This window comes from Cyrtonyx montezumae, unplaced genomic scaffold (genome assembly GCF_038088225.1).
Source record: "Cyrtonyx montezumae isolate F1298 unplaced genomic scaffold, pur_monq_1.0 scaffold_9, whole genome shotgun sequence".
NCBI classification, from domain to species: domain Eukaryota; kingdom Metazoa; phylum Chordata; class Aves; order Galliformes; family Odontophoridae; genus Cyrtonyx; species Cyrtonyx montezumae.
The window spans coordinates 1,596,564-1,697,589 of NW_027072100.1; the positions used below are offsets into that span (position 1 = coordinate 1,596,564).

Genomic DNA, 101,026 nt, shown 5'->3' on the forward strand with positions numbered 1-101,026 from the left:
CTTTCTTTAAGAAACATAAAAACCCCTTGACCCTTGTATAATAAAAGGTGTTAAAAGATACTGCTTTTATAACATCTTAGCCAAGACTAATAAGAATGTACAAAGAAAACAGGTTTTTTTTTCTCCATAGTCCTGGTCAATCACGTGTTTTTTTTATGAATTTACTGTTGCTGTTGGGTAGTAAAATGATATTTAAAAATAAAATCGCATGGGCTTCCATTGCTTCTCAACAAACTTAATGAAGAAGGAAATCTTAACATTCTTTGAAAAACAATAAATGTGGCGTGGTGAATACACAGTGCTGAGCACCCAGAATAGCCCACTTGTTGTCATCCCATGTTTGCTGATGTCCCCCTGTTGCTATACTTTTTTTTCTGCAGAATTGGTTCTGGTTTTCTAGCTGAAGTAATGCAACAGGATTCTGCTTTCCTGCTGTCCTTTCCAAGGGCACAGCTGCCCAGAGTCGTTTGACTCCACTGCGGTGAGCGCTCGGCTGCTCTCTGCTAGCAGATGGAATGTGCACTTTGTGATGGACAGAGCAGTGCCCCTTGCCAGGCTTTGCCATTCAGGAATCAGGGCTGTGCAGCCTCTGCCCATTGCTCTGCCAAAGCAGTGTTGTTCAAATGAGTGCAGTACATTCAGGTACTGTCTGCTTGCTTTTGACAAGATGCCATTTATCATTGATAATATTCAGAAAGAGCCATTTATTAAAAACAAAACAAAACAAAACAAAAAAATAGCCACAATTTGGTTTTTGCTTGTGCAGGTGCCTTCAAGACATTAATCTTACTCCAGAAATGCTGAAAGAGAAACACAGCTTGGGTCCTGCACATGCAAAGAGAAGGGGCTGTGTATCTTTACCAGAGCTCTCTTCTCTGCAAAGGTGTGGTAACACTTGCAAACTTCAGGCAGCAAAGAAGTCCTTAGCTCATCTTGTTGGTGGCCAGGTGGCAGAAGCCCAGAGAGAATGGAGAAGGGCTGCATGGGGAGAAGCACACTGCAGGAGGAGGTGCTCTGTAGAAGCACCTGAATTCGGAGTGGGAGGAAGGGCTGCAGAGCGCAGGCAGTGGCTGAGTGCTGGGTGATGGGCAGAGGAGTAAAGGTGGACTGTGTGCACAGTGGGAGTGAACGTGCACCCAAAGGGAACAAGAGCTGAGTTGGGTGACAGTGCTGCTGGTGGGAATGGGTGGGCCCACGTGCCAAGCAGTGAAAAAAAACTTCTCTTCTGAGGGCTTGGCACCGCACATCCATGGCAGCAGCTGCTTCAGCATGAGGACTGACTGTGTGCGCTGCTGAGGAGCATCCAGAGCACCACAGCTGAGAAGCCTGAGTCTGCGTGAGGAAGTGCTTTCATTTATGAGGTATTCGATGGATGGTGAGTTTCCCTGCGGGGCTGCTGGCAGGCAGGTGGCCTGTCTTCTCTAAGCCCTGTGCAGCCTAAGATCAGAAAGAAACTTGAAGTGCCCTTACTTAGGGTGTTTGGTGTTTTCCGCTACAGCCTTGGCTCTAGCTGATTCTGAGCACTAAAGTAAGTGACTTCACAGTCAGCTCAAATGGGAGAATCTGGTGCGAGACATGAAGTATCCAAGTGCTGAGCAGGGGGCTGATGTGAGGAGCCACGCTCAGAGCTTCCCCTCACCGAGGTCAGGTTCCTGTGGATCCTTCCCCTGCTGTGCTTGGAACCGCTGGGAGACACAAGGAGAGGAGTGGGGACTGCACAGCCCTCACCCTGCAAGAGGGAATGGAGCAGCTGCCTGGGCATGGCTGAGGCAGAGGCCCACACTGCACACCTTGTGGGCAGCACCGAGCTGCCCAGGTCTGCGACAGTGGGAATGCAGAGAAAGAGCTTGCACCATACATTTCCACATTCAGCCAAGTCCCTTATCTGCTGGGCCCTTAGCTAAGCAGCTGCGTTACAATAAAGATGGATACTGTAGGTATGTTGTGAGGACAGCTGCTGAATGCATCCATCAGGCAAGAAATAGCGAGTGCAGGGAGGGAGAGGGGAGAAAGAAAGGTCTGGAGCAACTGACGGCAGCACCGCCAACATTTGGGTTCTGGGCACACATCCAAACAACCACTCCTGCACGTGAAGGTGTTTGCAAGAACCTGTCACTGCTGTCAGTTCCTTCCCAGATCCCCGAGCCACAGCCTGGTGCCCAAGCTTGGTCAAGGCTCAGGTGCTTACATGGATGTCCAGTGACCACAGTCCATGGACCTCTACTTCAGAGCACCCTCAAAGGAACTTCACCATTGAGGTGGGGTGGGGACGGAAGATAAATCTCTGCAGAAGTGTTACAGAAATGGGACCAGTTTAGTCCTTTTTTCCAATGGAATACCATGTGATTATTATCTGATCGATACGTTCCAGAAGATATAAGAGACTGGCAGGAGTTTTTCTGAGGTATGCAACCTTCAGAAATAGATTGATTCTTTGAAGTGCTAAGAAAAATGACCTGCTATTTATCTAAAAATATAAGTACAGCGGAGCTATCTTTCTCTCAAAACATTGTTGTATTTTCATCAGAGCAAAAGCCATATGAAATAATTCACTTCTTGCAATAGTAATGAAATATTCCCTATGCCAGTAAGATAAGAAAGTGATGAGGAGCATGTGCTGGCGCTGTCCAAGTTTAAGAACATTCAACCTCCACCATTAAGCCTACTGATTTTTAATAAATCTTGGAATTCTGGGGAAATTCCAGAGGTTTGGGAGGCTCTGGAGAGAAGGGATTTAGTTCAGTACTATAAAGGGTCACTGTGTCGACCCAGCAATTATAAGCAAATTATGGGACTGTTGATACTGACTGAATCTTACGATGAGACCAAGGGATGGTAGGTTAATTCCTGGGTGATAAGGACAGGATAAACAATTAAGATGATTTAGCTGGATGAGCTGCACACCCCAGGTATAAAATTTTACCTGGGGACTCCACATCTCTGAAAATGCCATCTCAGTTTTCACAGCCATCAAGGCAGCAAACACAACTGTAGCAAGGACTGGGAGAGAAACAGAACAAATGGGAAAACAATATGCAGGCACTCCAGGGATTTGCACAGCCCTTGAACACTCTGTGATATGGCAGAGCTGGAAAAAAGGCAATAAGAAGGAATGGAAGTATGAAACAGCTTCTGTGTAAGCAGTAATTAGATAGACTGGAGCTCTTCAGAGAGAGGTGGCTGGGGCAAGAAGGAAAGGTGTTGAGGGCTAAGAATGTGGACGGGGAGCAAGTTTGCTCCCAAATGAGAACCACAGTGCCCTAAATGACACCAGTCCTGGACAGGGTTGACACAGAGATACTGACTCCTGCAGTGTAGCCCAGAGGCACAGCACCGGACCACACGCTGCCTGGATGTTAAACAACTCCATATGTTAAAGAAAAACTGACTGCACAAGTTCATGGAAGAAAGCTCCATGAAAGCTGGTGGGCACAAGGTCCCCGACTCCCTGAGCTGGAAGCTGAGGAGCTGTGACAGGAAAACACAACTCCCTATTCCCCCTTGGTGTCCTTAGTGTATGTGGGGACCCGTCACCCATTGGACACAGGCTAGATGCCCTCATGGTCTCACCTGGCAAAAACCATTCTCATGTTCTGTATGGAGCCCAAAGCTTCCAGGGAAGTCACACAGTGGGACGTCCTGGCTGGAGCCATCGGGCAGGACTTGTGGAGCCTTGGCCACTGCCCTGTTAGAGAACCATGGCTTTCTGATGTGGGATCTCTTTTCCCACCAATTTGTTTTTAAAAGGAAGTCTATTTTTAAAGCTGCTTGGAATTAAATGATACTACATAATAGCTGGGTATTACATATTTGGAAAGAGAGATCCAGGATTGATTTAAAGACCAGAAGTTTTAAAAAGCTCACCACAGTCAACTCTGAGCTAATTCTGTGAATATTAGCACTTCATTTTTTTAATAAGCAGCTTATTTCTACCTACTGTCCAGTTTCCACTTTGACTCAGTGAATTGGCTTCTTTGTCTGCTGTGCTAAAAGGCTTATTCCCAATGGCATTGTTCTACCTATACATATCGTGATGAATTTTGTTCCTTTTCTTTTCTTTGGAGAACATAAATCAGCTCGATCATGCTTTTGCTGTGCTGCATACCTTCCTTAAAAGATTCTGGATTTTTTTTTTTCTTTAGACATTTTTTTCTGTTTCTCCAAATATCTGCAATGTTGAGCACCATGTCTCATTTAACTCTGGGTTAACAGTTACAGTCTCAACAATTCTACAATACTATTTCTGTGCCTTTCCTGGACTGTGACCTTCGCTATAGTCCAGAGTTCAGCTTTCCCTCCACGCTACAGTACCACGTTAGCTCAAACTCAGCCTTCCACTTTGAACAACACCGCTCTTCCATTGCTGATGAAAAACTTTCCATCTCCTAAGTTCTTGCTTTGCAGTTGAAAATCCTTGTTTACAGACGAGTTAAAAAGCAGCTTAGTACCACAGAAAGGTTTCTGTTTGACAAGATTTATTTTATTCCTGCTCAAAGTTCCCTTGTTTTTTAGGACGAGGTGCTGAGACAAGGAGCAAGCTCACGAGCTGCGTCAGCCTGGCAGCATTGCTTGACACCTTCCCAGGCTGCCAGGGGGAGAGAGTTCTTCAGCATGGAATTAAAGACAGAATCTGTACATCCCAAATGCTGACCAAGTGCTGGGCAGAGGACTGACAGATCCTTTCCTGTAAACATGTATTCACTAAAGCCTGTTCTCTTGGGGCATTCTCCAGATGTGTAGAGATGTGAAGATCAAGATGTGCTCCGGTTGGCACGGATCTGAAGGTGACATGAAAGCCACTCTGGAACAGAGGCATGATTGGTATGTGTTTTGTTATCCAGTCAGCAGTGCTCACAGGCACTCTGCTCTCCCTGGAGATTGCTGGCTGACACAAGACCTCAGCACTGGGCATCAGGCTGCATTTGGCACTGAGGCCTCTGGTGTTGGCAATATGGACACTGCTCACCTCCCCAGCCCAGCAGTGGTGGGAGACAATGATGTTCTTACTGGGATACGGGCAATACGCTGATGCTGTGTGAGCCATCCCTCCAGGGTCCCTCCTGCTTAGTCCCTCCAGGATGCTTCAGAGCAGTGGGAGCCACCACAGAGGAAGGCTGCCCTGCTCCCAACCTGGCCAACTCCTGTAGCTCTTGTTGGGAGCCAAGTGAAGGGGGGGAAGAGGGACTTACTGCTGTATGGTGGGGGTGTTTCTCGGTGAAAATTGCTCAGTCTTTGCTAGGGGGGACTGACAGCAAGCCCCTGATAGATTACCCTGAATACCTAAGCCTTTCCCCATATTATATGGTTTTGATCAGAAGCATAAATGTTCTTGGTATAAAACAGAAGGTCAGGAAGGTTTAAGACATGGTATATGAGAAAACATTTTCCAGATTTCAGCTTCCTCCAAGGTAATATGCAAGTGTAATTAAAACAGAACCTGGAAATATAGAGTACAGTACCCTATTGAAAGTGTGTTGTATGAGCTGAACTCCCTTCATTGATAGTTTTCCAAAACACACAGCTGCAATAATCTTTATCCAGGAGAAGGGAATAAATTAAGTCTGAACACCTCTGCATATAGTGCAGTACAGTGTATGGCACTGCACCCCATATAACCTCCTAGCGGTAATGGAAAGCCGAAGGAGGCGCATGTGGAAAACCTCTCTGACCAGCAAACATTTTCTTCTTCAGAAAGCATACAGATGGGAAGAAAAGCTCATGAAGCAGAGACGGCTTAAGTACTGGGATGTCTTGTTCCTGAAGCTGTCTGCTCAAGTCGTTGAGGCTCTGCAGTGGCAGGGTGCCAAAGCACACTCCAAGCTTGACAGGTGGGGAGGGAAACGTCCTGGGCTTGCCCCAGCTAACAGCTACTGCTGTCAGCAAGCTAAAGTGAACAAATAGGAGTTTATCATATTTAACAGTAGCAGCAGCCACCAGGATATATAAGCTTGGAAAAAGTTATCAGGTCCGACTTCAACTTCCCCTGAACGGTTCAGTCACAGAGTTCAGACTTTGCTCACCAAGGCCTCAACAAACGCCAGGAGGGCAGCAGCAAGGAGCCTGCTCTGTATCACATCTGCTTGTCCTCTGGCAAGGCTGGTGCAGGACAGGGGGAGCTCCCTCCTGCAGAACAGAGCAGGGATCGCTTTGCATCCCTGGCCAAGGAATTCCAGGTCAGGGAATGGATCTCCCTACTTGCCAAACCTCTTGGAAGGATTGTACTTCCACTGAACATTTTCCTTTTTTGTATTTTTTAAATAATGTTTAGTCTGGGGAGCAGCAGTGGCTGATGTAGATTCACAGATTCACAGATACATTAGGTTGGAAAGGACCTACAAGATCATCTAGTCCAACCATCCTCCTACCACCATCCCTACCCACTGAACTACTAAATCCAATCCCTTAGCACCTCATCTAAACGCTTCTTGAACAGCGCTAGGGATGGTGCCTCACCCACCTCCCCAGGCAGGCCATCCCAGTGCCTGGCCATTCCTTCAGAGAAAAAATGTTTCCTCAAATCTAATCTAAATCTTTGCGGAGATGTGTTCACAGTGACACCCCAAACTGCGTGTTCAGTCTTATGGAGAAGACTAAGCATCTTTACATTGTTAATAACACAAACAACTTCCATTAAAATTCCTTTTTCAGCATGTAATGCCATCTCAAAGGTGGACTTGGTCTCCAAATGTCCAGATACACCCAGTATGCAAAGGAGAAAGATTTTGTGAAAGCAAAGTTTGACAGCTCCATTATAAATCATCAGTTCAATCCTAGAAATGCTGCTTTCCTTCAGCACACAGCCTGAGCTAGAAACCCAGTGGAACCCAGGTTTCCCCATGCCAAGTCAGACAGCCCTCGTTTCATTTCTGGGACTGGGAGTTCTGGGAAGAGCAGTGCAGAGACATCCAAGTGAGCTCTGGAAGAATTTATTCCACATACACCAAGGCTCCAAGGGCCCGTTATCGCTGATTTGTGCTCCAGCTCCTAAAAGGGCACATTAGACAGGACGCAGTGCCAGACCTGTGCTGGCTCCATTGGTACATACAAGGCCCTTTCAGAACCTGGAGCACCGGGAAAGCATGCTGCAAAGACAGTCAAATAGCTGAGGGGCCAGCTGGCAGACTCGCAGTATTGGCACTGAACCAGAGTTAATAAGACCTGCTGGACCTGAACTGAGTTTCTGCAGTTGGGTTTCTCTTTATCATGATCTCCAGGGTGTCCTGCAATATCCATACAGACCGTATTCCCTCTTGTTATCTGAAGGACCCCAGCTCCACTCGTTCCAGATAGCATGGCGAGATCCTATTTCCCCATATGGTCATTAGATTTCCTTCAACTTTTCCTCTGTGGAAGCAGGAACAGGCGCTTAAGAAAGAAAATCAATACAATTTTCAATTCTGTAGTTAGACAAGAACTCTAGTCAGATTAGAGAAAAGGCTGATGTTGAGAGATCTGTACTTTTGCCCTAGGCTGAGCTATGTTTGTGTTTTGGAACCAAGGAGCTCTCCCCTGGAAATGTTGGGACAATGATTCCCTTAGGTTGGCTTTGATTCTCCATGAAATCAAGAGTAGAAAAATTCAAGAAGTTGCCATGGAACTATCAGACTATTATGAAAAGGTTGATTTACCTGTGCAATTACTTTTAAAAAGATCATAATACATGCCTGCATAAAAATGACCAGTGAAAAGGGGAAAAAGCACGTTCTGTGAAAACATTTGAAACAAAATCAGATGCTAACAGGAAATTAGGAGGACAGGAATGTTAAAATATTTTCAAATGCCTTTGTTGAAAAGCTATCTATCATTTCTTGTCTTTGTAATAAAGACAACTGTGCTAGCTTAGAGCAGGTTAAATGCATATGTAGTCTCAAGGTCTCAGTGACCCAAGGAGCTCTGTGCAGTGTGTGGAAAGGCAGTGGGGCCTTCTGAAAGTGGAGAGAAAACCAACAAAATAAATAGAAGAAGGTTGTTACCTGTCAGAAAGTCTGACTTCAGAGTGGTCAGTGCAGCAAATCATCACTGCTAGAGAGGAGGAAATGTAGCAAGTTAAAAACAGCAATGGTGGTCATTGAAGTGCCTGATCCTGAAGACTAAAAAGTGGAGGATTCAGCAAAGATTTGTCAGATCAGACACTGCCCACTGCACTCAGTTCCCATGTGCAGCCCCTTTACCCTTTCAGCACTGCATTGCTCACTGAAAGACATGGGCATTCTGCAAAGCAGAGGCCAGGCCATGCAGGGCCTGCATTGCTGGGCCACCATATTACATCTTAAATTTTTGACAAACCTGCATGTATTTCTTATTTCTAAAGGCACTATAACAACCTATTTAAAAATAAAATAATAATTTTAAAAGCCCATTTCATTCTTAGAGAAAATTTGTATGTATCCACTGCCAGGATGAAGAAAAGACAACTTGCAGAGCTGCATTAAGAAGTCTCATCTCCAGAACAGACAACCAAGTGCTTCTCCACATCTCTTCAGAGCTTCTGACAGCAAATAGCTGGAGGTCCATTCAGTAATGCCAAGCTCTACTCTTACCTAACACCCTTAGGACAGGACATCAAAGGGAGAAGAACAGGGCTCACACTGAGCATCTTTACAGTAAGCATGAGAAAACTTTCACAGTGGAAGATTGGAATGAATCTCATATGGAAATGGGGAATCCCTTAATTGAAATTTTTAGGTGCATGAAAGAGAAACATGCATCAGGGGATCTAAGAACACGTAGTACTGCCTTGGAAGTGGAGGATGGTTTAGATGACCTTTTTAGCGACATACCTATAGGATTTGCAAATGTTTGTAATTAATTACGCCAACCAAGGAATAAAATAACAACCTGGAATCAAAGTCATAGCCTAGCACACCCAAGGAAGAGCAAACATTTTAAAACTAGTAAATCATCTAAGCATCAGAGCAGGTCTGAAACGCTTCATATAAAAATGACAGTTCCTCCAAACTGTAGTTTTGGGCTAGATAAATACTCAGTTTAGACAAGGTGGCATTCTGAGTTCAGCACTGAATTATTGGATAAAATAGAGTCCCTGTAAGCAGATTCCAGCAGCTGCCCTGTGTTAGAGGAGAGCCAGCTCCATGAAGAACCCACAGTGCAGTAGTGCTTGGAGAGCTGCAGCCTGTGGGAAGCCCACCCGGGCTCAGTTTGGGAGGGATGGCACCCATGGGAGGGACACACCAAGAACATGGGAAGGGAGTGAGGATGAGGGAACGGCAGGGACTGACCACAGCTTTCATCTTCTGTTCCCCAGTGCTGCTCTGGGGAAGGAGGTAGGAGAGGTGGATGGGATCAATGTGTTTCAAGTTTGCTTTTAGTTCTCACTACTCAAGCCTGTTACAAATAGGCAATGAATAATCTCCCTTAAGCTGAATCTGTTCTGCCCATTTAAGTTCAGCTCCCCATCAGTGTGAAGCCATCACATAATGCTAGGGAGGCCTTTCTGAGTCAGAAACTCAGTTCATGTTCTGACAAATATTTAATTAACAGATGTCTGAGACTCACAATTGATAACAGTTAAATATTCCTTCTTTGCAACTTTTCTTCCATACACTGCAAATGGACTGCATGCAATTAAACAGGGCTGTGATCCTGGCAGCTCAGTCAGGAGAAAGTGACCTGAAACTGGATCTATACAGCAGCAAGATTAACTCATAGAATCAGAGAATCACCAAGGTTGGAAAAGGCCTCCAAGATTACCCAGTTCAACCGTCCACCTACCATCAGTATTTTCCCACTAAATCATGTCCCTCAGTACAACATCCAAACATTTCTTGAAATTTCCTACAGTGGCTTACGTAGGCTAATAAGAAATGTTATGAAGAAATATTAGACACCAACTTGGATCTGAGAGTTGTTTCAAAGGGCTTAGTTTCAGTGTAGCACCTTAGCATTGAAGAAGTTCCTATGTGGTCATAACCAAGCTTCCTCCTGCTTCTGGGCTGTGAAATCACAGTGCCTTGTTGGTACATTGGATCTTTATCCTGTCCTCATTACCTTGATAACAGTTGCATGCAGATATCTTCCTCCCTGAGTTTTTCAACTGAATAAGCTTCATCCTTGCCCTTTGTGTGTTGATGCTGGCTGGACTGAAGCTTTAGCTAATAGGTTAGAATTACATCCTCCTTCCTCTTCTGTGCAATAGTCAACTTGACAAAATGAAGCCTTGCTAACCAACAAAACAGCCTTCACTTAGATGCCATGTGCTCTAGAAAATTTTATGCTTCTGCAGAACCAAAGTTAATCCCAATCTAAACACAAAGCAGCCCACAAAAGTGACTTCTCCTGCACAGCTTCAGGAAATATTTTAATTGTTCAGTACATCTGGGCTATAATGATCTCAAAAGGGCCTGAGATGGTTTCCTGGGCCTGCCTGGATTCTGCTGTAAAATACCAGTGCAAGACCTCATCTAGAGTGGTTTGAGCATCCTGGCCTCTCAAAATAGCCTCTTGGGGAAAGAGAGTCTTCTGTGCTGAAGGAACAGGCAATGAGGCCTCAAGGTGATTGCTACAGCTTCTCCCTTTATTACCTGAAGGGATCACTTCGTTACCTTAGCAGAAGGACTTAGCAGCAGCAGTTGGGATGGAGGTTTCACGTGTTTTGACAACACAGATAAGCCAACAGAAAAGCTGTCTGCTGCCAGAACAGCCAGTCTGCTCTCCCCACCCTGTCCCCAGCCACGCATTCCTGGCATTCCTCCGATCCTAAGGAGGGCTTGTTCAGGTAGATAAGTTCATAGAAAATTAATTGTATTAAAAACACCAAAAAAGACAATTTTCAGTGGTCCAACTTCTTCAACCAGATAATTGACTCAGCAGACTTTGAATGAAAGTGCTGCTGCAGCCAGAAGAACCTTTCAGCTATTTGAAAATGCATCTTTCTTGTTACATTAAATGCTGGCATCACTGAACTAGATATGCAGGAGCGGAGAGGCCTCTTCCAGCTCCACCCTGACACATGTGGATCATCACTGTACCCATATGTAGCATGCAGCATGTTGGACTGCACATCACAGCCCCAAGCACTAAAGGAGAAACCATTCCTGCTGTCACCAGGCTTTTGTCACTACCAGTGACAAAGAGCAGAATTGTGGGCAGATGGTAGAGTCAACTCTCCTTCATTCTTGCTTTCTGCAGCTTGCTTCTCTGCCTTTAGCACACAGCAGTCCCATACCCGTTCTTGGTCACACTTTGAAAATAACCAACATCGTCTGTTTGAAAGATTCTGCAATTTTTCATTCTCCTTTTTAGGCCTCTGTTCTCCTCTAAACTCACTCTTCTTTTCCTATTCACTCACCCAGTGGCCAGTACACAAAGGGCAGCTGTTAATGTCCAAACACCAGCAGTCAGGTGTGAACTTCACTGCTCTCCTTGTGGGACTTCTTTGTGCTGTTTGAAAATGCTCACCCAGAGCAAGCTTCATGCAGAAGACTCACTATGACAGGTAAGACTTATGCAGTTGTGGAGCCACCTACCAAGCAGAGTTGAATGGTAGGAACTTGAGGACAACAAAAATTATGTAATAAAAAGGGATTGCTGGTGTTCTGAGTGAGAAGTCCTCTTAGAGTCAGCAATTAAATTGAGATTGAAATTCAGAGTCACCACCTTCTGCTTTAACAAACTGCTTGGATTCAGTCTGGTATGCTGTTTGGTATATGAGACAGAGAAGTTCGGCTAGATTGCCATGAAATTGGAGAACAAAATAACAGTAAAAAGATAGAGGAACCTTGGGTTAAGGCAATAATTTTCTACTACTGAATCGTGTCAAAATTATCCTGTTCATTATTAGCTGAGACTGAAAGAAACCCAGGCTGGTACCAGGGACTGGCATACACAATGTAATTGACACACAGCTCCTAGCTGGAAAGTGCCTGCTGTGGTGGACAGATCACTGCATAGCACCAAGACTCCTCTCACTCTGACAAGAAGTCTTTTCACCCTACAGTTATATGGCAAAGGGATTCTTGAGCTTCATCCCTTTCAGTGACTCTAACTCACTCATGGCAGAGAGGAGGCTTCAGAAACAAGTACGCATTCTCCTGTTTCCTTCTCACAAAAAATGGCTGTTACAAAAGGTATTCAACATTGCTATGAGTTAAACACACAGAAGACAGCTAGGCAAACAGGAAGAAGCAGAACTTAGCTCTGACCTTCCCAAGAACTGGCAACAGGCACAAGAGCCGAATGAAATGAGTGCATCTCTGAGAGAGATCTACAGTCCTCTGTATTGCTCAACATCAGAACAACTTGTTCAATAAACACGTTGTCAAGATAGTTAGACCTATTTTGACATCAAGCTGCAGTGAGCCAGGACATGTCAGAAAGCACTGGTTGTGTGGACGGGGATCTGGGACAACTGCAGAAGGGAAGCCCAAGCAGGTGTCTCTATTGGCCCCGCGAGAGCTGACATTTAGAGACATATGAAATAATTCCAAAGACTACTGTGGAGTTTCAGGGCCATTAAAACAGCTTCTACTGCCCTCTGGAGAAGCTCCCGTCCCCATAAATACGTGGGGAAAGAGGAGAGGAGAATATTATAGCTCCCCAAGCCCTTCAAGCCAGCAGCACACTAAGAAACGCAGCCCCCGTCCTCCCCAGCTGCTCTTGCTCACATCTGCACCAGCGCTAACATTTGTGAGGTGACGTGGATGCGATCCAGAATAAGTCGCCTGACCTGGCAGAAGCAGCAGCCCGGTCCCGCAGCCCCACGGCAGCCGGTGGCAGCAGGAGCAGCGAGCTGAGGCGGGACAGGTCCTGGCAGCGAGGCGCTGTGCGGACACCTGCACTGTGCCACGCTATGTGCGTGCACCACCTCCCGCTTAGGGCAGATAAAACTGCTGCTGCCCTACGCCACGCAGACGAGCACGAGCAGGACCTTCGAGGGGATACCTCACGAAGCGGGTCTACAAGACAACCCCAATTCAGCCCCCCCACCCACACCGCGTCCTTCTCGCATCACGGCACTGCGCATGCGCAGCTCGAGGGGCGGAAGGGGCGGGGTCGCTCTGCCGGAAGCGGCGTGAGGAGGCATGGCGGCACTGGCGCGGGCCGTGGTGAGTGTAGCGGCGGGTGCTGGCGCCGAGAGAATGTGCGCTGCTTGCGGCCCCGCCTGTTTGGCTTCATCCTCCGGTCCCAGCGGTCCGCCCTGTGAGCGGCTAGTTCTCGTCCTGGCGTTACCGGCCTGCCTGAGGTGAAGGCTGCCGGCAGCGCCGTGCCTCACCACGGGCCCTGCACGCGGCGCTCCGTCCCGCGCTCCTCGAGCGCTCCACCGGGAGAAGGACGGGGCTGCGATCCTTCAGAGTGTGCGCTCCCACAAGAGCGGTGGCAGACCTTAGGGTTCCCCGCTGGGGCTTTGCGTTTGAGACCTGTCTGTCCATTCTGCTGTGCTTTGGCTGTGGGGGCTGTGCCCGAGGGCTGAGGAAATGCATTCCTATGGATTTTCATCTCCATTGGTGGTGTTGGGAGGCGTTTACGTGCTTTTTGTCTGTCGGCTTATAAGGTCTCTGCAGCAAGTTGCCAAGTGTCAGCAGAGGGCCTGGGAATGGGAGCTGATTTGTGCCACAGCACAAACACAGTGATGGCTGATGCTGTCACATGGAGACAGACTGATGACAGGAATGCAAGCCCTGTAGTCACGGAGTAGTGCCCACTTGTGAAATTAATCCACTTCATTTCTGGAACTGATGTCTTGGGGTGTGGTTTCACAATGGTTAGGCCTTTCAGTGACTGGAATGCAGTGAACTGAGCTCCTGTTTCCTGCTTCAATGGCTACATTTTGTCCCTGCCCGTGGCTCTGTGCTGTTACATATCTCTTTGTGCCCCAGCATTTTCCTTGTCCCTTATGCTCTTAACGGCAAAGCAGCAGAACTGGGGCAATATAAAGTTAGTTTCCTGCTGTTTTAACAAGCTGGAGAGGCAATTGCTAGCAATGAGGGAGGGAGAAGCCAGGCAGGAGGGGAGCAGAGAGCTGGAAAGCAGTGAGTCACAGTGTTCAGCTGTTGTCCCTGCAGCTGCACCCCAGGGCACCAGTTTCAATAAAAAGCTGCAGTTTGGAAGGTACAAGTTTGTTTCCCAGGCTTCCTGTCCCCATGCAATGCTCTTCTCTCAGCTGTTTCTGGCATTCATATTGCAGAGGAAGCTGCTTGAACTTTTTATCCTGTCTGGAAGAAATTCTTGTCATTTTCTGCTGTTTTTGTGATCTGAAGCACCTCACTTCATGACCAGAGAAGCGCAGGGGCTGTAGTGAGTGCTGGGAGGACTCAGATAGTAGGCAGGGGATTTCTAATGTAGTTCTGCTCAAGCTGTGATGCTGTATCATTGCTGATCCGTGGTGTTTCATGCTATCATCTTTTGCAGTAGGATTTAATAGTTGCCTAATCAAATGTAATTAAGTTCAGATTTTAAATGTGTCTTCTTTATACTGAAAATAAGAAGGAACAGTTTTGTTTTCTAAGTTTCAGGCTTTCTCAAGTGCTCTTTGTATGATACAATCCTGGTTATTTTCTGAACATTTAGGTTAATAGTTCTGTTGTGGTAAAACCATTCTCTACCTAAGAAGAGATACAAAACTTTGTCTGCTGCCTATGGCTTTCTTAAAAGGGGCCAGGAAGGATTTAGAAGGCCATAGGTATTTTCTTTCACCTGGATCTTGATAGGACAGCTGGCTGCAGGCTACCATGGAGTAATTTATTTTGTCTTAGACTAGGCACGTTTTCTTTCAGCCATATTATAAATAAAGAGCAGCATTTGTGGTTTAAATGGAAGATGATGTTCTGCCATCAGCATTAATGGCTTAGGGAAGATCCCTTAACGCACTTCTCCCTTATTTCCTTATGTTTTTAATGGTAAATATCCCTTTTTATCCTCTTTTAAAAATATCCCTTATTTTTTTAGTGTTAGTGCATCTCTTGCAGTATTTTGCAATTCCCGTTGTAGCTTAGCAGTGCAGCACTAGGAGTAGCAGCCACAGGAGACAGTGACTGTACCTGAGGGACAGCAGTGGCTCTGCAGCGAAGTGAAGCAGGATCTTGATTTGTGTCTGTCCTAGTCTTTGGGCAGATCTGCTATAGCTGTTTTCTTTTTTCTGGCACCACTGAGAAGAGTTTGACCATATCTCCCCTCGTCTTCTATTTGTGCGCACTGACAACATTTCCCTGCTGTTTTCTTTCCTGAAAGCTAAGTAGTCCCAGCTCTTGCAGCCTCTCTTCACATGCTGAATGCTTCAAACTCTTAATCAACTTTGTGTTCATTAAAACATAATGCTGTTTTTATTAGGAAAAAAGCTTGGTCTCTAGCAATACGTACGTTGTTTCCAGTATTGATGTAGATCATGTATGAAGGAGACATTTATTGTACTAGCTTGAGTATGACAAGTAAATGAAAGATGCAAAGATAACCCTGTCTCTTTTCCATCTTGATTCTAATTCCTATTAAAGAAAATATTTTTTGCTTAAATTTGTTGGGATGGGGCAACATATACTTTGAAAATACTATGACATATAATAATAAAAATTATTAATGCCTGAGGAAGATGAAGATGTATAGAAGCTGAGTGTTTAAGTGCTTTTTGGAGATCACTGAGTCAGTGGAACAAGTAACATGTCGTGGAGTGTTTTATGATTTGGACAGCTCACCGCTTCCTTTGACTGATCTGCTTCTGCCATCATGCTCTGTTTGCATGACTTCATTGGAGGGCGAGGGACTTTTTTATAGTCAAAATTTATGCTTCTGTCAAATGCAATTTTGGAATTTAATCTGAGGGTTTTTGTTTAAATAACTGAAACCTGTGGAAACACAAGGACAGTTAAGCTCTTCTTGAGTATTAGGATCCTCTTTTTCATTGTTTGTATTTCTTGTTCCAGAGCTGCCAGGCTGAAGTAACTCAATGGATAGCAGCTTGCAGTGGACTATTGCAGACAGCTGTTGTCCAAGGCCAGTGTAGAAGGATGCTTCATGGTATTTTCCAGGTAGGGTATCACTGTGCATTAAATATGCAAGAACTGACATGTGTTTATATCTGTAATAGTTTTTATGAGGCTTCCAGAGAAGTGCTCTCCTTGCTTCACTGTATGTTGCTGAAATATCAAGGCTACTTAAAAGCTCTTTGGTGCTGAAAGAGTGAGCTCCCTTACACAGTTTTCATTCTACCAATGTAGTCTTCTAGTGGGTTAGAGTATGAAATTGCTGAGTAGATTACATTCCAAGATTGAAATGAAGATGTCATTTTTCCAAAGCAGCTCTTACAAGTTTGTCACATTTGCAGTTAGTTGCCAGCATTTTATTTCATGTAGGGTTTCTCTGCTATAGAGTAGCCTTAGGCTTTCTCATATTGATAGTGTGTTTACTTAGCACGGCACAAAATTGAGTTGTATTGTCTCAGTATAAAAGCACCTCTTTATATTGCTGTTCACAGTTTTGAAGTATCATTTCTAGTGTCAGATTGTGTCTATCCATAGTAAACTAACCATAAGATAACTTAATAGCAGCTAATAGTTGGAGGTTAAAATCCCATGTATGAGAATGCAATAAAAAATGCAAATGTGGAAAGACGCAGGCTATCTGAACAGAATTAAGGGATGACTGAGTGTTTCCTTCTTGCCTACAATGAAGCCAGAGGAGATTAAGCCTCCTCTTCTCCTGTATATTGTATCTGGAAGAGTGGTGTTGGAAGTAGTGAGGGAAATTAGTGGTTTTCAAGTTGGCTGATAAAGTTAAACTTAACTCTGAGCTACCATTTTCATTTTAGTAGACATCTGAGAATGACTACACTGAATGAAACAGCATATTTAATTTGTTTGAATTTATTCACAAGCAGTTGACCACTAATCTGAGTAAGATGGAAAGATAGTGTAGATGTGTTATGCAGTGTCCCACTTCCTACACAGAGATGTCACTCACTTTTACATGATGTTATTCTTTATTGTATAGTAGCTTTGTAATATGAATCACGTGCCATGTAGATATTAAAGCAACCACCGTTACTCTGTAATTTGTTCTGCTCAGGTCTTGGACACAAATGCAATTGAATGGACCATGAAGCTACAGATAAATATAGCGTAGAGTGTTTTCCTGCCAGGCCAGGAAGAATTATTCTTTACTAAAATATTAAAAAATGGTAATTGTGAGGAAATCAAGGCAGATAAGTTGTCGTTTTTGTGAGACCTCTTTCAGACCGTTCCATCAGTACATTTTTAGAACACTAAAAAATATGTAGCCTGAAGCATTAAGCATCAGGAACCATTCTGCTTGTAACAGTAATAGATTTGTGCTTTTTGTAATATAAAGTTCTTCAGAATTGTACCAAGTTGGCTTGGAAGAAAAGTAAAGATCACTGTAATAAAGTTAAGTATTTACTAAACAATTCTTTCTTCAATTTTTTCTTTCTTTCTTCTGTCATTTTTACTAGAGATGCAAGATGGGCCAGTTCCAGATGCCTAAGGCCTATGGTGGATTGATTCAAGCCAATGGAACCAAAATGCATCAGAATAGATTGATTTACAGTACAAATAAGGTTAGAAGAGTTTGTTTTTGTTATTGAGGGGCATGTTGTGCTAGGAATTAGACAGAGGTAACAAAACGGTTTGAAAACATGTAGCTGATTAATCTGTGTCAAGTGGTTCAGTGTAGCATTAATCATGGGTCCAGTGATTTGAGAAATGCTCTGTTGCTTTCCAGAAAATGAAGTGCTAGCATGGTCAAGTCAAATCACAGCTGGATTATTTGTTGTGAAGGTTCTTATAATAAGCCCAATAAGGGAGGAAGGTAAATTAAGGAGAGTAGTTACTGGTGGCATGGGTGGCAGATACTCTATTCTTACCTTCAAAGAAGGAAATGCAGAAGTTGCCCATATGTACTGGAAGTAGATAAGATGTTTCCTGGTTCCTTATCTTGGAGATAACGTGTAACAAAAGTTTTGCCATCTGCTAAACTAAAAATTGTCATGTTCGATATTAATAAAGACTAATTCTTGTCATACTTCTATTGTTCTCTGTATTATTTTGTTAATTTGTGGTATCTGCATCTCTTGTATTTATTGTCTTTTGTCTTGGTTTAGAAGTTTTCTGGAGCATGAATCACCATGTCTGATGGTGTATTCTGCTGGTATAATGTTAGAAATGTTTGGAATTTGAATTGCTTATTTTGACATAGGTAGTTAAAATGAACAAGGGGACGTGTGAAGTAAAGAACTACTGCTCTCTGCATCTAGTTCTTAACTACAAGTTTTCAAATTTTTTTTAATCTAGTTTCTCAGACTTTCAGCTGGTGAAGTAAACCAAACATTTTTTTCAGACCAAAACTGAAACAAACAAAATGGCTTGCACCACTTACATCATGAATTGGGCTAAGAGTAGAATCCAGACTCTCAAAGCTGGTGCATACCCTTGTCACTGTGCCTGCCTGGGGTAGAAATTTGCAGAAATACCACTTGGAGGGCAGATCTGGGAGAGCAGAGGATGGTAAGATGATAGATCTGTTGAGCCAGAAGTGGCAGTAAAGTCTTCAAGCTGGGTGTGGGGGACTTGGTTTTGATGTATTCCTCTTTTAGCCCTTTCCGATACAAAAGTAGAAGGAGGATTAAGGGAACTTCCTGATTAAAATAGCCTTGGTCTAAAAATCTGTGCAGAGGGGAGGTGTCTTACAACAGGATAGTTTAAGTTTTTGGATTGCAGTATTATTATTTTGAATGAATTGTCTTTGAAATGTGAACTTGATGAGTTACCCCTGGTAGAAAAGTGGTTTGGAATTAAAGGGAAACTCCATTTATTTCTTTTTTATATTTTGTATTAAAATGAAGAGGATTTTTGTTTGCACTCAGTTTTCATGTCTTGAGCAAGAAGGGTGAGCTTGTGTGCCTTTCAGTGTTTTGATGAGCTTGTTTAAATTTGAAGGAGAAGATTTCAAAAATGTTTTGTTTTCTCTTTGATTTTATACACACCTAAGTGACTGTTTAATTGCATTTAGCTTCAGTCAGAGCATTGTTGAGGTGAACTGTACATCTCTGTCCATACACTGAACAAAGAATTCACTGCTTAATTTAAACAGTGAATTAATTTAAGCCCCTCTGCAGTTCTTGTGCTAGTTTAGTCAGACTTCTGAATGGAGTAAGGATCATAGGAGTTTGTAGCAAAAGGCTGCTTTTCAGCCTTATACTTTTCAGTCATGGATTAAAACAGTTGAATCATGGTGATGTTGGCTTTTAACTTATTTTCATCTGCATAATGAAAAGTCTGTACCAAAGGAGGCTTCATAATGCATTTGTAGACAAGAGACAAGTTGTAAAATTGATGTGCCTGGATTCTAGGGACTTAGTGTCATTTTAATTCATGTGGAAGTTGATTTAGTGAGCTTGGTGTGACAGTAGTTATTGGGACTAAAGTTTTCCATTGAATGTATCCTTTTGCTGCCTGCCTGCCTTATGAAGACACTCTGTGACGTAAGATTAGGGGAGATTTTAGGGGAGAATTGATTATACAGAACAAAGCAGTGAATCTGGTGTACCAGAAGTGTGCTGTGGAGGTTCAGAATCTGTTTGAGGTGTGGACGTTGTAGCTTCCAAAAATAAATGTGTACGTGGATTTTTAGTACATGGATGAATCTTAAGAGCTGGAAGGGTACACCCTAGGGAGCTGCAGTATTTCTTTACTCTTCTAAGTGTCTCTTCCAAGCATCTGCAGCTGGTCCTTGTTGGAGATAGGGAATGGATCTGAGTGTTCTGGCCATGTATGGCAGTTCTTACGTCCCTGAATTGCTTCCCTACTAAGAAAATTCTTTTCTTGGTACGTTCATGATTTAGGAGGAGGTGCTTTGTGGAATTCTAGCAACTCAAAGCAATTTAACTTTCCTTGGTCAGGGAACTTTATTGGATGAAAATGATTTGCAGCTGCATTCCTCAAGTATATGTAGGAGATTCACTTGTTAGTTTGATAACATAATACTTATACTGAATTCATTGGAATTAAGTATATTTGGTTCATTAGAAATTATTTTCTGGAGTACAAATGGCAACTACATTTTGTTGTTCAGTGCTGCCATGGTGTTTCAGGCAGAATGCCATGGACATTTCTTATCAGTCTAGTGCTGTTTAAGATGTACAGGTAAAACCTTTATGTTTGCAGACATGAAGAGGGCTGAATATTTCTCTGATCTAGATTTTCTGCATATAAAATTGAAAATAACTACAAGAGGAATAAGAATCTGGTGGAGCTTTTCAGTTATAACAGTGGGTTCCTGTAGCTTCATTAATTTTAAGGAGAGCTGTTTGGTTTATATAATACATAAGTACTCTAGAATAAAATACGTCTGTGAGAATAAAAGAGAGAACGTGAAAAGACCTGTATTTATTTTACTTACTGTTTATTTGCTCTCTTTCTGTGATTTATTTACTCATTTTATCTGTTCAAGTAAAAGGCAATCATTCAGAAAGAATATGGTAATCCAGAATAAGAGCACTGCTTTAGAAAGCAGATTTCTATTCAGTCAGAGCCTGAGCTTACAGTGGAATGCTTGTATTCATAAATAGAGGAATGTCAAGTAAGAAAAGCAGGATACTGTTCTACAGAGGAAACTTCATTGTGTATGTTTTGTTCTCAATTAAGCCTGTAGCCTGCCTAAAATGATCTGTCAGATCTAACTGCTGAAACTGATGTGATTATCTTTTTTTTTTGCAGCAACTTTCTTCAAAAGATTCTGTGCAGACATCTGAAGAGAAAGTGGGTCCTTTCACAAGGATAATAGAAGCAATGGGTTTCACAGGCCCTCTGAAGTACAGCAGATGGGTAAAGCATTTATTTATCATTTTCTTGGTTGTTTAATACTTCTGGCTTTCTTAAGAAACAAAAATAAGCAGAAAAACCCACAACCAATTCTTTTTTCTTATGTTAGGAGCAATAATTATGTGGAAAAATTCAAATTATTACCCATGTAAATTATTGCTTTGTAATGTGGGAATTCCAGAGCTGGAACCTGCCCTGGATAGTGTATTGTTATTGACATAAGCAGGGGTATTGGATTTGGTTTGTAGAGTCTTAATTAAACCTTCCTAAATTTCTTCTGATATCCTATTTTCCTCTTTATTGGTGCACCAAGGGTCATAATAGCAGCTTTATTATCTTAAAGTAAGTGCAACATCCACATAGGGCAGCATCTCATGTCAGATAAATGACCAGTAGTAGTTAACTAGAAAGAATTTAATTACAGGAAAATTGTATAATGGTACTTTCATCGTGTACTCCCCTACTTTGCAGCAGTTATCTATTTCAGGACAGCATAAGCATTTTTCTGTAGTGTCTGTTGTTGGATTTTCCCCTATAAAGTTGTTTGTTTGCACTTAAAGCTCTCATAAGCTTATAGTGTCCATAGTGCCCTATATCACAGAGTTGAGTAGCTCAAGTGTATGCTGTGGGAAGAAGTACAGTTGTTTTCAGCTGTTTTTTTTAAATGGTGATTTTTCCTTGGGGTTTGTGTTCATGTTCTCCCATTCACTTGTGACTTTGTAGTCTGAATACACAATATTAGCTGAGCCTACCACTGGGCTGAAGAGGACCTAGTTTAACTTGTTTCTATTGCTGGATCTCTGTTGTATTTTCATTTTTGTGAGCCCTCTGATTCTTTCAGTCTTCTGTATTTCTGTGGCAGGAGTATATATCCCAGATGGACAGTGCTGTTTGTGTTGCTTTTCAGTCATAGCTGCCTGGGGCAAAGTCACCAAAACACCTTCTTTTCTGTGCTTTTTAAACAGTCTTTTCCTAAAGTGGTTGTTAACAGTGATTAATGAGAGCGGTTCTGTAGAACAGCTTCAGTTCCATCTGTAGAAAGGAAAAAGGCAGAGATGAAATTCTGAACTTCGCTTTCAACCAGGACATGGTATAAAGCAGTTACAGGGAAAGGTGGCATGATGCTATGACTGGGGAGGGCTGAGCCCAGCTGTGCCTAAATCAAAAGACTGCTTTTGAATACCTGTAAGGCAGAGTGGACATTCTCTGAGACTAATCTGAAGCAGTTGATTATTGCATGTTGTCCCTCAAAGAAAATGTAAAGAAAAGATAACCGTATCTTAAGGGGGTGAGTTATTTTGTTTAAACATCAGTTGCTTTTATCAGGTGCTGCTAAACCTCCTGAGAGAGTAGTTTCTCTCCCATGTGTTTGTATGCATATTGTTGTAATAAAGATTCTCATTAGCTACAAGTGTTGATTCAGAGTTTTCCTTAATTGCTTCTCTTTACTGCTTGCTTTTGGCTGGGGAACTTGGGTTTGAAGAGAGTTATTTTGTGGTTAGGGCCCAGGAGACCTGAGTTCATTTTTGGCCTTGCCAGAGCTCTCTATGAGATCTTAGGGAAGTTTCTTAATATTTCTGTTTTTTTTCCACTTTCTTCTCCCTTCCCCCTTGCCTCTTCTACACACCAAAATCTCCATGATTGAATTTCACCAGTTTCTCCTGTGTTACTTGCCTAATTTAAAGGCTGAATTGCAGAAATGGCTCTTTACAATAGGTTTTTAATGTCTCATAATGCCTGTTCTGGGGCAGTGGCTTTCACGAGGGAGATCTCTGCTCCCAGGCCAGGCAGTGTTTCTTTTAAAATGGAAATATTCACAACTCCAGTAAATGGTGTAAATTATTTTGCTGCAAGGATTTTAGACATGCACTCAGTTGTTGAGAAAGCTTCTAATCCTTCATTTTTGACAGAACCCTGTAAACACTGAGTAAAAAAATAATAGCTCTGGTGTTTCCACAGCTGGTCAATTGTAACTTTCCTATCTTGGTTGGAGGATATACACATAATACTTGGGTAATTTGAAGTGTCATTTGACAGGTATAGGGTGTTCATCTGTAGCATAGTGATTACTGATACAATCCTTAATAGATATTGATTAAAAACAAACAGCCAAATTGACCCAGAACTTCTTCCTGGCCTCCAGTCTTTTATTTCTTTTTTGCTTCCCTTGAGATCAGTGGAAAGGACTTCTCTTCTCTTTTAGATCTTTACTCTCATTTCTTGTTCTCTTTGGAGCTTCAGCACATATATCTTGTTTATACACGATGCGCTGAAAGTGTTTCTCATGGAATGGCAAGCCATGAGCAAAATTAAGTTCTGAAGTACCTGAAATATACCTCATATCATTCGTCATGTGGGATTATTTCCTTCTCTTTGAAGCTTTGTTGGTGTATGTCTGGTATATGACTTCTTAAAAATTAAATTATACACAACACTTTTGTATACATCAACAGTTAAAATTATTGGAGGAAACTGGGAGTTTATGTAGAGAAAGCCATTTCAATTATTCTTCTGTAATGTAAGTATTATATTAAACTAGATTTAGAAGGCTGTTCAAGTTGTAAAGCTGTGTTCTGCTTTTTTTTGTTTTTTTGCCTCAAGGCAAGATAAATCATACTTTTCTAATTCCTGGGAGATAATACGATTAATGTGCTCTTGAAAATCTCAAGTGATTGTGATTCTCAGAAGTCTTTTTAGAAGATGGAAGCATGTGTTTAACAAAACCAGTAGTGTTCACTAGCTCTTATTGTGAATACTTTAAGTGTATTGTCTTTTTTTTTTCTTCAGAAAATTAAGGTAGCAGCTTTGCGCATGTACACATGCTGTGTGGAGAAAACTGACTACGAGGAGTTTTTTAACAGTAAGTTGTGAATTTGATGATATTAGAATTTGGAGTATTACCCTGATAAGAGAAATGCTGATGAAAATTGAATATAATTACAAGTAAGACAGCAGTTAGATTTGTCAGGTGCTAGCAGTGCATGGCCCACAAGAAGCTGTCTGTGCTACAACATTACATAAGGCTCTGAAGGGGCGAAGGTGCAAGGGCAGTTTCTGGAGTCTGGATTATATTTTGTGTCCTGTAATGAATAACAAGGGTGGGATAGGTAAAAACTCAGAATATCCTGGAATTGGAAGAGTATCACCTTTTTTGTTACCAAGAGTGAGATAAACAAGGAATTCAATGCCTATTCCTTTTTTTTTTTTTCCCCTGTGGTCCAATGATCTCTGTGTCCTATCTGTCCCACGACTAGTTCTGTGAAGGTTTAGTATAAAAAGGAAAGAGGTATGAAAGAACCATCTCAATCCACTGCTGCACGTTTTTTAATGATACAGGGCCAGCTAAGATTTCAGGGTTCTGCTTGATTCTCTTCCTTATGTCTGAGTTGGCTAGAACTTGAAAACATCCTGTATTTTACTAACCATGACAGGATTAGACCAGGACATATCTCCTGACTGGTTGGAGAGTGTGTCTAGAGCCAGTAGACAGAAGTCCTTCTAAGTACATAGGAACATTAGCTTTAATTGAGATGAATTCCTTATTGTGCACAGTTGTTAGTTTTTGTTTGAGCTAACAGCAGAAGAACCTTTTTGCTGTTTTTGTTAGTATCAAATCCAGATTGATGACTGGAGGAGATGGATATTTCAGACTTGGGAAAATTTAAATAATTATTTTATATGAGACGTTTCCTAAGTCAGTGGAATCCAGGCTGTAGTAAACTTGCTACCTGGACCTGTCTTGTTTTCTGACCTCCTGGTCTATCAAATGCTTTCTTATTGGCTTTACAACATACCACCATAGGGATGAACTACTTCTGCCTTGAGAGATCAGCTGAAGGCGTATCTTTGTCTGTTCATCTAGCGCAAAGCTTACTGACGGTGGTTTGTTACATGGTGTTACTGCTGCAAAAATTTCCAGTGGTTTTCAGAAGGTTTTCCAAAACTCTGATGTGGTTTCAGAGGTTGTAGAAGTGAGAGAACTCTGTAAGCAGTTGGAGTCTTCGTTAGTGATCAAAAAACTAGAACCTCGTTTTTGCTGTGCGGACACCTCTCCCAGCTGTCTGCCCTCTCAGGCTTTCTCTTGTTCATCATATTTGCCTCTCAAATAGAGGTGTTACTATTTTTAGCTGTTGTTTCGCTATCTCTGTGTAATGCATTAATTCTAAAAAGATGAATAAATGTTTTCTCTAGATTAAAGGAATTTCAAAATGCATCTGGGTAAGAGATATGGTGTTTTTTCTTATCTGCCATGGATTTTCAGGCTCAGTACTGAGTAAAAATTATTTCAGTTGTATTCTTGGCATTGTTTTCCTGTTTTAAAGAGAAAATTCTCAGAGCTGCCATCTTTAAGTGTATCACAAACAGCAGGTGATCTTTCCCTCAAGTTTCTCCATTTTCTTCAGTATGTCACTGTTGCTCCTTTTTTTTCTTTTTGCTCTACAGTGTGAGTTGTAGCCAGTCCAGCTCAAACTCTGCACCTGGGGGGAATCTGTGTGCATACACTTGAGACCTTTGTTCCATAAGAAAATAGCTTGTTTTGCTCAGTTTGACAGTGTGTGGTGTGCCTATTGCTGTTATAAGAATCCTGTGGTGTTGGAGTCTGACTGTGGTTCCAAAGAAACCATTGCTTTGATACAAAAACAGACGTAAGGAGTTTCTTTTACAGTTCTCTACCTGCAGCTGTTATGAGATTGGCTTTAAAACGTAACAGGCACGTGATGTGATCTGTGTTTAAAAGGTGGTTCCCCTAAGAGATGCTTTGGATGGAGTGGACAGGGACCTTTTACACTGACGTAGAAGAGCTTTAGGCTGTAGTTCCATGAGTAGCTGAGCTGAAGCAGTGGCCAACAGGAAAAGGCTCACTATTCCATTTCTCCCTGTGCTCTGCAAGAACTCTTTGCTTGTGCTCTGGACTGGAAATATCAGAAATATCAATCAGTACCATATCTACTGAAGTGTTTAGATCGCTGTAAGAAACTAGTTCAGTGTTTTGCTGCATTGCTTTTTCATTGTGTTAGGGAACTAGTTACACATGGAAGGGACTGATGGCAAGCAGCTGTGGCATCAAGTGAGTGGTGAGAGATATGTGTTTAAAAGAGGGGAAACGTGGAACAATGCAAAGCTATCCAATTTTTAATTCACATCACCCTCTTTTTTAATAATAATTATTATTTTTAATCAAACTAGATTGATGAAAATGGGGTTTTCCTTTCCTGAGTTGTTCCTTTTTCAATTAAAGATGGGCAACCTTTAAGCCAGGACCACAGCTCATTCCCAGAAGAGCAGTCTGGGTGAGTGGAATAGTAGGAACAGGAAGCAATTACCATTAGCTCTGTCCCTTGATGATGCAGCAAGATAAGGGTGCACCTGAGACCACACTGGTGTGGGTGCTGCATGCCTACACAATTAATTGCGCTGTTCAGAACCCCTAAGAATAGTCATGTTGTGGCAAAGGACCTAGCTCAAGTCAGTCCTCACCAAAACTGTCTGTACACAGACCTAGCAGTGTAGTTTTGTATTTTTTTTTGTCTTTTTTTTTTTTTTTTTTTTTTTGCTTTGTTGCCCCCAGCACTTCTGGCTATATTTGCATGGTGTTGAGATATTCAAGTCAACTGCACAGACTCAGCTCTGGTCTCTGGAGAGCTTATTAGCTTTTTCTCTGTAGTTTGTGAAAGCTGTTAACCTACTGAGCTGGCCTTGAAAACAGTACACCGATGCATGTGTAAAACCATTTGTGGGCTGATTAACCCTGTGTGATCAGAACTGGTTCTTCAGTGTTTCTGGACTTGCTTTTGTGATGCGGTTACATTGTGGCTTGAATAATAACTTCATGACCATGTGGATCTCATATTGGTGAGTGGATTTCTGTAAGGTAAGGTAGTTTCTGACAGGTGTGATAGACCGGCTGGATGTTATGGTGTTGAGGATGGGACAGCGACAGGTAGTCTGTAAGAGGTGAAATACTATCTCACTTTCTCAGTGCCTTTCTGATGATACCCAGAGAACTTTCTGAGAGTTTCTCTAAAACAGAATGAGCCCTGTGAACTGCCTTTCTCTGTGTTATGCTTTTGAACAACAGTGCCCAAAATACTACGGATGATGCATGAGTAATGAAGTCACTGTAACAAGTGAAGTAGGTGTTGCAATTGAGGCTGTCCAGTATTGTACTGCAGTTAGGTTTATTATACCTGTCATTCTGCTGTCCCTTTGTACATGAATGATCATTAAGAAAATGTTGGTATCTTTAGTTAAGGGCTGGTGTTCCAAAAGTCTGCTACACTGTGCTGCTTATACAGAAAGTGGAGTTGCTTTAGGACTTCAGGTATGCTTTGAAGTACAGAACATACTTTGAACAGAGAATTGATAGAGGGAATAGCTAGATTACCAGTAAGCTTTTACCCGTGCAACCTGGTGTAGGGAACTGCTTTGGCAGGGGAGTTGGACTTGATGATCTCTGGAGGTCCCTTCCAACCCCTGTGATTCTATGAAAGTTTGGATAGTTCTAACAAAGTGAAGTAACCATTTATTTGGATAATATCTCATATCTTACACTTTGAAAGACTGGAGGATCTTTTAGGATCAGGTAGGTCATACTGAGAACTGAACTGGAATTTGTTGATGACTCTGAACTATAGGGTTGCCTTGATTCATCTTGGACTGTTAACACTATTAACTCCTCCACTGTCCCGTAGTTGTGGAAACGAGGTGATGGGTCTATTTCCAATAGTTCCTAGTACGGCTAATGATGCAGCAAAGAAGGGCTGTAGTTCACCTACAGCACTCTGAATCCTTGTGTTCCCTGCAGCCCCTCAGGCATCCTGTAAATACCTGCTGCTCTCCCTGTCAGCGTCAGAGTATTCTCTGATGCTGACACAGTGTACCTACTTTATACTTTTTTGCAGGATGTGGGTTTGTAATCTCATTTCATCCTTCCTTAAATTGTGATAGTAGCATTTTCCATCAAGAAATATTCTACATTAAAGTTTCCTTCTCTTACCTGATGAATTTTAAGTGCCATATATGACTGGAAAAAGACACATGTCCTCATAAGCCTGGGTGTTTATGTCTCTTAAATACACACACATGTGAACAGAGTGTGTTCTGCAGGCAGAATAGATTTATTCCCCAGCTAATAATACCACATAATTTAATTGGTGGCTTTACTGCCTGACCTTTTTTTCTATATCTAACTATATTCTGAAGGGAATAATTTCTATTGAATTATAGGATGGATATTTCTCCCGTTTTAGTTTTCTGAAATGAAGTCTCCCAAAACTCCAAATTTTGGAAGTGGCTTCTTTCTAAAAGGCTGGTATCTAAGGGCAAACTTGTTACTAAACTGTCCCTCCTTTAAATTAGGATGTAGCCAGTCCTAATACAGAAGTTAAAAAGTGAATGAAGAAATAGAAGTGCAACACTTGGAAAGTTAGAGGAAAAAATTCTTCCCTGAATTCTTCTACTGAATAGGTCTTTAAAAACTTTCAGAATTTCCAGCAGTAGAGGTGTGAGCTTTGCTTTCCATTGAAGAGCAGTTTCTGTGGTAGGAGACTGATGCATGGTAACTTCTATTTCAGAAACCTCTGTCTGTTGAACTAAGTGTTTCACTCTGAACCTTGCCTGTGGAACCCTCATATTAATTAAATGGTTTGATTAATACGAGTACTGTGCACTCTTGCTCTAGTTGGAGATGTCTTGGGTTGGCTTTAGGTCGAAGTATTCATTTCTAAGGACTCAAACTATTTCTGCTTGGAGTGAGACAGCCAAAAGGGGAGAAGGGTGGGGGAAACCTGTGGTTAACCTCCAAACATACTGTTAGTTAGTGTCTTTATACACTCTTAGAGGTGGTGTTGGTGATGTATAGGCATCAGTGCTGAAGCTTGGCACATCTGTCCCCTGATGGCATCATCTCCTTGAGGAGGAGGAATAGTGATGAGTTACTTGTTTGTTGTGGTGGTTGCCTGACCATGGTTGACATATAAAAAAGAAAGAGGCTGTAAAAATTTTGCTTCGTGATCCATGTGAGCCTCCTTGTCACTACTACCTGAGAGCTGGGAAGTATAGGAGTTAGGAAAGAATACATTGCAGTACAGAAAAAGATGAGGTTAGACTTCCCTGAGGCAAATCTGATGGGAGAGAACACTTCAGAACACTGTGTCCCAGGTTTGAGTAGTCCAGAAGATGAGGCCAAGTGCTGGGTAGGCCAAGGTTTCAGTTCCTTCTCATTAGGGTACTTCTTCAAGAGACAGCCATAGAAATGGCTTCCCATGAGGAAGCTTTAAATTTGAGAGGAACTCAAGGACTGTGCACATAACACGTAGGCCCCTGCTTTGAAGCATAAGGAAGAGCAGTCTGTTTTCTGTGGCGTATAACCTAAATCTCCAACCTCTCAACATCATGACACAGGCAGTTTCATAGTGTAAAGTCCACGTGAATGTGGACATCTCTGGGAAACCTGGTGACAGTAGTAGTAGAGCTGAATCTGAAGAAATTGTTTTCATGGTGGTTTGTTCTTTTAATCCTAATATGTAATGGCTTGAGGCAAGGTTCTCTGAGAGTGTGGTGGGTTGTGCATCCATGTAGCAATTCACAGAAGCTGAGTGAGAGCAAAGTGCCAGCTAGCACACTGAGCAGCATCCTGCCTCTGGCAGGAGGCAACAGCACATGCTAAAGGAGGAGTGCAAGAGCTGGGCAAAGCATCCGTTGATGCTTCCATGTAATTCTCTTCTGCTTTGGGACTTCTTGAGATAGAAGCCATATCTTTTAATTTGTGATTCTCTGTTGTGAATGATTGTTTTTTTTTCTCTAGTAAGTTTTACCTGGATTCTAAATATATGAAGGCTTTGGGTAACTACAGTGTCCAGTGACTGCATGGCAAGGTCTTGAGGATGTGTGACGGTAAATGATATTTGCCTCCAATATGTACTTATTGAGCAGGGCTGGAGATTTAATTATTAATATGTATTCAGATTTTGGTGAATGTGTGTTTGGTACAAAAATAGATTAAATTTATATTAACATTTGTTGTTTTTTTAATTTTTTTTTCTCTCTCCCATCAAGAGTGCCAAATGCCTGATACACTGAATTCATGGTTTCTAGTAGCCCAGCTTCATGTCTGGTAAGTGAACCTTGAATGGTAATTTAAATATTCTCAGGAAATAAAATGGCATGTACCTTACTGTGCAAAAAAGTAAGCTTCATGATCATTGATAACAGTGGTAATATTCAATTTACTAAATAATGAATTCTAGTAGTTTCCTACTAAAGAGCAGAAAGACCCATGGAGAAACTGGCATCTTAAATCTCTGTATTTCTAGGTAATGGAATAACCCGTGCTGTGAGTTTTCTGAAAGCCTTACTCAGCCTGTGTGGAAAAATCCTATTTAGGTGTTTTAGGAAAAGTTTAAATTTATGTAGAAGTGGTTTAAATTGTGAGAATTTGTGGTGGTTGAAGTTGCTGCTTGTCAGAAGCATTTAACAAATTATAGCACTGGCATTTATTCTTGTGCCTCTGAAATGTATGTACAGGTTGGTGAATGCCAGCTTGGCTACATCTAAAAATATTTAACACCTTAATCATTAAGTTTTTTTCCTCCTTTTTCATTTGTGAAAATAGTAGCCAAAAAAATCAGTTTTTCATCTAATATTACATACTTATAAAGGTCAGTGGGATGCACAGGGGAGTACAGTAATTCTTGTTAAGTGCCAGATCTTTCATGAAACTGAAGTCCGTAGGCTTACATTTAACTACCCAAGGAAGTTTGTACTGAAATAGTTGCACTTAAGAACAGGCCTCTTATTTCCTTGCCTCCTTTTTTTTTCCCCTTTCCCTCCTTTTAATTTCCTGTCTCCTCAATATACTGAAAGATGGGGCAGCTCATTTCTCTAAGGAACGAATTAATTAGCGGAACCATTGAATTGGTTAATGAAATCAGTGGACTCAATTAATGGATCACCCTTGAGATCTGCCGTCTGTTTCTTACTGTTCCATGTGAAAAGGGCTTCAGTGACAGAATTAATAAGCTAATCATTTGGTTTGATGTTTGGAAAACTGCTGCAATACATTTTCAAACCAAACCATTTGAAAGTACTTGGAGAGAAATGAAGGGAGGTAACACATCTGCAAAAAACACACTTCTTTCACAGCAATTTTGCATTGATGATAAAATGTGCCATGTATTAACACAGCTTTCACAATATTCTTTCACAACTGAGGCATAAAAATAACCAAGGGAACTAGGATATAGAAGGTAGTATTTGGTAGACGTGACAATTCTGAGATCACAGCTGTGTCAGAGGAAGACAAGAGTTGCTTCTCTTTGAGCCTGTGATGTGCTAAGGAGACCCTTAATGAGGGAACCTGAAGTACTCTTATGCTTAATCTGTAGTTAGTGTATTAACAAGAAGGTCTTGTACAAGCAGAAAGGAATGAAATCACCCTGTTTCATTGGACAACAATGAAAAGGTGAATCTGCTAATTTTTAATAAAAGGTTCATTTTTCCAAGGTTTTTGTGCCTGGCTTCTCCTTGTTTCTGGCAGCTTGACCTAAGTGAATGCAGTTCTCACAAGTCAGAGATCTGGTTTGATGTTCTAGAACACAGAGCAGCCTGCTCACTACATGGGCCACTGGAAGATGCTGCGTGCTCTGCTTGTGACTATCTCAGTGGCCAAGATTCTGCCATGATATGGCAGATATTTCACTACGTTCTCTCTGATTCTCTTTTACATTAGTATCAACCTCAGTAAAGAGGGAGCAGAACATGAGGGATTCTGCTAACACTGGCATATGTAAAGGTTCCCTCCTTCTGAATGCTCTAATGCCTGTCCCTCCTCCTGGACCTCTTGTCTCAGGCTACAAGTCTTTCTGACATGGCAGCCAAGAACCTGACCATGGATTCTGATCACCATCTGTTAAGATGTTCCTGTTCCCCCTCGTAAGTCTAGATCACTTTCTGGATTGCTCAGTTCTTCCCTTTTCACCTTCAGAGACTGACTTACAAGTGATTTAGAATATCTTCTGAAGCTGGAAAGGATGATTTTTTTTTTTATACTTAGGTAAAAACCCTCCTCCTTTCTTGCTGCTGTCGTTGTCCATTGTGTTCCAGTCAACTCTTTGTGCTGATCCCACCTTTTATAGACTTCAAGATGCTTGTCAGGGCATACTCCTTGCATTACATATTCTGATCAGTTCACTGTTTGAATCTCTGTCTCTTCTTTTCTCTTCTTGTCTGTGAACCAAATTTTCTGTGTAACCTGCAGAAAGGAGGGGGAGATTCAGGTACTCATATTTAGCTTCTGTTTTTATTAACTTGTTCAAAGATAATGTTCCTTCGGGTACACACCATTTCCTTCCAATGTTCTTCTAAAATTCTACTTCAGAAAATCAGCCTACTACTGTTCTTCCCTGAGTTTCGTAGATTATTTCAGTTACCTCGCACTCTTTGATGTCAGGTTTTAGGCTCAAAAGCCCATACCTTTTTGAGTGTGTGTCTGGGATATTGTAAAGTTGGTCCTGCCTTGCCATGAGCGAAAGGGCTAAGCAACCTACGTGCAGGCACCAGGAGAGAAGATTACACAGCCAGGCTGAGGTCTGTTAGCTTGTACCTCCACAAAAACCTGTACTTAGCTGTAAATACTGTACTTAGTGAACTTGAGTGGCTGAAGCAAAGGATAATATGCTAACTTTCAAAAGAATAAATAGCAGGAGTTCAGAATTCTGCTCTGTACCATTATTCTGAGCTTCCATTCATCATAAAGGTGCATATCCCCGCATCCAGCTGAACTGTATTCTGGAGCTTTCTTCTCCTGTCTCGAAGTTGCTGTCTCTTCATGAATGATTCGGGTTAAACAGAACAAAATTGCATCCTTCTAAATTGGTTATTGTTACATCTGTTGTTAAACTGGAATTGTTTCTCTGGTCTGGTATGATTGAACCCTAGAAATAATTGCCTTGGAACACCTGAGGAAGGCAGAACGCCTGCCCCAGTGCAGGGGATGGCAGGAAGCTCCGAGTGTACTTTAACCTTGGAAGCACAATGCTTCATCAGACGTTGGCTGCGTAGCTCTGAGCCACATCTTCATCTTGGATGGAGTAGTGCTGATTTCTGCTTCTGGTGTTTAAATCAGCATGGCAGAAGCAGTCACAGCTGAGGCTCCTGTTGGAAACTGTTTCTTACCTAAGGTAGAAGGAGGTGTATGTGCCTTTTCAGGCATCCTTACGTATGATTTTCTTCTAGCATAATCTTTCTGCCTAACTTAAATATGACATAAATTATCCTCCCCAACCAATAGTAGATAATTTTCTAAAGATGGTTTGGAATAAATTTGCTTTCATGGTTTCTTAAAGTTGAGTCAGTATTTGAGTAAACTGCAGAACAAATGTAGTAAAATGATAAAATGGTTTACACTGTGTTGAACCAGTTAGAAAGTTTATAGTTTTTAAGGAGTGTGTGTCTTTTTAAACCTCAGACGGCAGGTGTAGTAACAAACTACCAAACTTTAAAATAAACTGCAGATTTCCATGATCTCACTCGTGGTGCTGCAGAACAGCTCTATGACAGCACTATGCATCCAAACACAGAGCTGCCTTTTAGGCTCCAAGGGTAGCAGGCTTTCCTCTGAACACTGCTCCATTCCTGCTCATCAGTGAGCGGTTGTTAACTGCTGGTCTTTGTGCTGCTCTCTCCTCTTGGTTCACCGCTGCTGAAGGGAGACTGGATGGGAACTTGTACTTATGTGGGGGTGCTTGCCAAGTCTCTCTCGCTATTTTTTTTCCCCGAGGTTGTGAATTGAGTGAGAGTAGTATAAAAATACTTCTCTCAACCCAAAGTTAGGCTTCCAAGTCTTAGGCAGAGTGATTTTCTCTTTGATTTCTTAAAAGTGAGCAAAAAAATTGGAATACAACAACTCTTAATTAAACTATTTCTTACATGTCAATTATGTAAATACACAAGAGGAACAAAGGTTTTGAAGCAGATGAAAGTAAGACAGAAGTTTTAAGCTCTCTGTGTGTCTGGCTTTTGTTAGAACTGATAACTAGAGAGGTGTTCCGAGTTCTGGACCATCGTTTCAGCAGAAAATTCTGCCATTTTTCTTTGGGTAGATGCTGATAGATTTGCTTCTTGCTACCATCTTCACAGAATCTTAATTGTGTTTGGTTGCTGGGTGCTGTTAGGTGGAAATGGGATTGTCACTACCACCGTATAAACCTTGAGAATCCTTACAGCTCTGTTTCCTTAGATAGATATTGCCTCTCTTTCCAGTGTTCCCTCTGCTGACTGCTGCCCTTTCCCTTCTCTCTCTATTATTCTCTCCCCGGGCTCCCTAACTCACCTACCCCGTTTGATCACTTACCTCCTTGCAATGCCTCAGTCCCTCTCCAATCTTTTGACCTCAATCTGCCAGGATTGTGTTATGCTGAAGCTTGGCCTGCCTCTCACCTGGTGGCTGCAATTTTCAAAAGCCTTCATATAGAAATCAGATTCTGGCCCAAGGGCTTTTCTTCTTTTGATATTGGTGGTATGAGCTGAATGGACCTTGTATGAGACTTAAATGTATGGTTCTATTTAGAAAAGAGTATAGAAGCAATGCAGCTCTTTCAGCTTGTTTTACCTCTGTGACTCATCACTGGCAATAAGCTTTACTTCCTTTGGAGATTTAAAAAAAACCCACTTTACTAATCAGCACATCAGATAGAATCCATCATAAAGATTGGCATCTGCCCTTTTACAGGTCAGCCCAACAGACAAGTTTCAGATGTTTATATGATTTTCCCTGTTGAGCTGGCATTCACAGAGCACCAAATACTTCTAATGCCTGAAGGGAGGCCCAGATCTTATCTCCACTGAAGAAACGAACAGATACATAAATCATTTTTACCTCTTAACTCTTGTGGTGCTTTCACCATTGGTAACGTGGCTGCTTCGAAGTGGCCTGTAGCAGCTCTGCTCTCTTGCCTTTTCAAAAGGTGTGAGAAGCAGCTTTTATGTGAACAGTTCCCCGAGCTTAACATGTCTCTGTGCAAACCAGTGACTTATTTCAGCTTCAGCGTTGCACATCTCATTGCCCCAGCAACTCAGCCAATGCAGCCAGGCTTTTTGCCTTGCAGTGCAGGAGCAGAGCTGACTAGTGAGGTAGAGAATGTGCTCTGGTGGTGGGACTCCTCTCCTAACACAGTGAGGGAATGGCCTGCGTTCATTTTGTGCTGTTTACAGATGTAGTTAAAAAAAAAAAAAAGGGAAGTGTGGTTGTGATGGTTTGTTTTTTAGACTGAATAGCAGCAGTAAAGTTAAAGTGGCTTTAATGCTTAATTTAAAATAAAATAAAACAGCCCAAGCTGGTATTCTCATTAAGATCCTGCTCGCAAACTTGTGATTTCTTTTAGCATGTACTGCATGTAGGGGTTTTGCCAAGTAGTTAGTTGTGTATCCTAAGACCCCTGTAGATGAAATAATTTAGGACATTGCTAATGTAAGTTTGGGTGAAGTCTGTAACCTGTTTAAGCTTTCACTACTTGGCTAGTACAGTCTTTTCCAGCATTTTAGTATACCAAGCGAATTACAGCTGGCTTGTAGCCTAGGATTAGACAAGACTTTTGTTCTTGCTCCAAAGGATGATATGTTCTTAAGGCTGTGGAATTTAAGTTGCAGTACTGCTTAACTAGATTACAGTGCTGTCAGCCAAAATACAATCCACTGTCACTCTTCCATAGCTGGATTGGCCAAAATCCAACAGATACAGCTCTTAAGTACAGAATGGACAAATTTATGATAGTTGTTTTTTAATAAAGTCTTATTTTATTAACTGATGACAAAAGCACATACTGTAAGAATAATCTTAAATGAACAGAAACTGACTAAATTTGTTCTTTAAACTTGAAGAAAAACGAAAAGCTGTGAATTTGGTGTTTATGTTCCTGCAGGATGTGTCTGGTGCGAATGAAACAGGAAGGTCGAGCGGGAAAATACATGTGTCGCTATATAGTTCATTGCATGTGGGAGGATGTTGAACAGCGTGGTAAGGTGATGGGGGTAAGTTAACTCTGGTGCTGATAATCTTGATGATTTTTGATGACTGAGTTCTTGGAGTGATTTTGTAACTTTGCATAACTTGGAAGAATGCTTAAGAATAAATCTGTAGCTGCACATGTATTCCTGTATGAGCTTAAGCTGGTACATGTGGCCATCATCTTGGCCACTCATTCCTGCAGCTGCTGTACTGAGCCACTTTGTTTTGAAAACTGTATCATGACCTGGATGAAGATGCTGATTTGCCTGAAGGTATTTAATTTTCCATATATTTACCAAGATAAACAGGGATGCTGCTGTAACAAGATGGGCATTTGGGGATAGGAAATAAGCCTCTTGGGTAGGGAGAAATATGACTAGTGCCAGAATGCAATTTAAGTCATTCCAAAAGAGCTTTGAGTTTTCTGTGTCCAGGATGGTGAGTAAAAGGAAGGTTAAGGGACAAGGTTACTATATTAAGTTCCTGCACATGACTACTTACTTTTCATTAGTTTAATTTTCATTCTGGATTCTTAGCATATCTAGTCTTCATCTCAAGAGAGATACATTAAGGAAAGTGTAGCTCCAAGGACAGTTAATTTGGAAGTTTGAAAGAGGAACAACATTGGGTCTTCGTGGCCTATACTGTGAGCAAAGTTAGTTGTAATAGTTGTCTCTCGTCTTGTAGTCTGTAAATACATTTCTCTCTCATTGTGTTGGTGACAGTCTTCAGAGAGGACACTGCAGAGACAGTTTTCACAACTTCCTGTATGACAGTGGTGGCAGCAGACCTGATATAGTTGAGGACATCAGTATTCAGAGTGCTTCTAGTGAGAGAACAAGGCTAGGAAAGGTCTTCTGTGGTGCTGGAAATAGATGTATAGAATTGCTGAATTATTAAATAGAAGTTTGTATACCTTTTATGTCAAAATAGGAAATTAACAAGTGAGTTTATGACTTGGTGTGAGACCCCACCAATAATTCAAAAAGTTTCTTTTTGTTGATCTTCTGTTTTGCACGTGGTCTTAAAAAGCACTGACTGTTGTAACCTCAGTGATTGTCAGCAATATTTTTTCCCTGTCTGCTGGAAATTAGCTTTCCTGTGTTACAGATTGCTTTTTAAGATGAGTCTATATTTAGGCATCTTAACATTTCTTGCTACGTTAATGAGCAAGACAAAAACAAATGGAAATCCTTCCTGTCCTGGTCAGATGCCATGAGGCAATGTGAGCAAGCCTGAGCAAATTAGATGATAGCTAGTACAGGGCATTCCTAGTAGCACATTATTTTCTCAAGCTCTTAAATTATTTTTTCATTTTAGGAGACGGAGAATTATATAAATACTCCTATAACAGGTTTCAAACTGCTGCTTTTATGCAACGCGGGTTGGGCATGAGCATTTCACTGTGCAAAGGAACTGAATACAGTTCTGGAAAAGTTTTGAAGACCAGACAGCAGGCATCTCACATTATTAACTGGCTATTCTAAAATCTCTGTATTTACTTCAGGCATTACAAATTATTAATTAGAATTCTAAACTCATTTTTAATTGTATTTTTTAAGTATTTTGCTTTCGTTATTTCATTATCCTACGCTTTTGGCCCTAATTTAACTTCTAACCTAGTCTTGGTTAAGACAGACAAAAACATTAAGTAGCCAGGCTGAGTGAAAAGTATCAGAGGACAAGATGGAATTAAATGAGATCTTAGACGTTTTTGTCCTTTTCCTGTGCCTTCCATGTCATAAAAGTGGTTGTTTCATGTTTCTGTAGGAACCGGAATCAGCTCAGATCCTTGATGTGGGTATCAATTTAGGGTTGCTCTTTTATAAGAGCAAACAAGCAAAACTACACCACTGGTTCCTAGCCTTCCCAAAATCCCTTTGGGGTTTTTTGAACGTCTGGGCAGAGAGAGTATGCTACTTCTGGACAGGCAGCTATTTCTTGGTTCCCTTTTGACATTGATTTTTTCCTTGTATCAGCTAACTTAAAATGTCATAATCTAGTTTTCCTTGCAAGGTTTGAAGCAGCAGCAAGCAGTAAAGAGAAGCAAAGCTGTTTGCTGCCCTTGGAAGCGTGCAAAACTCAAAAATGAAGAGTGGTGTAAATTAGACTTGTGTGAAATTCAGTGAAGAACTTTGAAGGGAAAAAGATAGAAGTCGTGGTCTGTTCTTTGTGAAGAGAAACATGCTCTCTAAATCCCTCCTAAAATGTTGAAAGTAAAAAGGAAGTGTTTTTGTTTTTCATCTACTCTGGAGCTTTAGATGTTAATAAATGTTTATTATAATTATATGGTTGCTGAATGATGCAACTGTGAAGAGTTTTTAAGTTGTTTGAATGCCGTTCATTCCCTGCTTGGCAAGCTAGGCATCTTTTTAGTTTGTCTTTGAATTTAAATTTCACAATCTTTAATAATGGTAATGCAATGTAATAGCAAACAGGCTTGGACTGTAATAATATGATCCCTGTAAAGTATTTTATGTTGGTACCAAGATAAGCTTTTGGCTGTAGTCTAGTCTTAATGTAGCTTCTATGTGGCAATAGCTGATGCGTAAACAAAGTATGTACACATTTAAAGACTTGATCCCACAAACAGCTACATCTGTGCATATATTTAATATAGTTTAGCTGCACAGAGGCCCATTGATTTTAATGAGGCTCCTTGTAAGAGAAGGTGAACTCTTGAGGTAGCAGCTAACTAGACTAGGTACTAAGGGTGTGTAAGAAAGTATAGTGAAGTGTGCTAGATAGTAAACTTGGAAATCAGGACTGCTCCCATACTACTTGTGAAGGTACACAGCTTGCATAATTTAGTGTTTTTTTCATATTTTAACTATTCCTAATCTTTCAGCTATCCATTTGACTACTTTAAAGTCTTTCATTTCTTCTGGTATTATTTATTATGTATTGGATGAAAATATGCACTATTGCATATTTTCAATGCATAAATATTGCATTATTTATGCATTGATGTTCAAAGAGATTAGCTGTTTCCTTGCTTCTTATCATCTCTATTCCTTTCCTCTGTGCTAGTGATGTTAGCCTACCATTCCACTGTGGCTATGGCTGTGAACAGGTGACTCCTATTTTGCCCCTGCTTGCTCACCCTTCCTTGCTTTTCTCTGCTCCACATGCATGTACTCTGACTGAACTCCTTCACATCTCAGCTTAAGCAGTTCCAGGGAGTGGAGAGGACAGGCTAAGGGCACCTACCCTCGATGTTAGGTTCTGCCTATTAGTACACTATCCTTATTGTTTCCTTTTAAATGAAGTTGAGGTAATGCTTTGCCTTCTCTCACATGCTCTGTTGAAAAGTTGGTGAGCCGACTCAGGAATATGTGTAACACTTGCTTATTCCAAGCAGTTCGGTCCTGCAGTCAGTATATATTCTACCTTCAAAAGGATGTAATTAAATATATCAAGAGAAGAACAAGGGATAAAAAAAAAAAAAGATGATAGCATTAATGTTTTTCTGAAGATGATTTCAGATCTGAGCTTTTCTCAGAAGTAAAATGAAACTTTCCTGAGTTCTTTTAGGGCACTAAGCTATCACCTGCAAAGCTCCCAGGAGCTTGGGAAATTCTACACCCAGCTTTCTCTATCCTGCAGTGTATCAATGGTTGTGTTAAAGCTGACTGATACACTGCTGTATTGTGGTATAAGGGACAGAGCACCTGTATGAAATTTGCTGCTTGGGTGCAATTAGGTTAACTTGCTGACAGACCAGGCTGCAGTTCTTCAGTTCGTTTTCATATCTAGCAGCAATTCCAGTACTTGATGCAGAAAATGGATATTATATTCCTGAATGGATACTGATGGTTTATTAAAATATGCCATCTGCTCTTAAGTACACAAGTTCATTGGAGCCGAAAGTGATAGAATGCCAGGCATTTTAACTGCTAATTTACATCAGCTCCAACTCCAAATGGAGTTTGTATTATTTCAAAAACTGGTTGTTAAAATTGCTGAAATCTAAATCTCAGCTACAAAGTTTTGGGACTTGTTAGCCTGAGCTCCTTCAGCACTCCTGAATGTCGGCAAGAGTCAGAAACCAAAACTTGACACAGCTGTAAAAACACACAGAGAGCCTGTGGCCTCAGCAAATTCTACTGGTGCAGGCATATTTCAGATATAAATTTTACTCTGCTGTCCCTAGTACTAATGAAGTCAGTTTCTTTTGGTAGGTTTGCAGCCAGGTGTGTCCAGTTCTGTGGCTAACCAGTGCTCTTTACTTAATTTTTCCACTAGTGACATTTCTATCAAACTTTAAAAACAAACAGAAAAATTGGCTTGATGCAATGGCTCCAAGTGTTAATAGTAACATTAGCCTGGGTACAAGGCTTCCATTCGGTCCTGCTTTGCCAGAGATCTCCACCTTGTGGCTTGCACTGAATAGATTCATACTCCTCAGACAGGCGGATGCTTCATCCATTTGTAAGGGGAATTCAGGCAATACTGGAAATAGCTGTTTATCTTCCTATCAGAGTGCTTCAGCAACCTGAGCTGAGTATTGCTGCAGTAACTGTGTGTATGTGAAAGCAGTTGTTGTAGATTTGAGTGTTTTTAATCCCTATAGATGATGTTGCAGACCCGATCAGAAGGGCTTTTGGATGCTGGAGTTTCACGGAGCAGAGTTTCAGCTGATAGTTTGACAACAGAAATGTGATTAATTTTTTATTTTTATTTTTTAAGGAAAAAAACAACCAAAACAGCCACTCAAGAGAGCAATGAAAAACGATGCAAACGGCATGCTGTCTTAGATGCATCTGTCTTTATTCGACTACATGTAAGCTGTTGTTGGGCTCTTCTTGGCAGCGATAGCCTTGTGTGTTCTGGTAGCATTGCACTTCTGAAATGAGTAAGACATTTTCAGTGCATAAGAAAATTCATTTTATAACTGTATATGTTCTGAAAACTGCAAAAGAGATAAGAATAAGGGGCTGACAAGCCCGGCATGCCAAGCCTGTTTTAATTTATCTTAATCCCACTTTCCTGTTTTCCCACCAGACCACTCAGGCCCCCTGCCCCCTTCTTTTTTCCAGGAACACATCTACGTGTCTTTTGAATTCATTTATTGGCTCTGCAGCACATAGCACAATGCAGCCTTTGTTATACTTATAGCCAGAGCTGTTTATATACAGTGACCCATAATTTGCTCTCAGTTACGTTGGTGTACATCTGAAGTAACACCATCAGAATCAATAATGTGGTTCACATCAGTGTAATAGAGAGCAGAGTTTAGCTCTATAAACTTGAACACAATTTTTTGTTTTAATTGTGAAAAGAATATCAAGACATTGAGAGATTGAAGTATTGTCTTGCTTTACACTAACAAAACAAACAAAAACCAGCCAAAACTTTGGCTTGCATTACTGGCCTTACCTAAATGCGATACGGTTCATTTCAAGTTGTTATTTTTGTGGAGAATTAAAAGTCTGACACTTACCTAAGTACTCTGAAATCACAGTCAGAGTGAGACCAGTAGGATTCTGGAATGGCTTTCGGAGATGAGGACATGGCATAAAGTTGATAACATTTCAGGATTGAATTCTAGCTTTATACTGACTGAAATGTGCTGTTGATTCACCTACGGAGCTTGAAAGTTCAGGTCATCCTTTTCAGGCAGTCTTTGAAGTCTTGTGGGAAGTCATGGGTCAAATGGGGATGCACAGAACACAAAGTACATAGTTAGGAGAAAACAAGAGGAGAACTGGAGCAGAAGGAAAGTGTGGTTTGGTTTGGTTCTGTTTCTTTGTAAAATTAAAGAGGAAAAGTTGTAGTTTCAAATGATCTGTGTATCTTTAAATATGCAACATTAATAGGAAATGTTAAGGAGAAAAGTGTTAGGATGCTAACAACTGTATTCACAGAGCATGAAAGTCAAGCTGCATCAATTCTGTGCACCACTCATGGGCCCAGTAATTCCTGTGCTCTCGGTTTTTTTTGTTTTTTTTTTTGTTACCAGAGCTCTTCATATATAGTTGGTCAGGGCAAGAAATACAGAAAAATACATTTATTGACAGTTCTTCAGTCCAATATAAGATGATGGTGTTTCTTTTCCCTCTTAAGAAACTAATCCACACATAGAAAGTAAAGTATTAAACTGCTCCTCTAGGTAGAGAAACGAGGTATGTAGGCAACATTTGATGTCCACAGTGTTTTACATTCTAGACACAAGATCTGTGGCACAAAAGGTCATTGCCTGTGGTTGGGTGGAGTGAATATATGTTCCTTTCCAGTGGCTGGAGTCTTCTTGAAATTGCAGCAGTAGGGCCTGTTTCTTTAGCAGCATGAGAGTAGTGTATTGAGATGAACTGAAAAGACGAGTTGTATTGAAGATGAGATTATTGTTGTTGCTGCTGTTTTAGCAAGATAAAGCAGCCTGCTAAGGGACTAGTCAGCAATGGGGTTGCAGCAAGGATGTCTGCATGGGAAGGGGGGCGAGGATCCACCAATCCCATGCCTAAGGACAGGATGGATTGATCTTTGTGAGCTTCACGTTTTTTTTTCCACTGGCCTGAGAGAAAGGCTAGCTGACCAGTTTAAACTGGATGCTAAACTTCTGTGTAAACAGGGGTGAAAAATACTCCAAGGAGAATGTTTAACACCCCAAATAGCTTGGTAGAATAATTTAAATCTAGTTATCAATATTATATTTGGAGTAGTAAAGTATGATGGGGTCCCACCATATCCAGGGAGCTGTATGTGTCATAGGGAAGATGCAAACATACTTGTTGTATGCTTGTTGAGTGTGCAAGAATACAAAATGATCAACTGTTACCTATGCAATAGAGTAGTTGGAATTTATTTAATATAAATTACTACTAATAAACAAAAGTGGAGATACTTTCCACTTAATGGTGCTCTGAAACCTTGAATAGGTGGCTGTGAAAATTTCAATATATCGGTTACTGTCATTGAGTTTTGAATTAGGGAAAGCCAAAAGTGCATGTTTTGTGCCAAACCAAGTAAGATGGAAGGTAAGAATCTTTGGCTTGTTCTTAGAAGCTTTGTGTGTGGTGAAAAATTGTTCTTCTTTCATTAATAGGACATGAAGTTCGATTGCTGTGCCTGCACTCACCTTCTGAATGTCGCCAGGAAGTGATTTGAGAACACCAAATTCAAAGTCAGAATTTCATTCTGATCGTGTGAAGTCTACCAGCATATAAAAGAAACAGGGATGCAAGCAGAAAAGGAGTAAAGCATAAACTCTTGATTACTTCTCAAAAAGCTCCAAAGCTCACGGAGAAATTCCAGTAGTTCATCGTTTCCTAAATGAAAAAGAGAATCAGATACCACTTCCAGAGTGTATTTAGTATAATCTACGTGTAACAATCATTGTAACTTAAATATGCAGAAGGGTGTTTGTGTGCACCTGAACCATGATGAAGCCTGGAGCAATAGCTTAGCTTTACCAGGTTGTAGAGGTTAGAAATGGGCTATTCCACAGGTTCTGTTGATTATGTAGTTCTAGAACCAGGGTCTGTGGGACTAACATGCCTGACAGTCTGAAATAGGCATGTTTGCCACATGCCAAGGATACCTGCCATTGAAATCAAGGCCATAATATATACATAAATAAAACTGGCCTGCCTCAGTTTGTTGTAGAATTTGACATAAACAATTCAATTTCAATTTCCCAGATGTATTGGGATGTTTTGTGCTTCCCTCTGATGCCTGCAAGAACTACTCTGGAGGCAGCCCTGTGTTTGCTAGAAATGCTTCTGCCATTATTCTCCGTGTACTACACCCGTGTGACTCACATGCCTAAACTATTTTACCGTGCCATGGTTGTAGGCACTCAGTGCTGCCCTGTGTTCCTCAGATTCCCAGAACATTGTGTGGCTCCCAAAATCCAATGTTGAGCAATGGAATTGCTGCTCACCACAACTATATTATTTTTATTTTGGCAGCTTAGTGATGACAGTGGAAGCAGGGCAGGGCCTGTATTAAACATGCAGCACTGTCCAGCCTCAGCAGAACTGGTAGCAGTTAGGTTTTCAGCGTTGCCTGGCTTCTATCGTTACTTTGTGTATCACTCACAGTTCAGCTTGTGCTTTGCCTGCAGTCAATACAAAGTTAAATAACATGTCGTTGTACATGTTGGGTATTTTGAAATATATGTTATCAACTTCTTATCCTTTTGGAATTTGTCCCAAAATTCCATAACTGAGATCAACTGATTTGATTAGCTAATTCTTTTGAATCTCTTGGAAGCAAAGTATTTCATGTTATGTAGTTTCAATGACGCAAAGCTGCTGCAGTGAAAACATGTATGCACTTTTAAGCTCCTTTGTAAATAACAGAAAAATATCTAGATCAGTTTCTCTTCTAAATCAGTCTATTGGGAGTTCTCAGTACAGTTTGATCATGTTGTTGCCTGTGATTTTTACCGCCACTAGAATGTCACTGATGCCTTCAGCTTCCTCTTCAAAATCTGTATGATTTAACAGTGTGGTTGGAGTCCTGTATTTTGCATAAATTCCGGATTTAGCTCTAGGGCACAAATGGCACAGCACTGTTTAGAGTTAGGGATCTCTGATCTCTATTTTGCAGAAGAATTAGCAACTGTTTTTGATTCCTGTGTTTCTGAGGGAAAATGTTAACGCAGCTTCTCAGGTTACTCCGTTTACAGGAGAGAAAGGGTCACAGTTTGTGAGATACTGTTTTCTCTGTGACATGCAGTGTATTCAATCTAGAAGGATCTTTGTCTTGCTTCAGCAGTATCTATACGGTTGTGGTGATTAGCCTTTATCTGTCTCTCGTTCTCTTCTGTAATGAGAATGTGATTATTCTGTTTTGGTTGCCTTCCTTGCTTGACTTTGGTTTGTTTTCAGGGGCAGCAAAAGTGGAAGTGTACTTCCTTGTTTATGACTCTCCTTTGTGATGAACTGGCTGTAGTACTGATTTCTTTTGTGCCTCATTTTGGCATTTACTTTCAGTACATGGGTAATTACTTAAGGTCTCATCTCACCCATTCTGAGCGTTTTCTGAATGCTTCTCCAAGGGAAGGTTGTGCCTGACCAATCTGGTGGCCTTCTATAATGAAGTGACAGCATTAGTTGCCTTCCTCTGTCCATTCATGTCATCTACCTGGACTTCTGCAAAGCCTTTGACATGGTACCCCACCACATCCTTATCTCTAAATTGGAGAGAGATGGCTTTGAGGGGTGGACAGTTTGGTGGATAATGAATTGCTTTGATGGTCACAGTCAGAGGGTTGTCCAGGTGGAAAGTGGTGAGGAGCGGTGTCCCTCATGGGTCTGTGTTGGGACTGCTACTCTTTAACGTCTTTATCAGTGACACAGATGATGAGACCAAGTGTACCCTCACCAAGTCACCTCGACACTGACCTGAGTGGTGCAGTTGATATGGCAGGAGGAAGGGATACCATCCAGAGGGGCCTTCATAAACTTGAAAGGTGGGCCCATTTGAACCTAATGAGGTTCAGCAAAGCAAAGTGCAAGGTTTTGCACTTGGGTCAGGGTAATCCTAGGAATGTGTACAGTCTGGAAAAAGAACTCTTAAGAGAGTAGCATTTCGGAGAAGGACTTAATGGTTATGATAGATGAAAAACTTAACGTGAGCCAGCAGTGTGCAGCTCAGAAGGTGAACAGGATCCTGGGTGGGTGGCCCAGGGTAGGGATGTGATTGTCCCTCTCTTCTCTGCCCTCGTGAGACCTCAGCTGGAGTACTGTGTTCAGGTCTGGGACCCCTAGTGAAAGGAGCTTTTGGAGAGGGTCTAGAGGACCCTCTAGAGGCCTTGAAGGTGCTCAGAAGGCTGAAACACCTCTCAAATGAAGACAGGCTGAAGGAGCTCATGGAGTTCATCCTGGAGAAGAGAAAGCTGTGGGGAGACCTCATTGCAGCCTTCCAATATTTAAAGGGAGATTATAAACAGGAGGGAAATCTTTTTCTTTTTTTTTTTAACACACAAGTAAATAATGAGAGTACAAGGAGGAATGGTTTTAAATTAAAAGAGAGAAGACTTAGATTAGATGTCGTGGGGAAATTTTTCACTGAGTGTGGTGGAGTGCTGGGACAGGCTGCCCAGATGCTGTGCATGCCCCATCCGTGTTCAAGACCAGGCTGGATAGGGCCCTGGGAAGCCCGATCTAGTACTTGATCCAGCAATTGGCAACCCTGTAGCATGGAGGTTGAAGCCTGATGATCCTTGAGGTGCCTTCCTACCCAAGCCATTCTGTGATTTTTTTTTTCTTTCCCTTCTTGTCCTTGGTCATTTTATACTACCCTGATTCCTGAGTTCACTTGAGCTTGTATCTTCTTCCCTTTTCAGGGCTTTCACCTGCTTTCAGGTTTCTCATGTCAGTATGTCTCATACTTCTTTCTTACCTCTCATTTTGTAGAGATTAAATTAGTCTGTTGCTGTACCTTTTACTTGTTTTATGTTAATTCTCTATGTTTCTTTGCAGGACATCTTTCTTTATGTCACTGACAGATTGTCACTCCCTTTTCTCATCTTCATTCATGTTCAGCCCATCAGTTTAATAATCAGTTTAATTTAGCTAATAATCATCAGTGCCAGTTATGCCTGCTATCCTCCTTCACTGATTCCGTGGTCACACAGCCTCTGTTCAATATGCTCTTCCAGTAACCTTGTATTACAGAGATCCACGATGAAAGTTGGGATCTGTCCTCTTGCCTGCTTGTTTCAAACCTACGCTTGCAAGTTGAAGTGTTTTCATGGCTTTGACTTTTTCAATTCCAGATCATTTTTTCTACCTCTGTTTTTTTATTCTCTATCTGAGTGTAGTGAGGGGTCCAAAACTAAATACAGTATTTGAAGTGAAGTCTCATTGTGCAGTGTGCAAGGAGATTCCCTAGTCCTGCTGGCCACATTATTTCTAATCAGGCCAGACTGCTGTTGGCCTTCTTGGCCACCTGAGCGCATTGCTTGCTCGTGTTCAGACAGCTGCTGATCATCACCCCCAGGTCCTCTACTTCCAGGCAACTTTACAGCCACACTTCCCCCAAGCTTGTACAGCTGCATGGGGTTGTTATAACCCAAGTGCAGGACCTGGCACTTACTCTTGTTTGTTATTGTGTGACTGGGCTCAAGCCCATCTACTCAGCCTTTCAGTTGCCTCTGTGGAGCCTTCCTATCCTCTGACAGATCCATGGTCTCCCATCTATAATCCAAAAATGTAGTGAGGGTACACTTTCTGGTCCTGCAGATGGTTCTATGCTACTTGAATTGTATGGCTCCTTCAAAGTCCAGTCTTAAATTCTGCTGCAGAGCAGTGTCTTCATGTTTATAATGCACCTACTGCAGTGCCTTGTAGCCTGGCTAGAAGTGGGTTGCAAATATTTATGTTTTTCTGTTAGAACTCAGTTTATTTTATTACTTCATTTTCTGACTTCTCCAGCCCATTTTATCTGTTTATAAAAGTCTCAGTACTGTGAAGCCCTTTATGATTGCTTTTCTGACATCTCCCACAGTAAAATAAATGACAATGGTCATGAACTGCAAATACAGTGTATTCGAGTAATTTCAATGCTGTCTTTCAAGCCTTTGTTTACTGTCTTTTACTTTCATACAAACAATGGTATGTAATACTCATTTTCAAATACTCAAATTCATTTGTCTAGTTTGTGATAAAGATGCTACCTGTTTCTTCTGTTGGTAGCTTCTACATGAAGTATTATTTCTTTAAAATGGAGGAAATGGTGGAGACCGGGTAGTTGGTGGAAGTTCCTGGCTATAGCCCTAGAAGACACAGCTATGTACCAAACAGCTTGAAAATATTGTGATTTACCCTTTTATATTCCCTGTTTAATTCTCCCCTTAATGATGACCCATGTGTAGATTTAGTCTGTGCTGGCTAGGAAAAAAGTGCACGAGGAAATTTTTGCCCTCTCAAAACCCTTGCCTGCTCTTTAGGATCTTCTGGAAGTTTATTTATCTACAGTAGCATCAAGCCTGAATGAAATGCAGAAGTAAGATGGAAAACTCACAGTATCTTACCATGTGGCTTTTTCATGGCTTACTTTCCTCCTTTGCCTCTTACTTGAGGGCAGAACTAGGGTAGAGAAATAATTTTTGTTCGCTTCTGAAAGGTTACAGTAATAAAGAAACTCTTGTTAACATCAGAGTATATGGCAGGCAGGAGTTTTCACAGTCTGGCATTGTTTATTTTACCAGCAATTTGGAACCTTCTGCACTCTTAAAATATTGGCAAGAAAATATTTAACTGTTAACTATTCTGTGGCGTGCGTATGCTTGAAGCCCTGGGGAGGAGGAGTGCTTGGGGAAGTTGGGTTTTTCTCAGCTTATGATTGAAACCAGAAGGTGCAGAATATTGGTAGAAGGTGAAAGCAATGTGACTTCAAATTTCAATTTTACCCAAACGTACAACTGATGGGAGAATGTCAAACAGGTCACCTATAAACAGGGCCATGATAGAAAATAGCACGAAGTCTGATGGAGCAAACACAACCAAGCTTCAGCACTACAGAATGGAATATTGAAGATAGTTAAGAGTGTTTGCATTTGTCTTGGCCTGTTACTAGGTAAAGATTACTAGGTATTAGCATCAAAGTTTAGGCTTGTTAATTGATTACTAGTTGCATGGAATTTAACAATTGCCCCTCCATTTTGAAATGAAATGAATCGTTTGGGTTTTTTCTGTGGAGGGATTTTTTTGGAGAGGAGATAAAACAGCTACTTTGGGTGACTTGCTTGCTGCTACCCAAAAGAAACTGGGTAGCAGTTTCCTTTTTTTTTTCTCCAGGTGAAATAATCATTTGCTACGAGCAGGATCACTCTTCTCGTATTTCTATGTATTGTAGCCTCTTCCTGTAAGATTACTAATAGCTGTGCTACAAACAACTTTTTTTTTTTTCTAATCACACTGATTTATTTCAGGTGAAATTCATAGGAAGTCAGCAAAGTGACCTGATGATCAGAATTCATGATCTAACAGACTTCAGCTATCTCCCTGCAAGTTAGGGGGGCAACAGATGCACGGAAAGATGTCAATCTCTCTACAAATATCAGTGAACAAAATAATGGAACAGAACATATTAAGTGGTCATCTGCTTGTGTCAAATGAAGATGACTAAGGATGCTTGGGGTTTGGGTTTGGATGGTGCTGTGCAGAGCCGGTGGTTGGGCTCAGTGATCCATGTGCATTGCTACCAGCTCAGCTTATTCTGTGCTTCTATTGAATTTCTACTAACAGAGCAATCCTCTGAGTAGTCCTTTTTTTTTTTTTTTTCTTTCTTTTTTCTTCTTATTTTTTTTTTACTCGTTTTGTGTGTTTGGTTTTTAATGTCCCGTGACAACGACTTCTACAAATTAAAAGAAAACTTTCTTTACATGAGAAAGTCTTTCCATTTGTTTTTCAAGTATCTTGGATGCTTCATCAGCTTCTTTTTTATGAGAAAGAGAGGAATAATTCTTTGTTTATTTGCTCCATGCCACTCTCTCATCATCTTCCTCCTCATTCCTAGCTCTGAGTACAGCTAATATGTCCTCTTGTGTCTGATCATCTTGATCTTCTGTCTTCTACTTTTTTTTTTAAGATATATTTTCCAAAATTAAAATGTAAGAAGTTTGTACTGCATTCTGTATACAGGAGCACTGTGTATTTGTGGCAGAAGAGAGTTTCTGTTCTGGTCTATATTCCTTTCTTAACAATTCTTGAAATGTATTCATCTTTCTCAACTATTGAATATTGAGCTGAAGTTTTGGAGATTTATCCACAAATAAGATCAATTTCCTGAATTACAGCTGTTAAACAAGGGCACATTATTCTGTATGATTGCTTTTCCTTAACATCTACTACTAGTACATTTATCTGCACTGAATATTACTGGTCATAATCATCTGTGATTTTATGATCTGCAATCATATTAAATATTACCTAATATTTAATATGTAGTTTAGAACTTCATGAACACAGATTTAGTTGCTCTCAAGTTCTGTTAAGTCTTCTTCTGTGGGCAGATCATACTATGTGGAACACCGTGAGCACTCTGAATCCTGTATGACAGTGAGGTGGAGGAGCACTGTTCAGTCAGTCTCATCCAGAGAAGCATCTGGACCATCAGATGAAGCTAGCAGACACCAGTTTCAAAAGAAACAAGCAGCAGGTGGTGATTCTCATGAGTATAGACCACGGAACTTGGTGCTGAAGCATATTGCAGATGCAGAAATTTCACTGAATAAGTTGCTTGAAATACTTTCTGAAGGTTGCTATATAAACACATCAGGAATTAAAGAGTTGCCTGAGCTCAAAGTGTTTGGAAGAATGCTCCAAAGAAGTGTATGTCAGCTTGTACTCTTTTTATATCTCTCTGTGTAGCTGGCTACTGTTGAAAGCCAGATAGCATGTTGGGTGGACCCGTAGTCTTCTCTAGTACAGTTGCATGTGACTCTCACAGTTACTCATGTTCTTCTCAGTAATGAGATCGAGTTTTACAGGATCTCTGTTAAGTGCTCATGGTGAATATCTACCCTAATGATTTATTTTGTTTCACTACTGTCTTCTCCAAGTGCCTCTTTTAAATTTGATTGTGTAACTTCCTTTCAGTCTCTCAAACAGAATTCTTGCTTCTGGTGCATTCAGAAACATTTTAATGATCAGTTTTAGGATTTTAGCAAGTAATTTTTCAAAGAGACATTACAGCAAAAAAATCCTCTACACCTGCTCACCCCATGGAGAATCAGCACAACTAGACAGAGAGCGCAGCAATTTGACCTTTCTTCCGTGATCTCAATCTCGAGGGATGTCAGTGAGCTCTGCCAGCCATGCACTACAGAGAAAAGAAAAATTCAGAATAAGCCCCCATATATTTAGTGTGATTAGGATTGTATGGTGATGACCTCCTCTGCATTTTTTAGTTACCTCGGTGAAGTTTCCAGTTGAATAGACTGCAAGAGGGAAACATACCTTCTACTGGACATCTAGGGGTGACCATCATTATTTTTGCTATAAAATATGTAGATAATGTAGCATAAATTGCTTTTCTATGTCTGCCTGGAAAACATACATGCTGTGAGGTGTGTTACTGATGACTGTGCAGTTATGAAGGTAGCAGAGCATAAAAAGCTCTTTCCAATACCATGTTGTTTTAGTAGATTTAAGGTTTGGGAGAAACTGGTTCTGATACAATCTAAAATATATTTAGCTTTAGTGTAGGTTAGTACAGTGTTGAAATAGGTTGTCACTGAACGTTTAAGAAGGCTTTAAAGCCCATTCACTGAAGTTAATTATCTGCTGTGGTACATTACAAAATTAATGACTTTTAATTAGAAAATCAGAGAATTCATCAAAAAGTTAGAATTTTAAAGTATATGGGAAGTCACAGCTGCAGCTAATTACAAGCTGGTAAACGACCTTATTTGCAGACAAAACAACAGTGGTTAATAACCGACTCAAAAAATGAAGATTGGAAAAATAATTTCTGCAATTTCTTTGTCATTCAACTGTGTGAGATTGCCTGAAGGAGCTAGCCTTCTCAGCCCCTTACTAAGAAGGTACTTTTAATCTGTTTTATTAATTCAATCTTTTTGATCTTAACTGCGGTCTCAGTCGTTCTCAAAATTATTATCCTACAAGTAGTAGTTATGTTACTGACAGAAATAAAAGGGCTGTATGCGGTCTTTTCCATTTTATGCCATGTGCATTTATTAAAAGGGCAGCAAAATGCTTCAAAAGCCTATATATAACTGCATGTGGCTGCTGTATTTACAACTAATGTAAACGTCTGTATGTAAGTCATTCTTTCCGAATGCAGATTTGGAGAAGGTGTGGGCAGGAAAAAAAAAGCCTGAATGCCAGAGAAATGGCAAAAATTATTCTGAAAGATTTGTCCTGTGTCTTCTTCAGGAACTTCTGCTGACACCGGCTGTTCCAATAATCAAAAGTGTAAATAGGAGTGATTCATGCAGAGGGGTTCTCATACCTGTGTGACTTGTTTTGCACAAGAGATGGAGTGATTTCCCTGGATCAGCATACAACACTACTTTGCTGCTACAGCTTATGACTGCTGCGGGTGTGCTCTGATGATGCTGGTTGTGCACCCAGCACAAACCTACCTTAATGAACCTCAGCTTGGTTGAAAAGATGACTGTGGTGACATGTTTACTGGAGCAAATACTGCAGGAGCAAATTCATTTGACTAGATGATCTTGTAGGTCCTTTCCAACCTAATGTACCTATGAACCTATGAACCTATTGTACAGTACAGAAGAAGCTTTTTATTCTAACAGGAATGGCATAATGAGAATGAGGGGGTGGAAGCTAAAGCCAGAAAATTCAAATATGAAATGAGATACACATGTTCAGCTGTGAGGGTGATATGCTTTAGCCAAGCACAACTTACTGAGCTTAGTACAGAGGGAACTCAGTGAAATGTAACGGCCTGTGATATGCAGAGGGTCAGGTTCTATGATCTAATCATTTCTTCTGGCTGAAATCTCTTCATAAAAAAATCTAGCTCAACCATAACTTATGGCCTAAAGAGAGGAATTTCTGCATGAAATTCAATGACCAGTGCTTGTGCAAGGTGAGGTTACAAGTGTCCCTTCTGGCTTTATAGTCTATGGATGGATTAATGTGTTAAAGTAGCTTAAGGGCAATACATGCTGGCAAAAAAACATACCAGAAAGAAACTCCTGTTAAAGTGCTTTCAAGTAATGTAGCCTGTGGAGATGGCAGCTCTGTCAGTGTTAGCTTCTACTATGGCCCAATGGGAACATCTGTGTCGAGGAAAACAGCTGACGATCCAGCATCCCTGTTACATGGCCTGATCTTTTCTCTGCTGGTGCTGGACTGATCTCATGGGCTGGATATCTCTTTGCAGGCAGAGCACATCTCAGTACATTATTTTTCAGCTTTTGCACTCTGGGACTTCTCTGCACTGTAAACCGAAGACGGTAAGTGGAGGTGAGGAGGAGATTCATTATGAAAGAACATTCTCCATTCAACAAAAGGGATTAATGCAGACTTATCCTAAAGCAGCTTTCATTTTAACTGGACCTGTACGTGAGATGTTTTCATACATGTTTAGCATATACAGTAAAGCAGTGTGCTCGTACTTTCCTAGAAATTTTGTTAGAATAGAAAAACTCAACTGTGACATGATATAATAAATTGCCTGGTATAGCAGTAAGCCTCAGCATCTGGCTGCTGAACAGTGTGTGCTGGACTTGGTGAAGCAGAAGATAAGGTTTCTCACTGCAATATAACAGTGAAAATGGAGAGCACACACTGTAGTTTTGCAGGCAGAGTGTGGGATGATTGAGTGTTTTAATGAAAAACTGTCATGTGTAGTAGGAAGATGTACAAAAACACATTCCTTGTTTTGAACTCAGATAGTTCTGTTTGTCAATTAAGTTGATGGATGTAGATTTATTCTGGTGATAGCTCTACAATGGAAAGAAGAATTGCAAAGAAGGCAAAGGGATTAGTTCTTAGAAGAACTCCAGATGTTATTGATTTCTTTCTTGTTATTAGCAATTACTCACTTGGAATTGTCTGGCAATTCTTGTTCTTAATAATGAACTGTCGAAGAGTCAGCAAAATCATGACCAACCAGGTCATGAAACTTGCTATTGGTACGAACATGTACATGTTTGAGAAGAGGAAGCATTTCCAACAAACCCTGATTTGGATTTGCTCATTTTTCTTGCTTTAAAAAGAAGGGTGTGGGTTTTTTTCCCCTACAGTGGTTGTACTTAACCTATTCTGTGGTATCCTTCAGAAACTGCAATATTCCTTTAAATGTAATTTTATTGCCTAAGATGCTGCTCCATCCCCAAAGTCACATTTTACGTTTTAAACTGTTTGTCTTTTAAGATGTATTTATTGCCATGTTTGTTTAACTTGGTTATCTCCTTCATCAATCTATTTCTTGCTAACTTAAAGCTGCTGCTCTTTGTTTTTAGTACAGAAAGCTGTGTCCCAAGGGCCGTATAGTCCAGGACTTGTCTCTGTAATGGGACTGTTTGTTTTCTTTGCCCCTTGCAGTTGCCTGCTGTAACATTTGTAGTATGTGTTAAGTAATCCTTGAGGTAACATTTTTATTATGTCATAAAAAGTGCGTGGCAAATATATAATAACTCATGGAATTTGTTTGTTTAAAAATGGAAGGATAATTTATTGAGTGTGTTACATGAGACCTGCTCCCCCTTATTAGAGCTGTAGAAGTGCAGCTTATTTAGAAGTACGTTCTATTGAGAAAAACCACGATCTCTGACATGCATAGAAAGTTTGAGCATGGTTGGGTAGAAATGACATCATAGTTTATGTACTCAATAAAAATTTAATTAAGTCATTACAGAAGTTGCAGTCATCATTTAACCCTCTGATTTCTTATGTTTAGTTCTTTTTTTAAACATTCAGTAATAGCCAGTCACCAAATCTTGATAGCCTATAAAATATCTGCATGGATTTTAGTAGTTTATATTAATGGAAAAATATGAGTAACGGACATGAAAGGAATTTTCCTTGTGTTTGCACTATATGCATTTCTATAAAAATCAATTGATAAAAAAAGATAGTGGTTTAATGGAAGAATATTTGGACTGGAGAGTTGCTATCATGGTAGAAACTAAATCACATTTTGGTAGAAAAGTTGTCGTGTAAGCACCACGTTGAGTCTCTTAGGGGTGCTAAGAATGTATTGGGACGTGGTTCACGCTTTCATGAGTTTTAACATACTAGATGTGATTATTTCACAGCTTTTCTTTAGTCTTTTCATAAGACATATGTCAAAGACAGTAGTGCTCATTCCATTGGAGAACTGATTTTCTAGCCTATATTCCTGTTATCTTTAAAAGCTATCTCTGAGATGTGAGGTGTGAAATAAATAAATAAAAAGATGGTTTACCAATGGAAGCATGGAAGCCCTCACAAGTACTGTGTAATAAATTGTTCTGTTGATAGAAGTATAAGATACAGGCAAAAGGAGTAGGCAGTTTGCACCAGGGATGTGCATGTGAGTTATTGCAGCCATCACTCTGGACCTAGCAGTTGATCATTTTTCATTCTGTCTTCAGCTTACATGTGGGTCAGTCGTGCAAGCCAGTGAGTGGTGAAGAGCAGAATGGTATCTATTTAAGCAATTGTTAAATTATTTAAAAGTTAGCGTGGAACTTAAACTGAGCCACACAGCATGAAGGGAAATAGCTGTATCATTACAGGCTGAAATAAATTTAGTGTTTGTGAACAGAGGGACAGTCAGCACTGGTGACTGTAGTTTTTGTGCTGTTTGAATATTCTAACATTGGCTGTCTTTCTTCTGTGCACAGAACTAAGAGTATTGCAGATTGTTCTAAAATCTTGGACTACATGGATATCATTACTTAGAACCAAATTTGAACCTATTTGGATCAAGGCACTTCTTTCCCTACAGATGATGTTTTTTCATCACCTCCTTTGAACCCATACAAATGTGTTTCTGTTTTACTTTTCAGATTAATTCTGTTGTTCTAAAGCAAGATTTGAGAAGTATGGTAGAAAATTTCTATGCAGCCTTGTTTGGATACGATGAGGTAAGAAGGATGTTTCCAGGGAATGTGCAAGAAAAAATAGACCTGCCTATGTCACTGAGCACAGAATGCTGCACATGAGTTGTATTTATCGTTGGGGAAATGTTATGTTGTGGAAGCAGAATTCTTAGTGATCATCTTAGGCTTTGAATTACAGTGCTGTTAAGGAAAAACGAAAGCACTTAACGTAGTAGCAGTTTAAAACCTTGGGGCATAGAAGAAGGGATGTTCTTTCTTCTTCACTGTCCCTACTGTCCGTTACATTTTCTCCTTCTGCATCCCATTGTATTCAGTTATACTGTAAGAGTGAAAAGAGTATAGGGAGTGACTAAATGGAATTATCATGTGAATAATTGGAAACAAAGGTACAGCTGTGCACAAGCATCTCTGGGGCTTCCAAAGAGAAAATACATTTGCATCAGCTCTTCTAGTAGTTAATATTTTTGCTCTAGTACATGTTTGTCTACAGATACTCTTCTAGTTCACGTGGTGATGTTATTTTTGAAACATTGGTTTGCATTATTGTAAACTTCATAGAGGTTTTGAACAGCGCTATCAATGCAAGTCTTAATCTAGTTTTAAGCATAGCCAGGATGCGTGTCCCTATCTTTTTTTTTTTTTTTCCCACTTACAATCTCTTTGGAAATGAGATGTCTTGTTAAATTGAAGACAAATGTTGCCCTCTTTTATTTTTAACTGCATATTTTAAAGTCCTCTCTTGCCTTTGGCAAATGTGTCAGCTGAAGACAGAAGTTACAAGACTATGGTGCTAACACCATATAATCTAAAAAGACAATAAAAATAAAAGAGGATTTAGACAAAAGTGCTTGTGGATGTGGTTCCTGTGTAAGCTAAAAATAATAATAGTGTTAACTGGAAAAATGTAGATAGTTCTTGATGATGAATGATTCATTTTTCCTCATTTAAACAGAAAATAGACAAGGAAAACAAAGGAGCAAAGACATGATTACTTTTCTGCAGCATCACGTTATATATCCTTTCAGTTTTTCATCTCCAAGCATCACAGCTTTCACACAGCTTTGTAAGGTGGTGCTGTTTTGGGGGATGTTGTAAAATCTGATGGGCAGAAGTCAAGTGGATGGGGGCAGGCTTTTCTCAGCGGTGCCCAGCAACAGAACAAGGGGCAACAGACACAACATGGAACACAGAAAGTTCTGTCTGAGCCAGGGAGATGGAGCCTTGGAACAGGCTGCCCAAAGAAGTGGTGTAGTCTCTCCCTGTCTGGAGATCTTCAGACCCACGTGGATTCTTTTCTGTGCAACCTACTCTGGGGAACCTGCTTTATCAGGAAGGTGGAAGTGGGAGATCTCCAGAGGTCCCTTCCACCCCCTGCAGTTCTGTGATTGTGTCATTTCATAGCTTTTAGAAATACATTTATCAGCTCCTGCATCAGGAATACCCTAACCTAGTTTTTTTCCAGATTAATTTGCCAGAATATTTGTTACAAGCTGCTCTGTAAATTAGTTAATTTAAGCCCAGGGTTATTTTTCCATTCTTGGAAAGGGTGATGTTGGTGTCTTTTTGTATGTACAGTCCACAGCAGCTGTGGGTTGGAGACATCTAATTTTGTCAGGTGTCAGGTAGTTAGAGTAGGATCATAGAATCATTAAGATTGGAAAAGACTTCTGTCAATTCAACTGCCAGCCCACCACCACCATGCCCACTAAACCATGTCTCTCAGTGCTACATCCTCACGTTTCTTGAATGCCTCCTGGGCAGCCTGTGACAGTGCATTAGCACTCCTTCTGAGAAGAAATTTTTCCTGATGTCCAACCTGACCCTCCTCTGATGCAGCTTAAGACTATTACTTCTCATCCTATCATTAGTCAGCTAGGAAAAAAGGCTGACTCCCACCTGGCTATAGCCTCCTTTCAGGGAATTGTAAAGAGTGATGAGGTCTCCCCTGAGCCTCCTCTTCTCCAGACTGAACAATTCCAGTTCTGTCAGCTGCTCCTCATAATCTTGTGATTGAATCTCCAGGGCCTCAACGTCCTTCTTTTAATGGAGGTCCCAACAATGAATACAGTACTTGAGGTGCAGCCTCACCAGTGCTAATGCAGAGGGATGTACACTTAGTCCTTCTGACTACGCTATTTAGGTCGTCTTTTGTTCACACCCTCTTCCTCTGCAGTTTTTAACCCCTCTCTATACTTCCTTTAGGGAATCCTGTCTGATGATCATGTTCTGGCAGCAGCTCTATGGAGAAACCTTTTTAACAGGAACTGTGAGGACCCTCGGCACCTGGAGTTACTCGTGGAATATGTGCGCAAACAGGTACGCTGCAGCTCGCAGCACAGTTTCTCTTCATTCTCTCAGTTAGGGTATTGAATGCTTGTGTTTATTGCTTGGATACTACGTAGATCAGTTGTTTTTATATCACTTTTTTTTTTTTTTAAGCCTATTGAGTATTTTTAAGGACATAACAGTTAAAATATAGATAAAAATATATTATAAAATATAAATATATATTATAAAACTAACAGATTCATTGCAGCTTGAAAAATATCTGGAGAGATTCACAGAAGATTGAGAGCGACCCTGCTTATTCTTTTTCTGGACCCACTTTACGGAGGGGTTCAACAAAACGTTACAGCAGTGGGTGGCAACTTGTACAGTTATACTTGATGCTGTGGAGACTAAATCCTTTTGATAATAAAGTAGCCTATGTACGGTGATGAGAAGTGATTATTTTTGGGAAATACGTAGAAGAATTGTTTTCCAGGTTCTTTCCATTATTACATGGAGGAAAATATGCTAAGTAGTGTTTGTCCTCTCAACTTTTATGAGGTTTCTGAGCCAGATTTCTAGGAAGTATATCAGGTCCTACCCAACATGTGGTCCAGGTGGGTATCGAAGACAGAAAATGGATGAGAGAGGGCTGGAGGAGGGGTGCAGCTATGGGACAGGAAACTAGAGATCAGAACATCTGCAGCAGGATTCTCAGTAGTGTCTCCAAGGCTGTATTCAGGACCAGATAGAGATTTGGAGATGTATTTCAGTGCAACTCAGAAAATGTTATGGAAAATGAGGGGAATTTGTCAGAGACTGAGGACACTTTTGGAATGCCAGCAGGCAGTGTGTGCCTGCTAGGTACTGCCATCTGGAAAACTTGTAGTGACTTCATAAACTGAAGCAGAAGATGGGAAAGAAACTGTCAGCAGACTAATAGGAAATAGTGATTACGTAGATAAATGTAGCACGTTGGAGAAAAGTCAGCTCAGCTTCTATGGAGGCAGGTCGTGTCTCACCTATTTGTGGCTTGAAAGCATGTCTAGATAACATGTATCTGACTTGTGTCATCTTTATGGATTTTTAGGAAACATCCAAAAAAGCACCTCACCAACTATTTCTTTTACAAGGAAGAAAAAAATTGAGAATATAGGCAATAGGTCAATAAATCCTCAATTTTTAATAGAAAAGAGAAGACTGATTGCAGAAATAATTCAAAAGTGCCTGAAGAAATGGTTCATGCAGTTGAGTGTAGATAGTTGCAAAGTTGTACACCTAGGGAGAAAAAACAAATCCAGCTTTATGTAAAGAGGTGAGCTTTAGACTATCAGAAGACCACACAGAATGAGTCCTTATAATTTTAACATGTAAATGTCAATTCGGTGCTCATTGGTGTTTAAAAAATGTAAAACAAATGCTCAGAACTACTAAGGAAGAAATAAACTGTAGAGTCATGATGCCATTTTTCAAGTCCATGATACCACTGTGATTTTAAGTAATCTGTAATGGGTTTTGGCCCAAAACAGCTAGAAAGATTCAAAAGTGAACTGAATAAGGCTCAGAGAAGAGCAGTGGAACTGGGAGGAAATTGCTTCAAAAACAGCTGGGAAAGAATATGAGAGCTCTGTTAGTCCTTGGAGGTGTATGGAAGGTGAGTGAGTGAGGCAGTTACATGCTGGTTTGAAACTGAGCTTCCCCATGCTTCTTCAGAAGAACAAGGGTGAGCATATGAAAAAAAGCTCACAGGTTGAGATAAGAACTCACCAGTTAGCATCGCAGGCACAGACTCAGCATAGTGAGATCAGTGTACTTTGTGTTGCCAACTACTAACAGACGGGGACAATGGGAACTAAAAGCAAACTGAAAGCACCTTTGTTCCATCCCCAAGTGGTGCAAAGGAATGGAGAAACGTGGCTGCACTCAGTCCCTAGTGCTTCCTCTCTGCTGCTCCCCAATTGTTTCTGCCTTCCCTTTCTCCACGTGGGGTCCTGGATGTCAACTTTCCTAAACAGATCCTGTGTGGACTTCCCACAAGCTGCAGCTCTCCGGGCACTCCTCCAGTATGACTCTGTACCACAGGGCCCATTCTCCAGAATCAGACTGCTCTAGCATCTGGGTGTCTGCAGCACTTGTTTCTGATTTCTCATCTCTCCCACCTGCAGTTGCACTTTGCACAGCAGTTTGTTCTTCCATCTTTCTCCCAGGCATACACCAAATGTCATTCCTTGGTTCAGTTCTGGCCAGTCACAGATCCCTTTGGGAGGAGGGCTGGAGCTGGCTCAGTTCTGACATGGGGCTCTGCTCACTGACATCACTCTTGCATCTCTCCTTGCTACCAAACCCTTGCTACTGCAACCCAGTACAGCAAGGAAAGGCTGAGCATGGATTGCCACGCGTTGCTTGGGATACTGTGTGGGTTCCAGTGTCACTGGCAAGGTTTATGGAAGAGAAACCTGTCAGGGGTATTAAGTACAGAACAATCACTTCATACTCAAGATCTCTGAACTAAGAAATTTTACGAGGGGGGAGAAATAAGGAAGTGATAAGGTATTCATGCGTTGTATTCAACTGCTTCTGCAAAGTTTATTGACTCAGAAACACAGTGCTGTGCGTAGGTGGCTTTTCAGTCTGATCCTGTGACTGTTGCTGTATTCTTTTCTCTGTTGAGAAACTGCTTGTCAAATTATATTGTGTTCTTAGTAAACACTGTAAATCCTTTGTGTAAGATACCTTTTGCACAAGTTCTTGTTGATCCTGTCTTTAAAAGTGAATATTAGTGGATGCATAGAGAAGAATACAACAACAGGGCTGGCATGGGTACTATTTCCGTAGTAGACTTTCCGAGCAATCTGTGGTTGGAGACATCCTGAGCCAGAGATGGTACTTCTGAACTTGAATGCCTCTTGATGGGCCCTTTTTATTCCCCCCCCCCCCTTCAAGTCCTTGAAATGTCCCATGGCAGCAAGCTTGCATTTACTATGTGTTAACAGTACCTCATGCGACAACAGTACTGAAGTGTTCACTTAAGTGTTGTGCTTACATTACACCTTAACATTTCTTTTGATGTCAGTTACTTCTTGTAGTGTTCACTCTCTGCTCAGCTCCTCCAGCCCTTGTATTTTTATAAATCTCAGCTGTTCCAGTTCTTTTCTATAGGGGAAAGCCCTGGTTGACATGAAACCATTTTTATTAGAGCACTCCTTGCAGATAATGATAGCAGCAGTGTGTCACTGGAATTAACTGCTTGGAACTTGAAATTCTTTGCGTGGCTCTTTGTCCTGTCGCCAAACTTTCAGAGGAAGCATTAGCTAAGGCAAAGTAGACAGACAGCCTTGCATGGTTAACTCCAGTTGATCTGCAGATCCTTATCTCCTTGCCTTTCTGTGATGCTTAGGTAATCATGAATCTTTTTGGCTCTACTTCTCCAAAATGACAAAGTATGCCAAAAGGGAGTGTGTTTGCCTAACTCTTGAGGGCTTTGAACACCTTGTGCTAACAGCCCATCTCCTGCAGGTGCAGCACCTGGACGCATTGAGCGGGGAGGACCTGCTGCTGACGGGAGAGGTGAGCTGGAGGCCTCTGGTGGAGAGCAACGCGCGCAGCATCCTCAAGCCCCTTTCTCCTGTTTACAACGATGAAGGACTCTGAAAGCATTCATCAGAGCAGCTTGGGAAACAGGCCTGAAACTGAACTGGACAGCTGAGGCTGTGGGGTCAAGAAGGAAAGTCTGCAGTTGAAGAAGAATGTATTTAAATAGATGTCTTACCTGTGGTGACTTGATAGCAAATTGGACAGCCATTCTCATCTGAATTTTCACCTGGCTTGAGAACCTGTTTTATTTATGGCACAGAGTGGTCTTTGCACACAGATTGCAAGACCTGCCTTCCATCTTTGGGAAAAGAGGTATTTTAACCATGACTTAAGAGTTATCTCCAGGTGCCAATTCTGTCCCTCGCCTCATTTGAAGAGCTGCTACCTACAGAAACAACGGTATTCCTCTGCTGGCTGAATGGTTGTGAATACAAATCTGAGCTTTGCACTGTAGCTATTAATGATTTCTAAGAGCTTGATATCAAGAAAGAGCAGCACATTTTTCTTTAAAAGAATTAAGAATTACTTCATCAGGTTCTGAAGGATTTTCCATGAAAATCCTTTTTAGGTTCTCTCTGTTCTGTTGCACAAGAAAAGGAGAATGCAAAGAATAATGCACGGTCCCCAGTAGTCCTCTGTGACTCTAGCCATCTTAATGAGGAAGGAATCTGGAATGTGTTTGGACTGCCACCCAAAGCTATCTCAGAGTGCTTGGTATTTCAGAGGAGTTCTGCCTTGATGATATTTCCATATTCTTTTTAGAGCGGTGGTCTAAGAATTTCTTCCTGAAAATGACATCCCTGTTCCTGTCCATGGCCCTTAATGGGACAGGACTGTGCTGTCCCACCCTCGAACCAGTGGTCCAGGTCTTTTCAACAAGACCTATCAATTAGAAGTTGATACGGCTGTGCAAGCAAATTACCCCAATATAGTAATTATGGGAGCCAGAGCTCCACTAATTAAACCAGCAGAGGCTGAGGTGTCCTGTGTAGGTGGATGGTTCACCAGGCTATTTCCAGGTCAGTGACAAAACAGTTTTCATTTCTCTTCTGTCAAAATGGTAGTTGGTAATAAATGCCATTCTTGGTAAAATCCATGTGTACACGTTTTCTGTGCTGTGCAAGACTGTGATAAGAATCAGCCCTCTGATATTAAGGCGTATTCTTAATAAGACTATTATGCAAAAGCCAAGGATGATAATTCTTAGTTGATGAAATGTTATTTCCATTGAAAGTATGACTGCCTGGACGTGACTGTTCCTCTTTCTGAGGCTGTTTTGCTGAGTACTTGACATCTCCCCTCTCAACAGCAGTTGGGTGCAGCATACAGGTTCCCAAACACTGCCTTGCTTTTTCTTTTTTCCTCTTTGCCTTCTCTTAAGAGCATTCTCTGTATTAAAAAAAAAAAGGCTTTTTTTCCAGGGCGAACTTCCTCAGTTTAACTTGTTATAAAATGAGTCATGTAAAGAAACCCTCAATGTGTGAGGTGTATCCCTTCTCTGTGAAAACATTACAGACCAAACAACTTGCTTGCAGTTTATTTAAGATGCTTTTGTTGAAAGCTGAGCTAAGCAGAGAAACCTCTTATGTGTGAAGTATTATACAGTGTGTGTGAGATAATAACACCTTGTAATTCATTACAGCTGGGTTGTATTTACATAAAAGAAGGCTGAGCTGTGTAGGAATTTGCTGATTAATTTATTTTTAATGGGAGTGAAGTATACCAAGTACCAAAATAAACTTCACTTTGTGTATCTTACTGCTCCTGAAATAGGTGGAAAAATTAATGGTAGATATTTTGGCTCAAAGCTACATACATTAATTCATATACAAAACAGTCATTTAAACTTTAACCCCTTTCCTGCTGTGTAATTTAAACCTGGACTCATGTTATCCATGCCATGGGAACGCAGGGCTGGGCATACCCCAGCACCTCACGCAGAGGACCTGGTGCTGTGCACAGGTCACAGATGCAGTGCTGATGCTGTGGAGCCAGTAGGTCAGTAGTGCTCGTGGGACCATCAGCCTGGGAGTAGCAGATGCCTTTGGTAGTGTGGGTGTGGGACAGCCAAGTGGCCAAAGCTGAAGCTTCTCCTCGGTTTATGGGCGCGGGGTTTTGGAGCTCACAGTATCAGTCTGTGGTTGTTGATGTCCACTTTTGCAGTTATTAATATGAGAACAGAAAAACCTATTACCTTGCTGCAGAAGATGCCTTCAACCCCCACTGTTACAGAGCCATGCCAGCAGTGTGTTTTGGACAGGAATGTGTAGGGCACGCTGAGTCCAAGATAGATGCTGCCTGTGAATGAAGAGTGATCTCTGCTAGAGAGGAAATGAGCACTGAAGGCTGCATGGGACCGGAGAGTACTGCTTCCCAACCCTTAGTTACCTGGAGGCAGCATTTGGATGTAAAGTACAACTCCTACCCTTCAGAGATGCACGCTAATAGGCCAGAAACGTGCCACTGCCTGCATCTCATGGCATCTTTACAATCAGAATTTAGGGTCCTTGAGAGAGAGCATATGTTTCCAGTAGCAAAATCTGCACTGTGCAAGCACTGCAGCAGCGGTGATCAGCAGTTGGGTGATTCCTATGTACAGAACTGCAGCAAAATCAATTCTTTGAACTGAAGCCCACTTTCCCATTTTCAGGGTTTTGCAAAGGGAATCACTGAAAGTGTGTTGTTTATAGACAGCTCTTTCTGCTGCATCAGCCTGGGGGCACTTACTGTATTTTAGGTGAAATATGGGTGTGCATTTCTTCTGGAAGGAGCTGTGCCGAGCACTTCATGGTCCAGCCTGCACTCCCATGTCACAAAGTTTGGAGATTGCTCTTTATTCCAAAGGAGCTGTTCCCTTAACTGTGGCTTTGGTTAAGAGAGATGAGCCTCTGCGAGCACCATTTCAGTGAGATTTTGGCTTCTTTGTTTCTGTGAGCAGAAAGCAAAGGCTGACCCTTGGTGTCCTCTGCCATTCTGCAGCAGCCATGGTGCTGCCTTGGAACTAAAGTCTCTTGCTCCAGAGTTATGTACTGAGATGCACAGGAGTTGGGGACAGCTGTCTGATACCCTCAGATAGCTGATCTTTATTTTGGGTGGTAACATGTTTTTCTGCAGTTTGTGTCTTCTCTGTTTCTGTGTTCACATCTCTTGTTGGTGTTTGTATCTAACAGTTTTCTCCTTCTTCTCAAGACAGCTCCAGCACTAAGATCGCAAGCATCCTCGGTGATGTGTGTGTTTCCTGCCCCTGATAAAATGTCTGGGAACCACTTCCCAGATTTCTGAAACCTGCCCTCACCTTCCACAAAGTGCAGATTTTAGTCATGTTCCTGCCACGCCAAGCCCTCAGGTCAAAACTGTGGCTCCTGACCTAGCAATGGGGCTGAACCACTGCCCCGTCTTGTTTATACTGCCTTGGGCATGGCTGATGAGGTGAGCAGAAACTGGAGGCTGAGTAAGAGCAGATTTTTCCACTGGAGCTTTAAATTAGATGAACGTGGAGTAGATGAAGAACAGCTGTAGGGGGAGAAGCATCAGTTGGAGAGGATGGTGGACGATCCCACAGGCGTGGTCCCTGTGGTGTGTGCCACTATGTGACATCCTTTGGGAAGCACTGGGCACCAGACTGGTGCTAGCTTAGCCTGTGACCCCACCCATAGCATCCTGTGCTCTCCTATGACCCCAGGAAGGAGGTCTTCATTCAGAAACATAGACCTGATGCAGTCTGCTTGCAGTGTTCTCTGGCACAAGTTGAATTCTGAGCATGTAACAAAGACTCTGTGTGTCCCTGATGTCCTGAAGTATTGCTGAGAGTGTGTGAAGTTTACTGATCTGCTCAACAGGCGTGCAGAGCAATTCATCTCCCTTCTTGAGCTGCAAAGCTGAGCTGTGTATGCTTTCTCATTGGGCCTTTAGTGATCCCAGGGCAGTTAACACCTCCAGCAGTGGGGTTGATGGTATCACCACTGCAACGTGCCTGGGTGAGCAATATCTCCATCTTTTGGGCATAGCGTGTCTGCACAGCCTGCCTCAGTGCTGTGTTTTTCTGAGGGGTCGAGGAGAGGGCAGGAGCTTCCACAGGAGGCTGAGAAGCTTGGCGAGGACATGGGAAGGACCTCGAGGCTCAGAATGGAGCAGGAGGCTCTGCTGCGTGGGCAATTGTGCTGTGCTTAGGAAGCATCCAGCTCATTCCTGCCTGCAAGGGGCCGTCAGCTGCTGCTGCTGCTGGGCCTTCTGTACCGTGAGGGGCCAGTTGGGTACGAACCGACTCCTGACCCTTCCCACGCCGCTCTGGTGAGCTTTTCATTCCTGCTGCATGTTTGACTGTCCTGAGCATCCTATGTGTGTTCTGCCTGAAGCTGCTGAACGTGTTGAGGGAGTATTTGTTTTGCTGAAGTCATTCGACCTGCTCAGCCGCTTGCTCAAGGACAGCAGAGATGTTGGGCCTCATCTTTCCACTGGGAATGCAGAGCAGGAGCTCACATGAGCATAATCCCATGTTTTTCTACTGCATTACAGCAGCTGCACCCCAGGAGTTCAGAGGAGGCAGCAACAGAGCTGCTTATGCCTGGAGCAGGGTGGTGTGAACAAGAGAAATATCTGCAGCTCTGTTCTGGGGCAGATCTCTCTCCTGTAGGAGGGCCCTGCAAGGTGCTGTTGAGTCCTGCTGGTGCCGCAGTGCTGCTGCAGCTCTTCCAGGAGCTATAAGCCTCCATTGTGCTTATTTAGGAAGCAAGGAGTCGTGCAAAGGCAAAGCTCTCATTAACAGTGATGTCACTGACAGAAGGAGCTGCCCCACATCCTGCCGAGTGGGGCATCCTGGGGGGGTTTGCTCATTGTCCACATCCTTCCCTTCATACTCCCTTCCTGCCAGCAACTAAACCCAATTCCATTTCTATTTCCTTTGGAAGAAAGAGTTATCTGGAAATACTCTATCACCACTCAGTGTAGAGCAGCTCTATGGGGCAGAGGGACTGTGGCCCTGGCTGGCAACTGTCAATCTGTGCCTTGCAGAGGACCCTATAAAAGGGACAATGTGATGACCCTGTGGCCACACAGGGCTCCCCATGTGGCACAGGGCTGGTGGGGGCCTTAGAGTGGCAAACAAACAATTCACCTTCTGCTGCTGAGGTAGGAGAGTGATCCCATAAGGCTGTGGTCTGAAACTTCAGGCGAAGAACCGGGAGGTTTGGCATTGCGTTGCACTGCACTGAGCTCTGTATCGACACAGATCTCTGTGTGATAATTAAAACTCAGGGTTTTCTCATCCACTTGCCCTTGCTGCGTACACATGGCCACATCTTTGAGCTTTATAGATTTCCAGAAACGTTTCTAGATGTGTGTTTGAATGCCACGTTGTGTTGTGGTGGAGGATGAGGGTTGCAGTGCTATGGCAGAAGGGCAAAAAACGCACGAGGCTTTCCATGTTCCTGGCTGCATGGCCTTCATGGAGTCCTGGCCAGGTGCTTGTGTCTGCTGAGCACCAAGGACACCTCTAATCCTCTCTCTCTCAACTGCAGGAGGAGTGTAGACAACGCTTTCAGATAAGATCCTTGCTTTTAGCTGACAAATATTAGCTCTGTGCTTCCCACATCCTGCGCCGGCTGATCAGACCGAGGCGTGCCAATTATAGACGTTTATCTCTTTCCCAGACAGGGACAGGATATCTCTCATCTAATTTTAGATGTCTGCATGGTACACCTCTGTCCCTGACTGACGGCTTCAGCTCTCCTTCTGCTCAGTGCAGAGAGAGAAACACCTTCATGCCACGTTTCCCCCAACCCACTCTTCAAGTCTGCAGGGTGCGAGGTGGCCCAAGAGATCTCTGCCCTTTCCTAGTGACACAAAGCAGCCCAGGGTGACAGCTGTGGATGGAGAGGTTTACACCACAGGTGCTTTGGTGTGCTGGTGTGCGTGAGAAGCACCTGGAGGCAGAGCAGTTCCCTTCTGAACACCAGCTGGAGACGGTGGAGAGCCCTTCACAGAACTGAAGGGTGCTGGTGCTCTTCCTCTGTTCTCAATGGGGTGATGTTATCACTCTGGTAAAGTACCTTGAGAAAAACGCCCATTGAACACCATACCCTTCCCTTACTTGGCTGTTTTGTTTTTCCCCTAACTTCCTGACATTGCTTGTCTGTTCACCTCACCGCTTTATGTCGTTCTCTGAGTGGCTCTAACACTTATTTACACTTTTAAAACTTCTTTTGTCCCCAGCAGCAAACTGCACCTGCAGCTTTGGCACACAGCTCCGAGTTTCTGTACCTCTGCTTCTGCTCTGGCACTTTGCACCATCCCTGTAGGAGTTCATCCTGACTGCAACATGCAGGGACCAACAGCCCCATCCCTACTCCCACTGCAGCCGTAGTCTATGGAGAGTGGTAGTCCCTTGGGGATGTGATTCACAGCAGAAGACAGAACGCAGAGTCTAAATGTGTTGGTTCGCACTGGGATGTGGCTGTGCAACCCCATTGACATTGGTGGTCAGGGAGCAGACATTTAGCATTTAGGTGTCTTAGTCTTACCTGGATACATTTAATCCCCAGAGATTTTGTGACTTGTAGATGAAAGGCCGTCTGACCGGCCTGCCACGCAGCCGGCCCTGCACTGCTTGGCTCTGCGGAGTCTGTGGCTCCAGGGGAAGGGAGGTGGTGGGGTGAGAGAGGTCCCAGCTCAGCCCTGGGGACTTCAGTGCACCTCCTGCATTCCTAACGCGCAGCATTAAATCCCATATTGAAGCTGGTCTGTATTGTGTTTCCAAAAATAACCTCATGGTACACTGGAGTTAACTAATCTGAAAACACACAGAACATGGATGATACTGCAACTCACAGCACACCGGGCTCAGACACGGTTTGAATGGTCCCTTCCTTGAGGAAATCATGGGGAAATGCTGAAAGACCAAAAGAGCTATTGCACTTGTAGCCTGCAGTATCTGATGACATAGACTATGCTGAGGCTCCTGCCACACTCCAGGTAAGTACCGTGGCCTTATGACACAGAAGAAGGCACTGAGCTCCTGATGAAGCTGCTGCTGTCCCTGCTTGTAGCAGAGTGGTTTAACTAGGGGACCTTTTATGGTCCTTTCCTCCTCAAGTGATCCTATGATTCTGTGAAGTTGGTGTTTTGGCTTCTGTGCTGGGTGCCATGTGGCCCGGGCTCCCAGAAAATGCTGAGCAAGAGGGCAAAAATGGTTCGAGGATAACTGAGGCTCATCACCCACTGGGGGTATTTGTATTTCCTTACAACTGCCACCGAGAAGCATGTTTGATTTGGAACAAATTTCAAACAGGAACAAGTTTCAGCATCTGCATTTCTATTGTGAGCACAAGGAGGGACAAAACAGGTTGGAGCCTGCTTGGCCGAGGGTGGGGACCTGTCAGAAGCAGAGGGGAGGGCAGTGCATGAATCAGGGACCGGGAGAGGGAAGGAGCAGCTGGGAGAGCCGACCGTCATCACCAAGCAGAAGGGATCTCCCAGCACCACTGCCAGGTGTGTGCTGGCAGGGCTGAGCAGAGCCAGAGAGCGGCTCCTCCCCGGGGTGGGAGGATGTACCTAGTGATTAACGCGCAAAGGAGTGGAGCTCATGCTAAACGCTGAAGGGACGTTGGGAGGAACTCAGCACGAGGGCCGGAAATTACCTGGAGTCTCTCAGAGGAATACCGCAGCTGGAGAGGCACTGCTTAGCTCTGGTCATGTTCAACTACCTGGCCGTAGAGGTGAGACCCCAGTTCCACCGCAGCTATGGGAACCAGCAAGGGGTGTCAGGGCCGCTGAAGAACCGCCTGGAGCAGCTGAAGAAGCCGTGGTGGAGGGAGCCCACCCCGCTGGTGCTCCAGCACAGCGAGACAGCCAGGCTGGCCGTCGACGCCTTTCTGGAGCAGGGGGAACGCGGCTACATGAGTGCCATCAACAAGGAACAGGAACTGCCTTTTCTTTCCACCCTGGACATGGAATATATGAACCAGCAGAGAAGCCAAAACTTTTCAGAAGCCAACACAAGGACAGACAAAGAGGGTGATGCTGGTGATGGAGACAGGTCCTCCCTCTACTCTGAGCTGACCTCTGGCACCTACTTTCCGCTCATGTCTGATGTGCACCCTCCAGAACTGGAGCTGGGCTGGCCGGGGATGCCGCTTCTCACAGTGTCAGGACAGACTCAAGCCACCATCATTTTCCAAAGAAACAAAGCTAACAGCATTAAGGATTTGCTCCGGTCTCTGATCAGCCGGGCACGGACGGTATGTATAGCACAGTGTCTGCTCAGCGGGGTCTCCTGCCCTGGCACAAGTCCCAGTCACTGGTCCTACAGCTGCACGCTGCCTGCTCTGAGCTGCTGCTGCTGTCTGGATGCCCGGCATGGTGCTACTGCTCTTCCTCTATCAGATCTGTGACTACTCCCACTCCTTTCCTTCCCTGTAATTTCTTTCCCCTTGGGATTTCATGTCATCCAGGCAGTGTGCTTTAAGGCCTTTTGTCTGTGCTTGTGGGTGTGCAGAGCAAAGTACTGAAGCCTGCAGCACGCGGAAGGTGTGCAGCACTAGTGCTCAGCCGTGCTCAGCCCACAGCCATGCCCCATCTGGCCCCTGCCACGCAGCCTCGGGTCAGGGCTGTCTTGGCCTTTGGACACCTCATGAGATGGGACAGGAGGACGGTGCTGGGGGGTTGCGGCAGGAGAACGTAAACCTGTGGGATGAAAAGCCCTCCCTGCAGTTTGGGGTAGGTGAGAACACATCCTCGTGTCCTCAGACTCAATGCCTGCACTGCTCTGGGATGAGGGAGCTCAGCCCGTTTTGCCCCATGGTGCAGTTCCTGCTGGGTGGGATCGTCAGCCCTCAGATGCCATCAGCACTGCACAGCCACAGCATTTGCCTATCGAGCACAGTGCTGCTGGGGATTTGCTTCTTGCTTCTTTCTGCTTTGCCGTCATACAGTGTGCTAAAGCAGCGAGTCAGACCGCTGTATTTCAGACACATTTCCAGCTTTTAGGAACCTTATTCCCTTGATGGTTCTTTAATCTCTTCCACGTTCATTTCCTTTTGTGTTATTTTCTTTCACAGCTTTCAGGATATTGAGTTAACCTCCAGTGTAAAGTTCACTTCTGAACAGCCAGCTCCTAAGCAGTTACTCTTATCACCCCAGTAATTTCTTGTTTAACTTGACAGTCATTCCTTAAATGCCCAGCAGAGAAAGCAGGAACTGCAGAACTTGTAAGCCCGGACGTTAGCTGTGTCTAGAATGCCAAGAGCAGAATGAAAGAAGGTGTTATCTTTATCACCACCTTCAGAACAGAGAGGGCAGGTGAAACTGTGGCCGTGCAGCAGCTCCAATTGCTGGGCAATATTGTAACAGCACCTGACAGCCACATGGAGCTGAAATTCAGGCACTAAGTGGAAATCTCCAGTTTTTGCCCAAAGGACTGTTTGGCCGCAATGCTTCATATGCTGAACTTTGATAGTGCCCTGTAGGTAAACACGGGAAGTTTCATCCAGGAGGTAACCAACACAGCGCTGTTTGCCCTTATGGCAGCTGCTTTAGTGCACCTTCCATGACCTGAAAAATCCCATGATGCTTTTCAGCACTGGGGATTAAGGCACACTCATGGTAGAACACGCAAAGTGAATGACTCCAAGGAATGTCTCCTTGCCCCAGATCTCTGACAACATTTTGATCCTTTGAACACATGAAAAACATTCTGCTGCTTTCCAGCTCCCAGCAGCTTCCTCTTGCTGCAGAGAGGCTGCACATCAGGGGCTTTTTTATATCTAAGAGCATTCTGAGCTCTTTGTTTTCTGCTTAGCTCAGAAAAGCACTGATGGTCTTCAGCCTGTTGTGTCCAAGATGGAGATCCTCATGCGGCATTTTTAGCTGTTGTGTGAGATGTGGTAATGGGCTTTCAGCCATCCATTGGTTCTTTGCTGTGTTCTGCTGGCTCCTGTTAGCATCCCACCAGCACTTCCCATGATTAACTCTGATTGACGGCAGTTCCAGCTTATTCACAACCCCAGTTACACATCTTTAAGCTGTTACTGAGTCATTTTGCTCTTCAAACCACCCAAAAAGATGTTATGTGTCCATCTTTCAATATTCACAGAACGACCAGAGGTAGAAGTGCCTTTTGCCTGAGGTGCCAGTAGCAGCTGTGCATGGAGCCGCTTGCTACTTTGCAATATTCTGCAAGTATTTTCTGCATGTTTTGCAACAGCATGTTTGTACTGACAAATCCTCAGAATGGGCATTTGTTTCATTGGTCCTTTTTGCTGGTGCGGTTTGTTTTTCTACTTGGCTGCGTTCATCAGTTTCTTTGGAGGTGTACTTTCAGATTTGAGCATTTCCTTTTGCAGACATAAGAAGATGCAGTGCAGCCACCCCTTAGCCTGCATTTGACAATGCTGCCATAGTTGCCCTTCTGTTGGGTGAGCTGTTTGTACTGCCTACTCTCTGCTCACCCCTCCTGCATGCCTTTGACCCTGGCTGCGTGTCTGCCTTTGTGAGTGACAGCAGAAGGGTCTGTGATGGTCCCCCAGAGAGGCAATGTATTGCTTGGAATGGCAGAGCTACGGTAATAACCCAAACCACACTGCTATTGGCAAATACCAGTAAAACCAGCTGTGCTGGTTAGAAACCAGACAGATGGCAGCCCCAGCAGGGTGCTGCTAAGTGCTGTAATTCCCAAAGTGATGACTGCAGTAATTGCTGAATTTCAGTTTCCAGAAGTTGATGCAGAAACATCATGATTTAACCCTACAACGGCAAGGTGTGAATTTTCCAGAGCCCGTGGGCAGCTGTGTGGTTGTGGTGAGGAGCAGGGAGAGCCTGAGCCAGCCCAGCCTTGAAGCTCCCACCTCTGAGCCTATGGACATGCATCACTTAGGTCTGTAAGCCTGGGGTGACTTAAATGCCTGTAAGCTTGATGTCTAAGATGGCAGGAGCCTGAACGAGAGAGAGGGCTCAGGTATCTAACTTGCAGTGCTGTAGCATTGAGGCTTTATATCTCACTTTTAGGAAAACCTAAAGGGGAAGACTTCCAGGGTCTTCCTTCCCCAAGACATATAGAAATGCAGAGTTTGAGTTGGAAGGAACTCTTAAAGCCCATTTGAACCAGCTCCACTGCAATGAACAGAGACACTCACAGCTCTATTAGGTGCTCAGAGCCCTGTCCAGTGTGACCTTGAATGTCTCCAGGGATCTCCCACATCTTCAGACAACCTGTGCCAGTGCCTTGCCAACCTCACTGTAAAAATTTCTTCCCTACATCCAATCTAAATGTCCCCTCCTCTAGTTTGAAACTTTCTCCATTTGTCCTATTACAACACACCCTGCTGAAAAGCCTGTCCCCTTCTTTCTTAAAGCCCCCTTTAGATATTGGAAGGCTGCTAAGGCTTTGGCTTTGAGCTGATCGTTATTATTAGAGCTACCTGCCTTGTTTACCAAGAGGAGATGTTAATGGAGCTACAGTTGCCCTGTGGCACCCACACTCAATATAAGCAGCCTCACCAAGGGCGCCTGCTCCTCCACCACATGGGGCTGTGCCAGGACACATCCTCCCCTCTGTCCCCATTGCAACATGCAGTGTGAGTGGGGCTGCCAGCCTTCTTCTCCCCTAACATTGGCTTTGGGTGCTCACCAGCACCACCAGGTGCAAATCTTCCATGAGAGGAGGGCATGAATGGAGCCAGCACTTCTTCCACCTCCTGATGCCAAGTGAAGACCCATTTTGGAAAACATGAGTCTGGCTATGGCGTGGGGCTCCACCCAGCTTGCACAAGCTGCTGCCCTGCTGCCTGAGGCACCTGGTCCACCAGTGACGCCTGAGCACTGCCACAGCGCTGCCAGGAGGTGCAGATCTGCTTGGCAGCCAGCTGCACCCCAGCCCAGAGCACTGAGTGCCACGATGACAGCACGCTGCCACACGCAGCCATAGCAGCATCTGCATCTATCTCACACCGAGCACTGTATACTTGCTGTGCAAAAATCCTGAACTCTGAGAAAAATGATAGAGAAAAGCTAGCTGACTCGACCTGCTGTACCCACCTGGCACCCATGGGGCTTTTCAGCGTGGAAGCACCAGGGCCAGAAAAGCAACAGCCTTTCTTAACTGCATTGGAATGACTTCCAAGGCATGTTTAGACTGCCCAGGGCCAAGCCTGCTCCAGGAGCTGAGCTGGAGATGAACTGGGCTATCATGAGGCAAGTGTGCCTGAGAGGGACCTACCTTTGGCCCTATACAAAGTTTGAGCTATAGATCTTTTCCTGGTGCATTTTCATTAGAGGATGAGTAGCCTACCTAAGTCATTTGGCTAAATTTTTCAACCCTTAGTCTTTAGCTGAAATGTGGAAAGACAAGGCCAAGTCCTGCTCTTTTGTGTGGATCTCAGCAGTGACTGTTTAGAAAGCTGAAGATGCTTCTCACTATCTTCACTGTGCTCACAGTGGTGACTTTGCTAGATAATGGGATTTCAGCATGGGATCCTGGTTTGCCAGAGCCTCATAAGGGACCTAAGAGCAACAAGAACTATGAAAAATACCTTTTGGGATCAGACTCTGAAGCTCAGAGTGAGAAGGTGGATGAGACTTGATTTTGGCCTGGACAGTACAAATGGCTTGTAGTGCTTGTGGGAAGAGAAGTACATCACTTCCCTACAGCAGCCTTGTGTCCCTTGTACATGCCTGAGGTCACACCTGCCTCCAGGAAGGTGTTCCCTCACATTCCTCTTTGGGGACAATTCCAATAAGCCAGAAACCTTGTCCATCTGTAAAAGTCAGCAGAAGAAAACTCACCACACATGCCACCCTCCATAGAGTGGCTTGGGCTATAAGTACTGCATTCATTCTTATGCTCTAACATAAGCAGAAGAGGTCAAAACAGGCTTCCCACCCTCCTAGGGTGCATGATGGGCAGCAGGAATGAGTTCTGCCTCAGATTGTGCACAAGGTGTAGTGCAGGACATAAGCATTGAGTAGGGCAAGCCTTCGGAGCTTCACTGCAAAGCTCTTGGGATTCTTAGCTGCCACTTCATGCCCATGCTTAGGAACACACTTCATACTGTCCATCTGTTATAGACAGAGCCAAATTCAGAACAGCTCTTCCCTTCATCTCTTCTCACCTTTTGGATGAAAACCCACCACGAGTGTATTCTAAGGGCCGCATAGCCAATATCTGTCCTGCTATTTCTTTACCAAAAAAATGACTGGGCAGTTAATGATTCTTCCTTTCCACCAAAGCCTGAGCTCTGGGCAGCTGCCAGTTGCCTGTAAAATACTCCATCTACTCGATCTTTCTGGCCCAGTTATCTATAGGCAGTATAGATATAGTATAGTTATATCGGTATAACAACATGTATGTTCTTTTCCACGTTACTTACAAGGCAGATTCTTTCAGCTGGCTGATTTCACTGTGTGCCCGCTTTCATCTTCAAAATAGTATTGCAACTGGGGGAAGATGTTCATGGCTGGAAAAGGGCAAACACCACACCCATCTTGGAAATGGAAAGGAAAGCCCAGGGAAGTACAGGCATGTCAGCCTTACCTCACTCCTTAGGAAGAAAGTGCAGAGCAAATCTTCCTGGAATATAAATCCAGGTACAGGAAGAACAAGATATGAATGTGAATGCCAGCACTCATTGTGCTGGTCCGACATGACTCCCTTCTGTGAAAAGATGGCAGATGGTGTGGATGAGGGAGGAGCAGCAGATGCTGTGTTCCCTGACCTTAACAAAGATGTGACACGGTGTCTGGTAGTTTGCTTACAGCAAAGTGGTGACATGTGGTTTGGACAGGTGGACCATGAGATAGGTGAAAGGAAATAGGCTTGATGGCTGCGCTCAGGTGGTACAAAGCCTAACTAATGGTGTTCCCCGGAGGTCAGTGCTGGAGCCAGTACTGCTTCACCTCTTTGCTAATGAGGATGAGACAGAGTACATCCTGAGCATACTTTCAGGCTAAATGGCATTAAGTGCAGTCAATAAGCTGGAAAGTGGGATTTCCGTTCAGAAGGATGTCAGCAGGCAAGAGAAATTGGCTGATGGAAACCTCGTGAATTTCAGGAAAGATGAACACACAGTCCTGCCTGTAGGAGTGAATAACTACATAGAGCAGGAATCAGTGGGAGCAGCAGACTAAGCAGCAGCTTTCTGGAAGAAAGTCCTGGAAGGAAAGGGGTACCGATGGATAAGAAGTTAAGCAGAAGTCACCAATGTGCTCTTGTGCCAATGAGGCCCAAGTACGTCCTCGGTTGTGTTAGCAGGAGTGCCACCAGCAGGGAAGGGGGAGGGGAAGGGACTCTTCCCACACATGTTCCATGATTCTGCCTAGGTGTCCATAGAATGTGATCTTCGTGATATTGAAACAAGGGCATATGAATACTTGAGCTGCATACCTTCTCCTTTACCTGTCAGTGTACTCCTTGTGAAGAAAGCATGCTTCTCTAGGTGAATATGCTAGTCATCTACAGAGTCACTCTTACACCAAATGAATCATGATTCTGGTCAGTCGCAGGTCTTCCTGTTTGTATGCTATGTTTTTGGCGTGTTTGCTTAAGGCGATACATACCGGTTGCACCAATGACACCGAGTTTGTGCACGTGCATAACCCCTTCAGCTATTTCTTTCTGTGAAGGACAGATGAATGAGGCAGGAGGTAGCAGGACTGGGAATGTCTTTATAGGTGAGTGATTTTATCAGTTGTGGTGAGGCTTTAAATACAAAGTTCCACAAGCAGCCTTCACTCATGTGGCCCTTGATTTGGGGATTTGAATACTTACTCTGTAGCGTAAAGTACAATTCACTTGTGCACGAGATTTCAACTCTTTTTTTTTTCCTTTTTTCTTTTTCTCCCATGTAGGTAATAGCAATTGTGATGGATCTGTTTACAGACATGGAAATACTGTGTGACCTGCTGGAGGCCTCAAGCAGACGGCATGTTCCTGTTTACCTGATCCTGGATGAAGAGTACTTGAAGTATTTTGTGGAAATGTGCAATAAAATGTCCCTCACTCAGGACAGCTTCCCAGTAAGTTTTCAGTGACACTCTAGATGTGATAACCAAGCTTTGGAATCGATAAAAATCATGAATCCTTTGTTCTCTTCACTCTGACCAGCCTCTGGGACCTGTCCATTTTCCTCTCTCAGTCCTTGCCCTAGGGAATTGTATTGCAAGACTTAAATGGTTCTTAGTTCAGATCCCTCAGATCAGCTTTAGGCTCTGTCCAGAGCTGCTGCAGTGCCACTCTATGGGGAAGTGTAGGGAGGGAAAGCTGTGTGCCCCTTTGGATGTCCTAAATCAGAAACCACCATTTCCTCCTAGCCCTATTGGATGCACTCAGTGTAAAACCAGAAGTTAAAAATGCCATGTCAGGATTTATTTCTAGGCTTGTGATTGTTCGGCCACTGAGTTTATGAAGGATTTGTGAAGAACCTGATTCCTCTCTCACTGGGGTGTCCATCAGCAATGGTGTCCATAGCAGGCAAGCACTGTCAGTTTTCACTGCAGTGAGACATGCACTCTTGGCTCAGAAACTCCCGTGCTCAGAAACGTACCCCAGTATCACGCTGTCCCCATATAAGTTTTCTGGCTATCACCTCCCATTGGAGGATGATTTTAATGTAATTTGTTTGTCCTACAGGACAGCTCCTTCTATGCCTTCCCTGGAGGGAGGGGCTGGTACTCTTCCAGCCATCCATTTCATTTTTCCCTCACCTAGGGAAAGTGCAAAAACATTTTACAGCATTTAAAATACAGATAGATACAATTGCAAACATCTTAATTTCTCCCAATTTTTAACCTGTCTACATAAAGTTTAATTAAGAGATGCAGCTTTTTTTCCCATGTTGGTGATGCTCTGTTGTTTCTTACTTCTCACAAGTCAGATCCATTTAATCTCATGCCTCACGATGGCAGCTATTAGAGAAAACTACTTCTTGCCAGAGCACATTTGGTTTCATAAACAAATGCATCACTAGTATCACCTGGCCAACACAGAAAAATTCCATTTCTTCAAAATTTATTTTATTTGCTTCTTATCCAAGAATCTGGCCATTATTTCAAATTAAAATCCGCATTGGTTTATATCCACAGAGATGCCTGTCTTTTTGTTAGACTTGATGCCATGTCTTGTGCTTAATGGCTAATTAATGCTTGCCTCCCGCATTCAGTGACTCACCTGCAGGTTTCAGTGTGAAGTGCCCCTTAGGCTGCTGCATCTCAAGCAGTATATTAACACATGTGCTTGATATTCACATCTATCCGGAATGAATATACATATTTTATTCTTGGTTCTGGGTTAAGACCGGATATGATGGTAGATCTCCATCTAGAATAATTAATGACAACTTTGAGCGTAATGGGGAGTTCGGGGCAATTCCTCATCTTCTTAGTTTAAGAGCTTTGTGTGAGCCTAATGGTGTTGAATCTTGCTGCTGAGCATCAGGAGATCTGACAGTAGTGCATCAAGCATTGGCAGTGGTCTCCGCAGGTTTTATTTTTTCAAATGGACATGTATTGAAGCTAAAAGTAAGCTGAGTGGCAGTGACACAGGGTGGTCTGTATTTCCTGCAAGACTGTAGGATTCTCATCTTGCTTGGACAGCTGAGGGTCAGCATTGCCAAGGGAAAGAAGAGGGTGGAAAAATTGAGCCAGATGTCAGAAACTCATCCAGCCTCGGAAAGGAGAGAGGAAGTGAAGGTGCACTATGGAAATAAATCTATGGAATATCTCTTGTTGTTTCAGCTTATGTGGGGGGAGAAGAAGCTCCTCTCTGTGAGAATTACTATTAATAAAACCTCAGCAATGGAAGAAAAGAAATTCCTGAATTGAAAGGCAATGGGATTAGGTGATCACCACCCCAAGGTTATACTGCTCTACTTCAGCAACTTGTAGTGGCATTCCATAGTACCATAGAACAATTCGGGTTGGAAGGGACCTCAGGAAGTCATTAAGTCCAACATCCTGCTCAAAGCAGGGTCAGCTGGGAGAGCAGTTTGAATATCTTCAAGCAAGATGGCACATCCTGCCCTGGTAACATGTTCCGATGCCTAATTGTCCTTGTGGGGAAAGAGTTCATCCCTTCTCATAGGTGACAAGTCAGGAGATGTTCTGGGTTGCAAGAATCAGTGGGATCCATAGTGAAAACTTTTGAAGCTTCAGTTCTGTCTCTGCTAAAAGTTTCAATGAGCAGCATCACAAATGGTTGCTTTGTTCCTGCTCTTCCTCCGCTATCAACGCTGACGGTGAGAGGCAGACTGTAGGGTTAGCTGGACCCTAGTCTAGAGGACATTTGGGAAGCTCTGAAGGCAGTGGTGCTCATGGCACAGGTGGAGAGACTTCCTCAGCATGATGTGTGGAGCCTTTTCTGCCCTACTGTGCTGAGCTCCCAGCAGACATTTCCAGGAAGTCCACCTGCTGCCCACAGGGCTCTGGTGGATGAGGAAGGTTGGTGGGAGCAGAGCTGAGCTGGGCTTCCCGCAGGTGGCTGCCCCCAGCTCCCCCTCAAGGCACAACTTCTGTGCCTGGAGCTCCATGTGAGGCTGGAGACTGGGACAGCCAGTCCCTGGCTGCGTACGGGCAGCCCTGCGAGCCCGTGCTGCTCATCCTGCCCTGGAGGAGGAGAGGCCACAGCCATGCCCAGGAGCAGCTGCTGGGGAGCAACAGGGATAGATGGGATGTGGGTCTGTGCACAGTGGAAGACGTCTACAGGCAAATCACAGCAATTTGTCATAGAATCATAGAATCATTAAGGTTGGAAAAGACCACTGAGGTCACCCAGTCCAACTGTCAACCCATCACCACCATGCCCACTAAACCACATTCCTCAGTGCCTGGCAGTGGGTGTTAAAAACTACTTTCTGGCTGGACTGAAAGATGCTGTGTGGTGTGGGCCAGCACCCACCACTGCAGAGGGGCAAAGCATCCCTGCAGCTCGTGCCACCCATAGGGACCACTGCAGCCACAGGGCTCCATCTCCAAATGCTGGCACTGGGCAGGGATGAGCTGCCCATGGAGAGATGCACCTTCTCAAATGCAGTGGGGACAGCTGGTGGCAGCTCCCATCATGCCAAGGCCACTGCAGGTGGCCATAGCTGGACTGGAGGGGCAGAAGGGGATGGATTGGCAGGTGCCTGGAGGTGCAGCCTCACAGAAACTTATTTCAGTTGTTTTGTTTGGCACCATTTCCTATAGACATGTCCAGTAACTGCTTCCAGCAGCCGTTCTCTCCTGCTTGCCCCACCTGAGGTGCAAATAATTCCTATTATAGGCAAAAACTTCACCTTAAGACTAAGGCTCCTGTTGAATACCAGGAGTCTTGTTTCCTTTTTTTTGTACTGGACAGAAGTTTCATGCCTGAAGCTGAATCAGGGAAGTTCTTAAGGCAGTTGAGAATCAGCTCTGTTTCACCTGAGTACAGCCACATAAAATCTTATTATCATTTTTAAATATATTGGTAATTCTTAAAACATGGTCATACATTTCTGTAAATCTTTTATACTGGACAATATTTTGCTCAATGTCATGATAGAAAATCCAAACAATGTATTTAGTTTGATGAAAAATCAGTTGTTACAGGTCTGAAATCAGTTTTAATGCAGAGCCACAAACTACTGAGGGTCGCTGAGTGTTAGCAATATTCTGGAATAAACTGTACACAGTTTTACATACTTCAGAAAGGATCTGTAGAATCACTGAATTCTCCAATTCTTTTTTATTTTTTTTCAAAGCAGCATTTGTCCCTAAGTACAACTTGTTCATATTTGCTGGTATTTTTATTTTATACAAGCAGGCACTGAGATAAAATATGTGGGATGCACACCCAGCAAACACTTGCTGCCATGCTGCATTCCACCTCCAGGCACAGTAATCCTGCATGAGACTTCATCACTGATGAACTGGGGAATGTTCCAGTTTGGTTCAGTACGTATTCCTTTACCATCTCTTCTTTCTTTGATTTCAGAACATGCGTGTAAGATGTCTGAGTGGAGACACATACTACAGCAAAGCGGGCAAGAAATTTGCAGGCCAGGTTCTGGAGAAGTTTATCCTGATAGACTGTGACCAAGTTGTAGCTGGTACATACAGGTGAGAAAAGCAGCAACTGCTGACACTGCAAAATACTGAGTAATTCCTATTTTATTTCCTCCATGATAAAGATGTACAGCTGTTCCTCTTCATCTCACCCTTATAAATGTCAGTTTTCACCTTGGTGCTTCACCCTCTACCCCATCAGCTTGCCTTACTTTTCTGTTTTGTTGTCAGATAACATTAGCTGCCTGTCTGACAACCCTGATGACTCCTGGACACAACTGTCTATGAATATCACTTAATTTTTTAGTGATGTAAAAAATGCCCTACCGGATCAGATGGTGTCCCATCTTTCCTCCCATAGTGCTTGCAGTATTTGCATCAGGCATGTTGGAGAGCACATTCCTACTTGCTCCTTTCTGTATCTGTTTTCGATCTATTGTCCATACAAGTGACCAAGATGTGTCTATTTTATATCTATTTCCATGCAGTTCCCCTGGTTCTAGTGCTAAATGTACAGAATATCGCTGTCCTGGATCCAGCTGAGCCATTGTCTGTGCAATTTTCCATGCCCCCTCCACACCCCTCCTCCTATCCAAAATGAAGACGCCAATTTAGTCTCTCTTTCAAAGGCAGATGTGGTCTTTCAGTAATTTTAGCAGCCTTTCTCTGCACACTCTCTAACCTCACCGTGTCCTTGAGCTGCAGAGACCTGCCTGCCTGCCACTCCGGGGATGGGAGGGTCAAAATGATGCCATCTGCTTTGTTATTCCCACCCTTGCTGACTGAATTTTTTGACTGTTGTTGTACATTCAGTATTTTTACCCAGTCACTCCTGAAATTGAATATGCATTTGCTACATTTGTTTAGGTTGCTCTCTCTGACCACAGTGTTGAAATTGTACTGTGAGCATCATTACATACTGGCTCTTCCACTTCAGCCTCTCGAACCGAGTTTCATGAATCTTTGCTGCCTACATCCTGAATAGCATCTTTTCTTGTGGGCTATAACATTTAGGCTAGTTAACTCTGGGAAGTAATTGTTTACTGCCTCCAAGAAGCTTTTTTCCACAGCTTGAAGCCCTTGAAGCATTGGCCCTACCCTGGATTTGAAACATCCCACTGTTACCACCTGTCCTAATTTTGCAGCTGTGATCTCACTTTGCACTGCCTCGTGCTGTTGTACACTCTGCTATCCACCACAGACAATGCAGCTCCCCAGTATGGATTGTTTGGACATTTCTGTCAGTGCCCGGCAATACTTCATGCTCTCTCTGCTAGGTCTCCTTGACCATTGCTCTCCCTCATTCTTACTCTTTTCCATCCCCTACCCAGAGCCATTAACCTTCCAACATGCCCACTGCTGCTGGAGCTCCAAGCTGCACTTTTCCTTGCTTCTGGCATCACCACCAGAGTGTGAAGGTCTCCTTCTGCCAAACTCTGCCACTGAAAAATAGAACTACTTGATCCAAGTTGGCTACACTGGTTCTCTACTTAAACAATATGGAGAGCAGTGCCTTTGCCATCATTTTGGCCACCTCAAGGCAAGGTTCTAAGATCGATGGGGTGCCTGGAAACATCATTCCATCACTTTTGACTGCACCAGGGTCTTGGATAAGTGAAAGCACTCATTTTAAATGGCTGAAGTTGGGCATGTGTCTGCTGGGTTGAACTCCACAGCCGTAGGAACATTTTATTAATTTTCCTGTTGCCCTGAGTGGATTGCTTGAAACAAAGATCAGTTCCCTGGATCAGTTCCTCCCCTGCTGACCTGGCTGTGGATCCAACTCCTGCTTGCTCTCTCTAGATTGCTGTAGCTGAACCTTCTCAGGTTCTAGAGGATAACTGCTCAGTTGAACATGGCCTTATGTCTGATTCCCTGCTGTCCCACCAACCACCCCTTGTTCTGGACTATAAGAAATTGTCTCTCTCTATGGAATTTGGACAAAAAATCAGGTACACTGCAGCTTGGCACTATACCAAGTGTAGCAGACAGTTAGATTACTCTCCTTGCAGTTGGGAAATTGAGATTCAAAGGACCAGAACAGTTCCTGAATAAAGCCAAATACTCAGCTCAGGAGACTTGTGTGCAAGGAGCAGAGGCTTCAGGACCTCTGGGGATGGATGCTGCATGTGCTTCTTTATGTTCACTTTCCCACAGCAGATTGTTCCCACCTTGATTGTTCTGTCTTTGGCTTCCACGACACCCTCTGGCAATGAGTTATGCAATTTATGCTTCGTGTGAAGTGAGCTATTGTATTTACATTAAGTCTACTGCTGTACAATTATATTTGGTGCCCCCAGATTTCCATAACTCAGGAATTGTAAATCACTGTTCTCTATTGTCCTTGACTGCATCTATGATTTCATCTTCCTCCATTACAATCCCTGTATTATAATCATCTCTTCTCAGTTGAAGTATCCTCAGTTCTTCAGTCATTACTCATGCAGAACATCCAGACCTCTAATCATTATCACTATCTTTTGAGAGACTAATTGACCAGAGCTGCATGAAGAGGTCAGGATATCCCCATTCACTATACATTAGCACAGAGGTGTAAGCAGTTCCTAGCCTGCTGGTTGCCTTTCTGACCATTGCAAAGCACTGCAATAATTCTTGTTTAGAACTTCCTGTGGGAAGTCTGACTGCTTTCCTAAGTGTTAATATCTGAGAGTTCATCAGTATACAGAGAACATCTGATTTTTGTAGCAGTTTGCATCCAATGACATTGAATTTTGTCTGTCATGGTGTTACTATACCATAAAACCTTCTCACTGCTTCTTATGTTATCCAGTTTTCCCAGGGCAATTTCATTGTGTACGAACTGCTTTCATACTCCTTTCCAAAATCTATGGGATTCCAGTGGGGACATTAAAATTATCATTAACCCATTGGGAAGACTTTCCTCTATACTCCACAACCACTTATGCTTTCTAAGAGTCCTTGATGAATGACTGTGTCCAAATCTCTAAGTCCCCCATCCTACACCGAGCAGATCATATGCATCCGTGTGCTCGCTACCTCCTTCAAAGAATGGCAGCAGCCTTTGAGGCATGGCTTCCTTCCACAAAAACTTGCTGAGTCTCCAGTGTTATGATTATAGTTATTTATGCATCTCATCATGTTACTTTCTGTTTGCTTCTACCAGTCTGTTCAGTATGGAAATAAGACTGGCTGCTTCGTAGTTTTCCAGTAGCTCTTTGAAAGGTTCACATTGATGACTTCCATTCCTCTGTTACTATGTTCAATTTGAAATGATAGGTTATTCTCTGGTTAATAATTGGAAAATTGCTGACTTCCATTTTTTGAAGGCTATTTATTTTAGTGTTTTCCTTTACTTTTGACTCTGGTGACATTTGGATGTGTTAAAATGTCATTATTTTGATAGATATATTTGCTCTGAGCCTCCAATATAGCATCTTTAAACAGCCTTCCTGCTGCCTCAAGCAGTTAATCTCTTTGGATACTTTTAAAAATTTCTTATTAATAGCATTCCTCACTTTCTCATTTCAGTGAAATATGACTGTTGTGGATCATTTTGCTCCTGAAAGAATATTAGATATGCATATATCATCATTATTTTTGCAGAGCAGAACTATTTCTCCTTTTGTTAGTTTTCTGGTTAGTTTCTCCCAAAAGAAGTCATTTATAGAGTGCAAATGCAGTTTCTGCAGCTCTCCTAGTCACAGCCCCTGTACAGTGTGGATATAACTGACTATCCCTTTATTCCTCTGCCTTGTGCAGAGGACATGTCCCTTAGCATGCCATTCGTACCATCAGCACTCTCAGCTGGTTCACAATGTGGACCAATCCTATGTCTTCCATATTTGGGAGTGGAATTTTAATCTAACAGGGATATATTTCATTTGATGATGCATTGCTTACATCATTTGACTTATTTTTCTTTAATGCTTTATGCCATTTCCCCAGCAACATATCCCCTATTTATTCTTTCTGTAAAGTTTCTATTCTTCACTTAACACTGTTCCTCTTTTTTTTTACCCAGTCCCTTTCTGAGATGATTGTCGTGGCAGAGTTATCATTCCAACTCAAGCATCTCACAATATCTGTTTCTTTAGTTTAGAAAATCTGCGGACATGTGTATATCTGACCTGGCTGCTCCACACTGACCACTTCTCTAAACACGGCTTTATTTTTTCAGGTGTTACTCATTGACTCAAAATCCTTATTGGCGTTTCATTGATTTCCCTCTGTCCTTACATCAGAATGCATGTTTTTGCTTTTATTCTTAAGTGAGAGTGGGCATTTTCAAACTGTTCTGCACATCCCAGCTTTGCTTCAGATTCTCATTTCAAATTTCCCTAGGTCTTCTGCGTTGCATTATGCAGCAGTCACGTTTTATTTAGGCCAAGGTGGAATTCAGCTTTCTCCCATACAGTCACCATATTCTGGTATTTTTCCTGTTCCTTATGAACCTACCATCGTTTCCCTAACTTAATCTCCATCGCCACGTACTCAAGTGTTCTTTTACTTCTCTGTTCCAATCTAAGCATGGTAGAGGGAGCGTTCTATGAGGCTACCGAGAAGATCTTGCTTGTTTTTAGCTTCCTTCTTAGATGCTCTTTTACTTTACACCCAAGACTCTATCACTTTTTACAGTAGTGGGAACCTACGTAAGCACTGAACATTGGCTTCTCTGTAGTGCTCCATAACTTTGATCTAAATGTCTCTGCCATTCTCATCCTTCATTTACTCTCCTTCATCTTGCCTTCATTCTTTGCTGTCATCTTGCCTGAGCCTTCCCACGTGTATTTACTTCGAGTACTTTCCTGTTGAACCATGTCTGTTTATTTCAGGGCCCTTCTCAAATTCAGACCCGTGCAGTTCCTCTTCATTGGATCTGATTTGCTCATGAAATGGGTGCACATCATGAAGCTGCTTGTGCAGATACGGAATAGCAGCAGAGCTGAGATGCTAGATCCCCTCATGTTTCAGTACATGTATCCATGTGAAGGTGAATCTGTCCAGATGCTTAGTACACTTAGTCTGGCTGCACTCTTTCTTGCAGCCAGATATTTTCTTTCTCTGTTCTTGACTTCTCAGGTATTCATTGTCTTTTAATTCTTCAGCTCTACCGAGAGAATACTTTATCCTCACATAGGTACTCGTATCATGTCTGAACTCTTGACCTCTCCCCACATCTGTAGCCATAAGATTCCCCCTTCTGACTAAATATTTCCATTTGCTTCCCTTCTTCATTTTGTTTCCTGTTAATGAAGAAAAGGGAAAACAAGGCCTATTGAGCTAAGCAGATTCCTGGAAAAACAAATAATCTAAAATTCGAAATATAGTTGTATCTAGTTAGTATCATTCTGGGCACCAGAAGGAATAGTTTTTCCTTGAGCACTTTTTAACCTGACAGAGTGAAGGATACAAAGAGATTTCTTAGTGCAGCAGATGAGAGAGGAGCCCAAGGGCAAATGGGGCGAGAGCTAAGCAGGATTTTGACCAGGAAAATGTGAGTAAACATTTGCCAGTAGAGAAAAGAGGTGGTAGTGTCAGCCTGAAGGCAGTTACAGGGCTGTTTGTGTTGCCCTAGAAGAGGTTTCTCAGTTGAAAATGGAAGATACTCGAAGTACAGATATGCATCCTGCCAGCGGCATAAGGAGGAAAGAGCTCACTGTTTGCTGTATCATACTGAAAGAAACTTGAAGCTGACATGATAAATGAAACTGGAAAGTTAGGGGGGAAAGCTAAGAAAAGGTTACAAAACTCCACGCCTGGCTTCAGCACAAAGGGAGGCAAAAACAAGCACACAAGTGTCTGGCAGAGGGAAGGTAAAGCTACAAGGGTTTAAAACTGGAGAAGGCTTGGCATTTCTTCAGGACAGAAGTGCTTGTGCCCTCAGGTTGCTGTGCCCCACACAAAAGGAAAGAGCTTTTAAGAGAGAGCTCCAGACCTAACCCAATGAGCAGTCACCTTCAGAAATGAATTGCCATTAAGCAGAAAGTGAGTGCAGAGGGAATGGAGAGCACAGTGCATCAGCCAGGAACCCCCAGGCTGAAATGTAAAGCATTGAAGTGCCAGCAGATAAGTGGTATAAAGCTTTGCAGAGCACACTGAATCAAAGAGAAGGAAGTCCTCAGATGCACAAATGAAAACTCAATCCAGAAAGAAGAGACAAGGCATAGTGTGGTGAGGATGAATAAGCAATAAGGGATAACTGGGATGGGCTGCCCAAATTAAATGAATACATTCTGCAGTTTGTAATACATATTATATATATAAAACATGTAAAAAGAGGAATGGAAATGATTGCAAATGCATTGGAAGCAAGCTTTAAGAGCTTATCATGATAAAAACAGAGTATCATCATCTCAGATATTAGGAAATGTAACATGAAATTAAAAGTCTGGAAATAGTATGTATAGTCAGTATGCTTAATGTACTACATAGAACCTATGCTGAATGATGAGTAAAATGATGCACAGAGGCTGTTTTGGTGCACAGAATGAGGAAAGAACAGCTGGCAGCCAGCGTCAAGCAAGAGAACTGTAAGAAAGATGAGAAATAGCAATTGAAGAGAGAAAAAAACTGCTGCAAACTGGTATCATTTACCAGCCAGACACAGCTGAAGCAGAGCTTCTGTGCGCGAAGAACCGCAGGTCACCTGCACAGCACGGCTGTGAGAAGGCAGCGGCACCTCCAGCCAGGGGGCACACAGAAGGGCCAATCCTGCTGCCAGACATGCTGCCGAGCTGACCCCTCTCCTGAGACGCGGAGCGCCAGGCCAGCGCTGCCCCGGCCCTCCAGGCTCCCGGTGATGCTGTAACTCCATCTCCTGGCCGAGGGCTGAGCTGCACGGGGCCCCGCTCCGGCTCTCAGAGCCCCGCTCGGCCGGCAGGGCGCGGGAGGGCTGCCTCTGTCCTCCAGCCATCCTTCCCCAGGCTCCTGCCCCGGAGCGCTCTGCAGCTGGCTTCTCCATGTGCAACAGTCCCTTATGGAAGCAAATAATGGCAGGAAAATCCGATGGCTTTTGAACCCTGGTGAACTTTCAGCATCCACGGTTCTCTGCAGGGAGGAGATCCTCAGCTCGATGTATGCTGTGCTGCACAGGGAAGCACCTCTTCTTGTCTGCGCTGAGTGTATAACTCATTAGCTTCACTCAACGCATCATTCTTATACCAGAATAGACCAGGTATGATCATTCTGGCTTCCTCTTTGCCTTAGATGGGCTGAGGGAGTTGAGCTTGTTCAGCCTGGAGGAGAGAAGGCTCCAGGGAGACCTCACTGCAGCCTTCTGTACTCAAATGGAGCTTATTAGCAGGAGGGAAGTCAACTTTTTACATGGGCAGATATCGATAGGACAAAGGGAAATAGTTTTAAACTAAAAGAGGAGAGATTTAGGTTAGAAGTTGAGGAAATTTTTCTCTGAGAGGACAATGAGGACATGGCACCGCTGCCCACAGAAGTGTGGGTGCCCCATCCCTGAAGGTGTTCAAGGCCAAGGCTGGATGAAGCTCTGGGCAGCCTGATCTGGTGCCTGATTTAGTGACTGGCAGCCCTGCCCACATCAGGTGGGTTGGAACTGAATGATCTCCGAGGTCCCTTCCAACCCAAGCCAGTCTATAAGACTATGATGCTGTGAGTCCGTGATTCTCTGGTTCTTTCCTCCATGGCATTCATGGAGGAAAGATGTTTGTCAGTTTGTACCAGAGACTTCCACTTTGCCCTGCCCTGTCCTGCCAAGTGACAGCCTGCTGTCACAACCCATGTCCTCAGCATGCAGTTGTCTCCAGGAGATGGCTTTGGGTTGGATGCATGCTACGCTTAGCCATGCACTGCCGATGGCTGTCATAGCCCTGCTGTTCCTATTTCATACAGAGAAACCAGATCTTGGCCTGCATTCCCCCATGTCCCACTGGAGGCAGAAGAACATGAGTTTGTTGGTGCGGGGCTGAGTGGAAGCTGTAGTGGTGGGTATAGCCACGGGTGGGAAGGCCACATCATCCTGCCATGGAAACGATGATGAGAAGGACAGCTGTGCCTCAGCACAAGTCCAGACCAGATCATGTCAGGGTGCTTCAAGCCCAGTTGAGATGTGGAGTGGGCAGTGCCTGTTGCATTGGCACAGGAAACTGGAGTACTGCAGTTGGACTGAGGGAAGGAAGAGCCATAAGAGACATCAGTGGTGGGACAGTCATAAGGACAGGGGGGTTCCCTCTTGTGGGGGAAAGGCAAATTCATGTGGTAGAGCAGAGAGGGCTGGGTGTGTGGGACCTTGGGCCAGAGGGTTCTGGGAGAAGACTGAGGTAGAAGGTGAAAGTCATGGGGTCCAGAGAGGGAAGGAAAACCTAACAACCTCTGTTTGCCTCCTGCTAATGTGAGGCCAGAAACCTTGATGGGGAGCTGTAGTGATGCTCCTGCTAGACTGTGTGAATCTATGAGACATGAAACCTCCTAGCCAGCACAAGGTAGGCCTCTTGCTCAGCTCTGTTTCCAGCTCTCCTGGCAAAAGCAGTAGATGTGGGTGGACAGAGATGGCAGCATTGTCTTCCACTTGGTTACTCTCATGGTTCACAGGATGGTGCTCACAATCTGAGGGATGCAAGCTTGCCCCTCCAGAGCATGGGTGTTTGGCCCTATTACCCCATTTGTGGCTCTGAGGAGTTCAAATGGGCACAGGTGTTTGTGTGAGCATCCCATGGCTGTCCTCAACAGCCTCCTGGCCTGTGGTCAGCAGCTGATAGACCTCTCAGCACATGACTCAATGCCTGAGTCATGCTACGGGTGACAAAATGCTGTGGAGTCAGCCCTGCATTGCGGCACCTGAGTTCAAAGCACTGTGAATTGTGGACACAGCACTCCTGCACAGAAGGGCAACAGCTGTAAGTAACACAGATGGGAACAGCAGCGTTCCTGGGAGCTAGGCAGTGTTCCTGGGAGAGATGATTTCGAGGAAGTAGATATGGACTACACGAAATTGCCCCTGTCTGGCCTTTCAGACTTCTTCAAAGGACTCATATAGCTCTGTGAGAGATGACTTTCCTTTACAAAACCACCTTTCCTATTAAATTGTATTTACTTATGTGGCCATTAATGATATTCTTTAGAAGAGTCTCTACTAATTTGTGTTGTGTGGTTATGAGACTCACTGGTCCAGAACATGAAAAAAAATTATCACATTTGCAACCTTCTGATAATCAAGGCACTTTCAAGTGAGAGATTATACATCCTAGGTAGCTGCTGAGCTGCTTTGTACTTTGGTACTCTCAAGTTAGTGTTAAGTGGTCCTGCAAATGTTTTGTTGATATATTTTCTAACTTCTATATAGGTTTCAGTATGAAATTCATCTTCTCATGTTCTGTATAAAGGTGAGTTCAGGGCAGGGACCATCCCAAGCTCCCACATGGTAAACACTGATGCAGAGGAATTCTCTCAGCTTGCCCATGGACCACACAATAGCCCAGAGAGATCAGAGTATTACTACTTGTAACTTCGGTAATTTGTGACTTACAACATTATGAACGGTAACGACTGTGTACTGCTCAGGAACAAGCCAAAAGCTGCTTCCAACTCTGAGTTCCCAAGTAGCTGTCTTGTAACATAAACATCAATGAGGTCCCAAAACACAGTGTCAGCGTCTTGTTCTGAGATGACATTTACTTGAGAGCAGATGCAACCTCCCATCGTAATTGCTTTCCCATGGCTTCTGTGATTTCATCCTACTCTTGTGAGTTGAGATATGCTATCTTGCTGTAGCAACTGATGTCCATGATGGTTCTGTTTTATTCAACACAGTCTGTTTACTACAGTGAGCATTAAGGAAGAAGCTGAGGACTGGGATGACCAGGAACCTGTGGAGCTTACCATATAAACAAAGCTTCCCTGTTTAATCAGGGGAAATGAGGACTGGGAGGAGAAATGTGGTTACTATCTGCAGATATTCAGTGGGGAGCAGAGAGCTCTTTAATTTACAATTAGCACAAACAACAGGTTGGGTTAAACAGGTAAGGCAAACTTGCAGACTGGTAATAAGTGAAAGTTCTTCATCAGCTGGGACAAAACATTTATTTTTTTTAAGTATAACAAGCTCCCCAAAAGGATCCCAAGACATTGTACTGCAAGAGCAGGCATGAGATTTGCTGAGCAATGGACTCAAGTGAATTTTTAACACATCTTTCTTAAATGGATGGTGAGGAAAAGATTAAAAAGAGTCTGGGTAATCTCAGAGCAATACTTATGGAAAACATCATAGATTTTCCTGTCCTGTGGTATCCCTGTGGGGCTATGGAGGCCTCCTCTGCTCCTCGGGATGGTGCTTGAGATCTCCATTCCTCACCCTCCTGCGTGCCTGAGCAGCCCTCAAGTCCACTGTGTTGCAGATCTTATGGACATGAGAACAAAGGACATGTCAAGGCAAGGGAAGAGAAGGGGAGTCCAGGTATGCCTTGATACCTCCCCAAAACACTCTCCTTGCACTCTGTGAAAGGGGATGATGCACTGTCTTGTACAGGCCGAACACTGAGCTAGGAGGTCTGCGATGCAAACTGGGCAGAAAGAGCCCTCCCATACAGAATTCAGTAAGAGATTGAACAACGCTCTCAGAAACAGTTTGAATTTTGGGTGGTCCTTTGTGAAGCCAGGAGGTGGACCTGATAATCCTTGTGGGTTTCTTCCAACTCAGAACATTCTGTAACTCTATGAATGCCACGTGCACTTGTGTTTCAATGACCCACATCTCTCCATTGTCAGATACCTGGAGGCCTCCTTGCTGCTGCCCACTGGATACAGCCCAACATGCCATAGTGCCCTCCTGCACAGACCGACAAGCCTGCCCACAGATGTTTCACTGGTGCTCTCTGCCACCTGAATGGGACTGGGAGTGGGAGAAGATGCTTGTCTGTGGGCAGAGTGCTAGCAGTGAGAAACTGGAGAAGAAACAGCCTGAAACATGCTGGTGTGCTTTTTTAGTACAGGGCCTATTTGCTGCTCTGCACCCTTCACAAAGCTAAAAAAAAAACCACTGTGTGTGTATTAATGGTTGCTATGCTCATGCACAGGGTAATTCTTGTCTATTATTCACATTTTCATACACCTCATTATATCATCAAGCTGAAATTAAATGACGTTTTCTTTTAAAAAGAAATTATGTATGTAGCCACTGCTATAAGTAACCTGAATTTACACCCTTCAGAAGAAGTGTTAATTTAGAAGCATAAGTGCAGTAGCAATAAATCACTTAAGTGTCAAAATCAATGCCAGGTGTCTCTGTGAGCAGAAGTTACATGTGTTGTTTTCCATTTTTGCAGTTTCACATGGCTTTGCAGCCAAGTCCACACCAGCCTGGTGACACACTTCCGTGGTCAAATAGTCGCAGAGTTTGACAAGGAATTTCAGTACTTGTACGCAGAGTCCAAAGCGGTGACCAGCTTCTGTGTGCCAGATTCCTCACTTCAGAGCACCTCAACAGCTGTCGACTCCCTTCTGAGACCCATCCGCATGAATGATTCAGAAACCTTGAGCGCCTCCAGCAGCCTCTCCAATGTGAGTATCAAAAGCATAAAAATGTCTCCCTTCATGAAAAACTCCAGCTACAATGTCCACCAAGACAGGCAAGATTTGAGCCCCGATTCCAGTGATAAGAAGGGGAAGGATGATACGTCTCTGAAGCCCACCTGCCCTACGCAGCAAGGGGAACCACCAGACTCCGCTAACAGTCCTCCAAATAAATCCACGCTGTATCACAAACCAAATCTTGTGACAGGGAGGACATTCTTGCAGACAGAGCTACCTCCTGTCTTTGTTTCCTACAAACCCACTTATCAAGGAGATGACAGAGCCGACATCGGCCACTGCTCCACACTGACACAGGAGCCAACTACGCAGTCCCTTTCGGAAGGCACAAATAGCACCAGGATGAGTGCGAAGCAGAAAGGGCCTGCTGCTGCCTCTGGGGAACCAACTGCAGAAAATGACAACAGTTTTTACGGGATGGAAAAAAGACAGGGGTTTGGACAAGGCAAACTGGACTTGCTCTCTCCGTACAACCAACCAAAGCGTGAGAAAAAGCCTGTGGTTCCTCCCTATGATAAACTCACTGAGGACATGCTGATGGAAAAGAGCAGTGCGTATGGGGCTGAAAAAAGGATGACTCTTGGGCACAGTAAGCTGGATCTGATCACCAAATACAACAAGTTAAAATCCAAACACATACACAGCCGGTTTGAACTCTGACCTGGTTCTCCCGGCACCCGTTGTGTCCTTTGGTCTTAGTTTCAAGTGGTTGCCACCAATCATCGTATCTGGGATTTGAAATCAAAATATGGGTGGGAAACTGACCTTATTCCTACTAAAAGGTGTCTAGGTTATGCTGCAATTTCTAATATATCCAGATGAGTGATTCAGATGGGATTAGCACGTGTAACTCAAATTTTCAACAAGACGATGGCAAGAGGGGGCAATGTGACAAAAAACGATGCACATTTCTACACACCTCTTATCCATTCCCCCCCGAACCTAAAGCAAAACCACTGCGGTAGCTGCAAGCCGGACACCGAGGTCTCCAGGGCGAGCCCGTGTTCTCTTCGTACCGAGCAACCCCTCTCCCTCTATCCGCTTTCTGAAAATGAAATGGTGAAACCCGGGGTGATGTTAAAAATAAAGGCGCTGTTTTGCCGACAGGAGCCGCGTTGGGTCCGTGCTGGGAGCGGAGCAGCCCGAGCTCAGCCAGCTTCCCGTGCCGCGCCGCGCCGCGCCGTGCCGTGCCGTGCCGTGCCGTGCCGGGCGGTGGCTGCAGGCGGGCGGCACCGCTACGCGTGGGAACGGCGGGCGGGGGCTCCACGTGGGGCTGGGACCGGCACACGCCCGCACACAGCTGGCAGCTGACGCGGACAACGCCTGCACGGCCCTACGCGGTCCGTCCGCCGCCCCGTCTGCCCGGGGGAGCCGCGAAGGGCTGCGCCGAGCGCGGCTCCTCGGCCCTCCGCCCCACCCAGCTCGTGGCGGCGGGGAGATAGTACCTCCCGGCCGACGGGGGGCGCTGTTCCTCCCGGCGCTCCCGGGGCCGCTCTGCCCCGCGGGTTCCTCTCTCCGCCTCCGGAAGCGGAAGCGGCCGTGCCGCGTGGGGGTGGGTGCGGCCGCCGCTCCCGGGCGACCGTTGGTTCGTGCGCTGGTCGGGTTCGCGGCCATGGCCGTCCGCGCCAGCTTCGAGAACAACAACGAGCTGGGCTGCTTCGCCAAGCTCACCAACGCCTACTGCCTGGTGGCTATCGGCGGCTCCGAGAACTTCTACAGGTGAGGGAGCCTCGAGGGCCCGGCCCCGCCACGCCGTGCCCTGCGCCCGCTCCTAATGCCGCCTTCTCCTTGCAGCGTCTTCGAGGGAGAGCTGTTCGGGACCATCCCGGTGGTGCACGCCTCTATCGCCGGCTGTCGCATCATCGGCAGGATGTGCGTGGGTAGGTGGCCTGGGCTCGCGGCCGGGAGAGAGCGAGGGAACGGCGGGTCCTTGCTCGGCCCGTGCCCGCCCCGAGGGGCCCCGGCTGCGGGGGGGGGATTGTTTGACTGCGTCCTGTGAATAAGGAGAAGGAGTGAAGCTGGAGAATCATAGAATCCTTAGAGTTGGAAGGGAGCTCTGAAGACCGTCTAGTCCAATTCCTCTGCGATGAACAGGGACACCGTAGCTAGATCTGGTTGCCCAGGGCCTGATCCAGCCTCTCCTTGGTAGTCTTCAGGGGTGGAGCAGAATCCACATCACTACGTAACCTGTTCCGGTGCCTCACCACCCTCATTGTAAAAGATTTTTTTAATGTCTCTCCTGTACTGAGTACTGCACATCTGGACACAGTGCTCCAGTTGAGGCCTCACCAGCACAGAGCAGAGGGACAGGATCACCTCCCTCGCCCTACTGGCCACACATTTTTTGATGCAGCCCAGGATGCAGTTGGCTTTCTGAGCTGGGCACATTGCTGGCTCATGTCCAGCTTCTCATCCACCACTACGCCCAGGTCTTTTTCGGCAGGGCTGTACTCAATCCTTTCGTCCCCCAGCTTGTATTGGTAATGGCGGTTGCTTCAACACAAGTGCAGGAGCGTGCATTTGGACTTGTTGAACCTCATGAGGTTCACCCAGGCCCACTGCTCAGGCTGTCTGGGTCCACTGGATGGCATTCTGTCCTGGTGTGTTGATTGCACCCCACAGCATGGTGTCATCAGCAAAATTGCTGAGGCTGCACTTGACCCCACTGTCAATATCACTAATGAAGATATTAAAGATTCTCAGCCCCAGCACCGACCCCTGGTGGACACTGACACCACTCAGTACTCTTCTCCATCTGGACATGGAGCCATTGACCACTGCTCTCTGGTCTCAATCCTGCAGCCAGTTCTTTGTCCGTTGAACAGTGCACCCATCAAATCCCTGTCATTCCAATTTGGAGAGAAGGATGTTGTGGAGTACTGTGTCAAAGGCCCCCACTGAAGTCAAGGCAGATGACATCAGTGGTTCTTCCCTTGTCCATTGATGCAGTGAAATAAAATAAAGCTTGGCCAATACAAACAAAACCCAACAATAAATTAAAAAAAAACAAACCCAAGATAGGGTTACAGGGACTGTCTTCTGGTCAGGACCTGAAGAGAGGTCACTGATGTGCATAAATTGGCTTTCTCATAAGCAGGGAGAAGCTGTCCTGTTTCATTGTGGAGGTTGCTGATTCAGAGCCAGCCCTGGAGGGAGCATTGTGGATGTGATGGTCAAAAAGAAATCTTCCCCTGGCAGGCTGTTTGGTAGAGCACACTTTGTGCTTGCTTTTTGTTCCTGGAAGAAGGTCTCTGCCCACCTGTTTGTACAGCCTTGCTAAAGGAATGGAACAACAACGAGCACAGTGTGTAGGTTCTTATGGGGACAGTCAGCATCTCAGGGGAAATCGTACTGGAGCATTCTGTGTAGAAATTCGTGTGACCTTCTACTGAAAAGAGTGAATAACAGGAGTGCAGTTTACCTATTTATGTCTGTAAACCTTTGTTTTATCTGTTTTTTCCCCTCACCTGTGCTTCTGTATTAATAAATTAATTTCTGTGGGACTGAATTGTGGGCTTGAAAGGAGCAGACAGGGCAAGGCCCCCAAGTCACTGTGTCAGCGTCCAGCAAGTAATAAGAATAATGGAAATTTAAACTAATTTAAGTGGAACTCTCTGATTTCTTCTTCCTTTTCTTATTTTTGGGTCATCTTAGGGAACAGGCATGGGCTGTTGGTCCCAAGCAGTACAACAGACCAGGAGCTTCAGCACATCCGCAATAGCCTTCCGGATTCTGTGCGGATTCAGCGCGTGGAGGAGCGGCTCTCAGCGCTGGGCAATGTCACTACCTGCAATGACTACGTGGCTCTCGTTCATCCGGACCTGGACAGGGTATATGGCCTTTGAATTCTTTATGGATGCATCTGAAATTATTCTGAAGTTGCGATTTCAGCTTGTAGCTGTTGGGGATTACTGTAAGCGGAGTGAATGTCAGAAGAACTATTCCAACAGCTGAGCTAGCATCGTGTAGGAAAGCTGTGTTCCCTTTTTCCTTTCCTCTCAGGAGAACAATCACAGTATTGAGTTTTGAAGTTATGACTCAAAAGTTTCAGTTGATCTGCTTGTTTTTCTGTTGTTATCTTGACTTGTAGCTGTGGGTCCTCTCTTAAGTATATAGTGTGCATATTGCATCCAGCATACTCTAGTCAACAGTGCTTGTAGAAAGAAAGGAGTGGGATATGGAAGAGTATTGTGAGATGCAATTAACTTTGCATGTATAAAACTGAAACAAGAGTGTGCGTGTATGTAAAGAACAAAAACTTGGTCATGACTGTAGTAGTAGTTACAAGATGTCACTGATGTACTTGAAAGTTTTGTAATAGTGTTGGTAGGGACCATGGATGTAGTGGTGTACGTGTCCATAGTGAAAATAGAAGCTCTTGTATAAAAACTTGAAGGCAGAGGAGAAAGAGGGGAGAAGGAACATTTCTCAGTGGTGGTGTGTTTGGTAGAGCTGCCTTGGTTTCCAGCTCACTGTACACAGGTAACTGGACCCAGGTTAAACCAGAAGAGTAAGAGCATTGTGTGATGGTTGGATTGCAGTGGGCTGCGAAAATTCAGGTGTGGTTTCAAAGGGAGGATCCCAGCCGGTTAATCTTTGGAAGAATACTGTGACTTCAGTTGCACAATACCATTTTGCTGAGGACTTTGTTCTCTTTGTTTGCAGGAAACTGAAGAGATCTTGGCAGATGTACTAAAGGTTGAAGTTTTCAGGCAAACAGTGGCAGATCAGGTGCTGGTGGGAAGTTACTGTGTATTCAGTAACCAAGGGGGAATTGTGCACCCCAGAACTTCCATTGAGGATCAGGATGAACTGTCTTCGTTGTTGCAGGTCCCACTCGTGGTAAGGCTTGTGAAGTGTGTTTTTTCTCATGGCACCTTTCCATCTTATGTATTCTCCTAGATACTGTTTTCTCTGTAAGGATTTTCCAAATGGGAGAGTAGGAAAAAACCTGAAGGAGTACAGTCTTCTGTGGCATGTTCCTCATCTTCCCTGTGTTTGTATAAGCTGCATAGAACCTTCAGGTTGCTTCTGAAATGTTTTTCTGCCAAGGTTATGGAAGTTGAGATGTCTCATTCAGCCAGACTGTGAAATGATCTGTGGTTTGGCTGAAGACACTGTTGAAAAGGAGTTAAGCAGTAAAATCCCACGTCTGCTCAGCTGGATTTTTAAATCTCAGCGTTGCTCTGGATTTATGCTTCCTGTTCATGGCTGTTGTGGTTGGTTGTTTTGTTTTGATTTTTTTCCTCTGAATCTCACAGCCTTTTCTTTACAGAGGTTAAAGGCTGCATAAGTAAGCATAATAAAACATATTGACATCAGCATGCCATGCTAACTTTTGCCACTTCATTTGTTTTCCAGGCTGGAACAGTAAACCGTGGCAGTGAGGTCATAGGAGCAGGGATGGTTGTAAATGACTGGTGTGCCTTCTGTGGGCTGGACACAACCAGCACTGAGCTCTCCGTCATTGAGAGCATCTTCAAGCTGAATGAAGCTCAGCCAAGTACTATTGCTACCAACATGAGAGATTCCTTGATTGACAGGTACGGAAGATCCAGCTCTGTGTAGAAGTGTAATCAAAACAGAGAGGATTTCACTACAGAGAAGCTATAAGACCAGCTGCTTCTCGATGTTGATCGGTCTCTTCTTCATGTCTGTCCCAGTTTCAAGCATGACTGGGAAAAAAAGTGGGAAGGGGAAGGCCACTTTCACCCTCCTGTCCTCCTTTCAGAGTGAAAGAAAGAAAAATGACCCAAATCAGATAAGGAGAGAGAAAAAATTTACTACAGATGGTAGAAGAACATAAGATACTAATAAGAAAGAGAATTACAGTTAATCAAGCAAAATGGGAGAAGGGGAGGTTCTGACCATGGTACTCACTGCACTGCTGAAAACTGAAAAAAACCTTCACTTACGTTACTCAGAACTGAAGATCATGCAGGGAATGCTGGAGGTTCTTGAGAATAGTAGTTTGTTCATCTCAGTGAGTCAGAACTAAGACAGACTGCTTAGAGAACATGGGACCAGGAAGTACAGCTCCTCAGTGCACAGTGCCTCTGCTGCAGGATGTGGAATACTGATAAAACCAGGGCAGTGTCCTCTTTGCTTTTATTGGGTTATTGAGGAGAATTATTTTGTTGCAGAAAGGTTTCTTTTATCATAGCTGGAAGTCACTGTAGTCATGCATGGGAGGTGTAACAGTTCCTGTTACCATTTATAGTTGCAAGAGTGATGGTGATGCTGGACCTTTCCCATTCACTGGTGAATGCAAAAAGTTCTGCAGGCTTTATGAGCCTGTATGGGTGAAAATTAGTTTCATTTGGGCTTTCCACCAATTGTAACTCGTTTGATGATTGCTGTAATGCTAGAGGTGTATTCTTGAGCTACTCAAGCCACTGAGAGTTCTCCGCTCTTATAAAAATGTATGGGAATGGTTTATGGCATAGGGAAAGAGTAAGGAAATCCTTGATGAAGAACTCCTGAAAGGAGTTCTTAGCTGCCCCTTTGCCGTTCCTATTTAAAGGCTTGGTGTTTCTGAGTGTAATTAAATGTGCTGAGCTTTTAATAACTACTAGGACAAGACAGTCCTTTGCGAGCTTGACAAGCATGTTCTTGCAGCTGGCTGTCAGCAGTCACAAGCTTATGTTCTAGGAAAGGAAGTTACTGATGATCCTTTGTAATCGGAGATTGAGAACTAATTATAACGGTGTTTTGAAATGTGTTCTGCACTCTGGTGCTTGTTTGTTAAATCTTCTTTCTGTTTTGTCTCTTCAGCTTGGCGTGAGCAAGTGTTGGTTCATGCCATTCAAGAAGCTCCTAAGGAGTGAAGAGTCAAGCTGCAGTTTGGATTACAGACCTCGAGACCTTTGTTTCTGCAGGATAAGCACCAGGAAGAGGCTACCAAAACACACGTTTTTTGTAACATTTTGTAAACGAAGTATTATTGCAAAAAATGGCAAATAACATACACAGTTTCCATGGAATGTTCTCTATCCCTTTGCTGATGTTCTTCCTTTCTTTGTCAGCTGTGCTTTCTCTATGATGCTGACTGTGGTCTTTAAGTTAGCCCACAGTATTCACTTGTTTAGATTTTGGTTACTGATAACTAGAACATTGTTTTGCCTTAAATAGAGGATGAATTCTCTGCTCCTCTGAACAGCAGGCTGTTTCAGCACGTATCCGGTACTGCCCTCTTTCTTTTCATGCTCTTAGTGATTCTGCTGTAGGTAGGCATAAGAGCCCCTGTATTTCTTATACCAAAAACCTAGCAATTAACTTGCCAGAAAACATTTCCGAAGTTATCACCTGCTGTCCTGCCCTGACTTGCAGCTGTTCTCACGGGGCTGGTGGTTCTGCAAGGATCAGCTCTGACTAAGAATGGAGTTTCTCATAGAAGTCAAACCAGAGACCTAGCAGCCAATTGTGACTGCCTCCAGAATTCAGTCTGTTGTCTGCAGATGTCAGACCTGTGTGGTTCTTCTGAGACATCTGCAAAAGGTCCATGACAAACATGCAATTGCTGGTAGGCTTCAATGTTCTCTGCGTGAGTTGGCCATCTTCCATGAGAAGCTCTTAGAAGTGAGCGAAGCAGAAAGATTTGAACTATGCAATCTTTGAGTTACCCTGGAAGCAAAGGTTAATTAACACGGTTCTAAATGATTATTGCATTCAGCTGTACTTCCCACGTTTGAGAGCTTGCTGTTGAAGAGTTCTGCCCTTGCTTGGCAGTAATGGCAATGCTGAGGAGCTGCAGAGCTAACAAACTGACATTTATCGTTCCACTGTTGTAGTGGACAGCCTTTCTTGGCTGACTCCCTCTCTCCTCCATGTCAGTGTTTATCTTCAGAAGCTGATTTCCTTTTGTTATCTCATGGGGCTGTTGTTAGGAATAAAAGGTGAAGAGCCTGCCTGCTGCTGTGGCTGTTGGCCTGGAATCATCAACTGTGAATAAGTAAGGCTTATTCCAGTCATTAGACAGACTTCCTAGTTTGTATTAGAGATCTTGGTGTGCATTAGAATTGCTTAAACAAGAAAAATAATCCAGTTTCTGTGAAATTCAAGAGAAACAACTGATCCTTCTCAAGATTGGAGGACCACTTCTGTTCTGACTAGTGGTATATCCCAGCATACTTAAACTTACCTGGAAAAATGAACCTACTTTACTGGTGATCAAATTATTCACAGTAGTCAAAAACCAATAAATAAATATAGAATGCTGAGTGCAAAATAGAGTATGTAATGGGCTGCTCTTTGCAGGAGCTGCAGCTGCTGTGCCAGGACACCTCTCTTGCCCAAATGGCCCACACCGCAGAGCAGTGAGTGTTGTGCCAAGAACATGCTTTGAAGAGCCCTGTGCTTGTGGGATTAGGGCTGGGTAAGCACTGATGTTCCCTGCTCCCCTGTGGTGGCAGTATGTCCTGGTGCTGTGTTTCTGGACAAGAACTAGAACAGGACCACCTGTGTGTGGAGATGCTTTACCCACAGTGATGGGAGGCATGCTGGGTTGATACTCAGGTGATGAGCTTGTGCAGCATCAGACAGAATCCCAACAAAGAGTGTGGATGTGGGAATCTAAGGAACTGTGGCCTATGTCAGTGTTTGCATCTGGCTCTGGATGCAAATTGGTTTCCTCAAGTGTTGATCTAAGTAAGTGCATAATTACCCGGGTTGTACCTGGGAGTTAGTGGGCCAGCTGCTCATCTTCCTGCCTTGCCTCCCTCTGAGAGCCAACACTTCTAACTGTTGAGGGCTGAATTTCTCACCAATTGAAGCATCTGCAGGAATACCTTATGCCCCCAGAAATCACCGCCAAATACATACGTAGGAGTCGATCAGGAGGTAGTTACAAAAGGTACCAAACTATTTCTCCAGTGCCGTGAAGCAGCAGTTCCTTGAGGAGGACTGAGTTGTGGCACTGTGGGACCAGAGGCTTACCTTACTGCAGCAGGCACCGCTCTGCAAGGTGGTATGAGCCGTGTGGTGTTCCTTGCACAGCTTCTCACTCAGCACTTAGTCCTGAAGCAAGCCAAAGCCCACCTTGGCAGGAGAGAAACCCAAATGAACAAAAGCAGACATTTCTCCAGGTTGTAAATTTTTTTTTTAATGATGGCTGTTGGAAGTTGCTCAAAGGTTTGGGCTGTCACAGTCCCAGAAGAGATGGCAGCGTACAGATGAGTTCGATGTGCCATGTGGCTGTGGCATTCATAGTGTGCATTCTACCACGTATATAGTACACATAGCAACTTACGGAGTAGCGTGTATGGGGGTGTCTAATTAGTAGCTCTGATTTCATTTGGTCCTTTGCACTCCTTCACCCATCATAAGACATTACCACATTTT

The 101,026-nt window shown here is 43.4% G+C and overlaps 3 protein-coding genes across 4 annotated transcripts; all 3 read left to right on the forward strand.

Annotated features, from left to right (window-relative positions):
• Positions 1 to 13,018: 13,018 nt before the first annotated feature.
• On the forward strand, positions 13,019 to 62,550 carry LOC136060229 (ubiquinol-cytochrome-c reductase complex assembly factor 1). Of its 2 annotated transcripts, none has more exons than XM_065754586.1 (10): positions 13,019 to 13,064; positions 15,873 to 15,977; positions 17,417 to 17,521; positions 20,679 to 20,786; positions 23,571 to 23,643; positions 29,841 to 29,898; positions 35,702 to 35,810; positions 55,229 to 55,306; positions 57,485 to 57,598; positions 61,067 to 62,550. In XM_065754586.1, the coding sequence occupies exons 1-10, from the start codon at positions 13,041 to 13,043 to the stop codon at positions 61,199 to 61,201; spliced, it is 909 nt and encodes a 302-aa protein (XP_065610658.1). In that variant the 5' UTR covers positions 13,019 to 13,040; the 3' UTR covers positions 61,202 to 62,550. The 2 variants fall into 2 exon arrangements, with proteins under 2 accessions (XP_065610658.1, XP_065610659.1); XM_065754587.1 differs by lacking the exon at positions 61,067 to 62,550 and adding an exon at positions 59,080 to 59,263.
• A 6,219-nt stretch (positions 62,551 to 68,769) lies between these two features.
• On the forward strand, positions 68,770 to 92,785 carry FAM83C (family with sequence similarity 83 member C). The gene is made up of 4 exons (XM_065754010.1): positions 68,770 to 69,378; positions 75,980 to 76,147; positions 80,082 to 80,206; positions 91,423 to 92,785. The coding sequence occupies exons 1-4, from the start codon at positions 68,833 to 68,835 to the stop codon at positions 92,345 to 92,347; spliced, it is 1,764 nt and encodes a 587-aa protein (XP_065610082.1). The 5' UTR covers positions 68,770 to 68,832; the 3' UTR covers positions 92,348 to 92,785.
• Positions 92,786 to 93,272: 487 nt separating this feature from the next.
• On the forward strand, positions 93,273 to 99,594 carry EIF6 (eukaryotic translation initiation factor 6). The gene is made up of 6 exons (XM_065754070.1): positions 93,273 to 93,406; positions 93,482 to 93,567; positions 95,342 to 95,517; positions 96,353 to 96,529; positions 97,049 to 97,230; positions 98,462 to 99,594. Exons 1-6 carry the CDS (start codon positions 93,300 to 93,302, stop codon positions 98,469 to 98,471), a joined length of 738 nt encoding a protein of 245 aa, XP_065610142.1. The 5' UTR covers positions 93,273 to 93,299; the 3' UTR covers positions 98,472 to 99,594.
• Positions 99,595 to 101,026: the final 1,432 nt, after the last annotated feature.

Excerpts from the sequence above, each read along its gene's own strand:
- LOC136060229 (XM_065754586.1), top strand. The coding sequence starts at position 13,041 with ATGGCGGCACTGGCGCGGGCCGTG. Across the intron at positions 15,978-17,416 it reads TGCTTCATGGTATTTTCCAG|AGATGCAAGATGGGCCAGTT; the intron begins GTAGGGTATCAC and ends CATTTTTACTAG. Across the intron at positions 23,644-29,840 it reads CTACGAGGAGTTTTTTAACA|AGTGCCAAATGCCTGATACA; the intron begins GTAAGTTGTGAA and ends TCTCCCATCAAG.
- FAM83C (XM_065754010.1), top strand. The coding sequence starts at position 68,833 with ATGTTCAACTACCTGGCCGTAGAGGTGAGACCCCAGTTCCACCGCAGC. Across the intron at positions 76,148-80,081 it reads TCACTCAGGACAGCTTCCCA|AACATGCGTGTAAGATGTCT; the intron begins GTAAGTTTTCAG and ends CTTTGATTTCAG. Across the intron at positions 80,207-91,422 it reads GTTGTAGCTGGTACATACAG|TTTCACATGGCTTTGCAGCC; the intron begins GTGAGAAAAGCA and ends CCATTTTTGCAG.
- EIF6 (XM_065754070.1), top strand. The coding sequence starts at position 93,300 with ATGGCCGTCCGCGCCAGCTTCGAGAACAACAACGAGCTGGGCTGCTTC. Across the intron at positions 95,518-96,352 it reads TTCATCCGGACCTGGACAGG|GAAACTGAAGAGATCTTGGC; the intron begins GTATATGGCCTT and ends CTTTGTTTGCAG. Across the intron at positions 96,530-97,048 it reads TGTTGCAGGTCCCACTCGTG|GCTGGAACAGTAAACCGTGG; the intron begins GTAAGGCTTGTG and ends TTTGTTTTCCAG.